The sequence below is a fragment of the Ammospiza nelsoni genome, chromosome 4 (assembly GCF_027579445.1).
Source record: "Ammospiza nelsoni isolate bAmmNel1 chromosome 4, bAmmNel1.pri, whole genome shotgun sequence".
NCBI lineage: Eukaryota > Metazoa > Chordata > Aves > Passeriformes > Passerellidae > Ammospiza > Ammospiza nelsoni.
In genome coordinates, this window is record NC_080636.1 from 29,818,264 (window position 1) to 29,940,159 (window position 121,896).

The 121,896-nt window shown below is 36.8% G+C and overlaps 2 protein-coding genes across 7 annotated transcripts; one reads left to right on the forward strand and one right to left on the reverse strand.

Annotated features, from left to right (window-relative positions):
• Positions 1–59,393: 59,393 nt before the first annotated feature.
• On the reverse strand, positions 59,394–63,854 carry FGF20 (fibroblast growth factor 20). The gene is made up of 3 exons (XM_059470643.1): positions 63,293–63,854; positions 61,021–61,124; positions 59,394–60,493 (listed from the first exon to the last, which is right to left on the reverse strand). Exons 1-3 carry the CDS (start codon positions 63,816–63,818, stop codon positions 60,248–60,250), a joined length of 876 nt encoding a protein of 291 aa, XP_059326626.1. The 5' UTR covers positions 63,819–63,854; the 3' UTR covers positions 59,394–60,247.
• Positions 63,855–69,083: 5,229 nt separating this feature from the next.
• Positions 69,084–120,633, forward strand: MICU3 (mitochondrial calcium uptake family member 3). Of its 6 annotated transcripts, XM_059470046.1 has the most exons (15): positions 69,084–69,371; positions 81,592–81,745; positions 85,158–85,189; positions 85,988–86,066; positions 89,467–89,514; positions 90,794–90,876; positions 95,616–95,687; positions 97,010–97,048; positions 99,387–99,482; positions 104,572–104,672; positions 104,986–105,157; positions 109,611–109,719; positions 110,686–110,843; positions 113,723–113,797; positions 118,992–120,633. In XM_059470046.1, the coding sequence occupies exons 1-14, from the start codon at positions 69,084–69,086 to the stop codon at positions 113,789–113,791; spliced, it is 1,500 nt and encodes a 499-aa protein (XP_059326029.1). In that variant the 3' UTR covers positions 113,792–113,797; positions 118,992–120,633. The 6 variants fall into 6 exon arrangements, with proteins under 6 accessions (XP_059326029.1, XP_059326027.1, XP_059326031.1 ...); XM_059470044.1 differs by lacking the exon at positions 113,723–113,797; XM_059470048.1 differs by lacking the exon at positions 99,387–99,482.
• Positions 120,634–121,896: the final 1,263 nt, after the last annotated feature.

The window sequence follows — 121,896 nt, forward strand, 5'->3', positions numbered from 1 at the left end:
TTGTAGTAATCTACACTTAAAATCTATAGTTTAATACCCAGTAACACTGCAAATAACAGGCTTACTCCTGAAAAGATGATGACTTATGGATCTGCTATTTTCTCGCTGACCATTCTTTCTATTTTAAAATATAAAATAAATGTAAGCAAAATTTTCCAGGGTTATCACATACTTTGCAGGGAAAAGCTACTCAAGCTGCGTCTTTCCCAGAATGCTAAAGACATTTCAAAGGAGTGAATGTAAACCAGGGGAATTCTTCAGTCTGCATAACTACAGAAGGGCCTGCTTAGTCAGAGAGGCTGTCCTTGGAAGCACAAATTTACTTGCTTTATTCCCCAGAACTTGTCCTTGATATCAAACCTGGCTGGCAACAGCATCAATTGCACCCCCTAACAGCTCTTTATTAACTGCTTCTGAATAAAATTATATTTTGAGTTTGCTTCTCACAGATCAGTTACAGGGATTGATGTAAGCTGCAAAGCACAACACATCCTCCCCTCCAAAAAACCACAGCTAACAGAATAATCTGATGGATTCCACAGATTTATATTTCACATGTGAAACTCAAACAGTGCTTGCAGGCAGGTATGTGGAAGTGTATAAATACAGCTCCAAAGAAAAGAGAAGTTAATATGTGATGGACTGATTTTAAAATCTTTAAGTCAAACACATGTGTAATGTAAAGACTATTTAGATTTGGATTCTGGCTCATGCCATGAGCCCAGTTATGATCCTATTTTCATCACTTTGTTTTAATGGAAGGAACTTCATCCTCTGATCTTTTCTTTCACCACAGAAAGTAAGAATTTGCTGTGTGTTGAGAAATCTACAACATGATCAGAAAAAAATTTCCTGTAGTCCATGAAATTTTTCAATAGCAGGACAGGTGGAGGAAGATAAAATTATCTTTGTTACCTTATGATTCTTGCATTGATTCACAGTTAAAGATTTTTTTTTAAAAACCCTAATTGTTTGAAGGCATAAAGGAGAAATCGTAGTAAATATCTATGAAAATTTAAAAAACAGCACTAAAGACATACAGGAAAAATCAGAGGAAAATCAAAGTAATTATTATGCTATTTTTTTTTTTTGATGCCCTGACATCAAAAACAATTGCTTAATAAATGTAGAGGAGAAGATCATAGCATTTGCATTTGCATTCTCATTAAGCTTTGCTATTTTGCAGATTAAAAAAAAAGGTTGAAATATTAGAATATTGGAAATTCAGTTTTCTCGGTAGACATCAATTCATCATACAGCATGATGCTATGGATTATTATTCAATTGGATAATTTCAAGGCTTGAGGGAATATTGGTTTTCATTACTACATCCTGCATAACTTTGTTCTGGGGAACTAATTTGCCTGAAATTGAATCATTTAATTTGAGGCAAAACAAAAGAGGCGAGATCCTTCCTTTGGCTTTTGGAGTTTATGCTCACAGCACAAGGCTGCAGAAACATCCCACATGGTGTGGGAGGACAGCCAGGGAAATTATGTGTGTCCCAATCGGCTGATGCTCCAATTCAGTTCTCAATGAGGTCTCCAGCGCTGGTCCTCATCTGCTGATCTTACCTCTTAGTCTTTGAGGAGCCTTTTAATCCTTTCAGATCACCATGACCTGTGGCCTTTTGTACTTTCTCACTCTGTCCAGGCTGACTGTTCATTGTTCCTGGTGACACAGTTCCAAAATTTCCTAGGGATAACTGCTCACTTTGTGCTTGCTCTGCACCTGTCTCAACTGCAATGTTTGTCATATTATTTACCTTATGGCCTGCTAAATGTTAAATCAGCAATTTGCTAAATATGCTTATGCTAAATCCATATAACCATAAGGCAGTAATCAAACAGTTGATTTAGCAATTCAGCTGGTGTCTATGTTGCCTTTGGAAATGCTAAATATATCTGTGCAAGGCTGGCAATTCATCACAGCTCAAGTCCCCTTCCCTTTGCCTTGGTCCATGACCTCTTCCTGCTTTCAGAGCTTTTCCCTTACAAATGCAGAACTTTGCAGATATACAAAACCTGAGTAGGCAGCTACCCCAACACAGTGCAAGTTTGAAGTACCTTCTTATTTTGAGGGGTTTTTACCTAAAAAATATTTTGTACAAATACAAACATAAAAGCCAAAACAAATTGCTGAATGCAATCAAGTTTCTGGTGGACTGAAACGTGTATAACTTTCACACCCATGAGTATATCCAAGATCACATGCTGCATGTAAATGCAGTCATTTTCATTCTCCTGAATATGAACACAAAATAAATGGGAAGCAAGCAGAAAGAGCAGGGCCATGGACAGCAAGATGTGCAGAAAAAAAACAGCAACAAAAGCCACAGAGAAGGAGAAGCAAGTGGGATGAGAAGGAATTTTGATTTCTCAGAGAAGGGTGAGTGTGCAGAAAAGGTTCCTAAGAGGCCACTTAGGAGTACATCTGAGAAAAACTGAGGACAACATGTCCATTCAAGGTTTAACCCCCAAATAAACTCAGTCATTTTCCATAGTTCATTGTGGGGATTAAGGAAGGATGGAAGATGAAGAGTCAAATTCAGATTAGTACAGAACTTTGTTGTCTGGAAATGAGTGAGAAGACAACTGTTTCAAATTATTTTGGCTCTCACCATAATACTGTCTTCAAAATTAGGGTTATTTATAATATTTCCAGAATTGCATCTGAATCTTAGCTCTCTAGTAAGTCTGTATTTCTTTTGCTTGTAGGAAAATGGAATGCAAAGGTGCAAATCATACAAGATAAAAATAGTCAAAATATGCTTGCTTCATCTAATTAATGTAATTATAAATAAAGTATTTAATAATAACTGAATTTTTATGCAAGGCAATTTCGCAAGATGTTTTCATATGTCAGACAGCATGACAAAATACCAGATCTGAGAAGTTACTTCTCTATAAAAGCACAAAAATTACTGTGATAGTATGGTTTTTCAGCAGTACATGAAACCTTATTCCTTCTTTTTCACTCTGAAAATAAAGTGTCTGTCTGAGAAATCCTGAACAAGGAGTCTGCTAGGCATATCTAGGAGTGTTTAGAACAGTAGGATGCTGCTGCAGGATGCTCTGTATGGGAGAAGGACATGACAGGAGCAGTTTTGGTCTCACCTTCTCCAGAGAGTTCTGAAACAGGTGGAAACCACTCCTTGTTCACCAAAACTTACACCATCTGAGAAGCACTTGTGCCTTTGCTCACATTAATAAAAGTGACATCCACAAGGGCAGGAGATGTGTAAGAATAGAAGGAAAGGACTCATATAAGAAGATAAATGAGGCAAAGGCCTTAGAGAACTATGAGGGTGAAAACAGAGGAAGATAAACAAGAGAGACAGGTGGAAAATATTTTGAGGGATGCACCTGGAAACATGCTCTTGGAAGGAGCTGCTCCAGGCAAGAGGAAGGAAGACTGAGACACAAATAAATCCCAAATGAAACAAACGAAAAAAAAAAAAAACAGGAAAAAAACCACAAACAAACAGAAAAAAAAAAAAAAAAAATAAACATCACCAACAGACTTTAAGTGGGGAAAAACTGAAAAACTGAAGCATTCTGTTTCATCTGGTGATGTGTGTTTCAGGCAGCAGAGGGAGTCTTTTATTCAATGGAGCCACATTCAGGTCCCGTCATTTACCCTCGAGCCTGGTATTTGGGGGATAATTGATTTAAAGGTCAAGGCCAGCAAAGCAAGAAAAGATTATCCAGCAGAATGTTTGCTCTTTCTTCTCATTCAGGAGGGATGGAGAACTAAGATCTTTTGCCATATAATCGTCACTAATGTTTTCTTCCAAAAAGAAGAAAAATGTTAATCCGTGCTTATCTTTCCTCATCTCAGCATTGGTTTGCAAAGGCCTTGAATGTTTTCAACAAGAGGTAGTAAAGATTTGGCTGCAGAAGACAGGATTTTTTTTTTTTTTTCCAGGACATGAAACAGCAAGTCTTGCAAATAATGGCTATTTACCCCCAACTCTTTGCACTGTTGCCTCCATCTATGTACTGTTGCCATTAGTATTGAGAGAGCCATTGTTCATTGTAAGAAAATATAAAAGAACGTCATTATAAGTTCAGATTTCTACAGTGGCTTTCTAGATGGGTTTTGATCAATGCAGAAGGACTGCCTGAAAAGAGAAACACTCTCCAAGAGAGTGTATTACACAGAAAGAGAATGCCCTGACACTGAAAGGAACCTGGGGGGAAAAAACCATACCTACCACTAGGCTAGACAAAGGGCACAGGTCGAGGCCTTTTCTTTGAAAACACTGATTAATGTGAGGTCCTGTTACCTGCTATAATCATCGTTTTGTTCTGAGTGAAAGCTTTTCTACATTCCTAATTTGTCTTAGGGATGGTAAAAAAGAAAAAACTCTCTACCTCAGTCCAAGAGTGAGACAGTTTCATTTTGCCTTCAGTTCAAAGTGATGGATACAAAGGATGCAGATTGTTGTACAAATGTTAACCAAGTGATTCCCGTGACAAGCAGCCCCTCTGGCTCACATCACTCAATTATTTAATATTTAGCTTGATAAGAACAGGCATTTAGGTTGTTTATACTTAAAATGTTATTGTGGCAGAGTTAGCAAGAACAATTACATTCTGTAAAAGAAAAATTGATACAGTACAATACTTCAGCACAATACTTTAACTTTCATCAATGCTCCTTTTAACCTAACTTCTAGAGTGTCGGCAGCCATAAATTTTTAAACTAAAATGGGATTTTAAAAATAAAAAGCATTTTCTTATACAACTCAGTGTTTGGCCACCATTTGATATTTTCGACATTCCCCAAGCAATTCATGGCAAATAGTGACATGTAATAAAGATTAAATAACATTTGCCGTTTTACTTTCCTTAAAAAAATTGAGAAAATGCTCCCTGCCCAGGTTGTTATAAAACCTCAACTGTATCAGTTAAAGCCAACCAATCTTGATAACATAGCAATGCTTTTCTCTTCCCTTCTCCCTCCATATATATATATATATTTAAAGTCAATTATATATCTTTCTCATACTTAAAGCTCTATGTTTCTCACACAGATGGCATTTTTTTCAGACACTTTGTCATCTAGGAACTTTATCACAAATACTGCAACTTGCATGGAAGTGCCCCTTATGCCATGCAAATCCCTCTAGTGATCTCAATGAAAATTCCCCCACATTTTGTCCACTTAAAAGACCAGAGAAATCATTTGATTCCACCACAACACACACTTGGTAGCATTTAGCTGCTACAGGCAGTACCAGAATGCTATACAGAGAGCTAAACAAGCCAGCTTAAATACAACAAAGTAGCATTAAATCAGGTAAGTATCCCATTCTTGCTGACTATGAAATAGAGACAAATGAAAAATGAGACCAAGGAAGTGAAAAAGATTTCTACTCTGTACTGAACGAGGAAAAAGTCTTGCTACAAGTTACCTGTCATTGCCAGCAGGAAATGTAGATTTTGAGTTGTGTTTCTCTGCATTTGACATTTGTGAGCTCATGTCAGAATATTGCAATTCAAACACTCTTAGACACCAATTACATGCTTAGACAGGGCTGCACTATGTTAGGAAAAATTTGTGTGTACAAACTAACAGTATTGACACAACACAAAAAACATGAAACTTTATTTAATGCATACTGCAAGTTATAGGATTTTTTCTTTTGCTGGTTTTAAGTTTGTGCGTGACTTTTTATTTTATCAGTTAAAATATTTTCTCATAAGACCACATGCTGCCTTTAAGTCAACCAATTTAATTCACTGATTTACATTAATCTGCAGTGAGGTGGAGCAGAGGAAAACAGATATAAGCCCATGACATAGTAGGTCTGTTGTATCCTCGACTTGCCCCGATGCAAGACATTTCCTCATGATGTGTAGACAGCTCTGGACTTTTAAGGGGAAGGCACCCTTCAACAAGGCCAGATCGAGTCACAAGAATGTGACTACAGCTATCTGCAAACCTAAATGCCATTTTCTATCCTTTCATTTTCACTGAAGCTTTGAAGTAAATACGAAAAGAGCCAGAACTGAGCAAATTACCTGAGGACTGAAACATTTTTGACATAAGTCTCAAATGCAGTTCAAGCCTTTTATACTTGTTCTTCGTTGTTCTAGTTTTGTTTCATCTCAGAATGTGAGTGATGGCAGTGATGATGGAAAGATTGGACAGCTGGCCTCTATTCCCTGTGTTGGATACAGACAGAAACACTGTGAGATGCCCTCTTTCAGGAGCCTCAGAGCCTGTGCAGCAGAAACATTTAACTATTTCTTTCTGAAGGAATTGTGGAACAGGAAGGATTCGTTTCACATCCACTACTTCAGCAGGTTCTGTATGCTAAAAGATTTCATCTCTAAGTGAAAAGGCTGTAATTTCAAACCCAGTTGCAAGTAATGTGCTGAATTTGCTGTGCCAACATGAAAAATTCTCAAATCCCCTTACTGCCATAAGTCCCAGTAAAAAGTTGCTCAGCAATCTCAACTTTGACCCATTCACAAAACATGGAAAGATGGTTATATTTTAAAAATTATGCACTAAGTCTAGGATAGTGAAATTTGCAATGAAATCTGACTTAGAGGTCAAAGCAGTTACTTATTCCAAGTATCATCCTCTATAAAGCGGTTTTTAATGAATTATGTTTCTCTTCTACTTTACCAGTCTGCATTTTGCTTCAATTACCACCAACCATATGTCCTATGGCATAAGAATAAGGACTCCATCACAACACAAAAGGATGGAACCAAGACTGGACTCTCATACTTTCTGCCTCAGCACCTTTAAAATATGTAGAGTAAGGTAATTGGTCTAAGAAACCAATTTATATTTCCCCTTTGCATCACTTCCAGGTTGAAGCAAGAAAAGGAGCCTATCCACACTCCTGCTGGCACAGGCAAAATAGGGAAATACAGTGAAAATTTATCAAATTGGTTTTAAAACTTTGACTCATATTTAAACCACCACAGTTTAAGGTTTTTAATACCACCTATAAAATGTGAGCAAATATGTAACACTTGATGGATAGGGGAGTGTTTTTTCAACTCCTTCTGGAATAATAAGACACAATTGCAGATACATTGTTGTATGCCATGCTAGATGTAGCAAGAATGGAGCTGTTCCACAATAGAATGGAGCTGAAGAAGGCAGGACAGTGCCCTCACTGTCAGGACACTGTCCCAGGACCTGAGTGGGGCGTGGGTTGTGACTATCAAACACAGGCAAGGCCTGAGGTCACTCCAGAAAGTCCATTCAGGATGAGCAGGGACAAGAGAAGAGAAGGCACAGATCTGCCCTTGGCTCAGGTAGGGGCTGAAGCCCAAGCCCATAAAAAATAGTCCATGGGTTCTGGGAGGGGCTGGGCAGTGCAGATTTTAGGTCTGTCTCCCTAAAACATCAATGATTATCAATCAGAGCATTGTTTGCACTAATACTTAATAATCATAAAAGGCCAAAATATTTCACAGGTGAAAATAAGACAGATGTTAAGTATTGTTTAAAAAACAAAAAATACCAGCAAAATCATCTCCTTTTCTTATTCAAGTAATACTGGATAACAAGAATTCCCAAAAAAAAAAAAAGTGCGGCAACTATTCAGATAGTGACATTAGTAAGTTATTGTGACACCTTTCTCTCCTGCTCCCCATTTTTAATGTGGCTTCTGAAACTAAAAAGGCAGGTGCACAATATCCAGCCTCAGTTTGCTAGTAAGCAATGTCTAGAGCATAAGAACTGATATTATATAAGACAGCAGTGATAGACAGAAACTTAAAAGGAAACAGGATAAAAATCATAACTACGCACAGAGGCCTCTTGCACAGTTGGCATCTAAGAGCTAGACTCAAACTTTGATAAAGAATGCAATCCAAATTCCTTCATTTCACTGTGATGCCAACACCTGACATGGTAGGCTTTCAGAGATTGTGATCAGTACTTTTATTCTTGCAGCACATTAATCTTACTTCAGAAAAGGTGTGGCTTTTTGGTTTTTTTGAAGGTCTTTGTTGACTATTTAATACTTACGTTCTATTGACAAAACAACAGTAACTTCATGTGGGAAGAACCTCTGTGCATACTGTTCTTATTCCTTTTGAAATATCATCACCTCTGAGTCCTTAGACACCTGTATACTAGTAATAATACCCAACAAGGGTACATGAATTTAAAAAAAAAAACAGAAGGAAGCCCTGCTCCAAGGAATGTACAGTTGCTATACAAATGTAGGGCCAGCAAATGGGTAAAATACCAGATTAGAGGACTACACTACCCCAGGAAATGAAGGAAGTTTTTCACTTGAAGAAGCAGAATAAGAGATATAAAAGCAGAAGAGGTCATGTACTGCTTGTGCCAGATTGCCTGTGATATCTAACTTGAATTTTCTTTTATTAGTGTTACTCTTAATACTAGCTGCATGATAATCTCTTTATACTCTGTTGCTTCTAACAGCGTTTTTCACTGCAAAATATTAAAGCAGGCTGTTTTATTATTAATTTTTAAACCATTTGCATTTATAGCTTCATAAGCTATAAATGTAAAATTCTCCATATGTCAGAGAGTTTTACCAAATTAATTATAGCTTACCTGTAATATCTGAAGCATACATATGTTAAATCAGACATAGGATGTTGTGGGTCAGAGGGTACATTGGAAGGTCATTCAGTCCAACCCCCCTGCAATATGAATGACCAGGGACATCTTCAAGTAGATCAGGTTGTTCCAAACCTCATCCAAGCTGACCTTGAATCTTCTCAAGAATGTAACACCTCTAGGCAACCTGTTCCATGGCTTCACCACTCTCATTAGACAAGTCTTCTTCCTTCTATCTAATGTTATCATCCCTATTTTAGCTTAAAAGCATCACCCCTTGCCCTATTGTAGCAGGCCATCCTAAAATCATTTCTTATAAGCACTAAATCATTTTTTATAACTACATAAAAGTACCTAACCATTTCTTTAAGTACTAAAAGGCCATAATCAGGTTTCCCCAAAGCCGTCTCTTCTCCAGAGGTGCTCCTGCCCTTTGATCACCTCCGTGGACCTCCTCTGGAGCTGCACAAACAGGACTCCAGTGCAGAGAGGGAGACTCCCTCACTGCCTGCTGGCCATGCTTTTGCTGCAGCCCAGGGTAAGGCTGCTCCCCAGGCTGTGAGTGCACACAACCAGCTCGTGTCCTGCTGTTCATTCACCAGCACCCCAAGAGCACAGAGCTCTTCACAATTCTCATTTTCTGAGCGCTCTACAGTGGAAATTAGAACCAAATTTCCTAATTTTTGATCCTGGGATTGCAGTTCAAAAGTAGGCAATTCTGAACAAGTGGGATTTGGAAAAATTAATAAGAAAAATAATGTAGCATATGTTTGAAATTTGGACTGAAATCATTGTTCAGCTGACAATAATAGGTGCTCTTTTCTCCACTCTACTATTTGAGAACCATGGCTAGATAACACAATTTAATTACTTATGTGCCAATAAAAGACCTTTAGGTTATAATTTTTCATATTTCCTATAGCAAATTGTGTCATATCTTCTAGAGAGTTGTGGATGTCTTACTTTACCAGACATTGCAACTCCTATTTATGTTAAAGTCCAATCATGAAACAAAGGGAGTAGGTAGTGTTGGATCAAATTCCCTGGAGCAAAACAGACTTTCAAGTATTGCAGGGAAAAATAACCACACAAAAGCCCTTCCGAGAGATGTAGGAGTCTCAGCAACTGGGGTCCACTTTTCAAAAATAAGTTATCCCTCAAAACCAGGTAAGTAGCTTTTTTCCTTATGAAAAGCCATAAAGGACAGAGAAAAAAAGGAAGGAAATGAAAGGATAGAGACTTACTGATAACATGTTGTGGGAAGCAAATAATTTGTGGATTTCAGAAAGGCCGGTGGCCAGACATTCAGATGAAGATTTGGCTAAATCTGGTTTTTTAACTCAAGAACATTGCTTCTCCATGTCCTGGTTTTGGCCAGGATTGAGTTAATTTTCTTTCTAGAATCTGGCAAAGGGCTGTATTTTGGGTTTAGGATGAAAAAATATTGATAACACATTGATTTTTCAGTAGTTGCCAAGTAGTGTTTATACAAGTTGAGGACTTTTAAGTGTCTCATGCTCTTAGGAGGTGCCCAAGAAGCCATGAAGAAGCATAGCCAGGACAGGTGACCCAATTTACCCAAAGGGGTATTTCAAAGAGCAGAACAGAATGGATAGTAATTCCCCAATGAGGGATATTTTTTTACTGCTCAGGATGGAGAGAAAAGAAACCACTTAAAAGGGCATAAACACAGAATTTGCTCTTCCCTTCACCTCCTTCAATGGTTCTGTGTCTTCAAATCCAAACACATCTGCCAGAGGCAGAAACCACCAGGAGCAAGTGATTCCTCCTGTCTTTGCCATATCTCTTCTGTGACAATGGCTAGATCCAGAAGAAAGTTACATGAAGAATATAACCCAGGCACATAGGCAGAAAGAGAAGAAAACATATCTACATGCAGCTTAGGGCATAGACCTAGGACTTTCATGAGAAACCTAAAAGGGAAGCTAAACATTGTCATAGCAGCTCCTTTCCATCAATGAAACAAAATAGTTAACTTATGCCATGAATTCTAGCTGAGTTTTGATTTACTGAATTGGCAGCACAATAAGTTCACCAATTCCTGGAAAGCCACTTATTTAATGTGCTTGGATAGCAGGGTAAATAAAAGTACAAGCTTATCATTCAGCTTATATAAAAACAGAGCAAAGCCAGCTCCAAAACATTTCTCCATATTGGATGGTCTTAAATCTGTTATTTTAAAACCAGCATATTTTAAGTTCAAATGCATTTTTGAAGAGCTCATATGTGGAATATAAAAATTAATGCAGAATGTTATAAGTGATCTTATGTATTGTGGATCTATTCTAGACAGCTGTAACTGCTCTTAGTCCAGAGACAGTTTGTGTGAAATAAAATATTTCACTTAGAGATGACCTATTCTTAAAGGTTTATAACAATAGACAGCTCTATAACATTAAATCCAGATATTTTCTATCCATTTTTAATGCCACCTGATCACCTGAAAATAGCTGTTAAGAGTCATCTTGAGCTAATTTATATTTCTTCTGGTTTTAACATCCGCATTTCTTTCAGCAGAGACTAAATACTGACAACCCTGTATCTTCTTTCCCTTTCTGTTCAAACTTTTCTGGCAATTAACTAAACCTCTTTGCTTCTTTTTCCTTGCTTCATTGTCGTGCACAAATCCTCATGCCCTCCAGCATTAAGTCACCTTAGCTGCCTGCTTTTGATAACTTGATTTCACTTTCTAGATTTATTTTTGCCATACCAGGTTATTCCTAACAGTCAGTGTTGCTTATTGTGATACATTTAGTAACAAAATATTTAGCTAAAAATATATATTTAGCTAAAACAGAGAAATGCTATATTCCTGACCTAATGTTACCGACCTTTTAATTTTCCATATTATCAATATCTTTGCTGATGGCTTGCTGTAGAGGAATATAGAAAATACAGGTAGATCTTCATTCTTTCTTAAGTAGGACTTAGCACTTCTTATGGAAGTTGTACTATATAAATCAGATTTTCATTTTATCAGTTAAGGCTCAGCTCCTTCATACCTTCCATGCAACATACTGTCAAGTATTCATCAAGTGCTAAAGATAGCCAAAATGAGTGATCATAACTGCTAATACAGACAAAAAAAATTAAGCAGATAATTTGTTGTGACCAAAGGGAAGAGTTCACGGTTTTCTTGCAAATTCTCTATGCATTCTCTTTTTTCTGGTCATGTCATAACCACTTTTGTTTGTCTAGTCTGCCAGACTGTTAAAGCCAAAACGCTGAAGTTGATAGAATGATAAAGCTGAATTGCCACCTATACTATCTTTCGCAATTATTTGAAAGATGATGTTTATAAAACAGATTTACAATTGGTAAATTATATATTTTACAGCATGTGCCATAAAACAGATGGGTCTGCCTGGCACAGTTACAATTAGTGAGAGTGAGGCATATGGTAAATCACTCAAACAGTGGCAACTCAAAACAGTGAATTCAACTAACTAGGGCCCCATTAAACCTTTTCAGACTGAAATTAGTATTGCTAGCATTGCCATTAGCATTTGTAGCTAAATGCCAGATCTGCTGTTACATTTTCATGCCCTTGCAAGTAAAACTGCATTTATGGGCAAAGCTCAGAATGTAAATTTAAACATTCAAGGATTTTCTCAGTTAGTAGCTCTAATTTGATGAGCATTTCTCCTTCAAGCTCTGTCCTGAACTCAGAGAGCTCCAGCTGTAAGCTCCTGTTAAACTGACTCTATGTGCTTAAAACACAGGCTTGGAAATTGCCCTTGTTTTAATGGATATCCTGTTTTTGAAACACGATGTTTACTGAATAACAATTTCCCTTGAATAGCTCAGTGCAGTTTTCAAGCAAAAAATGAAATACTTTTGCTGTTACTTCCCATTGAGCTTTGGCAGCCTTGTCTCCATCTGTGGGTGGAGGGAGGGTGCAGAGTGCATTCTGGATTGTCAGTGGGTGAATATTTTTGCCCTGCCACGAGGCTTCCAAAGCCTTAGCTTGACTTTTTTTGTCAAATAAAACTATTTTAATACTTGAAAGATCTTGAATGAGGCTTATTAGGTAAAATTTTAAGCTAACTAATGTAAGGGCTATTCCAAAGAGGTTTTATTCCATGTTTCATTTCAAAGCCTCTCTTTTCCTCTATTTTTCTTGAAATGGATGTAGTCTCCAGATTTTTTGTAATCTATATTTATAGTTAAATCCATGATCTTAACTATGATATGGAATCCAAACACAGAGAACATGCATGCCTTTCACCACTCACCAACATTAACCATACAGCACTGACTTCAATAATCATTTATATTCTTTGACTTACAAGGGATAATAATGCTGTAAAAATAAGAATTATTCTGATAACTGTGTACTGCTTCATCACAGACAATGAAGAATATTACAAAAATGCAGGTTTACTGTAAAGCTCTGGCTCTAAATTTCTGAGAAAATTACTTTGCCTTTAAGAACATTGCAACAAATTGGGATTTTTTCAATTTAAAATTAAATTTACCATTAACAGCTGAGAAGGGATTGAATTTAACTAATAGGTTCATTAAATTTGGAGCTTTGAGGCTTGTTATTTAAAAAAAAATCAAAAAGGCAAGCTCCTGAGAAGGAAACTTTGCTAGTAACTGGTCAAACAACATTACCTGGCATGACAGGAAATCAGCATGTGGCAACAAGCCAACTTCTAAAGCTTTCATCAGCTGTTTTAATCACCAAAGATTATTATTCCAACTTTAAGAAGCTTATGTGATTTATCTTCGTGGGTCTGACAAAAGAAAGTCAGCAGTCATTCTAAGAGAGGCACTACTATTGTGCTCTGTGATATTTTAGACTGTCAGGAAGTAGTACAATGTACATGATCCACTCTGTGTAATCCTTACATTCCTGATTGTATAAGCCTCAAGAGAAAAGCTCTATGTGATGATGATCACATACTTAAGTGGGAAATTGAACATCATTCAGGACCAGTGTTCCTCACATTTCTTCAATAAAATAAGTACATGTTATGAAAATACAGAAGAATCTATGACTGAAAGAAGAATGTTCATTCCTCCCCTTAGAAAGGTTCCCACAGCCATGGTTTCTCAGTAGTCGTTCATCCCTTTTTTGAAAGGGCTACTGTAAAGGATTTATTTGTTAAGAAGCTTGTAAGAGAAATAATTGATGGACTTTTCGTAAAAAACTACATTAGGATTTGTGAAGAAAGTCTGTCAGCTTTCAGTGCTTTCCATACTTTTATATCATCCACAGACACAACTTTCAAGTACATTGTAAAATCTGTAATTCAGTGACCATGCAAAGCCATCTGGCCATTATTACAAAATTCCTACACTTCTACTAACACAATACTGACTATGATAGTAATATCTTTCAGGGTATAGGTCTACCAACACCTTCACAACCTAGAAAGCAGACAGCTCTTGCATCATGCCTTGTCAGATCAAATAGACTGAACTCCAGAGCAAAGGGACCGCACACAAAGCTGCCTGTCAACACCTTGCCCCTTTTGGGCTGAAGTGTCTGCAGATAAAACTCCTCTGTCACTCATAACTGAGAAAACAGCATACAGCAAAAACAAAAATCATATCAGACCATTGAGACTCAGTCTCCTTAATAGAGTAACATGAACAGGAACAGCTTAACTGAGAATACATGCAGAGTAATATCTGCATTTTGAACTGAAGCGTTTGGCCTTTCCTCCTTTATTTCAACTTCACACTTTTTCATCCTTGCTTGCCCTGCTCTGTTTACCTCCATCACACATTAGTTTTATTTCATTACCACTCTTACTCCCCACAAAAAAACCTTCAGGCTGATGTTTCCTAGCATCATATTGCTCCATCTTTTCACCCATTATTACTCTTTCTAGATCAGTCTACATCTTTTTCCATCAGAAATTATAGGACAGTGAGAGGAATTGGAAGCAGAGTCTGTTTAGGTGTTTTGCAGTTGATAAACACTGCTGCAATTCATATACTTTGTACAGATTTACTTTTGCCCATCTTTGTGACCATTGAAATATTTCCTCTCCTCTGTCAGTTCCCTCTTTCACCTGTGGTTTAATCCCCTTTCATGAGGTGTTGGGACATTGCTCACACACAGGAAGCTCAGCTCCAAAACTGACAGCTTGCATTTTCCACCTGTTTTATACACATGAATACAACCCACTTAGCAGGAATTGCAGTCTAAAGTGAAAGAGTGTATATAAAAATGTGCCCACACCAACAGGCAGAAGCCAAAGTGGTGACCAAAACACTTCATTTCTACATTTTTTGAATTGTTTGGCAGCAATATTGTGAACACTGTAGTCACCTATCACAAAAATCTCTGCATATACACCTTACAAAACATAAAAAGAGGAATTTTGTGGATCTAATTTCTAAATCTCTTTAGTAAAAAGATTACCAGTAAAGAGAAGAGATTTTCATGATAAAGCACAACCTATTTGTAGTTAAATTTCTGTAAATGTAACATGAAATCATTACCTTACCTGAAATTGTTCAGAATTTACACAATCTGGCAAAATCTGTTGTTACACATTTTCCTGAAAACCTTCCAACACATTCAAACTTCAGCTTCAAATTACAAAAAGTAAGCTACTGGGCAAAAAATTATAAAACTGAGCAGGAATAGCCCTTGCTATTTTTCTCACCATTAGTGTTACTACGTTTGCATGTCTCATGGACAGGGGGAGAGTAAAACAATGGCAAACCTGACTACATCCTTGGTCAATGGCAAGTGCAAATGTCAGACCCTCCCCTTTGAACACTCCCAGTATTTGCAGTTTAGTGTCCAATTGGCATTCACTATCCCTTTATCTCCCCTTGCTCCACTACAACAGTGAGGAAGCCTGAAATAGAGCTACAGCTTAATTACATATTTCTGAAAAAAAAATTACTAGCTTCTATTTGCTATGAGAGTAAATAAGTAACCTTTATCCTGAGTGTTATTTTAAAATTATCCAAAGTCTACAACTATGGAATTAAGTTGTACTGACATATTGTTAACATCCTCTGTTTCACAGAATTTACTTGAGACAGTCTGAGTTGGAAAAGCACAAATTCACATATAAAGGGAATTATACATTTTTAGGATATTAGAACTTAAAATTTTCTCATACACATCAATGTATGACACATTGTTTTCTCTGTGTTTGTATCAGATTTCCCACAACCAAAATCATCTAGGATTACCATTAAACATGTACATGGTTTTAAAGGAGGCTAATCTTACTTCAGTTTGAAGTAGATAGGGTGAGACATTAAAGTCTGCATGAATAGTCCGTTTCCTATTAGGACTCCTGCAAGCTACCTGTCCTCTGAGGCTCCAGTTTTGCAGCTGTCATCTTTCCCAGCATTTGGGCAATGAAGGAATCTTTTGTTCTGCTGAAAAGTGGTGCATTGTTCCCTGCTCAGGTGCTCAGAATAAAAAGTATAAGGCAGTACAACAAGCTTCTCTCCAGATTGTCTTGAGGTTGGGTTTTTTCCTTTCCCTTGTGGAAGATTTTTCTCTGAATGAAACTTTTCTTGCTCAGGTGAAGAAAAATTGTAACTTCATATTTAAGGTCTTGAAATAAACAATATAGATTTCTAAATATTTTTAAATCGCATTAAGTGTGCAAGACAGACCTAGTTCCTTTACAAACATAACAGTAAATTGAACGGTTTTATTTTGCTTTCTGCATTCCCACAAAAATATCCAGGTAATTTCCACACATTCCCAAAACGCTGTTCATCTACTTTTCTTTATTCTAGCACCTAATGAGAAAGCCCAACTCTGCTCATTTCCTGTGGCTTGATCCCCTCTAACTGCCGCAGGAAAGACTTTCATAATTACTTTTGGCCATTTCATATACTCTTTTGATCTCCTCTGCCTCATCACCTCCAATTCATACGGGCTGTGGAAGAAATTCCCTGTGAAACACATTCTGTTATTAATTTCTCTACAAGGTAGGAAGAACTCTCTAGAAAGAGACAAACATTTCTCTACTCTGAAGAAGAACAGTCTTCATGCTCAAGGGAAAGAAAACATCCAGCTGCAGATATAATAAATGAATAAATGAGAGTTCAAGGAGATGGGAATCTGTAACTCACAGATAGCAAGTCTGCATTTGCATATTTGCATATTGGCTTTCATCAGGAATTCCTTTTCAATGTAAATCTCTTCGTTTTTCTCAATTAACATGCTTTTATTTGTGCCAGAGTTGTCCCAGACCACATAAAATGGCTCCCTTTAGGTGAACTAGGATATGTGCACCTTGATAATGCCAACATAAACTTGGGTCAGAGTGCTCCAACCACAAATTGGCATAGAGACATGGGGACCAGACTAGACCTAGCCTGAAACAAAACATTCAAAACATGCACAACATGGGTTGTGGGTGCTTAGAAATAATTGGTTTTCTTTCTAGAACTATATTTGCTTTGCTGCTTATTACTCCAGCCATGGCGTGAGAGAAACAGGCAACAAATAGGCCTTACTAGAACAAGTGTACTTGCAGCAAAAAGTGTTGCACATCATCTGATGAAAATGTAAATGCCACACAACTACTAAAGCAGAAACCTATTACCTATCAAAAATACAGTTATCAGGAAGAGAGTTAAGGATAAACCACCTTTATTTCTAGTCTGTCTGGGTGTCCCTTTCTACTGAAAGACTCAGTTATTCTTATTATCATTTCAATTAAAACTGACCCTTGTGAAAACACTTAGAGGCTTTTAAAAAATCAGGAACTCATTATAAAGCAAATATCTATGTACACCCATCTCAAAGTCTTACCTGACCACAGGACTCTTCAGACAAGCACTGCCATGGGATTACTGTATCAACCTCAAAACAGCACTCAAAAGTCTAGGGACACCTCTCACACTGCAGAAAGAAATCAGAAAGAATACAAAGCATATGAGTGATGCATACTGTATTAAGCTCTTTATCTAATTTGATCCTTCTGAGCTCCACCCATACAGACGTGTGTGCTCTGAATTAAAGGACATGACATGCAAAAGTACTTGTGATGTAAGTTATGATTAAATACAAACTGTCAGCTGGGTTCCTAAATACTAAATAAAATGAAATTAAATAAATCATGCTTAATGTAATATATTTTGAACATAATATTAACCTCTGTGTCAGGAGAAAGTGGTGAGGTTCTTAAAGGCTATTGCATGTGTTTCTTAGCTGCAGGCTGAGCATAAGTTCCTGCTCATATCACTGCTTTGCCTGTTTTGTAGCAGAGGATGGTACAATGCATGGCGTGAAATCCTATCAGCTCAGAACAGCAGTGTACTCATCTTGACCTCAGCCACTGAGAAACAGAAGGTAGACACAGGTCATTAGGTAGTTAAGGCTAGCACTCACTGCTAGCAATATTTAGTATTTGATTATGTTTATCCTGACAAGCTAGAGAGGCTATAAAATATGATTATCATGAAAGCACTTTTGAAAGATGCTTTTCTGAACTTATGATAATTAGCTTTATTTACCAGCAAATATAGATACAATTTATAAAACATTCACAGTTCTGTGAAGCAATAAATGGCTTCTGCACCTGTTACATTAATTAAAGTCCTTAGATAGCTGCAGCTACTCAAGCTCTGCTATGGAGTCCTCTGTGGAACATTTCAATAACAAACACTCTCAGTGAAGAACCTTCCTGTGTTATCCTACAGTGATCATGTAGATAGAAGTACAATTTTTTGTACTGGTTTTGCTTGCAGGGTATTTATTTCCCATCCTCTTCCTGTGGTTTTCCAAAAACCTGATTACTCACGCAAACTGCTACATATTTTTCCTGCCTGGCTGATGTTGTTTTCTCCCAGCTTGCAAACTGCTTATTGTTGGATTTGCTTACTTTTGATGCCTGGCCTACAGGTGCTCAGAAGGTTTTCTGTAGCAATTAGTGGATTTATCTTTTAACTCATTTATTGCTAACACTAACTAACCCTTCTTATTAATTGCCACTTTACATATTTCAGATAATGAATTTTGTAAAGTTCATTAATATATTGGAAACACAAAGGTAGCAAGATCAGCCACAACCATACATGGGAATGGTAGGTGGAAGAAAAATTCTCCTTCAGCTGTACAAAAAAGATAGTCCTCTGCTAATAGAATTTAGGAAAAAATTACTAAATATTACTAAATACAGGCTTTTAGTAATCCTGCCTGATAGGGTTTCTTTTGTAGTTCACCATCTGAATGGATGAAAGCCATGGAGCCTTTCCTCTTGGCATCTGACTGTTACATATCTACGGGGCAAAAAGCAGACTAGCTAGACTGTCACCTCTGTCACACGCTATTCTCAATCCAGATCTAGTGAATGAAATCTAGATAAATGAATTTGACTTCTGCTAATTAGGAGCAACAAGTCTGTGATGTGAGGTATGAGAGTACTGGTCTTTCCTGCAGTTTTGGCTGTCAGCCAGGGCAGATGCCAACTAGGTGAAATCCAATCTCATGGCCACCAAAAGGGGCTTTCTGCTCCTCATTTCTGTCTCCACCAGTGTGCTCCAGCCCATTCCTTTGCATCAGTGGCTGTGTGGCTTCAGGATGTCTCAGCTCAACCGACAGATTTGATAGAAACCAACTGATAAATTTCATAAACTGATAAATCAACAACTGGAACAAACCAGTTATCAACAGCTTATCAACTGAAAAAATTGGCTTTCTGTCAGCAAGTTTAGTAATTCATCCCATGAACATGACTCCAATGAATTGATTCATATTGATATAGATGGCAAACATCAAAGATGTGCCCTTCTGAAACTGCTGTGTAGAGTGAGGTATCAGCATGTAACTAGCAATAAGGAAAAGACACCTGTTTGGAAGAATGGCACATAATTAATTGATATCTGAAGACTCTTCAGGGTGATTTTAGTGAAAAGCTACCAGTACAATGAACTTACATTCTGAATTTGCAAGGAAATGCAAATAAAACATGTATTACCTATTTTTGCCTAGATAATAAATGTCCAAAAAAAATTGCAAGGTAATACAAAAAATGTTTTTAAAAAATTGTTTGTACTTAAACTGGTGATGGCTACAAGTCTTACTCTTGTAATTTCCTAGGGTGCTTGTAGCATCCTTGAATAAGAAGGCTCTATTGATGTTTGAAAGAAAGCTCAGTTCATCTAACCATTAATTATTCCAAGAAATTTAATAATTGCTAAAAATACACAGAAAACTAGCTGCTATGAAGCTCAGGAAATTACCACAGTTTATTTTTACAGAGAATGGTGATGGGTATCTCTTTATTTTTCATTAATATTTTGCATCTCATTTTTCAACATTTGAATTTTCAAAAAGAGATACAACACTTTTAAAACATATTTCCAAACAGATTATCAGCTTACTTTTTATCTCTTGATTTGCTGACATTATTTTTCTGCACTGGATATTACTTATGAGTTATTTCTTTAATATTTTGGAGGGAGGATTATGATATTGCTTTAAATTTAGTTTTTAATCTGAGAAAATGTTTTTTGCATAAACAGCAGCAAAATAGTTTGACACTAGTTCTTCAAAGTCTTGAATTATCAAGAAGATACTTTGTCCAAATACACAAAATGATCAGCTTTCAATAGAAAACCAATGCAACATTAATGAGATGAGAAATACATAACTTAGACCAAATCTACAGTTGAATTATTTCTTTTCTAAACATCTGCCCATTCTTGCCACTAAAATATTGATGAAACACAGTCTTCCAAGGACAATAATTACTCTTCAAGAGCACTCTTTGGCAAAAGGATCAGAACTGGAGTATGTACTACACTAATTTTCTCATTTTAGCCACATATTTTTTAAGCTTATTGATTTCCTACAAAAATTTTTTTCCCACTATCTGCTGCAAGTCAACCAAATGGCATTTATCCATCCATTTTGGCAATTAAAGGACAGTGATGTCTCTGCAAACATTCAGCTTTTTGCTTTTTTCTCTGCACTAGTCAAATATGCTGAAACAGTTACTTCTGTGATAATCTGTGCATCTGCATGACACAGGTTTGTATTTCTTTTAAAAAGCAAATAAATGACAAGAAATGCAAACAGATTGAATGGTTTCTCTTTACAACAGACAACATGCCATGAATCAGGAAGCAAGTCAGCCATAAAATTTGCTTGATTACACATACCACCTAAACATATTTGCATTATGGCCTGTGATTATTGTTTCACCCTTCCCACTGAAACTCAATTTGATGCGATGGAGATTTTAAGTACTCTGAAAGTGTGTTTATATTATCAGCCTTTTCAACATAGGATTTAGACAGACAAAATTTTAATAGTGTTACTGTTCACCATAAATTTTACCTCACAACTGTGCTTTAAAAGCACATCTCCAGTAACAGTCTGTCGTGATTCATCCTTATAGCCTGACATGGAATTGAACAGCATTTGACAAGATGGTAATCCAATATTTAAAGGTCAAAACTAAGTACTTCAGAATATTAATTTCCATGGAAATTATGCATATTTTAAAAATCAAACTGTAGCTCTTGACAGTTATTTTTTTCTTTCTAAAGAGAAAAAATATTTTTAAACACTTTTTTTTTTATTGATTAAAAACCATACATACTAATTTATGTAATATGTGCCCTCATAGGAATATAATCCTATTTATAAATCCACTGGAAAGACAGGGACAATTTTAGCCTTCAATATTTATGATTTTGTCTGCAAAATTAAAGCCAGGGAAAACAGGGATATTGGAGTACAGAAATGCCACTTCAATTAGACTATTCTTACATCCTGAGAAGCTTTCAGTTATAATAAGGAAATAGTATTAATTCATTTTACAGGAAAAATAAAATCACATTTCAGCCCAAGAAAGAAGTAAAAAGAAGAGAAAAGTTGGCTTCTGGCTAATTGTACCCTGGCCACACTTTCTAACTTTATCCCAAATATGTGATTTGAAAATATTTCTGATTAGACCCATGGCCAAAAGCATATTTCTTTCATCTCTTGCACAGCCACATGAACATCATTCTGCATTTTGCAACCTTCAGGTGGTACACTTTGTTCTTCTAGGTTAAAAGGCTGAAGAATATCCAGAAGGGTGTGCATCAATCTCTGCACCTTGACCTGTAGGAGAAAGTCTTTGTAAGAAAAGTGACATTCACGTGCTCAGTACAGAGAAGAAACAACATATGCTGACCACTTAGTTTCTTTCATTAATTTTACTCTCAAACTGGGCTTTTAATTGGCATACAATCTTCTGGATTAAACATTCACCTTATCTGCTTCTTCAACTTTTATGACCAATCACTTTTCTATCAGAAGCGGCTTACAAGAAAGGAAATACTACTGCAATGCTAATCATTTGGCTAAGCTCTAATGTTTTGCACCTCCTTCCTTTGAAGAGATATATATGTAAATCTACTGAAGACTTAGAGTTGTCAGTGAAAGAGTTTTGAGGTTAATAAGTTTCTTTGTAACCCTATCGACTTGCAATTTGCCTCCATTTCAAATGTTGGCAGGTAAATTTTTTGCAGCTCAACAATTTTGTACTGCCAGAGCTTTAGCTTAAGCTCCTGTACTGTCTAAGTGGTTAACCATCCTTCTTTGATCTCTGGGAGGCCCTGTCAGGTGGAAGTTTTCTTAAATCCTCAAGCATATTTGGGCTCTGTTTGGCTTTACAGCAACTTCACCAGTGAGTGTACACAGGCATCCCCTTTCTTCACAGAAATACTTGCAGAGTTAAAGGTAACAGTAGAAAAACCCCTAGCTTACTTCTCCTATGTAATATAATACTTGCCATAAAGAAAATATTAATCCTTCTTGCAAAAATATAAAAATTACCTTCACTCACAAACACTCAAGCAAAAGGCATCACTTTTATTATTGTAGCAATAACACAAAGAAGAAGTCTAGCTTTATTTATTTTTCTAAGCTCCTTAGACAGACTACCAGAGAAAGCAACTATGCTGATTTGGAGAATTTTTGGGTCAGGATCTCCTACTCTTTTTTGTGCAATAATTTTGGAAATGCAAGACAGCATTAAAGAGTTTATGTACTAATTCTAGGATTACAGTTTACAATCTACTCTATTTCTACTTTATTATTGCCAGTGGAAACTAATTTTTTCCCTCAAGTTGTAGGAGATTTTCTCATTCTCTCTGTTTTCTGGGAGTAATTTTTACACACACTACTGTCACATGGATAAATACTTTTAGCCAGGTTTCAGCAGTATATTTCTGCTTATCTGCCTTCATTTTGTTGTCTCAATGTGCTCTTATGTTTCCTCACTTTTCCATTATCTTTCTCCAAGTTTTCACAATTCATTGAACAACAATATGAAATTACAGATTCTTACAGGACAGAAAAGAGATAGTAGTGTTATCTCCAATTCCTGTGTTTATGCTTTTCCACATTTCTGCCTTTAAAAGATATGGCCACAGTAATCAAATCAGAGGAATTACTTAATTTGCTTTCCTCTCTAAAACTGACCACTAACAGCTGCTTAACAAGAATATAAAAGTGTGGATACTTACAGAATAACTTGTGCAGAGAAAGTCTCCACACCATGTTCATAAATATGCATTAAAATCCACCTGGAGAAGTTTCTGGATAACAAATTACAGAATACTTCAGATTTACAGTAACAAACAAACCTTTTCCAGCACCTCAGAAATTTGCCTTCATTTGAAACAATGGTTCTATAACTAAACTCAAATATAAAATAAAATTACTGTCTGACATGTAATTTGTGATCTGCCAAGATACATGAATATCTAATTAAGCCAAAATCACCTGTTACTTCAAATTCTACCTTTCATTCTCAATTTCCACTCCACAAATACAAAAGCAGCTATGAATTTGAAATAATTGCCCAAAGATAAATGAACAATCCAAGTATTTTTCCTCTCTTTCAAAAGAACATGCCCATGAGAAGAATTTAGTGGTTCATTAGCAGCTCTTTAATTAGGCAAGATAATATTTATGTAGAAACTTGGGCTGTTCTGTGGTTGAATTTTCTGTGAGACTTGGCTGAGGAGTGTGCTGGTTCTGGCCAGGATGAAGTTCATTTTCTTCACAGTAGTCCATATGGTGCTGTGTTTGTTGATTATTGCCTGATTATTGCCTGCTGCACAGGATATGCTCTAATCACTCTGATCTCCATCAGTTACAGTTTGCAGGCTGAGGTTTATGACACAGAATTTACAATGAAGGCATCATCATGGGAGTAGTTACAAATATACTTCTACCCATGCAGTGCCCATCATCGAGCAGAGTCCAAATAACTTATTCTGACTTCTGATCTAGATACTGCAAAAAAGGTGGTGGACAGGAATGCTGCTGACCTTGTGAGCCTGAGCTTTAATGCATTAGCAAAGAATATTGGCATATGGTTAAAAGTGCTAAAAATTGAAACATTTATGCTGCAATAAAAATAAAAGCTGCCTTTTCTTTTAGCAGCTATTAGTATTTCTATGGATTTTATGCTACAACTTTGTTTTCCTATCCCAGAGAAACATTCATGAGCATAAACATACCACAAGCTCCAAAGTTAATTGTCTACAATCATAGATGAAATCTAAATATCTTTCAAACAAATTCATTCTGCATTTTCTCTTTTCCTAAATGTTATGGTAATTTTTACTAATGTTCTCAGCCTAGCTCTGCTCAAAACACTGGTTTGTATGTGTGCTATTTAACTTCCCTTTCATTTCCTTTGGCTTGCTAATTTGTACATACAACTTTTTAAAACCCTGCCTCTCTATTTCTCTTACTACAATCCACGGGAGCTTTTGCAGAAAAAGAAAGTGAAGGTTAATTGGTATGATTCCATTTCCTGGGCAGCTCTTTCATTTCACCAGGAAATGACTAGGGCTTATGCAACAAAAGCCAGGTAAGAACTGTTACTCCGTTTCAAAAGGAATGTCTTTGTACACCACGAACCCAGTCAAAAGGCTTACATTCATTTTCCTTGTTAGTAAAACGATTCACGCTACTCTATTATTCTACTGGTATTCACAAATCATTTTCACACCCTTAAATGACCATCATCTCTCTAATCACTGCAGATTAGGAGCTGTTCTGCAGACTAAGGAGAGGAGCTCCCTGCACTTGCCCAGCTGCAGAGGAGCTCGGTCAGGGAGCTTGAGGCCAGCAACAGTGCCAGGAACCAGGGAGGAAGGGGAGCAAGCTCCATCCCTGCCCCCAGCTCCCTTCCCATGGCTCCAGAGGAGCTGGAGCCGGCTCCAGGGCAGAGTGCCTGCAGCTGCTGCCTCCAGGACAGGGAGCTGGGGCCCGCCATGGCACCTGGCTGGCTGGGCAGTGCCTGGCCGGACACACAGACAGGAGGAGCTGGGCAGCTGGAGCACCCCAGCCATGGCATTGGTGACCTCCAGCGCCCAGCCAGACCCACGCCAGCCATGGGCATTGGTGACCTCCAGTGGCCAGCCAGAACCACCCCAGCCAGACCCACGCCAGCCATGGGCATTGGTGACCTCCAGTGCTCAGCCAGACCCACGCCAGCCATGGGCATTGGTCACCTCCAGTGGCCAACCAGAACCACCCCAGCCAGAACCACCCCAGCCAGAACCACCCCAGCCAGACCCACGCCAGCCATGGGCATTGGTCACCTCCAGTGGCCAGCCAGGACCACCCCAGCCATGACATTGGGCATCTCCAGCGCCCAGCTGGACCCACCCCAGCCAGGTCCTGCTGGGATGTTGGACCATAGGTGGGATCCACCCATCAGGAGCCATGGCTGGAGACAGGCCACTGGCAAAGAACAGAGGTTGATGAGTTTCTTCACTGAATATCTAAGTGCCAGAGGAAATTTTCTGCAAATCACAGGATGAAATCCCCAGAAGAGAAGCCGGATAGCCCAGGCCATGGATACACACACATTGCTTCCAGGTCCTCAGGGTGGGGATTGCCTCTACAGCCAAACCATGGGGGAGTCAGTATAGCACCTGTGTGTCATTCAGCTGCCTAGTGAAGTCAATTTTTACGCTTTTCATTTAACATGGATTTATTACTCTGTTAATCATTTTTTCAGATATTGAACTGTGATATGATCTCATCACATTTTTCCATGCCTATTACTTAGTTTGGGAATACTTACATTGAAGAGATCTCAGATACATCATTTTATTCAATAGTTGATGAAGGTCAGCAAGTAGCATTAAATCAGGGACACAGCATTCAGTTTTAAAAATGGAAAATGTTTAAACTTAGAAAATATTGGTTTTACCAGAACAATAAAATAGACTTAGATGGTTTTTTCTCTTCAATCAAGCATCACTTGTACTGTGTCTATCTCATGACGTGTTTCACCCGGTTTCTTTTCACCAGAGATTGAGCAGAATCCTCAAAATCTCTTTTTTGTTTTAGAGAAGAGTTTTGTGGCTGTAGTTAGTATTTTTATTAAATAAATAGGTAAATAAATATAGTGTTTAATCAATACAAAGATATCAATATTCAAGAGAAATTCTAGAATTTACTGAGATATTTTCCATAAGGTGTCTGTTACTTCATTAAAAAACATTGCAATTTTCCATATGTCCTCCAGGTATAGCATTCCAGAGTTCATGAACAGTATCTAGCTCTTACCATGGATAACTCTATGCAAAAAAACAACATATAGTTTTAACTTGCATCCAAGTAGTCTCAATGACTTCAAAATATTTGTAAAAAATTTGTATCAGGATGGAATCTGGCCTTATATCTATAAAAAACTAAAAATTTCAGGGCATTTTACGAGCAATGAGTTTAACTAAATCCTGTCCTGGGTCTGTTTATAACTTCAGAAAAATGATCTATCAAAGCAGCACCATCAAAGCATATTAATAGAATTTATACTTCTCCCATGAGTATATTTCTGGGTCTTCATTTTTGAAAGTAATACTACAGTACCTTTACTAATAATTTATTTAATGCCAGTTTGCAAATGTGTAGCATGGCTTATCTGAGATCCTCAAAATTTTTCCTGATGTTTCCATTTTTCATCATACAATATCTTGTGAGTCTGAGGAATGAAATACCCTGGTTTTAAAGGGAGAGGAAATGAATCAGGCAGGTTAAGGAAAATACAAATGTTTCAGGTGTCCTTTAATTCCATGTGAGTGGGTGTTTGGATACCCAAATGAGACTGCAGCACACCCTTCTGTTCCGGTAATTTGACACATGTAAAAAGGGTACTTTGTTGCATCAGACCTAACACTCCTAACACACACATTTTAGTATGTGTTGTTTCCACTTTGTGGGAGCAGGGAGGGTGCAAGTGTAACATTCTTTCATTTCTATTGAAACCCTAGAGGAAAAATATAAACGGACAGATGTAAGCTTATTTTACCTCATTAATTTCATGAATACTCATGGTGCAGATACAACAGTTTAGAAACTGTATAGTAACAAAAATTCAAGGAGTGTATGTACCTTTCTGATGATTAAAGACAGCTTTTAGGATTTTTTTTCAGTTATTAGTGATGTCAACATTAAGAACAATGAGGTTGTTATTTGGTTTGTTTTATTTTTGATGAGTGAAGTTAATAAGATGTTTTAAATTCCCTAATATGCTGGGGGAAAAATACATATTAATACTTTGGTCTTAGCCTATGCATGCAATAAACCATATCTCAAGGGAGAGAATACTTCTGTGATGCTTTATGCTAAATTACAGCTCTACAGGTGAGGTGATATCTTGCCCATATACTAGCATTCAGATTTCTCAGTCTGCCTGTTGAGTTGGATCCTTCATCAAATCGAACAATGAATCAAAATTCATTGTTTGCAGAGTAAAATGAGTGTTTAATCCCATGAAAATTCCTGTCTAATTATTTTACTTGTTCATGAATATAACAAAGTAGTGCTAATCCTAATATGATCATGATACAGATGGAAAAAAGATGGATCCTACCTGAACAGCTGAAATATCCTCAGCAAAATTCTTTTTTAATTGCATTCAGGTACATATAACAGAGACAAACCCGAGATTGCCTGTGGATTTCTCCATGTGGCTGTAGAGAGTGGTGTGTGGGTATAGCTATTCACCTTCTACACTTCTTTGACAGAGCACACCAAAGAAAATCATAATCTAATCCACAAGAATGATAAACTTGAAAATTATAATTAGCAATTTTATTATTTTTCCATTGTAATATTGTAATTGTGTTACAGTCATAATAGGGGAGCACAAACCCTGACACTGTTCTGGAGGAGTCCAGTTAGAACTTGTGAATTACTCTGGATATGCTTTGGATATTACATATCCAAAGCATATCCAGAGTAATTCACAAGTTCTGCCACTTTCTTGCTCCAGTGCTGTGCCTGTGCCACAAGGTTTTTCCTTTTTTTTTTTTTAATTGGAGTGAAATCTAAGAAGCTTGACAAAGTAACTTTTTCATAGGCATTTTTTACAACTTTTGAGACATCCTTTAAAAACAGAGTTCTAAATTTGTACTACCTAGTATATGAACTCCTTATTGTATCTCATTTGCAGTCTTTTATATGCAGAAAATACTGATTTGACTATAAGAGGCAGTATCTGGAAAAATGACCTCCTGAAACAGAAATTAAATGTTATGTATGTATCAGTGAGGTCATGACGGTATGATGGTATTAATGAGGGAGAATTGCAAGCACAATTTCAAACTGCAAAGTATTATTGAACCCACACAGCCAGATCTGAGGTATTTCTCTAGGATAGAATTTATATCATATTCTGATTTGTGATAGTTGCATTACTGACAGTAATGTCAATACTCAGGAGACCATCCCAAGATTTTCCTGAGAATTCACATTTTTATTGAACTTGTAATTAAGAGGTTTGTTTTCATGGACTTTAGCAGAAATGTTAGTTCTGAGTGAGGAAAGTTTTCTTCAATATCAAGGATATAATTGACAAGAATGGCAAGAGAAGAAGAGAGACATAACTTTAAATGAGGAAGTGAGTGTAGCTTTCCCTAAACATAAAACCGTGAATCATTTCCTGTGACTTCAAGATAAAGGTGGAAATAACAGAAATTAACTGAGGGACCTTTCATCTTTTTATCCACACAGTATCAAATTAGGATTTTTTGCTGTTATTTTTACATTAACTCTGTAGATATTTTACCTCCTTTCCCTTTGGGTCTGTCCTGTGAATGGTTGACAAAGAAAACAAGTCAGCCAAAGTTTCTATTCTTTTAACTTGAAAAATGGCCCTGTGCTGTGCAGAACTCTTGAGAGCAGAAAGTAGAGATATCTGTTAAAAGAAAAGGGGTGAATTTTAGACAATTTTATCTGATTAAGAAAAGAGAGGGTAAGTTAAGAGAAAGACATTTCCCATCAAAGAACAGCAAGTTCCCTAACAAGATACAGGCAGTTCTACAGCTTAACCAAAAAATAGCAGGGAACCAAAGGAGTGTTTGCAGAGTCCTGATAGTATTATTGATTCTTGTGGTTGTTATTTCCTATTTTCTTGTAGCAGTTTCTGTGATATATAATAAACAAGCAATCAGCTCAAGGGAACTGAAGCTGAGAGTTGCTATATAAAATAGAGTTCTGATAACTAATCAAAATAAAAAGCCAAAACACATGATAACAGGAGCAAAGACCCATCTGGCTTGGGAATGTATTGAGCACTGAGGGAAGCTAAATTTCAGAACAAGCACACAGATCCACATTCTTCTTCCAGGCTGAATGTTACTTTCATGCTGGGGCATGCTTTCATTTCTCCTGGAGCTGTTTCTCCAAATGCCCAGGTCAGGCACAGTTCAGAATATTCTGCAGCTCCTGTTTAGGAGCATAATTGTGGTTTTATTAATGAAATTCAGAAGGTAGTGTGGTGTATCATCTGAAGTTAAGGTGTGAATACCTTTCACATAAAAAATAAAGAAATAAAATATAGTGCACTGAGTTCTCAAAACTTACAACAGATTTTTTCTAGAAGAAGACACTTCACAACTGTAGCTGTCACATATAACAAATCCTTTCATTTTCTGTTTCTCAGAATTGAGCCTGAAAACAAAACAAAAAAAATCCATTATGTTCTCCAGTTTTCAATTCCCTTCATAGCACAATATGCAAATAGTAATACTGAAGGAGGATGTGTAAAAATATTAATTTAATTAATATATTTTCTTTTTTTATACAAAAGAAGTCAAATGTTATTTTAGGAGCATTCACACCAGATTTTACAACATATATATAAGTTCTAGTCAACCAATCTTACTTTGATTTTAGTGGCCATTTATTCTCGTAACACAAATATTTATGATTTCAATGAATTAATTTCATACCTGAAAAGCAGCACTGGCTTGAATATACTATGATAATGAAAATATCAAGTGGAATATGATAGAAATAAATAATAACAGTGACTAGGTCAAGAAAGTAGTTAAATGATGGCTCTGAATGGTAATGGTGTCTGAACAGATCTGGCATAGTCTAACTAAAGCACCAATACCATTTTTACTTAACCTGATATAACTTCTGTTTAGAGACAGGGTTTAATATTTTTCCTTAATGGTTTCAGGCTTAATAAGCTGTCTTTTTCTTAATGACCTTAGGAAAGCCAGCCAAGAACCAGCAGTTCCACGTTATAACATCTCTGGTTTACTTAAAGCCTGAACACTGTGCAGACAGCTGCAGTAATGGCTATCTCAGCTGACCCAGCACTAACCCCTGTTTTGACCTCTAGGAATCACCCTTTCTCTAGGGGGCAAGAAGTTATTTCATTTATGGGGCTTACTGATTCTTCTGTTTCAGTGGAAAAGTTTTAGGTAGGAAACATTTCTGAGGCTTTCCTGGCTTTTTCATATGCTTATTTTCTCTGAAATTTTCATTATGACACCACAAACAAGGCTAAATATCCTTCCCTCAGAAAAAAAAACTGCAAAAATAATGTAACAATTCAAGTTCTCAATTTGAAAATTGATTTTTTCAATTTTCAAAAGTAGAAGGGAAAACAACTGCAACGTTTGCCAAACTTGCCCACAGAGCCCTGCTAGCAGACCAGCTCAGGAAATCCTCTATCCTTCTATTTGCACTGCTGTTTGCAGCACTGATTGTCACCATACATTACAGACCATGTAAATGTCTTCTTACAAAAGGCAGAAGATTCCTTACAGTGTCAAGAACATTCCCATATACTGCAGTGTATTTTTAATCAGAACAAATTGACAGTCAACCAAGATCAACAATGTTATTAAGGTAAATATAACATATATTTATACCTTAAGAGTTACAGGTACCAAAAAGTTATAACATCATTTACCCTTACTGTTTCCAAAGGCAGTTATAGTCCTAAGTACATTCATGTATCTGACCCAATTCCTTTTTCAGAACGATGACACTGCCACTATAGAAGGAGCTTATATACAATTTACATTCCTTTACTAATGAATATGTTTAAAGGATGAGACATAAAACAGGGTACATAGAGAATCAAACAAAAATTATTTTCAGATTAGAATTTCTTTCTTCTAGATGAATTTTGTCAATAAGGTTGCTGTGTTGAGGGATGGGAAGAAGGTGTCAAATACAAATTGGAATTAATTGTACAGGTATAAGGAAAAACTTTGGGAAAATTATTATTGCTTATCCAACTCAGTGTAGAGTGCAATTTTTCCTGTGGCTTTCTCTTTTTCCTTAAACATTAAGTAAATACATGCAATAATGTATTTTATAGTCTTCTATAAAATTTCCTTTATGCTGTGTGGCATATCCTCTATATCAAGGTTGAGGCATTTTTACATTTAATCACCAGCATATAATGTTTTTCCACCCTATTATTTAGCAGCTCTGAGTGTCTATCTATTCACAGTGAGGGTAATACCAGGCATTACCTCTGATCTTCATGGAATTATTCTGGTATTACAGCTGATAAAACCAAAACCTCAGGCACTTGGCTGTGTGTGCTCTCTTTAGAATACACAGAGGAGGTGCCAGGGGGCAGGAATAAGGGTGCTGTGCAGGAGGGAAGGTGAGGCAGGGGCTCTAAATCTGCCACTTTCTTGCACCACTGCTGTGCCTGTGCCACAACAGCTGCATTTTAGAGCACCCTTGGACTCTGGTGAGGTTCAGCACCAAGCCCAAGCTGTTCATGCTTCTTTGCTTCAAGGTACTGCATACTCATCCTTCAAAATACTTCATTTACTCTTAAGCACAGTGGCATTTCCTACTCGTGTAGCAAACACTTTTAAAATCTGACAAAGATTGCTCATTCCATTAAACTCCTGCTTCTACTAAGTATTCCTGTGAGCCAGACTGTTACCTTACATGTACTTTTGACAATAATTCCTTCATTTCTAAGATAATGCCTTTCACACCAAAAACATGCTGGGTGACAAAAAGGACAATTAGCTGACCTCTTCCTTACCACAGCAATAAAAACTAGCTTAATGTCAGATGGATGGCTTGTTTTTTCTGTAGCAAACTGGGCACATATTCTTGCTTTTATTAATAGAAGTTGACATGATAACACTTTTTTTCTTTCAACTGCTCCATAATAATTAATTATCCTAATACAGAAGTTGTTTTATACATTAATATAGCAGGAATAACTTTCAGTTATAAATCAAGTCTGAGATTCACTTTTTCCCTTTTTCTAGTATCAAAGGTATTTAGGGTGCTTTTTTATTGCTTCAAATGGAGTAGACCATCACTAAAGTGACTGTGATTCATGTCTTTCTTGCCCTTCCCTTGGCTCATTATTTATGCGACGAAATTGCACATAGTTCCCACTACGTGTCATCAATCTTATTTTTAGAGCCCCAAACAATATGTGTAATAAACAATTTTGGAAATAATTTAATAGAAAAACATTTTAAGACAATCAAATCCTTCAATCTGTCTTTTCTTCCTCAAATCTCCACAGAAAATGCAAGAAATTTTCCTAGGAAATGGAAGACTACAGGAAATTTCAAATAATCTTTAGGGAGTATAATTTTATGTTCATTTGTTCTCAATTCAGCACTGACAGCATGGTTTCCTTCTGTCTCCAGGGAGTTTTCTTGGAAATGTTATTCCTTTGGTATCTGTGCTTCAGGTCCTGTTTTCAGCTGGGACATGAGTGTAGACTGAAGTTTAGGTTCTGCTTTGTAGGAGGTGTTTGTCTACCACTGCCACACTGCTCTATCAAGCCAACAAGAAATTGGTCCCAGGTTATTGAGGCACTAGAGAGCCCCTGTGTCCCACTGCAAATCACATCAATATTCATAAAATTCATAGGTAGCATTTGATTACTTCATTAAAGAAGAGGGCTTTCACCATGCCAAGTGATACATCACAAAACATGAAATTATTCAGGTGTCTTCTTACCTCTGCGTTCTACAGAAAAAAAATTTTAAAAGTAGCTTGCCTGGTAAAACAAATTATTGGTTTGATTTAAAAAATACCATCATTTATGTGGCTTAATTTTTTTAACATTAAAGTTTTGTATTTAATCTCTCTTCTAACTATTCAACAGCCATGGCAGATTAATTGGCCTTACTTAGATAACAATTCTTTTGCTAATAAAAAATGTCCTACCATTTGCGATTTGAATAGAAAATCAAAGCCAGTACACATGGTATTTCATCCAGTAAACATGACATTCCAGAATGTGAATGGGAACAATATGGGCAAATTCCTGCTTTGAAGTCAGCAGTAATCTCCAATAGACCTAAGCAGGCCACATTTCACTTGATGAGTTCTACAATCTGTCTCTAAATATGGCTATAAAATCTGAAAGTAAATAATTGACAAGCCAGGTTAAGATGGAATGACTTGACAAGTGTGAAAAGCATTATAAATTCGTATATCTGTCTCAATGTTTCCCGTGAATTTGTGTTTCATGATTGATAGACATTTAAAATTAATTAAAATAAATGTGAGCTCAACCATTATGAGAAAACAGACAAGCCACATGGAGAGAGCATATCCCACATCATGGTCTGAAAAGTGTATTCATTCATATTAAATGGTAGACAATCCAGTCCTCAGTCAAAATTATTGGATTTTTTGGTGTTTAATAAGTTAATTCTCAAGAAAACAAGATGTTCAGAGCCTCTCTTATTTTTCATTCTCTTCCTAATCTTCTGCCTCCCTCCTCAACTCTGTCCCTCATTTCCCCTTCCAATGTGACTTTTTTAACAACTAGGAACATTATAGATTACATTTTCTTTTTCTATAGGAAGTGAATTATTATAGCCTCTCCATCTTCTGCCTGCTTTCATGAAAATTCACAGATCTTTTACACCTCTAACCCAGATTCAAAATTTTATGAAATATTAGGGTCTTTCAGTAAACTCAATGGTATTTACTCACAAATGCATACCTATATTAAGTTTGCAATCATTTATGAATGAAGGCTATCAAACATACTGAGGATTTTTTTATTATATAATTTTCTGTGGATATGTAAATCTCATCGAAGTGCCACAAAAAATTAGCAAGGATTTTCATAATGAATTATAAAATGACCACCAAGAGTAATTTGAAGTGATCAACATGAAAACCACTAGTTAGAAACAACATAAAGTTGGCATTAGGCCTCTACTTTCAGAATTTACATCATAAAAATATGGATGTTTACTCTGTGTGAGCTGAAAAAGTAAAAATGAAAACTTACTGTATTGAGTCCTATGTATCTCACTGATTCATGATACTCAAATAGGTGTCTGTTTCCCACTTCTCATAGATTTTTCCTCTGTATTCTCCCTCAGAGGTTTGAGTGTTTATAATCTACCAGCAGAGATTCTTCAGAAAATGAAAAGCTTTGAGGGTTACTACTAAAACTTAAAGCTGGTTATGGAGGCCTGTAGCACAGAAATAAACAGAAAAATATCAGTTTCATTTGGGTCAAAACTTTACCTACTTTAGAGGAATTGGCATATTTAAGGATATAAAGAATGTCTGTTGGACTCAAATACACCAAAAAGTTTAAAAGGTGTAAGAACCACAAACTTTTATTATTCTGATAAGCATAAATAAAAAAAATTATATTTCAAAGTTCTCTGAATTCTGTCATCTTGGCTGCTTTGGAAGTTTATTTAAAAGTTTGGGACAAAGTAAAATACAAATTCTATAGATCCGGTGTCTATTTAGCTGCTTGCTGGAGTCCTGTTTTAGGGCAAATACACTCCAGGTGCTTCTGTTCTGTTCTCTGTCTCCTCTCTGTTCCCAGAATGTGACTGAAGTGAGCAGCAGCATTTAAAGTCTTTAACCTTTAGACAGTCCTAAAAGCATTCCACATCCTCCTGCACATCACATCAGCCAATGTGGTGCTACATGCACTGGACCTGCAGCCACATCTGATTCCCAACATGCAAACCCTTACTTGGAGGCTTTGGTAGACTGTTAGAAATTACAAGGAAAACAATATAAATGCTGCACATAGATTAGCAGATCATTATTAGCCCTTTCCACACTAAAAGCCGAAACCTCCTTGATCCTAGACTATAAAAAGCCTTCTGAAGCATTTCGAGTTTCTCTTTGATTCTTGGCCCAAGCTTTAATTTTCTCACAGTGCTGCAGCTCTGGGTTTCATTAGGGATATCATCTCAAATTCCTTTGTGCCTCTACTTGTGTGGAAGTGTTACTTGCACCCTCATCTTGGCATGCTTCCCTACCTATATAAAAAGTCAACTGATGACATTAAAATGGTTTAAACCATGCCAATAATGAGCATTGTTTATCTTTCGCATCCAATTTGGTCTTATCACTAACCGGTAATATAAAAAGAAACCAATCAGCTATCTCAAAACCATGTATTTGTTATCATGTTCTTCTCAATTTCTTTATAATTGTTTATATTTTTGCTGCATTTTCAGGAACTTTATTTCTTTATGGAAGTTTCTTTTCAACTTTTCAACATTTTCAACAAAAATGTTAATTTTTATTTATTTTGAAAGTTAATTCCTTCTGCACATTTAAACCAGGAAGACTTATGCCTTGTAAATGTGCACCAATCACTCCAAAACACAATGTATTAGCACCTGTAAATCAATGTGAATAAACACAGGAACAGAAAGCCTCACTTGCAAGCTATTATTTAGCAATTTCTAATAACTACATGGTAAGCATATAATAACACTACTGTGTCTTGAGGGGTCAAAATTGGCCAAAACCTTGATATCTTTTCAGGTTCTAGAAAGACTCAGAAGGGGAAGGAAAGAAAAACACAAGAACACCAGAGTCTATAGTAACAGCAAGGAGATGGAGATGCTTTTCTGATTTTAAGTTGGATCTTGAACATGAGATCCTGAGAGAACATAAAAAATTATAATGATCAGAACAATGGGATGAGAAAAAAAGTTCATAGCAATGATAGTAATAATGAGATTACTGTTTGTTTGACATAACAGCATTATGGATCCAGGACATTATGTCAGTGAAATATAGCCCTAGAAACATCTTTTTACTTTATTCTAAAAAAGTTTCTTGAATTTTTTGACTGTGAAATTCCATAAGTCATTAAAATGTACTGGCTGCTATAGACTGAGCATGTGTAATGGGAAAAAGGTTATTTTTATAGTCTACTAGTCTCATAAAACTGTCATTGTTCACTCTTAGGTTTTGAGTTGAAACTACTTTATATCTCTTGTCAGACTTTCATTTGTCTTTCTTAGGATGAACTGTTTGGGGAAGCTTTCAGCTGCAACAGCACAGCCTTTTCTGAGAATGATATTTTGGCTCTTAAAAATATCTTCCACTGAAAATCTCCGTGATTTTATCATCAAGAGTAGAAATCTGGAATTTGTCTCGGCAGTGTCCATGATGTGACCTGCGCTATTTTCTGTCTCTGAAAACTTCTCTTTATTGTGGCTGAATTGTAAGCCTTTCAAAGACTGATGTTTACACCTGGGCAGTCAAGATTTCCATGATTCCTCCTGCCCTGAGCACACTGGTGCCAAGAGATGCAAGGCTGCAACAGGACCTCTTTATGATTGCTCCAGCTAATAGCTAAATTCTGTGATGCACAACCCTGGAACTGAAAGCAAAATGTGCATTTCTCTCATCTTCAAGTACCTTTCAGCTGGCTCCCACACAATGCAAGAGAAGAGGACACTGCCTATCTTGAAAGGAGAAGAGTAGCAAGCGGGAAGGTGCAGCTTGCAAGTCAGCAGAAAAGTGAGGAAGGAGCTGCAGAGGTAGGGAAATATGGGAGCCATAAAGGAGGCTCAAGAAAACATAAATATCTGGAGTTCAGAAAGATACCAAAAAGCCAGGATGCTGGGAAAGACACATACAGAGGAGAAACATGAGGAAAACCTAATTTCTTTCATCAGAAAATATGAATTAAAAGAGAAAAGATTTCAGGAGATCAAAGAGTACTAATTAAGTTGAATTCACTCAGGTTTTACATGATGCAGTTAGATACCCAATGAAAAATCCCAGTGAGTCATCTAGTATTTGTAATGGGTTGCAAACAAAGTTAGTGAGCACTGCAATTATGTACATATTGCTTTCAAAAATTCATATATTCTTAGAAGAATCATTTTTCATTTCTCATTTTTGGCACACAAAAATGGACACGGTAAATTTGGCTTTAATCTCTTTGTGCTTCAGTTCCATAGCTGCAAAAATGGGGCACTGTTAATACATTTTCAAAGGGAAAATAAAGATAGGTTTAGGAGTAGCCATGAAGCAATTAGCTGATGTGATAAGAGAACCAAAGAAATTCCCAGGAAAGAAATGAATAATTCTGCAGTCAAGACTTTGGATGATGTAGCATAAATAAGGCCTGAGGCTAAACCACATAGTGAACAAGATAAAAAGAAATGTTGGATAACTATTACTCACTCTGTAAGACAGAGGTCTCCTGGGAGAAAAGCTGTGTGCAACTGAGTAATTAAAGATTATATCATAACACATATGCACAAGGGGATTAAGTAATAAGGTTGAGCGAGAAATGTTCATTCCTGTCTGCCCTTCTTTCCTGACTTTTAAAATTTTATATATGCTATTTCAAATGCCATGTTGGAATAAAGAAGCATTTGCAAAATTTTTATAAGGCTAGCAAAGGGAATTTTTTCTAAGTATTGAAATTAATCTTAGCGCTGCAAGCAAGAACTGTTGAGTTACGCATTTGAAAAGATAAAATAATATTATTCCAAAAAAAGAAAAAAAACTGGTTCAGAACAGTCATGTATAGTTGAAGTTGCCTGCTACTGCTTCAATATCATATTGAAATTACATGTTGCATGTGTTTCTCTTCTCCATGATGTTTGATGAAGGAATTGCAAAACACATCAGACCATAAGCCACTGAGAATCCTGCTGCTCACTAGCATTCTTAGATAGCTGAAATTCTATCAAATCCTCTTTACCCTCTGTGTTTTCTTCCCATTTACTCTTTGATCTTCTCAGTCCACTGGAATCCAGATAAACTTTCTGAAAATTTTCTTGGCTTTCAAATACTTTGCCACCGTCATCTTTATAGAGAATATCAGAATACACACAGGAAAATCTGCAGAAAACTCTTCCAATCCATCTGTGCCCCTTGATTACTGTCACCGAAGTAGCTCTTGGACAAGACAAACACAATATAAATCACAAACTGAAAATCCAAGCACATTTATTTGAATTATGTCAAGACAACGCCTTGCTCTGCAAAAACTTAATTATTTCCCTACATTCTTCAAAATTCATCAAAATTGGATTGCCTCTGAATATAAAGTTAAGCTTCATTCATACTGAAAATAAGAAAAAATAGATTATCTGTTCCCTAATGAGAGCTAGCTTTCTTGGGTCAATAACATGAGTGATGCACTACTACTTATAAACTCTTCATCTCAAAAAATCACCAAATTACAGAATGGCCTGGATTGGAAGGACCTTGAAGATCATTTATTTCCAATCCACTGTCGTGGGCAGGGACACTTTCCACTGGATGAGGTTGTTCAGAGCTCCATCCAACGTTGTCTTGAGCACTTCCAGGGATTCACAACTTCTCTGGGCAACCTGGTCCAGTGCCTCACCCCTGGTCACAGTGAAGAATTTTTGCCTAAGCCAGTTATCCTCCTTTTTTGCTGAAGCATCTATTGATTCAGACAACCCAACAGCTGTTTCAATGTTGGAGTGCAGTGCAAATGTGAGCCCAGGTTTAGGATACCATCAACTGAACCAGAAATGTTGCTACCCTGTGACACAGAAGGTTGAAGTATTTAATTCCTTCTCTCATAATAATTCCTTAGAAAGTGTGAATAGATGTATTTCTCCTAAGAGATGTTATTCTGGACCAGTTATCATGTGCCTGTGTGCTTCTAACCATAAGTCAAGTTGGATATTTGTTATGTCACAGCAATGTCAAATATAAAGCCTATGCTGTGGCCAATTTGACAAAATGGAATAACATTTCTACACCTGAACCAAGTAAAACTTGGCTTAAGTAGATGATCTACTAGGTTACAGATTTGATTTCAATGAACACAAAACAAGAACCTTCTCAGGAGGGCAGAAAATTCATTCTCATCCTAGGATTTGGGAAAACCAGGTATATTCTTCCTTTAGCAAGCTGGATCAATAACTTCTTTGGGGGAATTTTAAAACAAATCCCATTTGCTGTTTTCATTAAACCTTTAGTTACTACATAGCTTTCCTCTACTTCTTAATTTCTTTCTTTCTTTTAATAAGTTAACACCTCCTGTATGACTGGTAGTCATAAATAATATCTCACCTGTAGTGGGTTGATGCTGGCTGGATGCCAGGCACCCACCAAAGCCAATCACTCACTTCCTCAGCTGGACAGGGGACAGAAAATATAATGAAGTTTTCATAAGTTCAGATAAGGAACAGGAAAAATCACTCATTGAATACCACCATGCAAAAAAAGTGGCTAGAATTAGAGATAGTAATTGAATGTAATACTAACAAAATCAGAGGAGGATAATGACAATTAGAACCTTCAAAACACCTTATCCCTACCCCTTCGTCCTTCCCAGCTCCACCTCCACCCCTAGCAGGCAGGGAGACAAGGAATGAGGGTTTTGGTCAGTTCCTCACACATTGTTTCTCCTGCTGTGAAGGGAGAGGAGTCCTTCCTCTGCTCAGCATGGGGTCCATCCATGAACTTCTCCAATGTGAGTCCATCCCACGGGCAACAGTTCTCCCCAAACTGCTGCAGCGTGGGTCACCTTTCCATGGAGCGCTGTCCTTCATGGACAGGCTGATCCAGAGTGGGGCCCTCTCTCCCCAGGTCTCCCATGGGGTCACAGCCTCCTCTCTCAGGCATTCACCCACTCCAGTGTGGATCTCTGCATCCCCGTGGCTCTCCATGGGCTGCAGGGGCAGCTGCCCCACCATGGTCTGCTCCAGGGGCTGCAGGGGAATCTCAGCTCTGGCACCAGCAGCAGCTCCTGCCCCTCCTTCTCCACTGACCTTGGGGTCTGCAGAGCTGCTCCTCTCACTCATTCTCATCTTGCTCTTCTCCGGCTGCAACCACATCTGTGCAATACAGTGTTTTTATTCTTCTTAAATATGTTATCACAGAGGCATTGCCACTGTTTCCAACAGGCCCAGCTTTGACCAGCACATCCATCTTTGGAGCTGCCAGGGATTGGCTCTGCTGGACATGGAGGAAACTTCTGGCACCTTTTCACAGAAGCCACCCCTGGAACACCCCCACAAGCAAAGCTTGGCCATGCAAACCCAGTGACTTTCCTAGCACCATGGCAGCTGCCAAAAAAAGAAAACTGACAATCTTTTGCAGAGTTAGAAAACAGGTTTCCTATCTAATACACACACAAAAAGACAAAATTTTATTTTACAGTATGTTCCCACTACTAGATCTGTTTAACAAGAAACTGCTTTTGGTTCAACTTCATTATCTTTCTTCTAGGAAATCTATAATGTGGAAAAACATTTGGCCATGTCAAGTGTCCCTTTATTAGCTTTTATTCAATACAACACTCATTAAAACCAGATTAACCACCTCTGACTGCATATCAAAAACCTGAAGCTAGATTACAATCCACCAGACCACACAAGACATTGAAGATGTGGGGATGCACAGTATGTATCTTCAAAGAGGAAGGAAGGGTAGAAGGTGAGAAGGTCTCATTTGTAGTTATTCACAGCTGGTTTATGCATCACCTTGTGTACTTGTACAAACAGTATTATATTCCCTGCTTTTTGAAAACATAGGCATTTTACAGGCGTCCTGAGAATAAACTGCAGCAGTCACCTTCTCTTTTAGGCACAGTAACTAAAAGCATTAATCTGCTTCTCTTTAATATTTTTTCTTCAGCACTTGTGATATGAATATATATGACTTGTGAATAAATTTGTTTTAGAGTTTATTACACTGATTTTAAGATATTGCTGGGAGAAGTGGGAAGGAAGAAGATAGGTTCTGAGGATTAAGGTATGATAACCATATATTTGAATATTTATTACAGCCTTCCTAATTGATTTTTTTTTCATTCTTTGATATTTGCTTTTTAAAGAAAATAATGTTTAAAATTATTATTGTTGTACCTTAATATTTTTTTCCTATTTGGATAAAGATTGGATTAGAAATTATCAGACGACTTTAAAACTACACATTTTACTTTCTGCTATTTTTCAATCTTGAATTTCCTATTATTTTCAAATACTGAATTTTCTCCAGTCTTTGAATCCAGTCTCTTTCTTCTTAGCTGTTTCTCAACTTCAGCAATTCAGAAAGTGTTCCTAAATGTTCAAGATCAAAAATAATCAACATATTTTTAGAAGTTTTTTTACGAGATTAACAAGTTTAATAAAATAGAAATATTTATGTCTGTCAATACAAAAACTAGGTCTACTCTAACAATAAAGAGTACACCCCTTTTGGCACCTGAACTCTGTCCTATATTTTTTTTCTAGTGCACTTTACTGAAAGTTAATGAAGTCATTCTGTGTCAGTCATGTTCAGACATGAAAGTGATTCAAAAACAACATTTGCAACTTTCAGTTTAGGTTTCACAGGGCAATAAATGAGTTTGTTAATACAGAACAATTGCTCAACTTGCCTGATTATCTGAGGAGAGGGATGATTCCCAAAGGGACTCCTGTATCAGACATTAAACTGGCAGCTGGTTATCATTAACAAAATGAATAATGAAGTAGCACTGACATCTGGATGGGTTCTAGGCAGGCACTGATGTATCAAGAGAGTTTCTCTGTTTTAAAGACTGATTCTTTCAGTGTCACTGATATGATGAAGTGCACCTTCACTGAAGCTGTGAAGTGTGTTATGGAAACACAGTAACTGCTAAAAAGATTTAAGGGAACTGAATCATAAATAAAATTTCCTCTCTCCATGTCCAAGCCAAGTATTGGTATGATGAGATAATGCAGTAAACATCTCAATAAAACGACAGAAAGTCAAGTTTAACCCCTCCCAGCGCTTTGAGCTTATGACACAGCTGATAAAATCTTCCACATACAAAGTAACTTCTTGTGTGATGATTTGTCAAGACTACATAATTGATTTTCAAGGAGCAAATGCATTGCTTTATAGATTGCCAGTAAGATATATGACACAGTTTCTAATTTGGTTCAGTGATACAGGGAGGAAATTATAGAATGTGACCTCACATAAGAATATTTACCTGTGTTTTGCACTAACAGTTTGTAGAAACACACTGACACCATTAATTTCTTGTCTATTATTGTTAAATGCATCAGTGCACTATCTTTGCATACATTTGAAACAGCATTTGATGAGTTAAAAAAAAGGCAAAGCCAATTGTATGAACTAGTTCCCAAAATTTTGCTCTTTATTACTACAAGCATTATTTGGGTTTTAAGAAGGGGAATGTATCTGAGTGTTTATAAATAGAATAAATGGCTGCACAATATCACTATTTTCTTCTTGCTGCTAAAATATATATGTTTTTATGTATAAATACATATATATATTATATGTAGATAGGTGTAATTACTGCTTAACATTTTGAAAGGTTTTGATGGATATCTGAGGTCAAAATTAATCAGCTATCTGGAAATTACTCAGAAAAAGAGGACACCATAATTTTCACAGAGGCAGATTGACATATTTAGTCCTATTGTCTGAGAAAAAGAGAACCAGTTCCCAACTTTTCAAACTGCTGTATCATCCAGGAATACAAGGGTGCTGTCCTGAAAAACACTTCCACACCAAGCCAGTGACTGTAGTACAAATTGGAAAGTTTTTGTAGAACTAAGTTTGGGAACAAGTGGAAGGGTTGTACTTTCATTCTAACAATTTTAATTATCAGACTACTTCAAGTAATGTCAGGGAAATCCCCGAGGGAAAGTAAACATGTCTAAAAGTTACTCAAGGTTTCTCTTCTGAATGGTCTCCATGCAAAACAATGTCAGTCATGAACAACAACTGCATGAGAAATCAGCTATTCAAAATGTGTTTCACACTCTTAAGATGAAGGGACTAAACCAGCTGCTGATTAAGTTTTATAATCATTCAGAAGGCATTATTATACTTTGTTCATCACTTTACAGAAGTTAGAGCAGGGGTAGCTTTTGTATGTCTTAAGAGTTGCTTGCATGGGAAAAGAAATTACTGTGCAGATTCTATTGATATTGAAGGCACTTAAATCTGCATATGAAGACATAAAAAGTCTTTTGCATATGTAACGGATTTTAAATTTACATGAGCTTCTTATATCTTTCATTATTTATTCTTTAACATCACACACAGAATTAAATTAGAAATGAATTTTTATCATAAAGACAAATTGTTTTTCATTTTGCCAGCACATCTATCAGATTTATAAGCAAAGATATACAAAGCAGGAATTAAATGAATGCATTTTTTAGACATATTTTTCTGTTTACTTATCAGTAATTGCAGATTTTATTAATTGTCAGCTTGCTATTTTTTACCTCTTAGTGGTTGCTGCTGTATAGGGGATGATATACAATAACATAAACTATAAAGTTAAAAAAAACCTCCACTTCTTAAATTGACAGACATAGCTGTGCTAGTCTTTTTAAATTTAAGAGCAGTGAGAAATAAATTCTGTTTTATCCTAGTCAGCCAAAACAACAAAGCAATGGGGGGTTTTCCTACAGATTTCATGTAAAAGTCCCCAGATGACAAACACAAAAGCCTAGATATCAAACAGGTTGAAAATGCTGATGTTTAACACCTGCACTGTGTGAGGGCCAAGAAGTAAGCTAAAGCCTTCGCTAACCAACACACCTGCTTGATAGTTTTTAACCCTTTCATCTTCATTCTCAAATGCCTTGCTTATAATAGGAGAGGATTGTAATAGAATGATGCAACCAAGGAGATTTAAAACACAGTTTTAAAACAGAAACTATGTTCTACTTTCTTGTCAAAATGTATCAAATGCTATTTTATTTGCATTGAAGGGCTATCTAGCCTGACAGGATTTTTAGTAACACTGGAAAGGATTATTTATGGCTACAGACTTATGGGGAAAAAAGTAATACAGGCTGTGTGGAACTGTTTTCTTTGTCTAGCATGTTTGTATTATCACATGGTTATATCTGACCAGGCACATGCTGCAAAAACCCAGGAGTGGTCTAATCATTCTCCCTGCCTTTCAGAGGCTGCAATGATAAAATTAAAGACCATCCAGCCAAAGCTGAGTCCAGGTATCTACTGGGTCTGCTTTGGCAGTCCATAAGCACTGAGTGCGCATGCTGATGTGCAGAGGGCTTATGCTTAATGTTGCAAATGAAGGAACAAGGGCTCATATTGCAGAAATTCTTACATTTAAATATTCTCCAGTCCTTCTGAAAGAAGAACATTTGACAGTTTTTCTTCTGTTGTAATTTACATTAAAGATGAGGGTCATATTATTAGGTCCTCAGTCACCTTTAAGATAATCCACACAGGATAGTTGCCATTGTCAATAAAAGCAGTTTGCCTAACTGAAAAACGGTGCAGCAAGTGCAGCTAATATGTCATTTTAAGTTGATGTCACTTTCTGCTTCCTTCACTATTCCTTGTAAAGAACATCTTCTAGTGTCTTCCATTACTGCTTGGAAAGTTCCAAATGAATTCAAAACCTCTCTGGAATAACATGGGATATTGCATATGGGAGATAGTTCTACTTCTTGCAGCAGTAAGAAGGGTTGAGGTGGAAAGGGTGGACTCAACTACGTACAACTCTAGCTGTGCAAACCATGCATTTTGCCCACACCTAAATTATACTAAAGAAGGATCACATCAAGGAAGCAGGAGCAGGATCCGTGATATTGTTGGAAGTATTGGTAGAAATTCTTCATGTTTAAAAATAGGTGATCCCATGTAACACCAGGAACTCTGCTGGGTTTGAATGTGAAGCTTCTTCATATTTATTTTCATCTTTGCCTCCATGTTAAAAAAAATCATCTGCAGAACTACTCAGAAAGAGCTCTTCAACTCTTCTTGATTCAAATGACACTTCAATTAGATGAAGAGCTGGCTATCATTTAAGGTAACATAATTTTCAAGTCAGAACCCAAGAAGGGAATAAATTAAGAAATTAGTACCCTGAGAATGAATTTTCATCATTTCATAAGGGTCAGGAAGCAATTCACAGAAAGTCCTCATACAGAGGGTTTCTCAATTGCAATTTGAGAAAGGCTGACTGTTCCATAAAAGATCTGAATGAAGAGCAGAGGACAACAGTCTCTAAACAGGACTTCAGGAGTGTTCAAAAGTGATGAGGAATCTGAGGCTGAGCACCCATGCAGTTGTTATTACGTGATCTGGGTTTGTGTATTCTTGGGCTAGGTACTGTAAAACAGCCAACTTCAGCTTTGTGTCTTTTCTCCATAAAACCAGTCTGCACAATACTGGGCATATGGAACAATATTGGGCATTGCGGAACTAAGTGTCCAGAGTTAAAACCCACTGAAAGGGAACTCCAGAGCATGGACTCTGACACTTCAAGACACAAAGCAGGAATCCTAACTAGAGTACCCCTCAAAAGAGATTACCTGAGCACTACAATCCATTACAAAGCAAAACTTAAGGAATCTGACAGACTGCTATTAAGATGGAGAGTTCACCCCCCCCCTTTCTTCCTGAGTGTATTTTGTATTTATTTGATAGAAACTCCTGAAATGTTTTCAATATTGATATACCAAAAGTGTTTTTCATGCTTCAACATCACAGAGGCAAGGACAAACAGCATTTTAATATTTATTACCTCACCAAAGGTATTTTGGTACACTTCACAAGAATATTAATTTCTCCCTTGCCATACAAAATTATATCCAGAAGTTTGACAATATGTGTGTGGAAACAAAAAAAAGGCAACCCAAAATTTCTTTTGACTTGCCACCTCCTTTAGTCCATCCTTTTAACCTCCATTTGAACTTTGGCAGCAGTTAAATTGTGGACTGATGCTTTAAATAGAGCTTAAAAGTGCTGACACTGTTGGAATAAAGGTTTGAACACACTAATAGGTTTTAGTGTCTGAAACTTTTGATAATCTGGCCCTGAGTGTCATGGGTCTCTCTGAGTGGATTCCATCTGTCCCATAAACTTACATACTGAAACGTAATGCAGCCTTTTGATCTTCCTTGTTTGAGGATCCTCATGTTCCATAAACTCAACAAGATGCTCTCATTCACTGAAAAGCCAGATCACAGACTTGGTGATTGGTGAGGCTATACTACTTCCTAGTGTCTCTGCCTTTCTCCCTTTGTCAAATTTCAGCTGCAGGATGACCTCACAAACGCTGTGGAAATATCAAGTACCTTTACTATTACGATGTAGTTATGTTAGAATAAAATATCATGCTATATGACCTGGCCATGTTAGCAAAATATCAACTGAGACTGTAAAATAAATACTGATGGTTGCACTCTGCAGTAAAACACACTGTAGTGAATTAACAGACACTTAGAAATGTTTTTATTTGTCTAAAATGAAGTGTTATGATGTCTCCAGGGTTTGTTTAAACAAACATGGCACCTAACAAGGTTGCTTCGAATTAGAATTGGCATAGTTGGGGTTGGAGCAAGAAAAGGATTATTTTTAACTGAGTTCATAATTAGAAATTACAGTGAGGCTGAAAGCCCCCTTGCCCTAAGTCCCCAGCACAGTGCAGAGCAGGCTCATGCACAGTCTCTCCATGCTGAGATGCTCAGCCCTACACCCAGAGCTGCCTAGAAGCTTTCCAAGACCCCCAGAATGACCAAACAGGGCTGGGTCCCAGCCTGGCCTCCAACAGCCGCAGAAAATGAAGCACTATGAACCCTCAAGGGATCCCCTTATCCTGCTTCAGATCCACACAGCAGTGCTGTTGTGCTTGAGTAATTTTATGCAGACAGATGTGGGGCAGGATTTTCCCTCAGTGACTGAAGGACTGCACTGCACATCTGCAAACAGAGCCCAGCAGGCTCTACCCCTGCATCTTCATCCCAAAAATTCATTTAGGACCTTTGTGAACTAGCTGGCAAAACCAACTTCTGGCACTGTAAATACCATGTTTAGAATTATGTATCACCCAGAAAATAAATCTATCATGACATATGAAAGGAAGTTTCACTTAATTTGGAGTTTTTATTTCCAATCTTCAGAGAAAACCTTATTCATTGTCTTTATATAGTTCAAAGTTTTATTAAAATATCATCTATATGATGAAGGGTTTTTCCAGGTGCTTGAAATATAATCAGTTTGTTCTAATTTTAAAATATAATTATTAACACTGTTAATTATTAACATGAATAACCATTATTTTTATATTAATAAATAACTAACTGATAAAGGTGTTATTTTCTTGTTATTAAAGTGCTATTAATAATCAAGTTATATCCTGTATTATATTTCCAAAAACAGGTGACAAAACCATGAAATGCTTTCATGTAATTTACAGTTATTTCATTAGATGGCAGTGTTACATTCAAAAACAAGTGTTTTATTCTTTTATACATTTTTTTTTATATGCACCAAGAAAAGCAGTTGATCTTACTTTCCATGATAAACTATACCTGTGTATACACACGTTGGAATGTTCAAGTCTTTCATCTGGAAGTGCATCTTACAATGAAATGCTGAGTGCTGCTAACTGAATCAAGATATTATTCTACTTGCCAAAAAGTTATACGTTTAATAAATAAAATATTATCTACTATCATCTTCAACTCCTAGAATCTATTCAAAACCTGTATTCCAGAAATCAGTGTAATCAGAGGGATTATGATTTTAAACAATCTTTTTGTTTTCTTGATCCTTAGAACAGCTAGGAATCAAGCCAGCTCCAAACAAAAGTTTGAAAGTGCTTTAATAAATTGCTGTAAAGAGCTTTTACAATGCCAAGAATGGTAAGTTATTTCTCTTGCATTATGGATATCTATGCTGACCCTTTGATAAACTAAAATCTGAATCCACAGGACAAAGACTTGCTATCTTACGTTTGAGAAAATCTTTTTTTATAGAATTGAAAGCATACCTGAGATTTTAATTTCTTTTCTAACTTTTTTATACTCCTTTCCTCCCTTGATATATCTATCAAGGAGGAAGAAGATATATTAAAATAGGGGGGAAAACAGGAATTTGGTGTTAAGAGACACGAAATCTAAGATAACAAAATATTTGCTATGACTGAAAGTGAACTAAAGCAAGAAGCTGGAGGATGAAAGAATTGTACTGGAAAAATATCATTATATGCCTGTCCTGGTCACATCTTCTGCCCTTCACATTTGGCATTGGACACTGTAGGATATTGAGATTGATGGACAGACCCTCTCATTCAACCTGATACCACTGTTCATAAGGAGAACTACTTACAAAAAAATTATTCATGCTATATGTAGGCTTCTCTTCAGGATGTAGATTGTTCTCAAATGCCCCAAATGCTGCCTTTTTTCTTCTTTATATTTTTCTTTTGTTGTTGTTGTTGTTTTGGGGATGTTTTGTTTGTTTGTTTGTGGTTTTGTTTGGTTTTATTGGAGGGGGGTTTGTTTGCTTTGTTTTGTTTTGTCTGGGAATAAATTCTACCAGCAAAATATACAAACTGAATTTCCACCTACAAAGTCTGTTCAGTATTTCAGTTGTTCCATCTATGCAGATCTACACCTTTATACTTTCTGTCAATAGGCTTTCAGGCTTGCTGGAGGAAAATTATAGTAAAGAACTACACTAGTTCTTCAGCATTTCTTCACCATCAGTTGTTCTGATAGCAGCAGCACTTTTAACTGGGAAAAAATAATTCCCAGTTTATTTCTCTCTCTCTTTGCAGCATACATGATGCCAGCATGGTTACTGATGTTCTGTTCCTTTGGATTGTACTTTTCAAGGTTACAGGGCTAATACTGCAGGTGCCTGATAAAAGACAGCACTCACCTTAATGCTGTGCTGTCCTTCCATGTACAGAACACTCAGGCAGTGTGCTAAAGTGGACTGCTTTCGTCGCACAATATTCCTTAAGGGATTTCCATTTTTCAAATAATGGCTGATGACACAAGCATTTTAAAAATCTCTGGTTCTTTAGAATTCCATCTATTCCTCTGGAAAGGCTTGTTATCAAAATGCCATGTCCTTTACTGGCATTTACCCTGAAGGCTGGGAAAACATTTCTGTGAAAAGTAGAGTTCTAAGTACAGAATTACAGCAGATGTGCTACAAAGCCCTACCTCAGGCTACTTGTTATTTTTGCACCCTATCTGAGCTGATTGGTTTTTCCCACCTGTATGAAATTAGCATGTTTCCCTTTTTTTTTTAATTACTAGTGTTGTGCACCAGTATATCACAGATTTAGCCACAAGTTTGTATCTCTTTTGTGAGACACAAAATATCTCTTTTGTGCTCTCTTGGTCTTTTCTCTATTTAAAATGGCATGATTTTTTTGCCCACTACTTTTCTTTTCAAACTTCATTAAAATACAGGATTCTCTTAATTTAATTTTCTGCTTCACTTTATTGGCAAGTACTCAATTCCAGGAATTTAGAAAGCAGCAAATTGACACTTATTATTGGCCCTTTGAGAGCACTAAGACTCTACATAATGTGATGAGATTATGTAAGTGCACTAAAATAGAAAGAAAGCACACAGGTAAAGGAAGAAAACAGTTATCTTAGTAATTATAGTATAAGAAATTTTTTTCCCCTGATCTTTTCCTGTTATTTCTGATCTACATGGCTAGGAATTCTACTTTTTCTACCATGACACCTTTAACCTGTGTAACAGAAATAAAACTTTTAAACTGAGGTCTTTAGAAAACTGAAAGCCAGAACAATGATGATGATGATGATGATGATGATGATGATGATGATGATGATGATTAAAGGAAAAAGACATTGCAGATCATGTTTTGTGAGTTTGCCATGATGCATCAGAGGTGGCTAAAGTTTCTGGTGAAGCTGAAACTCTTGCTAATGGCTCTGCAGTGTGTCCCTTCATGCCTTCCTAATGAAATACCTTCTGGCAAAATTTCTCTTCTCATTGGGCACAATGAGATAATAACTCAGACTTGAAACAGAGTATTCTCACATTTGTGTTTACTAATATATTCATGCTTCAAAATAAAACAATTTATTGAAACTTTTGGTTTTAATATTAGAAAAACTTTAATATGCTACAGAGCCATCAAAGGTATTTAGGAAATTTTAAAATGTAAATTGTAGACATGAAAAGTACAGACATTAATAATCCTGATGATTTGTTTTATCTATGAATGAATGTGCCAGACCAGAAGTGAATATATAGTCTAAAGTCTTTAGGTTTTTGTATCATCAGACATTGATGACAAAAGAACTCTATTACTATAAAGTTATAGTTTGATCAGCATTCCGTATCAAATAAACTTGTTCAAATAGGGTGTGAGAAAAACACTATTATGTTTGTCAATCACCTTTTTCACTATTTAGCTGGCAAATAAAAGCAGCACTGTGAAAACCTGCACCACAAAGAGGCCTGAGGTGCTGGAGCTCAGAGAAAATGGAAAGTGAACATTCTACTGAATGCTCTTCAAAGGAAAAAAAATCATCTGCCTTTAAAGGATAGACAGCCAATGGGATCTGTGTCAGATCTCTAAAACCAGACAGTTTCTGATCCTGCTTCCAGCTCTATAACCAAGGGCTAAACACGAGGACAGCAGTTTTATCTGTGGCTGCCTTTGCCTCCCTACCTGCCCGCACGGCTTTGCTGCCCTCACCCCTCAGCGCAGGGCTGTGCTCAGGCCCTCCTCCTGTCCCTGTCCTGCTCAGGCACTCTTTGTGTCCCTGCCCTGCTCAGGCCCTCCTCCTGTCCCTGTCCTGCTCAGGCACTCTTTGTGTCCCTGTCCTGCTCAGGCCCTCCTCCTGTCCCTGCCCTGCTCAGGCCCTCCTCCTGTCCCTGTCCTGCTCAGGCCCTCCTCGTGTCCCTGCCCTGCTCAGGCACTCTTTGTGTCCCTGCCCTGCTCAGGCCCTCCTCCTGTCCCTGTCCTGCTCAGGCACTCTTTGTGTCCCTGCCCTGCTCAGGCCCTCCTCCTGTCCCTGTCCTGCTCAGGCACTCTTTGTGTCCCTGCCCTGCTCAGGCCCTCCTCGTGTCCCTGTCCTGCTCAGGCACTCTTTGTGTCCCTGCCCTGCTCAGGCCCTCCTCCTGTCCCTGCCCTGCTCCTGCCTCAGCTGCACCTCCTTGCACGGGCAGCGTTGGTGCTGCAGGTGAAGGTGCCACCCTGGGTGAGGGATTTGGCATCCCTTGGGAGGCAAGGTGATGGCTTCCCTTGGAGTAGGAAGATGTGAAATCAGGAATGCAGCTGTTCAAAATCCAGAGCTGCCTCTGACAGTAAACACTAAACAACGCAAGCAACAGGAGCATAACCTTCATCAGAAGAATCCAGGTCTCTCCAATGAAAAAGGAGATGCTGCTTGAACAAGGAATTAAGACTATAGTTTCTTAAAAAGTGTAAAAATGAGTAATTAGGAAGACCTGATTTGCTCGCAGAGGTGAATGTGCCTACAAAGGGAAAGAGGAGGTTATGTATACAGACTAAAAATTGATGACTAACTGATCAACCTTTGGAGAGGTTCAATTGTTAGAAGAGCATAGTTTCTGTGAATAGTAGGGCCATGGGACTGGGAATAGTTCACAATATGTTAACCCCACCCTGTCATTCTTAGTGCTTTAAAACACTGTCTATTTGTCTCTTAGGAAAAGAGAAGCAGAAATGTTAGCCAACTATGATTTGATTAGATGAGTATTCCCATATATTTCCAACAGACTTAAAAGAGATTAATTCCCTGAAAAACTGTTTATATCTACTTTCTAATAGCATGAAAAAAATAAATCTTATACCTCATAAGTCAGTAGCAAAATACATTAATTTTAACCTCATTAAACAGTCATGAATTTAGTATAGAAAAGCAGAACATCAGCCAATTTCCTTCACCTCTTTCCAGCCATGTGAAGGAAAACCTGAAACAAAAATAAAAAAGAAATTCAAATAGGCCCAATGAACAAAAATACATTTTTCTTGGTTATTTTTATCTTACTAACAGATTTCTTCTGCTGATTTGAATAAGTTACCTAGGAGAAACAATGTATAAAAGTCTGTCTTCAGATCTCTGATAGGAAATCCCCACTACAGCAATAAATATTGTATCTGTGGCAGGCAATTGGCAAGCTACCTTAATGGTGATAGTCCCTGGCTGACAATCACACAAAAGTGAGACCAGAAAGTACATCTTAAATGTTTCAGCACTTGGATTTTCCTAACTACTCTTTTCAAGTTCTTTATGAACAGCTTGTATATAGATCAAAACATGCTAATTTCATCATCACTGGCCAGCTTCATAAAAGAATCATGCAAAAACATATGGGCACACTCACCAACTTTTTAAGAAACCAAAACTTTCATGGAGTTATTGAAGTTTCTCCATGAGATAAAAGCATTTTGCTGTTTTGAAACAATAGTACCTTTTTTTTTAATGTGAAAACATATGAGAGCGCTGTGTGTCATTCATCATCTGTCAACTTTTCATTTCAAACACTGTCAAGGGGCTGCCTAAAAATGCAAAGGTAGCACAAGCTAATACCCTGCACAACCAAGAAAGGTCTGGGGGTGATCCTGACTGCACGAATAGCCAAAGGCAGCAGGGAAAAATATTTAAAATACATGCAAAATACCTGGATATGAGATGCACTTTATTTTTCACAGAATCACAGAATCACAGAAATTCAGGGTTGGAAGAGACCTTTAAGATCATTGAGTCCAACCCATGTTCTAACACCTCAACTAGATCATGGCACCAAGTGCCACAATGAGACAGTCTTTGAGAAAGCATTGCTGAGCTGCAAGAGACCTTTCTCAGAGATAGGAAATGCATCCTAAAGGGTGACTTAAAGAAGAGAGCAAATAGAATACATTAAGGCAATCACTGCTAATAACCTAGAATTAAATAACTTGAGCTTTTCGAGGTGTATATGCCATGAAGAGAAACTACATTAATGTCTACATATTCCTTATTGTAGTTGTTTGCCCAGCACCATCACAGAATGGAGAACACTTTACATAGTTAAGATTAGCAGACACATTCCTAGATAAAAGAATTTACCTCCTCATTACAGTCAACTGGAGAAGTTAACTGAGGTTATAAGCCATAAACCACAACTGCTATGCAAATGTGAATATCTTGAGCACAATTTTTCATAATAAATCAAATGTAATGTGGTGCTTGCAATGGTACTTGACTACAGCCATGAGAAATGTCTATCAAATGAGAACTTCATAGCATTTGAGACAACTTCACACTGCACCTTACAGTGTCCAGCATTCACAAGCACAACACTCACTTCAGGAGGCTTTATGATTTTGGAAAAGATACCCATGGCACCATGACCTGAAAGAAAAATTGTGAGTGACTAGGTACTGTGCCACACAGAGCTCAGTGTTTGCAGTTTCTGCTTTATTCATAAATACAATAGCATAAAATTAAGAGCATTTTCTGATCATTTGGTGACTGTTAAGTACTGGATTCTGGATTTGCTTTGTCTAAACTTTCTGAGGAAAGTTTAGATAAAGCAAATTTCTCACAACAAAAGTCTACTGTTTGTACAAAGAGGTATACCTTTCTAGTAGGAGTAGGGATTCCTTCAGATTAACTGTAAAGAGATCAATAAGAAAAATTAGAATAAAATAAGAAAAAATTTCAGATATCCAGATCACTACACTAAATCACAGTGGGTAAGAACTATGGTTGTGAAAGTTTGAGTGGAGGGCCAGAAAGACAGCATTGCTTTGTACAACCAAGACAAGGAGTTTCCTGAACAGGAAAAACTGCCAGCTGACATTTTAAAAATCAAAATCTGCTCTAAATAAAAGCTGGAATACATTAGATTGCAATCAGGCACTCTTCTTTGTGTTGAAAGTTACCAAAAGTATAGATAATTTTAACAGGCCCATTCTGGAACATGTTAAAATTCTTGACAAATTATACAGTTATACGTCTTATAAGACTTCAGCATTTGTTTAGTTAAACATTTTGTCACTTAATAGATGTGAAACTAAAATATAAAGACTTAAATAGATAGGCCCAAGTTTGAATAGCTAAAAGAAAAGGCAGTACAAAGAGGAGAAGGCAGCCATGAGTTTTCATGCTGTCATTGGCTTATGTTAGTTTTCAGAAAGAGTAGATGGCAAAAGTAGTGCTAAATCTAAGAGACGAAGACACAGGCTTTGTCCAGCTAAAAAGTAAAAGAGGTTTTTTGGAGTTCAGCCTTGATAACCCACCTGATCAGAGAAGTAAGATAATAATTGTGAAGATCATCTCAGAATTTGCAAAAAAGTCTTGAGAATATTCTCCTTCCATCATTTCACCTTCATCATATTTATACCAAACTTCCATCTATATCTCTACTAAAAAAGGAAATTGTATTTTCTGGCTTCAGCAAACTAGAAAACATAAAACCAGCATAAGCAGAACATTGATGACTTGCAGCTAATACTACTTAATCTTTTGTTCCAGAAGCTTCAGCACAATAGGTGTCAACTGCTAAAAACTCCTCAGTGTAAGCATAGTTACCTATCACCACCTTCTGATACCTCAGCCACCTACAGATGAAATCACCCTAAAGCAAACCTACTTGTCTTGAGACCCATGTTCATGTCTACTGCACTTTAGAGTCACTGGAATTGGAGGTGGATGGATGACCTTACAGGAACAATAAAGAAACAAACATTTCACCCACTCTACCAGACACTGAGACTGTCATTGTCAGGAACAACAGAAACACTTGCAACTAATTTCATCAATAATATAGAAACTAATTTAAAAGTTCATATATTATATAGATTATAATATATCTCTAGCATATTATATATATAGATATATAATATGCTAGAGATATATTATATATCTATATAGACTATAGATATATCTATATAGACTATAGATATAGATATTTAAAAGTTTACATTTGGGAGCCCAAAGTGGCTAATGTGATTTACATGGGCTCTATTTGTAAATCAGGTACCACTCCTGACTTGAAGATACCCATGAAAGTAACACATAGTTTGTAATATTTTAAGTGAAATAAAACATGATTCAATTTTGCTGTAATTAGACAAAATACATCAACCAGGACCTTACTACAGGAAGAGTTTTACTAAGCTCACTGTCAAAAGACTGCCTTACTAACATTTTTACTTCTTTCCCCATAAACTGCCTGTACGAGAGACTTGCTATAAGAGAACAACAGCAACAGTATTTTTGTATATATTCAAAATACAGAGAGCTACTGTCACTAGTGTTTTAATTCAGTATTTTCTCTTTTTCCTGCACTTTCAGAATGATTCTAGTGACTGATCATGTTGCAGATTAAACAGCTATTTTGGCAAGCTGCCAACCAATTTCTGTTTGAAACTTAATCTCTCTCCAACCGGCAATAGAAGTAACTGTTTGACCTCTTCCCTGTTTGGATATTTTTTTTTCTTCCTATTTGTGCACAACTTATTGATAAAGATGTCATGGTTAAGTATGCCCCACCTGAGCAACTTTTACAACTTTCTGGTTTTCTGCCCTTGAATCTCTGAATGTTAAGAAATCACGATGGATTGTCAAAACTTATGCAAGGCTCTGTATCAAAAGCTGAGTTAAAACTAATGCCATAAACCAAACTTCCCAGATTACCATTTAATGGCATATAACAACTTTAGAATGTCCTCTTTCCCTCTCCAGCAATATATTTATTGCCATGTACTGAGACAAACACTGACACTAGGTACAGTAACAGCGACAATTCCACCACAGCTGCTGAACACACAACTGCAAAGGACATTGTATTAAGAGAAATGTCTGATAAAGTGTACATTTATGCAATCATCCAGAAAGTGGAGAATTCTACCATATTTTTCAGCATTGTGAAATGTTTGCTTCTCTTTTCTTCCTCATAAAAGGAAATAGCCTAGAGGAGAATTGATAGAGGAGAACCCCTAGAATGTATGTCTGTCTTACTCTCCTTCCAGTGAAGTACTCTCTCCCAAAGTGGTAGTGTCATCTCATGCAGCTGTTGTTATTTTCATGTACTGTTTGAGTCTTCAAATGGATCTACTGTTAAAAAAACTACCACGTACTTGCAGAGATTGGAACAGTGGTGAAGCCAATAGTTTTTCTAACATTTAAAGTGAAAGGAGAAAATAAAGACCTCCAAAAGTTCTCCTTACCAATAGCATCTCCATGCAGTATGGAGCAATAGGAGCAAAACTTAAGCATCTACCACCATGTTTTCAGTATATGACACAGGCTTGGTCCAGTACAGTAAGGAAATAGTAAAGATGCATTTATGGTGTATAGAATTGCCTTACCTCTGTTTAGTTCTTTGCTGCATAGATTAAGTAGTATAGTAAACCTAATTTGCAATGGTGTGACTAGAGCTGTAGCACAGTGGCACTAATAAGATTAAATAAGCAGCACAAAATAACTAAATTATACCCACTGCTCTTATAGCTGCTGATAAAGGCCTATATTTAGATAAATTTCACAAGGTTACTGAAGCTAGATTAGATGCCTATGAGAAAAAGAGTAAACAAAGCACATCAAGAAATGAAGGTAGCTGGAAATGAAAGTTATGATGAAAGTGTACTTGTTAAATGACTCTCACATGTCAGAAAGTAAATTCTGCCCAGCCCTGAAGTGCTCCCAGAGTGCATGGCCATACCAGGGATTTCAATTTTCAGATAGTGAAGCTGACTGTCACACCTGAGTATGAAAGATAACATCAATTAGCTTATGATAGCAACTTGAAGATATGGACAGGATCAAACTGCTCCATGCAAACACAAATGGCTCAGACCAATGAAAGGACTGTGTACCTTATAGTCTAGCTGTCCCCTTTTTCTGATTATATCAGCTTGTCTATTTAAAATGATACTCATTTCTAAAGGAATTTGCATTCTCCTATATCTGGTAACTATTATGGATGTAAAACTTCCACAGAAGACTGTTAGGAATTCTATTTTCTGCATACTGATTAAGTGCACAAAGATTAATAGAAGTAAAAATTTCACTTCAAATATTCTCAGAAGTTCAGGTTCCTCTTGGCTTTCAGAAAATATTTTTTATGGCCAGTGTGTTATTTCTGACATAACCTGGAGAACAGAACAGCAAAAAACAAAATATATGAAGAAATACAGAACTGGCATGGTGCACTCCATTTCAAGCTAATTCTGAGATCAAAGGGCCAAATTTTACACTTTTAGGAGAATCCATGGGAAGCAGAAAGTGGAGCTGCAACTGCTGCACAAACTGAATTAACTTGAATAATTCTTCTTTCTTGGGGAAAAAAATAAACAAGGAAAGGCAAAAATAGGACAGTCAATTACACAGGAATTTATTTCAAGATGTGGCATTTTCTCTGTCTTCAGAGGTTTCCTCTGAATGTTGAACATTGTCACCTCCTTCAGATTACTCCCTTCATATTATCAGAGCAGCCCACATCTTTCAGATTTATAAAGTTATTAAAATAAAATGAGAGTTAAACTAGATCATTTATTCTACTGGTTAAACAGAACTGACCCATCCCTCTGCGCTGTTGGGCTTTTTGAAGTGGGAGTGAAAATCTCACACAAAAACCCCCCCAACCTCTGACAATTAAAACTATTATTTTAATAACATATAAAAATTGCCCTTTTGAGGTGTAATTTTTGTATTCACCATTCTCAAACCAGAAAAACATTAACTGTATCTGAAGAGCATGATGGACAGGATGTAACTGAGAGCAAATAAACGCTGCAAGCAAAATGAAATGAGGAACCTCAATGTATTTCTTCAATGGAAATGCATCGGAACTGAAAAAGAGGCTGTGACAGCTTTTCAATGCTCTGGAGGTTTTTTACAGTCATTCATCACCACTGTACCTGCACCATTATATTTTACTCAAGGTTTATTTGCATATATCTAAAATGGAAATGGGGCAAGCACATATCACTCTTCTTCTTCTTCACTTAGATATTGGATATGTGTTTGGATCCAGAAGTTTCAGATAATTATTTACCATTTAGAGGTATCCTCAGTTACTGTTACAGGCTGTATCACATCTGTGAAAAAAAGATGCACAATGATAATAACAAGGTTGATTACAGGCCTTGACATCTTCAATATACTTTTGAAGATCAACTGGTAATCCAAAGAGGGAGAATTCCTCCTGCTATGGTTTAAACACTGAGTGTCTTTGCCAGAAATGCATGGGAATTATATCCTAAGCAGCAGCTACTTCTTTTTGACACAATTTATATGGAACAAACTGCTTTTTGAGATGTAGAGAAATAATTTTTTCTATTTAATATAGAATTTAATTTTTCTATTTAATATATTTTTGTCTTCAGCTATTGATCTATTACTAATGGGACTCAATGTCACCCACAAAATCATTATTTTATGGTAAACTGGAGTGCATTACAATGTTATTTTACTAAGATGTCTTCAGTGTACTGTAGATCTTCCATTTCCCATTTTTCAGAAAATTTAAATGAAACCTTTTATCTCAGTAATTTACACATTGCTAGGCACAAAGTGCTGAAACATGCTTTTGTGTATCTGCATTCCATTTCTATTTGGCAGAAAGTAAAATGATTTTGTCAACAATCCATCAGTAACCTAAGCTCATCCACCTCTCACTATAGAGCAGAAGCAGCTCTGGCACAGTGAAGGTTCTAGCAATGTGCTACATACTGAAAAATGCTTTCCATTGATACCTTGATTTTATATAAATTATGCATGTGCAGTACTTGAACCATATACAATTGCCTAAACCTGAATGGAAATGAGTTACCTTGAACAGGAGCCCACTGGGAGCATTGGCATCTGAAACACGAGACCCCTCTGGTGCCCCCTCCTGAACTGCCTTCCCTGCAGTTTTCCTGGGCCAGCCTTGTCCATGCAGGTGGCAATCATGTGACAGGTTCAGCAGGTTTAGGTCTCAATCACAAATCTGTCACTACCCTTTGTATTCCTGCAGAGCAGACTTCCCCATCAGTTAATATTCAGATGAGTTTGTGCTTCATATCTGACAGTTCTGAATTAAATTAGGATGATCTGCCTGTTTTATAGCTGTAAGTAGCACAGACACAGCTCATCTTTGTTCTGACAGCTTTCACAGAACCTCTTATGCTGAAAATATTGTCTAGATGAGGAATTAAGGTAAGAAAGTTGCCTTCCTAGGCTTCTCTGTACTCAATAGAGAAACAGCTCTCACTCAGAAGCTTTTCATACAGCAGTATCTGAAACTTTGCACTCTGAACTTGTTTCCCCTTAGCCATATTGATAGAAACAATAAATCATGAGAATACTGCATGAAGATTTTACCAGAGAATAGCTAATTGTGTGTTAGTAAAGATAGTACGAATCCTTTGGCCAAAAACCATCAAGCATGTTGTGATTTGAACCAAAATTTCAAGAGTTAATATTAGTTTTTCTTTCAAGGTAACTGCAATACACACTTCACAATCGCTGCAGATGTGAAATGTTGTATATAGTGTGCTAAGAGATTCGCAGTTTAAAAATAACAGTAAACCAAAGAAAGTGAAGTAACTTTTAATTCCCTTTTTAAATGTGCATTTGAATTTAATACAATCTGTAAGGCACTCTCATAAGTAAAAAAAAATTAAACATTCTTTTCCAAATAAGGACAGTTACATGGTAATGGTATGCTCATAAAATATAAACTTATCTGTAACTGATAAACAGTGAAACACAAATGTTCAGGTTTTGGATGCATTGCAATGCAATGCCATTTTTGTATCATGACACTACTCAGAGTAAATATTGGCACTGTAAATGATTTCTCATTGGGGTTAGGAACTTGTATTCTCTTCATATCCCAGTAAAAAATAAACTCTTCAATAAATAAATATATAAAATAAATATATGCTATCTGGAGATGTATAAATAGGTCCATCCTGAAGAAAAGTTCCAGTTTTGACTGCTATGTATTGACATCTAACGTCCATCACTAAAGTAGAGCCTGTAAAACTTCACACATAGTTCCCAGGATTTATCACTATTTTATAGTCCATTTCTTTCTACTTCTTCCAGCATTGTCTCATCCATATGATGCAGATGGTTCCTTGCCAATCTACAGGCCACAGGTAATCCAGACAGAATTGCCAGGAGTTGGTTATGTTTTAAGAAGTCCCTCTTCCCCCTGGTGGCTGGCTACCAAGCCATTCAGCAAGTCTTGAGGAGGCTGGTCCACACTCATCTTTGAGGCTTTGTCTCCCACATCCAGTGGCTAGAAACAGAGGCCTGCCCCTCACCAAGTGGGTTCTTCACATCCAGCATCCTCGACCGCTGCAGGTTCCTCATGCTGGCACTGCCACGAAAGCACGGGCAACAGCTCCAGTTTGCTTATCTGCCAAAGCTGCCTCTTGGCTCAGCTGTATCCTAACACATCTTTGTACAGTTCTGGAACTCTTTCAGGATCCACAGGCCGGGGCAAGAAATGTGTGAATTTCTGATGTCTTTTGGACCTTGCCCCATCTCTAGGAGTACCATCTTTATTAAGTGCTACAAAGTACCTCCGCCCTGAATCTCCATGTTTGTAGACATTGGATGAGTAAGTGTTGTACCAGTTTTCCTCAAATTGTTCCCTGAAGATGCACTCAGAAGTTAGTTTCTCCTACAAAAAGAAAGAGAAAAGAAGCATAAGTTAAACTGCCACTAGATATTTGAAGACATGAAAAAAGATATTATAAAAATAAACAAAATGCTTTAGGCTTTGTGTAGCCTTACTTTTCATTTAAATGTCAACAAACCAAACCCAAGAAGAGTATGTAGATCTGACAATGAGTTTGGAAACTTGGACCTGTACGTCTACAATTTTAGATTTAAAAAATGAATTAATTAACATTTACTACACGAAAACATTACTAATTTATGATTTACTTTAAATTTATCTTGGAATGTATTATATTATGAATTGTTCTGTCTTGGGCTAGCTGCTGTTCTACAAATGAGATTTGGTAGACGGACTCAAATGCAACACAACAGAGCAGGGAGTATTTACATATTTCTTTGTGGTGTGCATCACTTCTCACATTTTAAACTGGAATGATTACAACCAAAGGAAGTGGAGAAACAGTATTTTATGTATGAATATAATATAAGTATAGAAGATGTATGAGCTGATATGAAAGTGGTACTTACAGAGCCATAGAGTTCTCCCTTCTCATTCATTCCAAGGTAAAGGCCACTGTCCACGCCTCTAATACTGACCAGTCCCACTGCCACACTGATGAATTCAAGGATACCTGGAAAAAATTGCTTTAATTAGTTTTGTAACCATAAAACACATAGCATCCAAAAACTCAGTTGAAAACAAGTAGAAAACGCACATACAACAGTAAATGTGGCCTAGTTTCTCTGAAATTTCAAACACTATATGAAAATATACACAATCATCACAGGAAAGCAGTCTGAGAAGCCTCATCTAGGAACTTGAATCCTTCACCATTCAAGAAACTTTTTCAAAATGTTGAATATGAAAGGATTTTATTCAGCACTGAGACTAAAGCCATTACTACCATGCTGTTGGAGTCTTTAATGATTGTACACTATTTGCTAAACTGCCTACTCAAATATTGGAAGATCAGTTTGAATTACCTGAAAATATACCTTACTACTTCTACAGAGTTATCTTAAAAAAACACATCCATTATTAGACCATTTGAATGGAAATCAAAGTACAGATGGGAATTTTATATAACAGAATCTACCCACAGAAAAAGAAAAGTATTTGCCAGACATCTTATCTAGCATATGGGCCCACACCTCTTGACACAACTTGCTGTCTTTAGTGCAGGCTTTTAAAGTACATAAAACATGCTGCTTTTTTTGCTACTATTTGGATTATAACGTTATTTATATTACATTTGCCCAAAAATGTAATATATATTAATAAAGTATTTGAGACATGAGGTACTATTTGAAGCCTGAATTTGGCAAAGGTAAGCCAACATACACCAATTGATATGCACAGATTACAGCACATCCAAAACATGAAAGAAAAGGAATGTGTGAACTGGCTTTTTGGAAGTTGTTAACAACATAAACAAAGCCTCAAAAAGAAGTGCCAGAATCATATCTCAGATACTGCTGTTCAGCAGCAAAACCACAAAATGTTTTTAAAAAATCCCTGAATCTAAGGTAAGTAGTTTTAAATAGTGCAGCTGATTATGACTTTTTGTCTGTTTACTATTTATGATTTCAGGACAATTTTTAGTCTCAGACAGATGGACTATCTGGACTAACCAATAATTTTAAATGTTTTCAATTTTAATTGAGCTTCGGCAGGTTTCTTAGTTGTATTAAAAACAGCAAAGAAAATAAATCCTTTACAAAGAGTAAGCATTAGAAACTGTATCACACATAAATCATCCTCGTTTTCCAGTTCATAAAGCACAGAGTCCCATAAAAGGTTTGGAGGCATTTTGTCTTTCTGATATCATTTTCAAAGCCACTCTTTTCCAAAAGCATAATAAGCAGGTGATACAACCCACAAAGAAACCACATCAGACAAACCCGCCAAGAGTAGTGGTAGAATAAAGGTAGTACAATTCTAAAAAGCCCACTAAATGTTAGATCTATAGCTAACTTGATTTGCTCTTTAAAGCAAACATTTATTTCATGTTTACATGCTGTAGGAAATCTTTTTTCTGAGAATAACTGTCTGACTACTGCTCCTTTAGTTCTTAAAGCATCCACGTGCTATAAAAGCAATTAAAAGCCATTCCAGCAGATTGTTTTGACTATGGGGAGGATAGGAAGCTCTTTAATCACCTTTTTACGACTGCTAAACGAATACAAACCAAAACTCACATGTAGTTGACGACAGCAGGTTTGTTCAGATGTCCAGCCTCTACAACTACTATTTAGGATTTACTCTCATATCACAGGTTGCCTTCTCCTCCTTTGGGTTTATTGACAGAGAAGGCTGGCTGGGAAGCATTTTAAGCACTTAATGAAAGAGGCATTTTAGGCTCTTCTGCTTCAGCTTTATATCCTTCTGTGAAGCAAAGCAGTCTAATGCAGCCTCAGGATCAACATGCCCAAGTCTGTGAGCTACACCATTTTACAGAGGCCCAAGAAGCTCCGATACCAATAGTGAATGAAAAAAGGATCAGTCTGACTCCCGACCATTCCCATAAACCTATGGAATATGCCTGTGCTCATAGACCCCAGCACAGGCTGAGCAGCGCCTGCCTCCTGACTCACCTGGGATGCCCAGCCCTCCCTCACTACCTGCCCTGGTGCAGACCCCATGGCCGATGAAGCCTTTCTGTTCCGGGGACTCATCCACCTGCCTCGGCATCCCCAGCATCACATCACCCTCCTCAGAGCAGGGCTGCTGCCGCCCAGGCACACACCGAGGCGCTCACACACCCACACCCGCACCCGGGGCCGCGCGGCAGCCGCCTACCGAAGAGGCTGTGGTCCTGGCGGGTGCCGCGCACGCTGCCGTCGGGCAGGATCTGCAGGTGGAAGCCGGTGCGGCAGTAGAGCTGCCGCCGCCGCAGGATGCCCTGCAGGTGCGCCAGCTCCGCCGCCGCTGCCGCGGCCGGGGCGCGGCGGTCCCCCCGCTCGGCGGGGGCGCGGCGGTCCCCGAGCAGCGCCGGGCGCTCCCCGGCGGGCGGCAGCAGGAAGTGGGCACCCACCGGCTGCCCCAGGCCGTCCAGGCCGCCCAGGAAGCCGCCCACCTCGGCCAGCGGAGCCATGCGGGCGCGGGGCGAGCGGGCTAGGGCGCGGCGGCGGCAGAGAGCGGCTGCCGGCCTCTCCCGGCGGGCATGTGGGGGTGCGCGGCGGAGCCCCAAGCATGGGGAGCCGGCAGGGCCGAGCGGAGCGGACCGGGGCCGAGCCGTGCTGATCCGAGGCGGTGCGAGCCGGGCGGCGGGGTGCTGCTCATCAGCCTGCCGCGTGTGTATATATATACGGCGGTCCCCTGACATATGCTAATGAAGCCGCTGCGGGGAGGCCGCGTTTGAAATTGTAAACCGGCTCCCCCTCCGCTCGCACCTTCCTCTGATGTGCGGCGCGGCGGGGAGGGGGCTCCGGGCGCGCCCCCCGCGCGCTGCCGGGCGCGCACACGCGCGGCGGGGGCGGGGGCGCGGGCGCGGCCCCTGCGCGGAGCGGAGCGGAGCGGCAAAGGGGGACGGGCGGGAGCTGCCGGAGCATTACGTGGACAGGTGCAAGGAGAGGCAGGAGGGAAGAAGGAGAAAGGGCGTTACCTGAGGGTTAGACCTGCCCAGACACACATGAAAGAAAAAACCCGAAGATCTGACAGCTTTACTCCCTGTTTCTAAAACGCTAATAAAATGTACATGCATTACGCTTCCCTTTTATCGCTTCAACTACAAGGAGGGGAATTTCTAAAGAAATTGGCATAGTCAGGGAGGTGCTTTCCCCTCTGCAAATTCTCCCTCGCATTTATCATTAATGTGACACTAAACTGATCTATCGTATTTGGGTATTGACAGGAGGTGTTAAAAACATAAATGGGCAGCCCCATAGTTTGGGATAAATATTTTCAAATCTTTTGCAGAGAAGAAGAAAGAAAGATTGTGGCTCATCTAATCCATCTTCTTTGGGGTTTTTTATTGAGCCCGTAGCCAAGGTCTGTGAGCATCATAAATTAGCAATATTATGTACTGAAAGATCCCTGTTGTAGTTCTACGATATTTTGAATCGGTTTGGGACTTTGTTGTCCTGTTCCAGAGGAGCATATGCATTTTTTTTCCTCCCCAGAGTAGAATGGTTCACACAGGAAAATATATTTTGGTGGGAAACATATTCACCAATGGTAAAACAATGCTGAATTAAATCTAAAAGTTTGACTTTTGCCATCTTTCCTGACTTTTCTGTAAAGTCTAATGAATTTTAGAGCTTAAATGACATGAGCTATCTCAGCATCTAAGATATGCAGTTCTTTGCCAATGTTAAAACATGGTATTAGAGTATAAAATGTAAAGATCTTTCATAGGTAATTCTTTCAAAAGTTCAAGAGAATCACTTGGTGGTTTAAGGTTTCATTTAAACAAAAAAGTTGCAGAGAATCATGAGAGATTAGTTCTCCCTCTTGCTTCATGGTCTTTTCAGTCACAGTCTAAATCTGAGAGATCAAATGGATTTGACTGCTTACCTTTATTTGCTATGGAGAGTATAGGGCTAATTAATTGGCAGGTGCTTTAAAGCAGGTAATGTGACACCTTTTCATCATTGCAGTCCTAAGTACTGCCCCTGTGTGCACCTGAATTATAAAAAGGCTGCTTTAAAGCAAGTGATTTACTGTGGAGGGATTTAAAACTAAAAAAATTAATGCTAAATACAATGATCAGATAAATCACCTCAGAGGAGAGCACAGGCAGACCTGTTCTGAAGGCAGTTACAGATAGATGTTATATTATTTTACCTTTCAGATAACAGGAGCCTGTCATGTGGTGGGACCCAAAAATCTACCATAATCGAGATTTCAAAGCACATCTGTGTAAACATTATCACATCAGTGTAAAACATCAACCAATGAGCTTTCTCTTTGAAGCAAATCTACTTAATTGTAGTGCTAAATCAAAGAAATAGATCAAAGTTGAATAATCTATATAGCACCTATTTCTCAAATAGCCTGTTCACTGACTACTCAAATACACCAAAAATGTTTGAAACAAACATCAAGTATTTTTATTGACATGACTGACAGGTCAAGATCAAACTGCTCATCACAGCTGTTGGGTTGCAGGACATGCAGCAGGATGGTACAGTTAAATGGAGGAGGTATCTTGTTCCAAGCCCAAAGATGCTCCCACACAGATGCTGTTCCTGGGTCCAAGCAGTACCCTTGACTCCTACAAACAGCAGAGGGGTCTACGGTTCAGATAACATTCACTGTCTCCAGTGGAGAAGGGTTGGGGTTATTTTGAACAAAAAAAAGTCTTCAGCAATCACACACTGAAAGACCCTTATGGCTAAATCTTTCCTGTTATATAATGGAAACATTTAAAGTAGAGCGGAATACATAACACTGATCTTTTCTGAGTGGAGTCTTTAATGTCTGGGAACTAAACCGGTTATGCTGTTTTATAAAGTACCAGAAAAGAAACAAAAAGATAAGATTTTGTGTGTGTGTGTTTGCACTAGCCATGTGACAGGAAAAGATAACGCTAAAGATTTTTTTTTGCACCTTCTGAAACTATACCATGGGAAGTTAAATAATTTTGAAGAGTTTTTTTACAAGAGTACATAATTCAACCTAAAGTATACAGTACAATCTAATCAACTCTACGAATACTTCCTAGAGACGGCACTCTCAGTGTCATTGAACAAATATATATGTGGTCAAGATTTTATTTCCATACAAGTAGTTAGGACTTCTAGAGACAATACAATTACTGTATATTGCCTAAGAATAGCATGTTGTCATAAGCAAAACCTAGTGGCTACCAAAGGAATGGAGAATTAATGACTGAAATTTTTCATAGATAGTCTACACATAAATGAAGAGACAGATTGATCTGCATATCTAAAAAACTCCTGTAAGATATTAAACTTTAGGTCCTACAATTTATTGCACCTTTGTTAATTTTAGAACTCCCTCACAACAGTTCTGTGCCAGCCATGAATTTTTAATGATATAATAAAATATTGGAAAGGGAGGGTTCATGAATACATAAGAAACAAACATTTGGTGGAACAAAAACCATGGAGTAGCACCAAGGGGATATGTCCAGCTGGAGATACCTATGTATCATGGCCAGTCTCAGATTCTTCCCAGATTTGGACACAAAAATATGGTTCTCTGCTTTCAGGAAGGTGACCAGAACATGCACAAGTTACAATGAGTGGGAAAAAGGTGTATTTTTGTGCAGAATTCACTGTGAAGAACAGAACCTTTCCAAGGCTCCATGTACAAATTAAGGCATAATCTGATGACCTTTAAAATGCAATACCTGCAGATTTTAAAAACATTGAAAGCTTTCTCTTCTGAACAGATACAATAGCAGGTATGTATACTTATATGTATATTTCTATTTAACTATTTAAGAAACGCAGATGAGGAAAAAGCAACAAGGATTTTGTTTTTCCTGTGGGAAGGAAGTTCTTCCACCTTCATGCTTTGTTTTATTTCTTTAATTGAAGAAAAAAATTCATAGAGCTTTTTAAGATTCATGATCTCACTGTCCATGCTTTTGTTGACACACATGAATAACCCCTACATATGCAGAATGGAACAGAGAAACTATTGCAGTGAGCACATATTTTCATGGCTACACTCAGTGAGAATACACTGTTTCCATATATCAATATTCATTTGACAGCTTTTTTTTTAATCCTGTAAGTGAATCATTGGATTAAAGCAACATTAATTTTTTTAAATGACATGCTTTCTGAATCTCTGCATACAAGATGTTCAGACAGTGTATGTTTTTAGACTTGCTGCACAAATAAATTTTCCTCTTGTTCCTAAGCAAACACTTCACCAGGGGAGTTCTGCCTAAAATTACCTGGGTGTAAGTAGTTGCAGATGTGAATTGAATTTTTGAAGTGAAAGAAATTTTAGCCTAAAGGTGTTATTGAAAAGTCAGTAAAATGTGGCTAATTAATTTCAGGGAAATAGTGTGAACAGGCAGATAACTCATGGTTCATGACTACAGTTTAGGTGACTGATGAGCTCTTGACAGGTTTACTTTGGGACACCACACTGACCAAAAGTGGTTTCTTTTCCAGTCAAACCAAAAAGGTAGACTATTTGAAAAAGCTAATTGTATTGGTGAATGAGGTCTCCTAATGAGGCAGCTAGAACTGATAAGATCCAAGAGCCACATTCTACAAAATTTTCCAGACTGGATGCTTAGTCATGTACTTGCAAGAAAAGTACTTGTGTTCCAGTCATGCTAAGCATCAGAAATTATTATTGCCTTGACTCATAAACGCTGGTCTCCATATTGGCCTTTAGTCATTGAGTACAGAGATGTAACTCAGACTTGCAGACAAGGATTTTGCTTGGGAGTCATACATATAAAGTATAAAATAAAGCAGCAGATTATTTTTAAAAACACTCAAAAATAGTTTTTGACAGTTAATAGACAGGGAATAATGAGGTCAAGGGAATTACTTGATGAATGAATTGGCTTGCAGTATTCTAAAATTTTGAAAGAAATGCAGTAAATCCATCATTCAGCCCAGATGCTTGCCTTTCCAGCCATAGCTGTGAGGTAACTTAACCTTGGCCATGTTTACAGTTGCATGATCTGACTGACTGTCAGTTGACAAAGATGCCCACATTTACTCCTTGACACATATCATAACCACTGAATGTGACTGAAAATGCATGAGCGTGTCTTAAAGGGTATCAAGATATCATTTTTGTATTTTCCAAAATCTTGTTCATAATAATAGAAAAAGTCATTTGAGATTTGGGGGGGCAGGTGGGGAGAGAAAGGATAAGTGGCTGAAACTTCGGTAAAATGTACTTATGTAAAGAAGAAAAAGATTAAGACTGTGCCATTGCAAAAAAAAAAAAAAGCCATAAGGTGTGTTGTATCTTGAAATACTTGTGTGCAGTTTATGAAGTTTCAAGTTAATGTAGGTTGTGATGCAGGTTGTACCATGGAAGAATGCCCTCACATGAAACGCCTGACAAGATTTATTGCCCATCAATACCAAGCAGGCAGGGACAAAGGACCATGCTCAACTTTCACAACTGGTCTTCAACGAGCCCTTGGTTATGCTAAGGAAGCTACCTGTCGCCAAGAATATTTATCAGAGGAGAGGCTGTTGATATGGCAAGGACACTCGGGCATGGTGCGGCACACTGGCCCGGGAGCAAGGCCGTGGAGTAACGATGCGGAGCACGATGCGGAGCACACGCGGCCCCGGTGTGCGGGCAGAAGGCAGCAGGGGCACGCCCGGCTCTGCCGCGCTCACGGCAGCTCCCCGCATCACCCTGCCCGGCCCTTGGGCTCACACTGCGCGGTCCAGCTCCGTGCCGCATCCCCGTGTTGGGTCTGGCGCCTCGCATCTCCGCTAGCCTGGCCGCGCCCCGCCTGTGGCGCAGCCCGTCCCGCCGCCTGTCCCGGGAGCAGCGCCCGCGGGCGGCCCGGCGGCGGCGCGGGGCGGGGACTGCGGGGCCCGCTCGGTTCCCCACCCCCTTCCCCGCTTCTCGCGAGGCTTCTGCCGGCACCGGGGGCTCGGTGCGCCGGGCGCTGGGGCGGAGCGGGGCTATGGCCGCGCTGCGCTCCCTGCTGCGCTGGCGCCGCCGCCTGGGGCCCGCGCCCGGCGCTCCGCCGGCCCGGCGGCTCTGGGGCGGCGGGGCCGGGGCGGCCGGTCCGCGGCGGTGGCGGCGGGAGCTGGGCTGGGCGGCGGCGGGGGCGGCTCTCGCCGGGTTCGCGGGGTACCGGCTGTCCGAGCGGCGGCGGGAGCCCTCCCGGGAGCCGGCAGCCGCCGAGCCGGGCGGGGCCCGGGCGCTGCTCCCCATCCCCGTGGCGGCCGCTGCCAAGGAGACGGTGACGGTAGGTGTGTGCGCGCCCCTTCCTTCGCGGGGAGCCGCTCACCGGCAGGGCGCTCCCCGGGCTGTGGCGCAGAGGTGACCCTGCGTGGGGCCGGGAGGCGAGGCTGGGCCCCTGCAGGAGCTGTCAGCCATCGGGAGAGCTGGCCCGGCTGTCACCGCAGCGCGGCCGCGGGCGCTTGGCTGCGCCTCGCAGCGTGAGCCCTGCGTTTCGCCTCCGGCGCTGTCCTGGTCGAGTCTTTCTTTAATAGAAAACGCTGGTTTGCAAATGGAACAGCTCCCGGCAGCGCAAACCCTGAGTTTCGATTTGTACTTAGCACAGTTACGTTTCTAATACAAAATTTCCTGTAGAGTGAAAGGTTTACACTGAACTTTCTAAGAAGTGACAGCATTGTGACAAATAGCGGTTCAGTTCGACCAATTCAGCGAAAAGAGCGATTGAGTAACCAGGGCTAACAAGGAACAGTTGATGTTCACCTGGAAAATGAAGTTTCCTGTGATGAACTCCTGCATCGCAGCCTATGTAATTAATATCTAGTAATCATAGGGTTGGGTTTTTTTTTCATTTGAAATGTCAAGGGCTGTGATGAGGCAGTTTGTCAGAATGGCATCTGCTAAGACTGGAAGTCAGTGGTGCAAATGGCCTGCTTTCTCTATGCCGAGTTTATTTTATACTGTCTTTGAGAACAGGATCTACATTTCTACAGGAGGCCTTGTGCCTGGGTATGAATGTTGTTCACCCTTTTGCCCTGCATTGGTAGCTCAAAGACAGATTCTGTTGGGGGCATCCTTTATGAAGGGAAGTTGAATCTGATTTTTTGGTTATTCATGGTGTTGTGTCTGGAGTGTGTTACTGTGGCACAGAGGGCTGAAGACAAACTGTTTCACTTTTTCATAGTTTTGATTTGACGGAACTTTACATTGTTTTACTTAGCCAGTCTTAATGGTCAGTTTTCTTTAAAAGGAAGTATTGCTGCTGTACCTTTGAAAGTCAGTGAATTTGCTGGGATGTATGGTTATGAATTTTCACACACATCGCTATAAAAGCATTGAGGTTGAAAATTAAGAACTAAGTTTATATTTTAATTAATGTAAAACTAAAAAATAATTAGAAAATGTAATACCTATATATACCTATTTTTTTAGAAAAATAAGTATACATAGGTATAGGCAGTAACTACCTTGAAGCACCTTGGTCCTGTATGGCATAAGGCTCTTAATTAATTTGGTTTTCTATTTGCATAGAAGAAAATTTGAATGACTAACTTGAAATATGTCCAGTCAAATTGTGTGGACTAAATCCGGACTGATATCTGAGAATATTAGTTTTATGTTGCTAGCTTTTATTTTTGAATTATTAGTCTAATTGATTTCCAGTTGCATGCCTAGGTACTCACGGTTCCTGAAAAAATATCCTTTCAATTAAAGCCTCCTAAAAATGAGGATCAAATAGCTGTGAAATTTTTGGTCTAAGGTCGTGGGTTCCTGTGCTTTTTCTGTTATTGACTCTTGTTCCACAGAATGGCTTGTGGGGAAAGACCATAGTTTGAAATTGAATCTAGACAGGGAACTACCATGAGTAGTTTGACCATGAGTTCTATCTGTTATCCATTTATAATTGCCCTCTAGACCTGTGATGAGCACCAACTCTTTCAATACAGATTTCTGAAACATCTTCAGAGATGGAAAAATGGATGCAAGTGTTCAAATTGTGTTGAATGGTCTTCATGGTATTCCGCAGTGGTATTGTATTGTAACATCCTTTGTTAGAAGGCTGAATTAGTGTTGCCTGAGGGGCAGTAGCGTTTTAATTCCTGATTTTGAGTGCTGAGCTTTCAACTTTAATAGTGTGTGAGAGCTAAAAGGTCTGATAACTTTGAAAGTAGAAAATTCTGTCATGACAAGTCATAAAGGTGTCAGTCTTACTAGGATTAAGGTTGGAGCTCTTGGATGTACTGTCAAGTGTGTTTAGAGCAATCATTGGAGAATGATAACCTGCAGCTTCTGTATAGATGAGTTTGATGGGGCTGTGATGCATGTTTTGCTAGGATATTTTTACAGTTTTGTCAGGTAGTGACCAACAAAGAATGATGAGGCTCGAGTGTCTTGGAATCCTTTCCAGCTACTTTTGGTTGTTTCCTTATTTCTGATGCATAAAGTCTGGCACTGCTTTCTGGGGTTTTCTAGTTTCTAAAATTTCCCTAGTTCCCAATTTCATTTCCAGTCTCAGGCTGTTTTTCATTCCACCAAAGCAAATCATGCAGTGGCTTTTCTTTTTCCTCCCTCAATCCAAGCCACACTCTTCTACTTCATTCTAGTATTTTCATTTACATGTTTCTTCTTTAATCATTCCTCTAGGAGCATGCTGTTCCCAAATGCTGTTTACTTAGATGACTGGAAGTAGAAATGGTGTCTCTGCTGCCAGTGTCTTGGTATGGAGATCTTCAGCAGCTGGTCAAAGCAATTACTCCAAATGTGTCTTGCATCACCCCTGGGGGACAGAATAACCACAAAAAGAGACCCCAATACTGACAGTAAAGGGACTAGCCCTTGCAAAACCTGGAATTCTTTCCTTTAAGACAGCTGTAATATATGGATTTGTATAAACTCTCTTGACAGAGAGTCTTAACATTTTTGTAAATATTCTGGGGAGGAAATCTATGTCCTGCCATAGATTTTCTGTTATTTTTTTTTTTAAATCCATTCTGAAACATTAATTGACGATGGATAATTTCATTTTTAAAGGTTAACAGAGTTACAAACTGAAGTCAGTATCACAGTGTAGAGTATTTAGATACCCAGGGCAGTTACAGCTGTCTCACCTGTAGCATTGTGGTTAACCTTGGCCAGCAGGCACCACATGATGCCACACAGCCACTCCCTCATCTTCTAGCAGTGGGATGGGAAAGAGACATGGAAGTGTAAAAGTGAGTAAACTTGTGTGTTGAGATAGAGACAGGTTAACAAGCAGAGTAAAGACCGCAGAAGGAAAGGAAAATAAGCCATGCAAATAAAACCAAACAAGGAGTTTATTCACTGCTTCCCGTGGGCAGGCAGGTGTTCAGCCATCCCCATTACAGGTAATGGAGACCTGGGAAGACAAATGCACTGAATGTGTGTGTCCATTTCCTGTGTCTTCCCAAAGCTTTTATTAGCAAGCACAATTATTGTATGGTGTGAAATCTCCCTTTGGTAAGTAGGGGTCCCCTGTCCCATCTGTGTCCCCTCCCAGCTTCTTGTGCACCTGCAGACAACTCAGTGGTGGGACAATGTGAGAAGGAGGATGAGCCATGACACTGTGCCAGCACTGCTCAGCAACAGCTGAAATATCTCTGTGTTATCCACACTTTTGGTCACAAATCCAGAACATAGCACCCTACCAACTGATGCAAAGGAAATTAACTGTCCCAGTCAAAATCAGTACAATGCCTGGTATTGAACTCCCATATGTCTTTTTTTACTTCCTCAGAGGAATTTTTCTAAAAGTTTAATGAGTGAAGTGGCCTTCTTGTTTCATCCAGGCAGCTCCAGTGGACAGCAGAATAGTTTTCTGATAGTCCCAAACACTAAAAAACAGGAGTTAACTTAATTTACATATTGACTCTCAAAGAACAACTGTCTTTTCTGCCAGGCCACCTGCTTCCACATATTGTTCATATGGCCTGTGAAAGTATTTTGAGAGTTATGCTAGTCCCAGTTAATATCCCTAGAGCTGACTTTTCAGATTCTGTCACTGAGTTGAAATAATGCTTGGCAGTAGTGACAGAATATTTAAGTGTATAAAGGTATAATATATCTTGATAGTTGGTTGCTTTGTCCTACTACTTTGTCTTCTAGGATTTATGAGCCAGGAAATTTTAAAAGAAGTTTTGGATTCCAGGACTAATAGTAATGATTACACTGATGTTGATGGGACACCTTTTTAACCAGTTCAGAAATGAATCATATCATTTGAGACTAACTGGAAAAAAAATGTGTATGTGACACTGTGAGAATTGTAGAGAAGCAATGTCAAAAGTGTCAAAATGGTCTGCCTATCTGTCTCCGTGTTCTATAAAGTTGTTGAAGTGTGAAACCTGCTGAGCAACAGAGTTGTGAGTTTATGTACAGATAAGAAAATGCTGTTTGCCAAAAGTCAGGTAAGCTCTGAATGTGTCACCAACGTGGGGTCTGTGGTGTGACAGACTATTTGATCAGACAAAGATTGTGGGATCAGTGTAGAAATATGCTTGCTTGACCAAGCATAACACTTGAGGTGTTCTGGTGGAAAGTAAGGTTTGTTGCAGAAGCAGCATGAAGCTAAGCTCCCTACAGGATTACCTTTCCCAGATGCTTTCTGAGAATAACTCTGGACCCAAGGGCTTTATATATGATTACTTGGAGTGAAGTCTTGGACACTATAATAAACTGGCAGTTTTAATTCCAGGGGTGTTGCCACAGAACATTTCAGAACCAGAGTAAAATTCTGCACTCAGAGCTCCTAGTTTTGTGTCTGAAGGTTTTGGTGAAGACTGGGAGAGCTCTGCTAGCAGACAGCTCCTTTAAAGTTTAGGAGACGGTTATGCAGAGCAAGAATCTGTTTGGAAGAACTGTTGTTTTGACAGAGTTCCTCAGAGGAGTTAATATTTGTCTTCCAGTTCCTTACTTCCAGAAGTTCAGGGTCATTAGCAAAACTTGCTAAAATTGTCTTGGAAATAGCAATGATGCATTTTTGTCCTCCTAAGCACCTTCTATAGAATCATGTTGTCATTATGTGAAGGTAGGGAACTCCAGGCCTCTCTCTAGTTTTTGGGGATATGGTCTGTGAATCACTTCCTTCAGAGATGATTTAGGAATCTAAAGAAGGGCAAGGAGAGATGGACACAGGCTGTATACTTCACATTTCTTGAAGGCACATTAATTTCCAGGAGAAGAAAGCTTTATAGCTTGGGTGTTTCCAAAGGGGCTTTCCCTAGTATCTCAGCAGTACTGTCAAACCCCCACTTTGTGAAAATAATCAAAGGGTCAAGTTTTTTCGTAGCAGCGCATTTCTGAGTGCATTACATCATGTATTTCCATCTCTGTGAAATGAAGAACAAAACTTTACCTCCAAAAAGTAAGGGAAGCTCCCCTAGGGAGGAGGCTCTCCTGCCTACTCAGAGGATGCTGTTCCAAAAGATGCATAAGGATCACTTTTCCAAAAGCCACTTGCAGCAAATGTTATTTCATAAGTATTGTGCATTTCATGCCATAGGGCAGTTGCCAAATGCATGAAGATGGTTTGCTCTTTGGCTGATCCCATCTGAAGTTCCTGATCAGCATAATCTTGGGAAGGATACTGCTTGCCAGCTGTGGTGAGAGCCATGCTGAAGGACAAGGAAGGTTTACCTTTTACTTCATTTCTGATGTTAAAAATGGATGGCGCATGTTTGGGATGGACAGATCCAGCTACTAGTAGGTTTTGGTGTTGCATGCAGTGAAACATATGAACATATGGGGCTGGATGTACATGCTGACTAAGGCTTCTCGAAGCACTGCCATAGGTGAAATGGGTCCCCTGTGAAACTAATGCAAGAAGGACTGCTATATCAGTTACACTGTCACCCCAAGGATTTCCTGTGCCAGAGTTATATCTGAACATGGCCCTTTTTACAGCATTTTAAACACATTCCAGCTTCCTATGCTTGTAAATACTTTAATATAATAAATTCCTTATCTGAATGAAGCAGGATCAACTAACAGAATTGTTGGCTGTACTACATCTAAGTAGTCTGCTAGAAATACAACTTCAGTAAGCATCAAAACAATTTTGTCTACTTTGGGATTTTCCCACACTGGGAACCTGACGGTTAACCTTTTGGCCACCCAGCATGAAAACAGAATTGTGCTACTTTTATCTACATGGGAGCATATTAAATAAGCCTGAAGTCAAATATAAACGAAGGAAGTTAGAAACAGCATTGCTTTGAAAACCTTTTTATTTTAATAATTTGCACAGATTCTCATTGATGGAAGACAGATTACTTTGCAAACAAAAAATTCAAAGAAAGCTATTCACTTGAAATAGATTAAACTACTGTAGCAAACATATTTTTGACTGCAAGCAAAATATATCTTTAGTAGTAAACGTTGGCTTCTTCAGTTAAAATAGACTCTCCTTTATCTCAGTTGGACAAAGCAAGAGAACACTGATTTGACTTGGAATAAAGTTGTGAGATTTTATGTGGTCCTCTTGGAGCTTTTTGCCTCACATGCACACATAGAATATATATTTTTAACTATTTGTTCTGTAAAACATTTTTCATTTTTTGTGGATATTCTCAGAATCTGGTAATTGGAGGATTATTCTGGGTTTCAGCAATGGATTCTTGCAGATTACTTCTTTAATTTCCAAAAATCATGTATCTGGCATTTAAGCTTACCTCTATGAAAAAATTTTTTGTCACAGAATAAAACTTACTGATTACTGACCTAACGTTACACAAGACTCACACTTGACGAAGAACATTTCTTTTGTGTTTTTTGATAAAAAAGAATAATGAGGTACTGCTTTATCTTCTGCACTTTACTCCCAGTGAATTTGGCCCATATTACTGCCATTTTTTGATATTTTCAGATCATTCAGTGTCATAAGTACTACAAAGTTTTAGCTATTTCAATGTCACAATATGCCCTGTGTTAGGCCTTGCATTGTGTTATGACAATGTAGAGTTATTGCATGGCTTTCACTGGAAGGCCGTACCAGTTGATTCATGTTTTACCAAATTCTGAAAGGAAATGTTCCTGAGGTAAGACAGCTGGTGAATGAACATGGATATGGGACCAGAAATAGATTAGCCGTGCTTCAAGGAACTTCAGGGAGTGCTTGGAGACCTTTGGTGAGAACACCAGATTTTCAGGGCATTTTGACTTGTCTCTACTGATAGACACAAGCACATGAAAGATGAACCCAAAATGGGTTTTGAGCACTGAATTTGCTTGATAAAAAGTCTAGATTTTCTTCACTCAATTTTTGCTGCGAAGTGTCACTCTGAGGAGATTCTGTAAGGAATGCTTTCAAAGTTGATTGACTTAAAAGTGTCAGAAACTCTCATCTAAAGGACTATTGCTTTGTGACACACGTGGTGGTATTATTATAAATAGACCTTTAGGTGGCCCTCTTTAAATACAATACTTGCAGAAAATAGTTTTTAGTAATTATATTAAGTCATTGAAACATGTTAGTGAGAAAGCATTATCATCATATTTTCATTTTCATAATAAATTTGAAACTTTTGAGGCCTTTCACAGATATTTTAGGCTATTTGTAATATGTTTGTAGCACAGATTAGCAACGGCAGCTCACCCAATTGAAGAATGATGCTTTCCCTTCAGAGAAGTATCCTTCCTAATTACTACTTGGTCTTCAATTTAATTTTTACTTACTTTGTTTCAATAAAAAATGTTTCCCTCTGTTTCCTTTGTCCAAGTGTGGTTTGTATATAATTGTTGAATCTTTTAAATCAGTTTTTAAAAGGACATTGAAATATCCTCCATGGGAGAATTAGGAGTGTGTATATGCAATTCTGTGTTAGGGATCAGCAGGAATATAGGCCAAGATAATTTTTTCTCTTCAGCTGATTTAAACACTCAGAACAGGTGCTGTGTTCTCTCTGCAGTCCTTCTGCAAGAGTATGGCACAGGAAGATGGGCTGAAATGTGGAGTAACAAGTTACAAAAGTTTGAGGAAGGAAGTACAGAAAGATGATAACCATAATTTGTTTCTTTGCAATGGTTAAAACGTAAATTTTTTGAGAAAAGCGAAAAGATGATATATCGTTCATGAGATCTTATAGGCTTCAGTCTTTCCTCTTTTTGTTGACTTGTTGAGTTGTGAAGTTGAAAGGATGGAAAGTTTGTCTACCAGCTAGATTCTTGGTTTTAGCTGTGGAATTTCTCCCCCTATATTTCTACTAAAGCAGGTCAGTGTACATGTGCAGGTAAACCAGAGATAAGCAGCTATGCCTATAATTAAGGTAAAACTGCTATTAGAAGATTTGTGACTTTCTGTGTGATGGAAATGGGGCTGTCTGTTTTGTAAAAGACAGAGTCTTGTAACATGATACAAGATCATAGTAATTAGTAGGCATGATTGCCAAGAAGATTAGTAAACATGTAGCATAAAAAAATCTACCTTCATATGTTTGTCAGAGAGATGGGCTTTCATGAAAGTTTTTGAAAAGACTTGCTAGGCACAGAGAGATTTAGTCTGGATAAGCTTGTGAAACTTCAAATAGAAATTGAAACTTAGTGAATCTTGTTCACTCCTTCACCAACAGTACCTTCCCTGAGGTATTCAACACCTACTTTCTGTGTCTTGTTCAAAGAATGGTTTGGAAGGGACCTTAAAGATCATCTAGTTCCCAACTCCTCTACCATGGACAGGGACAGTTTCCACTTGACCAGGTTGCTCACAGCCCTGTCCAACCTGGCCTGGAACACTTCCAGGGCATCCACAGCTTCTCTGAGCAACCTGTGCTGTCTGACCGCCATTCTTTTTTTCTCAGTACAGAATATCTTGCTAGGATCTAATCTTATTCAACCCTCTTTCAGTTTAAAGCCATTCTCCCTTGTCCCATCTCTACCTGTCCATGTAAAAACCCTGTGGGTCCTGGTAGGATGCTCTAAGGTCTCCCTGGCTTCTTTGAGGCTGAACAATTCCAACTCTCTCAGCCTGTCCTCACTGGAAATGTGCCCGTTGTATCCATTGCTACAGTAAGATTGCCCAAGATGGACATAAATGTGAAATAATGAAATAAATCAATCAAGAGCAATTGGTAGTGTCACTAAGATTTTCATACTTGGCTGACTGCATTATCATTTGCAAATGTTGAGGAAAACAGAAGATGCTTTATTGTTATGTGTTGAGATCAATTTCTTAAATGAATGCCTGAAGAAGTGTAAATTGAGGTAACACTTTAGAATGTCCTGTTTTTTAATTAGAATATTTGCTACTTCTCAGTAATTACAGCTTTTACAAGAGAAAATGTTGTGTATGATACATAAATTATTAAGTGTAATAGAAGCAATAAAGCTCTGAAAAGAAATTTGGATTAAAAATAATATTATTTCCAAAGAAAATTTTATTTGTCAGTTTGCTGATTGTGTGCCTGGAGTCTTCTGTAGCCAAACTTTGCTTTTATTTGGGCATTTAGTGTATGGACCAGTGATCCAATATGTATTAAGCTTTGATTACGTTTATTTGTATTCCTGTTGGATCAATAGCTGAAATAAGTTGTTTTAATTCTTTCAGATAAAACCACCAAGTTCAAAATAAAGTGGTGTTTTTACTCCTAGGAATAAAATAATGTTTAAGCCCACCATTTTCCCTCCCTTGATGTAGGTGGAGCTTGCTGCTGGAACAGGTGGTATATTCTTTTTCCATAATCTGCAAGCTCCTGTGGCCTAGGCTTTGAAACAAATAACTGTTTTCATGGGGTAGACCCAGGCATCTATCTGACTTAAAAATAACACCACCAATAGAAAAGTTCTCAGTCAGAGCAGTTCCCTTATCCAGTTTGACACTTGGAAAAGTGAGCATAAAGCACCAGAGCAAGGTCATGCAGGTATTGGCCTTTGGGGCAGTACTCCTATTTGTGGGAGCAGGCAATATTCATATCAGGTTACCATGATTTTGAGCCAGAGCATGAAATACTGGCATTGCTATATAGTCAGAGGGAAACTGGATTGAAAAACAAGGCAGAAATAAAGGCTTTGCAGACCTGAGTACTGACATGCATAAATTTTAAGCATGTCTTTAAAATTCCATGTTTGCAGCGTGTTATTTTATACTTGTAGTAGCATAGAGTCCTTAAGATAATATTGAAATATGTGTCTGAGAATTTAGCAAATATTTTTCTGAGCGTCTCAAGCGAGATATTAAGCAGTAGTACCTGAGACAATGAGAATTTCTTGAGAGCCAAGAATCTCAACATGCTCTCTAAATACTGACAGTGATCAAAACTGAAATGATATTTGAGAGTTACATTATCTGGAGATTTCTGTGATTGTGTATGATTGATTGTGACTTATTACAATTTATTATACATACAATGTGTGTAATATGGCCTGGAAGCTGTTTCTTTTCTGAAAATTGACTTTGCAGAAATATTGCTTTATTACTCGTGTTTACAACCTGACTGTATTCACAAGCATGTTTCTAATAGTGATAACATACATTTCAAAAGAAAGAGATAGATTATTAAACTTCAAATACAGGGATAATCAGTTGTGTCACTACAAGTTCTATCAAAACAACTCACTTGTGTATTTCCCACATGAATGCATAGTTTGAATGCCACTGGACTGCTGAAGGATCAGTAAGATCAAAATATTCAAGCAGTGAGGTAGGACAGAAATATTTTGTCTTGCATATGGGTACATTAGAATTCTGCTTCTTTCTGTCATTTTAAAATGACTTTGTAGGTCTGGCTATTAGACTGTCTTTTTCTCCCTATATTTAATTATTAATCATTTGAAAATTATAAAAAACATGGAGCCCGGATTTAGAGCTGCTTCTCAAGCAGGAGTGCAGAATATTTTTAGAACAGTCTACTAAAAATTAAATTATTGTATCAACCTTTCTCTTAATCTTACTTTCTTTGACAGGTTTGTCTGTTGAGCAAAACATTTTCATACATACACACATGGAGCAATGATTTCAAAAGAACTAGAGACAGAGAAATATAGAAAGAGAAATACACAGTCAATAGTCTTTTGTCCTTATAGAAGGCTGGTTAAAATGTCCTATATAAGTTATTAAGTAGTAAGGCTCCCTATAAAACATTTTTTTTCCAAATAGAAAGTGTTTGACCTCCTCTAGACGCATTAATTTTTGATGTTTCACTTCTACAAATCTAATTTAATCTCCTAATTACAACTGAGGCCATAAAATTTTGACTGCAGTAGTCTCATCAATCTTTTGTTTTTTAAGAATGTCGTTTGAAAAGCTGAAGAAAAGTGAGCCCAGATCTTTGACTTCTCGGTATAAATGTGTCTTTGCTTCTAATTGCTGAAATCTGTAATCTATTCTTAGAAAGGCTTTGGAAAACCAGTTTGTGTTTCTATATGAGAACAGTTATCTCTAAGTGGACAGCCACTGCAAACGTCTTACAAGTTATGTTTGGGCTTAGATGCCTCTCTGAAAAATAAAGTGCATTTGTTGGTTTTCTTAGTTGTTAAAAGAAACCATAATATTAGTTAAATTCTGTGTTCCATAGTTAGACAGATGGAGAATTTTAGGAATACTGTATTAAATGACAGGAATAATGAGCAACTTGGGAGATTTCATTGATGAGATGCTGCATTCCTATTTCAACATAATGGGAGAAGTTACCTATATGATTGCTTTTCCTTCTAGGAATCAGTTTGGGTTTGGTTTCTTCATTTCTGAAAAAATGTTGATACTTACATTTTCTTCAAGATAATGATTCCACAAAGGAATTTGCCTCATTATGGTCTAAAAAGAGTTTTCAGATAGCAGTAGCATATTTTCTATTAAAGGTTTGGCAGTGCCACAGAAAGATGTGAGAATTCAGAACATTTACAGTTTTGTACTACCAAGTTTACATTTAAATCAGCTGGATGGGAAATATACCAGAAACTCCTGACACAGGCTCTCATAATATTTGAACCTAATGCTATATTATACTTTCATAACTCTGGAATTATAATTATGCTCTTCTCCTCTTCAGTTCCCACAGATATGGTAGCTTTACACTGGATCGTATTACAGAAGCCTATTACTATCAACAGCTGCCCTCTATATTAAGAAGCAATATAGAAAAAGTATTACTCTGTTCTCTTCTGGAACTATAAGAAAACTGAAGTAGTTCTGGCAGAGTTGTTTGAAGTCTGCCTGCTGAAGTTACAATGATTTCCTTGAGTTAAAGTTCCCCTTCTTCTATGATTCAGGAGCCGAAATTCTCTTTATTTGAATTTTTTCTTCTGAGGTTGGGTAGTACCACCAATTTCAATACCCAAATATTGTTGCTAAAGTTGTAGAAGACTGAAAATTATAGCAGTGAAACCCCAATTGTAGTTTCAGCTCTTACCATAGAAAAATACTTGGATATGTTTGACTTTGAATTATCACTTTTACAGTTACAGTTCCTTTATGGTGAATGTGGCAATTGTAAATAGTACATAAAAAATTGTAAATCAGAACCTTTTCCATAGGTTGAAACTGTGTACTTCTGTCTTTGAAGGTTACAGACAGCAGATCAGACCTGGAAGATTTACACCTTTATGCAACTCCGCGGGAGCAGCGGTTTCGTAGGTTTGCCAGTCTGGAATTTGAAGGACAGCTGTACATGACTCCCCACGACTTCATCCAGGCTGTTACCAGTGATGAACCCAAACGTAAGCAGGAGCTTTGTGATGCTAGAACTGCTAGGGAAAATGTCTGTGGTGCATGGTTTTTTCCCATTTGCTTTTGATTCCTACTTCTGTTTCTGGTTGTAGAAGAAAGCTGCTGCATCTTCAGAATTTTAATTGTGTCCAAGTGCATACAAAGAGTGTCCTGATTGTTACTAGATTGTAAACATCTGTATGCTAGTTAAACATTCTTGTCTTAAAGGTTGCAAACAGCTCAATAGTCATGAAAGATGGCAAGTTAATTTCTGCCATTTGCACTGACACAGTTTCTTTCTGAGCAGGCCTGTATTGCTGTACAACTCATCCTTCCTCTTTTGTGGAGTTTCTCTGTAAGCAGGCAACATACACATTTTCTAAAAGGCTAAAATAAGATATAACTGCATCATATTTAGAAATATGATAAATAACACGCTAAATAACATGCTTTGGGTCGGAGTTATAGTCCCCCAGGGGATCAACTTTCTACACTTAAACATTGCCAGTGTTAGTACTATTTGTTAATTATTGTAAAATTAACTATCAACTTTAGGTCATTTGTTGTAAAATCTTTGCTTTAATTATCAAAGAGTGACTAAATAGTAAGGTGATCCCTTTTTGCTCTAGTTTGATTTCCTGGCCCTCAGGCTTGCCATGCATTGGTAGCAGCACAGAACTTCTGGAGAATGGGAATATCTTTGCTCAGGTGTGACATGTATAATCACCCACCTTAAGTTTTCTTAAAATTCTTTGCAGATGTTGGATTTTTCCCTTTTGTTCTGTTAACAGTAACAAAACAAGAGTAAAGAATTCAGTCATGGCTCATCAGTGATCAAAACTTCTGTTCTTTTGAATAAAGATATAATCTCATTGTAACAGTGAAGACAGAAGATAGAGCTTAGATGGTGAAAACTTGCAAAACTTTGAAACTCTTACCAGAAAGCAATTTTTTTTTTGCTTTGCAGTTAAAAGAGAGGAAGCAGATTGCTTATCACACAAGTTAATACAAATACATATCAGCACTTTTTATCTATTTCCTCTGCTCACAACTTCAATTCTTCCCTTTTTTGTTAGTGTGGAGTTGGGTTTCACTGTGTATGGTCATGAAACATTTGTGCTATATGTACTGGACATCATTAAAACATTTTGGTTTAACTCTGTTTTATGACAGTTTGATTGGCTAGACCACACTATATGTATGGTTTGCTATTAATATTTTTCCATGCTGATGAATTTTCTGCTTCTTCCTCTCACAAAGAAAGTATTTAGATTTTAAAAACAAAACCAAATCAAAAATCATTAAGCTCATAAGGACATTCTGTGTGTCTCATGGAAAAGGAGAAGAGATCTGGAGTTGCACAGTCAGGCACCCTTCTGAATTCAGTGTAGCAAACATTGTTTCTATCAAAATCCTTTCTGTTCATCCAGTTCACCTCTGAGACCAAAAGCAAAATTAACCTGGGTGTCTTTTAGGTTTTGTGGTATCAGAGATTACATGGCTGACATAACTATTTTAAAGGATTACAATTAAGTAGAAGTAGATCACTTCATTCTAGTGCAGGTCATGTTGTCTGGGAAATTGAGACCGAAGGCTGATAAATAGGAAGTAATAGCTGAAATAGATGACCCACAGATTGCCACATCCAGCTTCTCATCTCTGACTATGGTAATTTTAACCTTTGTACTGCAGCATTGCCAAAGTACCATTTGTCTTCTTGGGCATGTCAATTTTCTGTCTTGCTCTGTTGAAAGTAGTACTTTTAAGGAAGGATTTTTTCTAATGATGCATTCTAAACATTTTATTTTTTCACTTTTGGGATAGTTTTATAAATAACTTGCAAGTTGTATAGATTGGGTCCATTCAGGCTGATGTACTGGACCATCTATATTTTGCATAATAAAAAAAGAATATATACCTGGGGTTTTTATGAATGAAGATTAGAAAGGTCTCGAGTTTTGTCAAAAAGCAAAAATTCCCTTTGAAGTATAATAATAGACTCTCTTTATGTCTGCTTTATGGAAAAGCTAATAATGTTAGGCCTGAATGATATTTGTGATGGAGTGAGTGTGTCTATTGTGATTGATTTACTTTGGAAATCATGTAAACCCTACAAAAGTCAAGAGAGTGTTCACTTCCTTTTTTTGATTAAACACTAACTAATATGGTAAGAGTGTGTTTTCTTTTATAAAATGTAACTTTTTACTCCAGGCATTTATTGCAAAAAAAATTAACTTGTTATTATGACTTGCTGTCATTAACTTGATTCTGCCTTTATGGTGCAGGCTTTCATTTGGGAACATAGATTATTTTTAAGAGTCATTATTGATACATTTTTATAATCTGAATATATTTTAAATATTGAGAAAGCAAATTAAGAGAAGATGAAATATATTTTTTCCCCTTTGTGCTAACTATAGTAAATTTAGCTTGATGCTGAGCTGTAAGAAAAATCTGTTAGCTCATGCTACGATGTTGCATGATATAACTTCACCATAGTTAGAGTGAGATTTGTCAACAGTCTTGGTGTAAACCTTTACCAAGATATAAGATTAAAATTTCAGTCAATTTCTAACCATGAATTGATGGAAGACCATAGTAGGTAGCTTGTGTATTGTTTTAATTATTTAATGGTGCATGAAGTTCATTATGAGTAAAGGGTTTCTAATAACAAAGCGTCTTTTGCTCTTCAAAAAGAAGCCATTACCTACCAAAATTTGTTATGGAGTTGACCACATAAAATGCTAATTTCTGGACCTTTGTGAATTCTAATATTCACAATGCCTTATCATAATATTGAATCTGCACAAATATTTGTCTTGAGAATGTGGTGATGAGCCTTAAGTTTTGAATTCTTGAATGGTTGTGGACAACTCTTGTTCAGTTACAGCTACCAAAGAACTGAGCCTGACAGAGGCTGGAAAAGGAATGTGAGATAGTAGGAAGGGATGAAGGGTGTCTTAGCACTTGGTGTAGTTTCAAAGGCTTTTTTTCTGTATTTGCCTTAGAAAGTATCAGTGGTCCATGAAGCAAGAATCGTAATCCAGGTCTCCTTACAATTTGCATTTTAATACTACTGCTGCTAAATAATAATTTCAGAATATTGTTACCAGGGGTTAGCATGAATGCCCTCTGTTTCCTGTTAAATGTTTTAAATCCTTAAAATATATCCATATTTTGGAGGTTGAAGGTCTTTTCCTTCATTGAAGCAGAGTTGGATTAATGAATTGGTTCTTTAAAGTTAGGACTTTAGGTATGTATTAAGCTAAAGGGTTTTTTAATAACATAAAGACAATTACGCTCATAAAGTAAGGAAAATAATTCTTTTTGTAGAAAACACAGTATAGATGTAGCCCAATTTTTATGACACGACATTGGCATAATTAAATTCCTGTGCATTCATAACAATTTCTTTTTTTGCAGATGCTAAAAAATGGCGATCACTGTCAAAGCAGGTGAGCAATAATTCCTGTGTGGTCTTATAACCATACATTTTGGTAGTTGAATTTTTTTATGTAAATGTAGAGGCACAGGAAACTTTAATTCCTTAATTTTTGTCCCTTCAGCCTCAGGTGAATCCAGAATTTCAAATAATTTAGCTGCGGTGCCTGTTTTGGTGAATTTACTGATTTAATCATCTGTCAGTTTCTCCCTCGGTCTATACCTGACTGCATTTCTTAGTGTCTAGATGTAATAGGTGTATCCAAATCTGCCTGAAATATTTATGCCACTCTCTCCCTTTTGTGGTGTTCAAGGGCCTCTTTTTTTTTTTTTTTTTTTTTTTTCATTTGTATAAGTTCAAAAGGCCCCTGTCTGTTTCCCTGCATTTTAAGTACATTCATATTCACAGGTGAAGTTTTCTTTAGTTCAGGTCAAGTGTTTTAAAAGAACAGTTGCTCAGATTTTGTATGAAAACCTTACTGAAATCCAGGGGGACTTATCCTTGGCTTCAGTCAATATGAGCAGTGGTGAGTTATTTCAGCCACAAATACATTGCATGTCTCTCTCCACCTCAGCAAAAACTTAGCATTCATGCAGATGGGTAATTCTTGCAATAATCATGTGTGCAAAAATTTATGGAGTGCTTGAGTACTTCCAAAATCATTGTGGTAACTGAAGTTCAATTAACTGGTAGATTTGTATGCAGTTCCTTGTCTTTTATATTGATATCCTAGAATTTAATCATTATCTAATAACTGCTTAATTAAATACTGAAATATATGCTTTTAAATTTCTTAAAACTTATTTTTTAGGAACTGAATCAGATCCTTATGGAGACACCACCGGTTTGGAAAGGATCATCCAAACTTTTCCGTAATCTTAATGAGAAAGGTGAAGAATTAATTTTCCTGAACCAAATTACCATTCTATTAACTTTTTTGTGATGATATACTTTAATCTGAGTCCAATTTTCAAAAATAAAGAAATTGCATTCTACATTTTACAACATGGAAAAGTTCCATGTAATCTCTACAGTGTTTTAATGATGCCAGCTTCCAACTAACCTCTTTAAGTGATTGGGGATTGTGAGTTTGTTAAGCTGATGTTTGAATATTTCAGGTTCAGTTTGTTGCCATGAATGATATCTGGACTATAGACAGACTATTCCAGTAAAGAAACAATATCTCTTTACTTCTTTTCAATAGGTTCAATAATGTGATTATTTCTAAAGACAGTAGTGCTGTCTTATATCACTGGAAAAACATTTTGTACACAACACAAAGAGACAGTTTCAGAAATGTTATGTATTCCTTTAAATTCTGCAGATGAGGGCTTTGATAGCTTTTAAAACTCACGCTATTGGTAAGTGAAGAGCCAAGAGTCACTTCCAGTCTCCTCTGTTGTATTTTTTTCTTTCTTAATAAGGTCTATCCCTTCACAACAAAAAAAACATAGGGAAATAAAACAATGATGGTTTACAGACATTTGAAAGCTATTTATAATAAATAATCTACATATTTCCTTGCTTATATTCAGAGTGGCAAAGGTGTGGTGGTGCATTTGAAATATTTTCAAAAGCAGACACAAGTACTTGCTATAAAAGGACACTTTATGGGTGTTTAAAATAAGCACACCAGCAACAGAATTCCAATCAAAGATATACATGTAATTGATTAATGTAACTCAAATGCAGCTCAGATTTATTCAAGGAGTAAGTAGTGTGGACACTACTCTCAAAGGAGGCTCTCTAGTGCATGGAGACACTCTTTTTTCCTGAGTCTACAGCCAACACTCACAGAGAGGCAGAAATTGGCACATCTTTGCATTGTATTTCAGTGTACTTCTTTGCTCTAGGCTGCTTTCTATATAGTTGACTTTTGAAATATTAATTGCATAAATATATTAATTGCAGCATACGGCTGACTTTTGAAATATTAATTGCATAAAAATTCAACCTCAGAATCTGTTAGATCAGTACATTATCAGTTAAAAATGTATCTAGATGTTGCTTATTAAGTCTGTAATAAAATGTCTGCAACATGAATAGTCTTGATTCAACAGTATCTTATTCCAGTTTTCTGCCAGTGGAGTCCTGCAGAAGTTGATGGAATTGATAGGACTCAAACTGTCAAAATAGGATGGTAAAATTAGTATTAGACTTTAGTACTTGAAGGTCTTTTCAGCATGTTTTATGAAAAAGTGAATTCTATTGCCCAGTTTTATAAAAGTATAAGAAAATATGATGGGTCTTATGACTGATAGTTTAAATTGGTTAAAGAAATGGTAATAGAATTCAGATCTCTGTGGTTATAATGTAGTCTCTGATGTCGTCTTTATTGTTTCTTAACAATTTTTTTTAACATGCACAAACAAAGCAATTAGCAAAATACTATGCCCATTTATTTTGCCATGGATTTATGTAATTCAGCTGAGGCACTCTGATTTATGCCCACTGACCTTAAGTTTTTATTATGTTTTTCCCTTGAGTGCCTTCCTTCTCTTCTTTCTGATCCTAGTGTAAGTTTTTCTTTCCCTTCAATCATCATTTCAGAGCCTCTCTCCCATAACACTCAGAGCAATCAACCAGAACTATCTGTCTGCCAGTACAAACAAAAGGAGAGAAGGCTTTCAGGGCTGTTTCTATTGCTTTCTTCATACCTGTGATGGACTACTTGACAATTGCACATTCTTCCTGTTTTACAGCAAGGAAGGTGCCATCAAAAAACAAAAAAAATATATATTTACATTTATTGACTGGCTATTAAACAATGTTTTCCATCAGTGAATGAGAACCTTTGAGGTATCTGATTTCTTGATAGGTGCTTGTCCAAACAGATTCAAGCAGGCCTTTGAAAACTTAATTTCTGCAGGCTACTGTATAAAATCAAGAAGATAAAGCATAGAGCATGTGTTACTTAAATGCCTATATTTAATCATTACTAATCTTCAATACTGTGTAAATTGAGGAGAAGTGTAGGTGGTATTAAAAAATCATAGTAGTTTTCCTAACTATATCTACTAGCAGTAATAAAATACTGGTTCTGAAGACTTAAATTTGCTCTTGGATCAAAAGATGGGATGTGAAGTATAATGGAAGTAAAATCCACATGAATGATACATTGCTTTTAGTTTTAATTGTACCAAGTTTTTCAGTGCAAAAAATCAGCTGACTGCTTACCTAGTTTGTCACGTTTTCAGTTAAGTCAGATTTTAAAATAAGATATTTAAACATCCAAAGATGGGGCTGTTTTTGGAAAAACTTTTGCACCTGACTTGGACTGAAATCAAGGAGACAGCCAGCAACTTTTGAAAATCCTAGCTGATAGACATCTTTACTCTCAGGCATCTAAATACTTCTTTTTTCACTCTTTTGAAATAATCTGAGATTGTGGACTGACTTAACACTTCTGGTTTTGGAGGACAGACAAAACCAATTTGCTAGAAACCAGGAACAAGATTCCCTAGTTCAGCCTCAAAGGTCATTGGAGCTAAGGGCTCTTGGGAGAGCTGCAAGCTGTTTTCTGTTCTTGTTGAGCTAAGAGATGCTTCTCTTCATTGCTGCTCTGGACATTCTGCAAGGTTGTCTCTTTACCTCTTACTCCAGAGCCAGAAAGGCACAAGTACAACTTATGGTACGAGAGATACTCTTTGGGTATTGACTGCAGCTCTAATTTAAATTTTGCCTTAATCACTTCTGAAGAGAAAAGGAAGTGCCATTCCACAGTGAGGTTCCCTTTTGTAATCTTGCAAAAAGAAAAAAAAACTATGAGATCAAGTTTTCAGTTAATATAGCACATGCATTTAAAAAGCACTTAATAAAGACCTGTATTCAAATGGTGTGATCAGGAGGAAGCATGTTGAGAATCTTCTCAAAGTGAATGTTTTCATACTGTTAAAGAGTATTATCATGAATTACTGGTGGGGTTTTTGGAAAGAAAATTGAATAAATCATTTATATTACCTTTTAAGAGTCTATCCAGATTCTGTTTAATGAGCCATGCTCCTCTGAATGTCAATTTACTTGCCATGTTTAATGTACTCTTCCCCTAAAATACAAACCTAAACAAAAAGCCCCAAGCCATAGATGAATATTGTAGACCAATAATTTCTTGACCAAAAATAGTTACATGCATACAAGTATGAATGTACAAATATGCACGTGTACAAAAAATTCTCCTTATATATATAGATTTAATATTTTAAAGTTTAGGATATGAAGGCAAGATGAAATTAACATGGCTTCTTTTTTTTTTTTTTTTTTTTTTTTTTTTTTTTTTTTTTTTGTCTTCAGGTGTGATATCTTACACAGAATATTTATTCCTCTTATGTATTTTAACAAGTAAGTATAAAAGATTCCTTACAATTTCAAAGCTCTGAATGTGTTGTTGTGTGTTAAATTACACTTCCCATCCCTGCATATAGAAAAACTACAACATGCATCTCTATGTCCCTCTGAACCTCTTTTTCCTTCTGGAACCTTGTGTTATGCGTTATTTAAATGCATTATTATCCAGAATACCTTTTAGTGGCTGTTGATGAAGCTGTGCCATAAGCTCCAGCTAAACCCCAGTTAAGACCTTAAATTTATTTTATTGTTTGAAATTCCTACAAAATTTGTAGCTAAATTTCCTGAATTAATACGGGGAGAACAGGAAGATACACATTGTTGCTGGTTTGTTTCATCAATTAGCGCATAATGGGCAAAATCAAAGAGTCAGTGGTAAAATATAAAGTATTTATTCCAGAAACACTAGCAAAATTGAAAAATTATTCTTTTATCTCCCATAAAATTGAATTAAAATAACCTAAACTAATCTTGATACAGACTTTCTAAATATTGTAACAGGTGTTTTCTGGGAAGAAGCAAAGAATTTAACTTGTCTTTCATTTACATGTAATTAAATAATTTCTATTGGATTCATTAGTGGGGTTTTTTTGGAGATGAACTGGATTCCTATTATGAATCAGAGCTGGAACTTGACCCTGGACCCTTACTATCTTCCACTAAGGCATCACTTCCATAATTTCTTTGTTATCTGAATTAACTTTTGGCCATAATTCATTCATAGTACAAATCAGTGGGTATCCCCAAAATGTTGCGTAAAGGCTTTACTTAGAGTTACCTTCAAAGTCACCACGTTTCAGAAATAAGTTCTAACCTGATCTCAAATTTCAATGGCTCTAAGCATGTAAACAAGAAAATGTTGAGTGTCTTCCAGCATAACATTTACTTTGACCAGAAGTTGTGTCCTGTACCTTTTTTCAAAATCTTTTAAAGTGTCTTTTAGAACATTGTGTTTTCATAGAAAATTTATTTTCTACATATTTCTGTTAGCAATATAAAATGGACTCTATCCATGAACTAACACTCTTTTATATTATTCTTGAATATTTCATGTTCTATTTCTACTTTTGTGAGCATGCCTTCTGTTTGAATAAAATGGGTTGTACTGTTTTACAGATGTTATGATTTGCATTTAGTATGTACACAAACATCCTGATTTAAATTAGTTGAGGTTCTGGCTTTTATGAAGGAACACCAAATAATTTCTTAGAGTATTATACTTGTTTTCTTTCCAAGAAAATAAATAATTGAATGTTTGGCATTTTTTTGGCAGAGCCACATGCAGGTTTTCGAATTGCTTTCAACATGTTTGATACTGATGGCAATGAAATGGTGGACAAAAAGGAATTCTTAGTGGTATGTATATTTGCAGTTTTTGATGTAATCTTGAAACTAATGTGATGTCAGTAGTCATGAGGTTATAATCTACTATTCTTCACTGAATGTAGTTATTTGCCTGATTTAGTATAAAGAGTTCTTAAAATGTGAACTGAAAATAGAAGCTCCTTCTTAGAGTGCACAGGAGTCTTGTATATAATTATTTTTGAAGCTTAATTCTAGTTTTTATTCTGTATCTTCTAATTGCTACTGTAAGTCATAGATAGGCTATTAAAGTAATAGAAATGTTTTAATGGTTAGCAGAGTTATTTAATTGCTCTAATGATCACCTCACTTTGCTGTTCATTCTGCTGATAATCACAAGTGACCCAAAAATATTGACTGACCTAATGTGACACCATCATCTGTTTTGGACAAGATCTGTAATGAAATAAAACATACTGTTCATATATCTAATTTAGCCCCTAAATCCATATGCTGAAGCAATTTGCTAAGGTGGGGTTCAGTGACTTCTTTTTACAGAGAATATTCCTGAAGAGGAAACTGACTTTGACCTGAATGATTTCCATGTGCTTTGGAACACATGGCAGGATACCTAGAACTTAGCAGGAGTTTGGTTGCATCCAAGGTTTTGTTACATTACTAATTTGAATGAAAGTATTTTTCAGATTAGAGCTTTACTCTAATGGCTTGGAAAAAGCAGTTCTGTAAATCCATCTTATTTGAGCAGAGTTTGTTTTTTTCAGGTTAGAAATGTAAACAGTTTTTAAAAGCCCAGACTTCAAAAGAAAAATTCACAAGTTGGTGAGATTTGAGAATGAAGAATAATTTGGCACTTGAGGGAAAATCTTTGAAAATCCTAAATTGTCCACTCGATATTCATTTTTATAGTGATAAATTTTCAATATTAAATTCAATAATAATTCAAATTAAAATTTCAATACTTCATAAATTTTCAGGTAATAAGATACACCAAGTTCAGGAGAATGATCTTGCAGTAACGAGGGCTATTTTAGATTTATGTTCATTTAATTTATTTTCTGATTTCAAAAGAAATGGGAGGAATAATTAATGCCATTCTAAATAAATGATCATTAAAAAAAAAGGAAATGCAGAAAATTGACTACTCAAAGTTAGGGCTTCTGAGTTTAGGATAACTGTGTGGCTTTATGCTAAAAATGTGCACCATAAACCAGAGATCTCTAAATTGTTGGTGTCCATTGGCAGCAGCTGTCTGAGATTACACTGAAGCACTCAGTTATGGTGAATATATGTTTTGACATTTCTTTAGAAATTGAAATTTAAAATTTTATGGTATAGGCAAGCTTTCTGAAGACTAAACAAGGCCTTAATTTTCTACTGAACAAGTACAGATGATTAATGCAATACAACATTTATAAGAATTGAATCAGATATTGGAAAAATATATTTGTGCAAAAGACATACATTTTATCTCCACACATTTTTGTGTAGTTGAGCTTTTGAAGAAATACAGTGAGTACAGATGAGAAAAAGCCCAGTGCCATATTGAAAAAGATGGAACAAAATACCAAGGGTGAAACAGACACATGGAATTTATTTAAGTGTTCGGCCCCAATTTATTTAAAATAAAGACACCCTAGTTTCCTGTGTGAGGTTTCTTAATTGATTCAAATAAACTATGCTAACCTTAAGAAAATAGAAATATGGAGAAAACTCTCCTTAACATGCTGAACTTAAAATCCAAATATTTTTTGGAAGGTGACACCACTTGCAAATTGTGGCATACTCAACTTTTTTTGTACTCTGTTATTAAATGTACACATCCTTGTAAGGGCTAATTCTTCATAAGCATCTTCTCCAGTTGGAGGAAAACCAGCAATCATTGGATTAATTAACAAAAGGAAGAAATAGAGGAAGAAGAAGAAAAAGCAAGCATCTTTCATGATTCAGTGTAACAGAATGTGATGGATAAACTGACAAGTTTGTTCTGATATAAAAAAGAGCTTCCATTACAACAGCTAAATGGGAGAAAATTGAAGTAAGAGGCTTTGTCTTTCAGAAACTGATGATAAAACTGAAATAAAATAAGCATATAAAGTGGGAAACAAGGGCAATATTTAACTAACATTTCTTTCTAACTATGCCTTTATAGTCCTCTTCACATCCTGCTATGTATTTGTTCTCTGTCATGATCCCTGACTAGTTTCTCCTTATTTTTGTTAGCAGACTTGGTGGATAAAAGAAAGAAAGTAGAATTTTTAAACATTAGGTATACTGTCACCTACTCATTGTAGGGGATTATTGTATTTAACAAATTTGTATGGCTCAAACTTGAGTGCAACTCTGCTTCATTAGATGTCAGTGATCCTTCAAAAATTAAATCGGAACCCTTAAGTCAGAATATGAGATCTGAAGTGAAAAAGAATAGATAGGTAGATAGAATTTTGTGTAATGAAAGTATATATGAAAATAGAATTTGATTCAGTGATACTGCAGCTATTATAGAACTGGCCCCAGAACATACATTTGGCATCTTTACTCACCTTGCTTGAATATAATGTATCATATCCTGTGTGCCTGAAAGGAGACTGTTCAAAAGTTGGCATATGAACTACTCCAACATTTGCAAAATATTTATCTGTCAATTACAAGCAGCTATTGCAAAAGAGACTTTGAAGAGCTTTGTTTGAGGATCACGTTATATGATTCTTGAGGAGACAGTGTGTAGTGAAGAGTTGAAAAAGGCCTTATTTTTCTGATGACAGCTGTATTGTTTTTGTAAACTAATTTCATGGTATTTGTGATTTCCTCTTTGCTTATGTCGTAGGGGTGAGGTCAGGGAACAGAAGGATTGTGTTGCCTTGTTACTGGAGATCTTGGTTTTGCTGCCTTCAGCAGTCAATCTCATTATCCTGTTTCAAACAATGTTCCTATGAAAGTACTCCTAGACCCTTTTTGCATTCACTTTCTTTCAGTCACTGGTATCCTATAGCACTCTTTCTGAACAAAAGATCCATTTCCAGAAGTTTAGCAAGGCTTTAATAATGCATGCAACAGAATCCTACTTCTTTTGCCTTCTGTGGCAGGGGAAATACATTCAAGGATGCCTTGCTTTTTACTGATCTTTTTTGGTTTTTCAATTACTGCCACTCTTCTCTCCTGCTTGATGGCTTGTCATTTCACTTTTCACAAGGGATTTTCTTTCTGTTTCTCTCTGTTCATTTAACTTTTTTCTTTGCATTGTTCTGGGTTGCAAACTCTGTAGTACTCTATCCTATCAAGACTCTTTCCTTGTTGGCATAAGTTGTAGTAACTTGCACCTGTAGGTTTGCAAAAAAAAAAATTGAAAAAATTTACCAAGGTCTGTAAATTTATCCCATATTTAAAAATAGGTATTGTAATGCACAAAATATTCTGGTCTGTATTTGCCTGATAGGAGATTCCAGAACTCAGTGGTCAGTTTTGGTAATTCATAAAATGTTGTTTATAAATGTGTTTGCTAATTAATCACTAAACATTGAATTCTTTCATTTCAATGTTGCCATACCCCTGCAGTAAATCTTGCTGATCCCTTTGCCTTCTCTGAAATAAAGATATCCTGAAATTTAGTTTGGAAATTTTTCTTGCAAAATGTATCACACACACTTTTTGTTTCACATTTCAATCCCTGTGGAGCTCTGTGTACATGCCTTTACATTATGAGGTTTTACCAGACTTATGGTAGGTAAAATTGCTCCTTTGAAAGAACTGCCACAATTGTGTCTGTATGCCAAGGTGTTTGGTTCTGAAAATACCATATTCTAGGTTGGGCAAGTTTCTTAGATCAGGGTTTATTCCTTTTCCAGCCCAGTTAGAGGATAACATATGCTACATGAGACAGTATGATATTTTCACATGAATTTTTTTAAAAGCTGAAGGTCCAGTAGAGACCTAGATAGTATCGCAGTTAATACTTTATTGCTAAACACTCTGAGACCTTTTTCTAATGGTTTGGGAACATTAATTGGTATTACTGTAAATAAAAATACCTAAATAAAACAGATACTTGCAGAGAAAGATAAGTACAACCCATTTCTTGCTCTGAAGACTTTACAAAAATAAATATGCTTAAGAATCTGTATGTTTGAAATCTTGTATTTGAGGTTTTCTCAGAAGTCATGTTTAAAGCTCTTCATGTTGAGATAGTTGTGAAAGGGGTATTTTACAAGACCTGAAGGTATTCTTTGAACAGACTTGAAACGAAAGGGTACTTGATAAATTACTCTTGAGTAGTAGTTTGTTGCTGCTGAAGGGGAATGTTTCACCCCCACCAGGTGTTTCTACCCCTCCCTTGTGCCAGCAGGAGTAAGAACTGATCAGGTTGGAAACTAATGTGAAAAAAAAGATTGATCCAGCTGACTACATAACCACAGAGACATTAATTAGAACCTGACACGAAAGGATGTGCCTGGAGGTGGTGAAAAGGGTGGAACTTCCCCTTTTTATATTGGCGAGATTGGCTAAATAGGACATTCTTGGTATTGTGCTCGCAAGTAGAATTGTTACCCTTACTTTGTGGAAAAAAAGATTTCCTTTTTCCCTTTCTGTGTGGTGGTTTAAGTCACAGAAGGAACGTGAAGGCATGAGTATGAGCAATAAAGCATCATGAGACTCTGATATTTCAGTAAAGAACTGCATTTTAATACTGTTTGTAATGTTCCTTATGATGAAGGATATTGTTATGTATGTGAAAACAGGCTGAACACTAAATGTGAACAAAATGGTTTGGTTTTTAGCTCCAAGAAATCTTCAGGAAAAAAAATGAGAAGAGAGAAAAAAGAGGAGATGAAGAAAAACGTGCAATGCTGGTAAGTAAAATCCAAAAAGTTGCATCTGGTAGTTTTTTTTTTGATGTAGTACAAAATTATGTGTGTGTATATTTCACTGGTCACTAAATTCATATTGTTAGAAGAATAGGCATAACTTCACATGTAGAAAAAAAGCAGTATTTAGCCTAAACTGTAGTTACTGGGAAAAAAGAGTAAGTGGTTTATAGGAAGAAAAAATTAGTGTTTAAATACTATAGTAGATGTTATGACAGTAGAATTGATTCCATTTGGAGCTTGGAAATCTAGGGGAAAGTGAGTAGTAATGAGCCAGTGTTACTGTCTCTAACAGTGAGAGATCTCAGGGGGAAGACCAAGTTACACATTTGCTTTCAGAACTAACTGAAGCTGTCCATGTAGACCTTCTGATCCTGGTGCTTGTTATCCACACAGTAGTTTTAAAATAGATTATGAAATGTTACAACTGAACTTAGATTTTATATTCAAATTTAAATTCTTACTAAATAATTATTACGACCAATGCAAAATATATTAATCTGAATAATTTTTTGTGGAATATTGGGTACTCACATAATGTCAAATTTGCATTTTGTGCAAACAAATAAAAAGGTAAGTCAGAAAGAAATGAGTCTGTGGTGGTTTGTCTGAGGGATGGCAGCAGCAACAGGTGCTTCTTTTACTGTTGGAAAGTAAATATCAGGGACAAATCTCTGCCAAGCAGAGAGCAGAAAAAAAAAAAAACAAACCTATGTTCCTTTGCAATTTGCATGTTTATGGAAAAAATTCCTTATTATAAGAAATATTTTGACATATCATCACAGCTTCTCAGTGTCCATTATACTTTTGTCAACATCAATGCTCAGTCTCAGTTCTTTGTCCCTGAAACCACAGGAGGTATGATTTTCAAAAATTATTACTTTTTAAACCTTCCCTGAGAAAAAAAGGACTTTTTTCTTCCCACCCAGAGAGACCTATCCTGCTCAGCTTTTCAAAACTGTAGGTCTGTTGTTGAATCTCTCAGAGACTATTTATTTTGAACAAAGGAAACTTATACCTAAAGGAAGAGCTTTTGGAGAACGTACAGATGACAAATTGGCACATAAGCCCTGAGGGTAATCTCTAAAAACCTATACTTCTCTTTTGAAAATTTGAAGAGTAAGACTGAAAATAAACCATTTTTTTCTTCACTGTCACATTAAAAACAAATAAACAAACAAAAATAATAATATGTATAAAGTAAAGGTTTGCTTGTCTTAACCTATTCTGTTGTCTTTTTTTCCCCCTTCTTTTGTCTTCACTCTGACATGTGATACTTGGCTTGGCCCATTTTTGCTGTATGTCAGCGTCTTCAACTTTATGGATATCATACTCCTACTAACAGTGTATGTACTCTAATTATTTTCAATTGATGCAGTCTTCACCAGTGAGATGAAATATTATGCTATAAGAAAGTCTATTGTATTTATCTTTTTCATTAAGTAAATTATTTCTGCTAATCAGTAAAAATGTAAGGAATCTTGACTTGCATAAAAGATTGCTGCATGCATGCTGAACAGGCAAGCCTATCAGGAGGAAAGATTGCTCTCTATTTATATGAAATGGAGGAAACAGTATTTTTAAGGGAAAGTACAAATACATTTCAATGAACTGTAGACATATTTTTAATTAATGTGTGAAATTAAGTCATCCTGCGTGAGTCATTTGATCCATCTCTTTCTTTCATTTTGTGTAGTGTGAATAATTAGTCAGTTGAATCCTTCACCTCTTTATTGCCCTCCAAAAAGAAACCTGAAGAGAGCTTTCCTATTTTTATGCTTCACCTACAGAACAAATACATACGAACTTTCAGTGCTGAACTAGGAAGGGATTCCCTGTATTACTTAGGTGACAGTAAACTTCTTTACAATAATTTTTGAGGGCTGAAAAAGAGAAGCAGAAAGAGATCTTCTGATGTTTTTAATGTCTTCATCATGATCTGATTAATTTCTGGATCATGGCAGAAGTAAAATAGTTTTTAAAAAACAGACAAATTTTATGTTGAAATAGAAGAATTCATCTTGTTGGGGCATTATTGCAATATTCCAAGTGAGGGGATCGGATGCAGGAGAATTAGATGAATTGTGAAATTCCAATTTTAAAATCTGTTTTCTTATATAATTATTCATAGAAATGCACAGATTTATTTCTTGTGAAATTGGCACCTACAATTGGAGCAATATGCAGGAAGGAAGTCTGTTGAATTAAAATGTGCAGTTGACATGATATGCAGACTGCAATGATGTGAGAAAAATGAAGTAGAATATGCAAGGCCTTACGATTCAACAGATTTCAGATCAGGCTTTACTGCAGCAAAACTTGCTGGACAGTGATTGCCATATTCCCATGCTTTCTCCTGTTTCAAACTGAAACCAAGCTAGTTAGGTATTCTACTTATGTAATTTTCAGATTCGGTAAAAAAATAATCTTCTAGACTGAGCCATGTCAAGCCCTTTATCAAGATACTGCCCAGGTGTGTGCCATATCTTTTGCCCTCCTACTGTCTGAATGGAGATCTCCATGCAAAGGAGACCCAGGTGTATAGGAATTCAGTAAATCCCTCATCTCCAAAAAATAGAACCCCAGATATTTTGGGGTTCTATTTCTTCTACTGAAACAAGAAGTGTAGCAGTCTTTTGTTTTCCTGGATGTCCTGAGGAATTGAAGATACCCAGGTTCCAAGGAGATGCAACCCTGAAATGTCTGGGATAGTCCAACATGCTGCCTCATGCACAAGGCCCTTCTCCTCAGTTCATCTGACAAATCAGTTCTATTTTTTTAAAATGTGTTGAGGTCCATAGGCCATAAAAAGCATATGGTGATGTTTTAAATGAGTTAAATATTTTGGTATTTTCATTTGCGTAGGTTAATTCAAGTCATGTTCTGGTGCATACTGCATTTGTGTCTGAGACTGCTTTGGCATGTACTGCATGAGTGCTTTCACTGGCCAAATGCCAACCAGAACATGATAACTGTGATGTGATGCATGTAATGGAAATGAAATGTGCACAGCCAGAAGTACTAATTCAATTGACTAAAGTAACTCCAGTAAGAGAACAAATTCAGTGAATATTTAAAATAGATAATTATAGAATTGTATGCATAAGAGAATGTGGTGTTCATTCTCACGACAAGGTAAGTTTGATCATCAGACGTGGATAGTGTTTTCCTGATAAGTATGTTACAGTTGAACTTACTAGGCTTGTTTTTGCCTTTCTTTGTTGGTGCAATGATGTCATCATAAATATTAGATTATTTTATATAACTAATTATATGGTGATATTTTTATTTAATGAAAAAAATAATTTTATAGGTATATGAATTAATATTTTCTGGAAAACCAGAGTTGATAGAAAAAAACACTGGCAAAATGCTGAGTTTAAATGGCCATTTTGATATGCACTTGTAGTAAATATTTTCACTTCTGCTTTCTTGAATTTATTTTGTTTGAGAACGTGGAGTCAGTGATACTTTTGGTGCAGCCAAGAACATTAGGGAAATAGCTGTAACAGACCAATGTTCCTTTCATTTACAAAGGGTCATGTAACTGGTAAAATGTCACTGTTTAGAAGCAAGAGAACCAAGCCCTGATTTTCAAGATCAGCTAGAAAATATTTTAAAGTTTATAAATTATTGTTCCATTGTTTTTTGTTTTTCAAACAATTGTGCTTCTTGAAACTGCAGGTTCTTAAAACAGAAGGAGAGGACCTTGTCCCCAGGAGCTATTGGGATACTTTGAGACGTAGCACAAGCCAAGCGCTCTTTTCAGACCTTGCGGAGGTATAAAACAACCTCTCTGGTCTCTGCTCCATAAACACACTGCTATTTTATTTCTTCTGTTCTGATTGCTTTCTTACATTGTGCACCCTGTTTCTTCTTTTCCTTTTAATTACTTTCTTGTTTTAAACTTCAAAGTTCTCAGATCAAATGCATTTGGTTCTCTACAATGTGATAATTGAAGGTTGTCTTTTCCAAGAAAAAGCAAAGTCACCTTTTGACAGAGTTGGAAGATGAAGTCTTCAGTCCTTCAGAAACATTTTCTAAGACTAATAGTCATGGCAATTCACAGTTGGAGAAGTAATTCAGAAACCCTTTGTCATTTAGGCATGGTCCAGTAAAATGACAACTTTACTGAGAGTAAAGCTTTCAGCTTTTAATCTTTATGACTTTAATGTGCTTTTTATGTGTATTATCAGAACCAATCTTCACAAAAACTATAATGCAAAGATTGTTTTAATTATTAGAGAAAACAATGAATGTTTTAAGGTATCCAAAACATTGGTCCATCTTTTGTAATATTACACAATCATTATGGAGGTCTAGAAGTACCACTGAGCTGTCAAATTAATTTTCATAATGCTTTAAATTCTAATAATTCTTGTTTCATGATCTGTTTCTAGAGAATTCATATCAGAAGATCAAAAGACGATATCATTTATGCTTTTCTGTGCCCATACAGTAAGAGTATTGGCTCTGCTGGTAGTGGCGTTAAGAACATAGAGCAACTCCCCACTGACTCTGGTCTCGGAGTTCCATGTTTCCTAAGCAGGATCATAATGAGAAAAGAACAAGAAACCGAAACTGATCTCCAGAGTAAAATAGTATTTTTGCTTGGTTTGGAAACAATGTGTGCTTCACATTGAAAGTAATTAGTATTTTGTCCCCGCTGTTCCTCTGCAGAAGCTATTGAATAACCTGAGGACTTCAATAGACCTATTTCTAATTTCAAGGCTTAATTTACTCATAGTCCCTTTATATCAGTCTGCTCTTCATTAATTTCCATAGAGATTTTTCTTCTTTAGTGTTAATCTTCATACTTGTGGTTGTGTTTATAAATGCAGTCATAGCACTCTGTTTAAATTTATTTGAATTTTAATTATGGGCCAAACAAAATAAGATATTTGATTTTTCTTTCAAGGTAGAACTTGCATTTCCTTTTCTGTATTTCTCTCAGCTTGTGTCCGTTTGCCCTTCAACAAAACAAAATGTAGTGTTACAGAATTGAGTTTTACAACAATACTTATAGAAGTATCCATAGTAACAACATATACATAGTAATCTTTAATAAAATAGTAGATCCAGCCTATCTTCCCTTGCTTCTACACTCATGAGCTTCTGAATTGTTAATCCAGTTGTTAATCCTAATTTATTCCACCAAATTTTAAAATCCAGAATATCAGCACTCTTGTCTAGTCAGATAAGGAGACATAGAGGGGAGAGAAGGCTTCTAAATTCACTGATTATTCAAGAAGCTTGGGGCATTGCATTTCCTGAATGAAATGTCATCTTAATGTACAGTTAGCTGGCATGAATTCAGTCCCAAGTATAGATGGACTTAAGTTTGGAAATCTCTACACACATTTAATTTGAAGAGAGAGGGGTTTTTATTATCCAATGCCTCAGACTAATAACTGTAACTATACTGTAATTGAAGCTTAATAGCAGCTGTACTTAATAGGGATGTAAATTCTCAGTAAAGTGTATAAAAAGCCTGTGTGCTCACTTGTAACTCATTTTATGAAGAAAAATCATGTTGAGCATTTTCTCCACTGACAATTTCCCACTTCTCACTGTCATTATCTTTATCTTGCTTGGTTTGGGCCAGCTGGCTTTCATCCATATTTTTATCTCTCCCAGGTATTCTTGCATCTGAATAATATTATAGCTATTTGTAGTGAGACAGTGGCATAAAGCAAGGTGACACTGGAGTCTGTATTGTTCCATAGGCTTTTGAGAAGGCTATATGTAAGTTGAAAAGGAGAGTAAATAAGGTTTGTTGCTATGGGAATCAAAAGGTCTCTTTGGAGAGTAAAGTTATTTATTACAACTAGTTTTCTCTAGGACAGTGTATAATACTGGTTTTGTACTTGATAATTTGGCAATTCCACTGTCCTGTTGGAGTATTGCAGTTATCACTAAATTCAGTTTTGGAGTTTATTCTTAAATTCCTAAGTGAAATTGAAAACCATTAGGTTAGTTATCACTGTTGGAAAAATCAAGAGTTTTCAGTAAGAAAGAAATTATTAAATCAAATCATAATATACATACTTAATTATTGGAATATGTTGGTAAAAGTGGAATCAATGCTTACAAGCATTACCTACTTTTAGTCAGCCCTTGTTAATCAAGAAATTGAAACTCATTTTGCAGAATACAAAATAAACAGATTTTACGCACTTCAGGCTAGAAAGTAGAAAGAAAAAGATATTGCCATTATGCAGCAAATCAATCAAGTGATTGAAATACTTGTCTTCAGTTTCTCTCTTTACCTGCATTTGTATTCCAGTTAATGTAAAGGTAAAGAGAAATGAGAAGGATTTTATTCTCATTTAAATGACTTATTTAAAAACATATTTGATCAAAATTGAGGCTCCTATTTGTATACTTGGAAACAGGTGAGGCAGTTTAATTTGCACTGATCTAAAATAAAATTAATTTTATAATGAAAAACAAATAATAACTTTAAATGACTAAAACTTCTGGTTGTATCCTTTACCATATAAAAGAGAATTTATTTAATGCTGTCAGCACAGAAGGAGCACGGGAATAGTTTTCAGTTGCCTGCAGTTCTTCAGAGAAGCACACTGGGTTGAGTTTCTGCAGTGAGGTTTTTGTTTGGGGTTTTTTCATTTAGTGAGGCCAGCCAAGTGGGAATTGTGAAAAGACTTACAGATTGTAGGTTTTTTTAAACAGTGCTTTAGATATGGGTGAATGCAACCTAAGTCTAAGGTTTTGAAATGTTTTTGCAAGATGAAAGGCTGTAATTTAACATTTGATATCTTTTCGGTGTACTTGAGGGAAATTGTTTGAACGTGCTCAGGGATTTAACTGCTTAAAAAACATAAGAAATCAGGGTATCTGCATTTCAGTATATTGTGTCCTGTAGTGGAGGATGACAATATTGAAAGACAAATAGTGATTACTTTTCTGAATTAGTTTGCTCACTTGAAGAGCAGAGCTGTCTTAATTGAAGGACATGAAATATCTCTACCTCTATATACGCTATGTCATCTTATTTCTCCCTGGAGAAGAATATGAGAATAAAGAGGAAGCTAGAGTACATGAAATGCTATCTTGAGAATCCTAAACTGATTATACTAAAGAACAGAGAAGTCTCTCTCATTTCTTTAGATTGGATGTTGAAAGGGATTTGTGTTTGTTACTGCCTTGTGTTTTCCCTTGTTGTTGATACATAAATACTCTTAATGAGTATAGCACTTTACGTTTCTTACAAATCAGTATGTAAATTTGAAAATTATATAGTGTATTTTAGAGAATGTAGATATGAAATGCTTTTTCATGGTACATTGTTTATCATGATGTTGAACACATTGTTGCACATTGTTCAAAATTTTTTCCTGGTTTCTTCACTTAGAGTTTCTTTGTTACAAATTTATAGCCTCTTCAGTGAAGAAATAGAGTCAGACTTAAAGGACTCTTGAGTGTGGCTTGCAGTTTTATAGATGTAGATCTTTATAGAGCTGTATAAACAGTTTTCTGCACCTGTGGTGGATCCCACAGGTTTATAATGTATTGTTATGGTGATAAATTATTACTGTAACATCTCCCAAATATTTGCTAGATTTCTGTACTGTGCCTTGTTTTGTACTGTAACACTAGAGTCAGCAGCCACACTTCCTAATGGGAGGTAGCTTGCCTAGGAAGAGCAGAGACTGCTCTCCTACTCTGTGCTTTTCGTAGAGTGTTTGAAAGAAAAAGAGCTTGGACAGGAGGTAATCCCTAAGCAGGTGCAGTAAGGAGACCAAACAAATGACTTTTTAAATTTCTAATGTTGGCAGAAGCATGTTAATACCAGGAGAACAGTGTCATGTTGGGCTACCGTGGCTTATTTAAGAGCCTTATATTGCTGAACTATTCTTCAATTCTTCAGAGTATCAAGAGCTTCTTTTTCAAGGAGGTATAATCAATGCATATACGCAATAGTTAAGGGCAGTGAATATGTAGTAAAAAAAGTGGAATATTATGCAATCACTATACACAAATGACAGGTACTGCTGTTTGGATTTCTGTTTACAACTTCTGCTATTACAATGGTCAAAATTAGTTTGCTTTATCTTCTAAATCTGGTTTTCGAAACCTTAGTTATTTATTAAGGAAAAAGTATTAGTACATATTCAGAAATTACAGTCCTGCACAGAGATCACAAACTGGTACATGAGGAACAGTCCTAAGAGAAGTAATCCAAATACTGCTTCATTACTTTAAAACATTTCCTAATTCTGTTGTTTTAAATGTGTTTGGGCAATAACATTTAAGATGTAGCTATCTACAACTTACAGAAAAGAATAATTTGAAATACACCTAACTGATGTGATTGTGGAACACAATCCCATACTTACTTTTGAAATATGGACTAAGAGTATATGAACTACTGTATTTTAATTTCTTTATTTCTTCCTAATACTTTGTATTTTAATTTCTTAGTTTTGTAGTAGAGGGAAAGTGAGATTGTGTACACAGGGAGTTACATTTTATGGTTTACCTTAACTGATGAGATTTTTTTTTTCCTCACAAGTTTCTGGTTTTATTTTTCATACCTTTTCCCCCTTCATTGCAGCTTCCATTATATCATTCTGTTAGTTTAACTACTTTCTACTAAATGCAATTAACAGCTACTGCTATTTTGTGTGAAAATTGCATGGCAAAATTAATTTAATGGATTGCAAGATTAAAATCTTCTTAAAGATTGTAAACATGAAATACAAATAGAAAAGTCTATTATTCTATTATTTATATATTATTCTATTCTTTTAATAGAAAAGTCTATTGTGATGATAGGCACTCTCAGATTATACTTCTGTATCTGATCCAATCATGGCCTTTAATTTTTTTTATTCTAATATTTAAGCGTGCTGATGATTATACAAGTTCACTGTCAGATACTACACTGCTGGTACACTTTTTTGGCAAGAAAGGAAAAGCAGAACTGAACTTTGAAGATTTTTATAGGTGAGTCCCAACTTCATTAATTCCTTATAAAAATATTTGTATCGTTTTTCTAATTAATGTGTACTATATTACTATACACATAGCTTATGCAGGTATGGTTTTATGTTTTGTGTTCCCTTTGTGTGTGTTATATACACAAAGAGCAAAATAAAACAATAAGTGGCCCAATAATAAAAAGTCCTCTTCCAGTGCTGCTGCAAATTTTAGTTACTTTGGGGTGGAAAGGTTATACCCCAGCCCTGTCCTTATTTAAGGATACAAACAGTAGAAATATAAAGTATGACAATTTCTTCACGTTTTGTTTGTGTTTTAGATTTATGGATAACCTGCAAACTGAGGTTCTAGAGATAGAATTCCTTTCCTACTCTAACGGGATGAACACCATCAGTGAGGAAGACTTTGCCCATATTCTCTTGAGGTATACAAATGTGGAAAATACATCAAGTTACCTAGAAAACATGCGTGGCAGTATTCCTGAAGAAAAGGTAATTGCTCAGCAGTGGACTCAGCATGCAGTCCCAGTGTCATTAACATGAAAACATGGCTTTGTTGGACTGAATTACTTAGCACCAGGATTTTATTTTGATCATAAACTGCATGCCTGGTTTTTCAGATTACTTGCTGAACAAAATGTAGAAAAGTAAATAGCATGGAATTGTATTTCATAGGATTTAGCTAGTAATATTGCTGAAGCTTAGATAGGACATAACCAATAGAACAGGTTAAATTGGAAAAACCATAAGACATTAAAAATAAACATTTTCTAGCAATGAATTATCAAAAAACCCTCTCTTTCTCTTCCTTCCTTCCTTCCTTCCTTCCTTCCTTCCTTCCTTCCTTCCTTCCTTCCTTCCTTCCTTCCTTCCTTCCTTCCTTCCTTCCTTCCTTCCTTCCTTCCTTCCTTCCTTCCTTCCTTCCTTCCTTCCTTCCTTCCTTCCTTCCTTCCTTCCTTCCTTCCTTCCTTCCTTCCTTCCTTCCTTCCTTCCTTCCTTCCTTCCTTCCTTCCTTCCTTCCTTCCTTCCTTCCTTCCTTCCTTCCTTCCTTCCTTCCTTCCTTCCTTCCTTCCTTCCTTCCTTCCTTCCTTCCTTCCTTCCTTCCTTCCTTCCTTCCTTCCTTCCTTCCTTCCTTCCTTCCTTCCTTCCTTCCTTCCTTCCTTCCTTCCTTCCTTCCTTCCTCCCTTCCTCCCTTCCTCCCTTCCTCCCTTCCTCCCTCCCTCCCTCCCTCCCTCCCTCCTTCCCTCCCTCCTTCCGCCACTGGAGTAGCATGGAGTAGCATTTCCTCAGAAACAACATCACATTTTATCACATTGATTTTTAGTCTTACTAGTGAATTGTTTGTAATTATTGTTGGGTCTGTGGGTTTTTTAAAGACTGAAGAGACAGAAATTATAATATTAACAGTAAAGGTCAGGAGGTAGATAGTCCTTAATTTGTTTAACAACAAATGCATTGTCAGAAGTGTATCTGAGAGAAATGTAACACCGACTATACATCAGTGAAAATCTATAGGATAATGTTAAAAGTAGCCCTTCAAACGAGATGTTTTGGATATACTTCTTCTGTTTGTCTTTACAGAAGAAGATCAGATTAATTTGTCCTAGAAATCTAACTCTTTCAATAGCTATATCTTTTAATAGCATTGACAGCAGAGCTTGCAAAGAAAAGTAATAAATCAGTTTGAACAGTTTGTTTAGGTTTTGTTTTTATTTGAGGAATGACATTTTAATTTCAGTCTCCACAGTAAGTAAGATCAGTCAACTGATAGAAGCACACTCCAAAAATTAACAGTTTTCAGATATCTGGATTATCTGATTATTCCTGTGCTTGTACAGCAGTTAGGGCCACTGAATGTTAAATATAGCTGGGAAAGCAGGGCTGTCTCTTTTGACCAGATTGGATGTCAGATGACGTGGTAAGACTGGGATCAGAGTTCCTGCTCAGTCACCCTTTCCAAGTTCCTGGTCTAGGCACTGAGGTGCTCGGATCAAACTGCTGTAAAATGTCTGTGCAGCTTTCAATATTCAGAGCCAAGACAGAACTGCTATAACTGCATGCTTCCAGATGGAAATCTAAGGAAAAAAAAAAAAAAAAAAAAAAAAAAAAACACTCGCTTTGGGTCTTGTATAGAAACAGTAATGTAAGTATCACGTGGGAAACTGAAAAATAATGACAGTTGTAGTTACAGAGAAATACTTTGAATGTCAAAGGTGAAGTTAAGTAAATATACAGACACTTTCTTTTGAACACAAGTAGTAGTCTTTGAAGTTCTTGTCTAAGTCTTCCAAGGTCATAACAAGTATTCCACACTAGTTTCCTCTTCTTGGTCTCTGGTGAGACCAACAGTTAAGGAAAACCTCCATGTGGAAAGCTTTGTCACTCAGTTGCATATTTGCTTTTATGCTGTCATCTGGCAGTGTCCTGGCACTGGATGGGTGCCATACATTTGGGTATTTGAGGTATGTCATATGCTATACCTGCATTAAGTGAAAAAAGACATCGCTGTTTTTCATAACTTTGTATCATTGGCTTGGTAAATGTGCTGTCACTACATCTCTTATGCTGGCCACAGGCTTTTAAGAATAGGACTTTGACTCTTACTGCCATGGATGGGGTGTTCATATGTTGATTAAATGTTGTCACATTTTTTGGCTCTTGTCATAGCATTACAATTTGAAAATTATAAAATTTGCTCTTTATTTCATGACAGTGATATGCTGCAATACTAATACTAACCAGAGGATTCAATTCAGAAGAAAAATTAGTTGAGTGTGTAAAGTAATATGCCCGTACTCTCACAATGGCAATGTTAACTTTTCATGGTGCTGTACAAAGAATCCCCTAAGGCATCAAGATGATCTTTTCTCATACTTTAATCATGTTAAAATGTTAAGCTGGCACACTGCCTGCTCACAGGATGTCTTCCTCCTTTTACTAACTAGATGCCAAGCAGTGACTCATGTAAGCTGGCATCATGAATTACTACAGATATCAGCTCCTGAAGAAAGTCTGTTTATTTTTAGCAGCATTGGTACATTAATCTGAGTTTTCTTTGCTGTAGTAAAATAAAATCTGCCCATCTAAATTAAAAAGTTAACTTCCCTTTTTTGTCATGGTTTAATCTCAGCCATTGACCAAGCCCCATGCAGCCATTTGCTTACTCCCCCACCAGCAGGATCAATGGAGGGAATTGGAAGGGTAAAAGCCAGAAAACTGAGGGATGAGAAAGGGCAGTTTATTAGGAAAAGCAAAATTCATGCAAACAAACAAGATTTTTGCAGTAGCTTAACCTCTTACACTTATTTTTTGCATTCAGAATTTTTACAGACAAATTGTGCACATTAAGGATCTGTGAACCTAAAAGTGTCAACTCAAGACTGGGGTGGATGTTCTCTATGATTGCTGTTTTGCCATAGTACCTGAGGCTCCTGGCTGAGAAATGAAGTTTCACTGATCTAGGAATTTCACAAATGCATGGCAGAGTTATTCCAGTCCCATTGAGCTTTCAGTCTAAACACAGTGCAAGAACTTGAACTTGGGCACATAAACTAATAGTGTCAAATGCAATGAAAGAAAAAGACAGTGTTGGTAATATTAAATTCAGTTTTTAAGATAAAAATTTATATAAGATGGTAATTCTACTTGTGTATATGAGGGTTTCCTCCCAATTGTGAAGGATCTGCTTGTTGAGAAAAGCAACTCATGATGGAGATGGGCCAAGCTCTCCAAAGAGTTTATAAATCTTGGCCAGGGTTTAGGTAGGATATCTTAAGCAGGGACTTACATCTCAGGTGTGTGGAGGCCTTTTAAATTCTTCTATTATAGCAATATTATGCTGCTCTCCACATTTTCCAGAGTCCTTGCTGTTTCATATGGGTTAGCATCCAACCTCTGCCACCTTCTGGCACAAACCTACACTTGCATGTTTCCTGTGTTCCACCATACTATAAAGACTGCATATGTTTGAGCAGAGACATAGATCAATGCTTTAGTTTGAACATAAAGGCTCACAGGTCTTACTTTTGCCTTCAAGTATATTTTCAGAGACAAGTACTTAAATACGATAAAAGAATAAAAGCAAATGGAAAAATAGCCAGGAATTATAGTTATAGGAGTCCAGGGAGATCAAGGTTTGACACAGAATGCCATTCCATGTTCAGAATGGCTGAGACCAGGGGGAATTTGATATAGGCAATGGTCTTGGCTTAGTTCAAAGTCTCATTTTCAGATCTCTTTCAGAATTGATCTTGAGATAGGTTATCAGATGTTTGGATCTCTAACTAAGATGAGAAAAGAGCAGAACCAATATTACAAGGAATGAAGATAAACTCTTTTAACAAGAACACTTTCATTGAAGCTTTCACAGAAGATAGTCTAAAGTCTGGTCAAAATGCAATTGATTTTTTAAAAGCTGGACAAACCCTGCAGTACTTGCAAGCCCTCAGATGAAGAGACTTGGGTGTCTAAATCTGGATATATGAAAATTTCACCCTCAAGTACAGGCTTAAGATAGACCATAATGTATATTTATGAATCCATTCAATGTATTTATATGAGCACATACACTCACATGTATATAATAGTGGCTTTCAGAAGTAAACATACTCCAATGTTCATCTAAACCTAGAATTTTTATTCTCAGTATTGACTATCGTATTGTAACAATCCTGGAATTCTTAAAAATTGCCCTCAGCAGTGGAACAGTATTTTTGACTACTCTGGTGAGAATTGCTGTCTTGTTGCAGTCACAGAGAGGAAAGACATACTTTATTCCTCAAGAAACTCCAGTTCTCTACTTGATTTTTACTAAAAATACCTTTTTTTAAATGGGTCTGGTATCTGTTGTTAAATGAAATTGACATATATAATTGCAAGGTTTGTTTATTCAGTTGTTGTTGCTACTGATAATTCTTACAGTGCATGTTGTTCTCCTGGTTTTTAGGGTATCACATTTGAAGAATTTAGATCATTTTTTCAATTCTTGAACAATCTAGAAGACTTCACAATTGCAATGCAAATGTATAATTTTGCAAGTCGTTCCATAGGTCAAGGTAAGTATCTGTATTTTTATAAAAATCCATTGATACCCATATAGAGCATTGACAAAAATGCAATTTTTAAAAATTGATTTCCTAGTTTGTAGTTTTAATGTTTCCAGTAAATGGCTAAAAATGGTAGGACTGCAGCTGTGAGAGGAAAAGGCTTGGTCATATCATGAGAGATATCATGTGAAGTTATATAAGTGGTGGGCAAGCTGAGTGCAGAATGGCTGTCCATCAAATCCTACAATACAAGAGTTAAGAGGCACTTGATGACACCAGTAAGACATCAGATTAAAGTAAACAAAAGCATTTCTTTACACAGTGAGCATCTGAAACTTGGCCTTCTGCAAAGGCTGTACAAGAAAACAGTGTCAGGAGGTCCAAAGAGAGATCAGACAGATTTTTAACAAATCAGTAAGTGGGTACTTAAAGAACCAGGCATGTATGCACCTACTATAATCCTTAATAAAACATCTGTGATGCCTGGGGAACACAAGGTGAGCAATATGCAAAGTGGTCAGACTTGTGTGCTCTCCTCAAGCAGCCTCTTCATGGGTCTGACCCCATAACACCAGTGTGCTCCTACCTCATGGCCTTACCAAGGGATTCTGTCATTTTCTCTGTGCTCTGTCTTGGGTTGTGCTTTGTGTCAAATAAGTAAATGGCATAAAATGTAACATAGGTTTAATTATAATATGATTTTCCAATTTTGTTATTGCACATAGTACAGTATATGGACTGTTATCCTTTTTGTAAAATAATTGGCACAAATTAAGCAGCGTCATTTTATATCAGTTAAGAACTACTTGGTTTAGAACTGTGAAATTCAGTCCTGATTTTCACTTTTTCATATTTTTGAGTATTTAAATGTGAAAACTCGAGTTAAAAGTTTAGTTATATTTCATAATATGCTGTTCACAAAGTACCCTTAAATTCACCTTTTTAAACTTTTTTCCTGGTGTTCTCCTTATGCAGATGAATTCAAGCGTGCTGTGTATGTAGCCACGGGTGTGAAACTCTCACCACATTTGGTGAACACTGTGTTCAAGATTTTTGATGTCGACAGAGACGACCAGTTGAGTTATAAAGAATTTATTGGCATTATGAAGGACAGACTCAATCGAGGGTTTAGGGTAAGGACTCTAATTTTTATAGTTATCTCAGTGGACTTTGCTACTTACCACCTACTTTAGCATATGTGGCACCTGTAGATTTCAAACCAGCAGTGTCTGTGTTTAAAGACATACATTTATGACATATATTTTAAGACATACATTTATACATTTATAGAAATACTGAAGCAATCTGTAAGATAAAATCCTTCTTAAATTCTTCTTTGCTGTTTTTTTTATTAGAAAGCAATATTTAGAGGACTTGATGTACCTTTATAATGTGCAAACCAAATAGGAGATGAGAAATCCCCTGTATACTGTCATTTCTTCTGTATTGTGTGATTGGCAGATTAGCATTAAGAATTTTAACAATTTCAGCAATTTTGTCTATATTCCATGCAGAGAAAAGAGAATTTGTCTCTCTCAAGCTCAGGAAGTTTAGTTAAAGGTCAGCTCTTCTAAAACATTACGTGAAATACCAAATGCTCATGATGACAGTTGGAAAGAGTTGGAGCAGAAGGTAGTTTTAATTTTCAAATAAAAATTAGTGAAGTGGTGCTGAACAATACTGTGTTCTTGTTCAGAGCTGATTTTAATAATTAAACCCTGAATCTAATATTCAATTATAATAAGCTAGAGGGCAGGAAATTACTTACAGTCATTTTTTGTCTTCTCATGACAGGTGTTAACATTTTAAACTAGATGTAAAGTGGTGTTCTAACTAACAACCTTATTACTTTATTGCTTAGACATAAATTTTAAACTGTATTATGATTCCTAAAGTCACATTTCAATATGTTATTTTAGTTAATTTTAGTTAGCTTCCTAAATGTAATTTTAGAACTTTCTGTGGTGTTGAGTCTAATAGTTTACTTGTTATTTCTGTAACATTATGATCAAACAAAAAATGTGGTAACAACACCTGTATTTGTAACAAACTTATTTCCTTGTTGGTCCTCAATTCCTTTTATTATGGTGTGGTAATGATAATTGTTTCACAATTGTATCAAGCTGTTCAGCTGTATGTTTTAATTGTTTACTAATTGTAAATGTGCAGTGTATGTTGATTTAACCAGCAGTCTGCTTACTAAGTAATTCTTGTATTTATTACATGTTCCTATTTCACAAAATGCATGACAGAAATCACATATAAGTTTAAGACTCTGTATCATCAGCACTACTCAGTCTTATGTATGTATTATGCTTTTCCCTGAAGCACTATAAAATATTCCAGTGGACTGTAAAAGAACTACAAAGAATAGCCAGTATTCAGAAGAATAACACAGTCTGTCATTAATTATAATTCTAATTTAAGTTAAATGTTAGACACCTGCTGGACTGGGAGACAACTGTGATTTGGTCCTGTAATTCTGTTAAATACATTCTTTTCACTAATCAGTAATATTCCAAGATAATTACAATAGTAAATGGAAGAATTACAATTTCCAGTAAGTTTTCATAAGTGTCACACAAATCAATTTTTTCTAAGAGTGGATAATAGTAAAAATTCTGCAAAAATTTGCCTTCATAAAAAAAATTCTGCAAAAATGTTGGCTTAATAAACACCCCCCACCCATTGCAGTCTAGGTTTAGAATGAAAAGTAGAAAATGCCAAAGAACCTTTTTCCCAGAACAAATTGGTGGAAAGTGTCATTAATTGCTTCCTATTGTTTGTATCGTAAAAGTTGCAGAGTATTTAATGTGTCCAAAACAAGTAAAACTTTGCCCTCTTTCTCCTACAATGTGGAGGGCTCGTCGTCTTGTGCTAAATCAAAACTAACAAATTACTAACATTTTCTTTATCAATAACTGTGGCTTGAATCCATATGAAAATTTGGTCAGTTTCATTATACAGATAAAAAAATTGTAACAGCTTCAGCTTATTCAGTATTTTGTAGCAACATAGAAATTTTGGCCATGAGAAATCTGAACCCCTTTATGAAGTATAAATGCCTGATTTTAATTTTAAGTATTCTGCAATTAATGTCTGCCAATTAATGTAGTGTCTTGAGTATCTCGCAAAAAAAATCCCAAAATAACAGTTTCAATTGTGATCCCAAAATAACTGTTTCAGGCCTGTGATTTGAAGTACAATTTTACAATTAACATCTTATACTTAGAAATTCTACCTTTTTAAAAGTTGTTTCACTAATTAGGTTTGCCCAGAATCTTGAGGCCATTACAGGATTTGGTACTGGGACCATGTATTTTAGAAAAGGGCATTTTGTGGTTTTGCAGTCGGACTAAAGTGAACCTATTTAAAAGCAAAGAGTTGCACAAGTCCAATGAAAATTCAGTTCTGAAACATCAGTCGATAAGTTGCAAGTTTGTCTTATTAAAAAGCTTAAAAACTTCAGGAGGGTCAGTACTACCTCTTATAGGAACACAATAAATGTTCATTTTAATACAAACTTCAGATACGATTTTGGAAAAGTAAATGTCTTAAAAACTTTACCAAATGAAACGTCTCTTTTTCTGCAATTTTGTAGCACAACCTGAAACCTTGTTTTTGTTTTAGTAGTTGATGCAAACTCATATGTTAAGCTGCCATCAAGTGGCCAGTCAGAGTATTGCCATAAATTTACTAAATGTTCAAACATGAAAAGCTTTTTTTTTGCTTACTGTTTAGTTAAAATAATTATTTCCCTTTCTTTTTCAAATTTAAAAATATATAGGAAGATTTCCTTTCCTTTAAAAATTCCATTTTTAAACCAGAAGTATTGAAAATCAATGACTAAATGATAAACATTTTGCATAACACATACTGTACTGTACCTCCTAGCTATTTGTCAATTAAAGCCATTTTTTTGTATTTTCATGATACCGTTGTCTTATGCTTACCCCTGGCTGCCTTCACGTGTTGTCTGCATCTGCACACTTCTCCATCTTCTGCTCCACAGGGCTACAAACCTATACAGAGGTACACTACTTTCAAGTCCTGCGTGAGGAAGGAGCTCTATAGCAGATAAATCACGGTATGTGTTGGCCACCAGTCTGAGTGTGCTGGCATGCCTGCAGGAATGGCTGAATGTTGAACTGTCACTGCTTTTGTTTCCTGTTCCAAAACTCAGGAATAGGTTATTTGGCTGCAAGCAATGTAGTAGCTCAAGGCGTCGTGTTGTGTTTTGACTGAAGCAATAGAATTTTATCCTGGAGTTGGTAATGAGTGACTCACACTGTCACCGTTCTGTGAGCCAGCTGTGGTTTTGTATTGTGTTTGAAAGTAGAAAAGTATTTTTTCTTAGTTTCTGTTGCTGTTTTCTGTCTGTGCCATTACTTTTTTAAAAATAATTTCTCAGGTACCTTTAGCTAATAAGTATTTACCAAGGAAGATTGTAGAGGCAGATTTTTCTGAGTTTCAGTGACTTGATTATCCTTTGATTTATACTGCTACATTCTTGAAAGCAATCATGTATTTTTGCCTCAATTAATGCTGTACCAGCAATTTTGAAAAATCAGCTTTGTGTCCACACATAATCACCATGGCCCTTTTCACATATCCACTACATGAAAGTCCATCTGTTCAGTTCAATTGTATACTGCAGATTTCAGTGTGGAAACTGGGGTGTGCATATGCTGTAGCTGTGTTGTGAAACCGTTTGTCACAACAAACAGGGGACATAGACACTGCACTAGTAGACATTTCTCCTCTTCCATAAAGGGTTTGTTCCTTTGCAATTTAAGGGGTTTTCCTGTCCATGTAAAGACTTTGCAGGAGTTGCTCTGAAGGCTGTTGGCCCCCAGATGTTTTTTTACAGAGGGGAGGAGCAAAGAGCTGTACACCATGACAAGCAAGGCCCCATGGCCAGTGCTGCTCTGAGTGACCCTGTGAGGAGTCCAGCACATCTCCTGCTCCTGAGCCAGGAAGGTTTGACTTCATTCCCCTGCTGGCTTTAATTCTGAGCCACAATATTAAGCTGAGGCTTTTTGTTCAATACTATCCCCCAATACTGAAGCATTGTACAACTATGTGAAGGACAGAAGAAGAAATTTGATGTTACCAGAGCGTCTGGTTTCTCCATATTACTAATGGGAAGTGTAAATTACTAATAAAGTAGTTAAATTTTTTTAAAATTTAATGTTTCAGTAATCCAAGTCACTAGTCACATGAGAGGAAGTAATGGCTTCAGTTTAATCTTATGTAACTTTATATCTTTGAAACTTTTGACTTTCAAAGATTCCTTTCTTCTTTTCTCATGTATTTTTAAAAATAGTTATTAGAAGTACTTTGTCTTTTTGTGAAAACCCATATTGTAGTTTCATGTTAAGTATTATTTAAACTGTAAACTTTTCAATACGTGGAACAGCTCTTACAGGAAATTGGCAAAATGCTACATAGCCATGATGCTTCCCTAATAATTTCAGTGAAGGGTTTGTGACCAAGTGGAAGAAAATGCAGTGACACAAAGGAATTCAGTATCTAATCAACAAACCTAATAAAATTATTTTGGTGACATGAAGAGAGACTGGTAAAAGCATCAAGTATACATACATCAACACCTTGTCAGATTTAAATTCAGGCACTAAATTAATTAATTCATATGCTAAGATGCTGTAAACTGGGAAAAAAGGTTTAGAAAGGGAGATGTTGTTCATTCTGTATAAAGTCATTCTCAAAAAAAATTTGAATTATAGTACATCTACACTACCCATTTGGAGAGAGAAGAAATCAGGTTAGTTTTCACAGCATGGACTTGGCTACAGTCAACCTCACTGAGTTAATGCAGAAGCCTCTAGTTATTTACCCTGCTCTTCTTCCTACCTGGAGCTCCTGGATGTAACAAAAATTCTCATTGTATACAAGCTTGTTTGAGTGGTAGGTCTGTATCAAATACCTGTTGCCTGTGCACTGAAGAATACAATGTAAGCCTTGTATACATAAAATGCTCTCTTCTCTGCTGACACATTAGTTTGCTCCTGCTCTTCACTTGAGCAACTGCTTCTTATCACGAGTCAGAATCCCAGAACTGTTAAGGTCAGAAAAGAGATCAAGCCCAGGCTGGTTACAGTGATGTAACCAGCTGTTGGCTGGTGCAAAACGTTGCCTAACTCATAATATTTCTTCAGATTTGTTGTAAACTTCTACTAATAGAAATGGAACCTTTAGCCAAGGCGTGTGAATTGATTTGGCAAAGTACTGTGGCGTAGAATAGGGATAGTTCTGTCTTTGCCATACATTGTGGAGTGAAAGTGGATTTTACATAATTCTAAAAATCATTATTTTCCATTTGGTTTATAATCTTAAAAGATAATAAAAATTGAATCATTGGAGATTTGAAAGGAACAATTTCAATAGATAATTAAATTTCAGTCTGATGTCCAAAGAAGCACATAAATGTACATAAAATACAAAAATCAGCTGCAACTACATCTCACAGTTAGGTGCAATGCAACTACTATTAATTTTACTTTTTTTCCAAATATAAATGTGCAGTTCATTGTGCTTTGAAACACTGTGCTTTTCTATGGTAAATGTAGAACTCTGGTGAAGGAGATTAAGATACTTGGCAGGCTTGCCATAGATTATACCCCACTGTGAATCTGCACTCTGACAAGCAATAAACAGCTCATTGTGCTGTACATCACATATCTCTGAAATGCACTAATGCCATTACTCCACAGTGTAAAGAATGTTGTACCCTAATCATAAATAATGCAGATTGCTCCTTGGGGAGCAGCTGTACAAGCTGTGTGTGGTCCCTGCAGGGCACACAGCCTGACTGGGCATTGCAGGTACTGCTTTGCATACACTGCAGGGAGAACTGAAAAAACACCTTTGTGGAGAACTGCCTGACACAGCACAGAGGACAGCTCTGCTTTGAATGTCCTTTGATAGGATTATCTAGGAAATTTCTAACAAAGCCCTTCAAAGTTAATTTCCAAAAAGGGATGCTAGAGACCAACTTATGAAGGGATTCAAGTCCATCTAAAATACTCTTTGCTAAATGTGCTCAGTAACTGTAATAGATACTTAGGCCATAACTGTGATTTTATTGACTACTGAAGTAATGAAAGTAATTATGACATCACAAATGTAAATCTAGAAGTTACTTTCTATGTACTACTAATTTTCTGAGAATCTTAAGATTTTTTAAAATTGAAATAATTGATTTCTGGGTGTTCTGAATATTGTGAGTTTTCAAAATTTCTGATTACAAGCTTTTAGGAGGTAATGGTTAATAGCTGAAAATAGTACCTTGAGACTGAGCAAGGAAGGAAATTTATTTTGAAAAAGACATTAAAAACTGAAGCATGGATTCAGAACCTCATTTCTAGCAATTTCAACTATAAATTGCTTTCTTCTGTAAACACTTCATCCTGTCAAGTGAAATTAAATTTTTCATGTAGCTAATCTTTAAAGTTTGTTATTTCTATAGTTTCCTAGTACACAGCAATTTAATACATCTAGTGTAAAAGACAGCTTTAAATAAATGAAAGAGGCTGTTGCTTAGTGTTTGAAGAGACTTCTGCTTACCTCTTCTCTAAAGCAGAGAGGTGAGAAGTGTGTGATTAGGCACATCTTCCTGACTCATCTTACAAAAGTAATTGGAAATTGCAGAACTTGGGCTTTTGATCCTAAACCTGACAAGAAGCTTAAAAATGTACCTGGATACAAGGGGAGGAGAATGTTCCAGTGAAACATGAAAGCATTGCAGAACATGTGCACAAGCTGTTCCTTCTGGGGATTTGGTACACTGAGAGTACATACAACAACAGTGCATACATGAGAAATAAGTAGATGAATAGTCAGTGTATTTCAGCATTTCTTTTAATGACTTTCATGAACATTTCTTCAAACTGGTTTCATAAAATAAAAAATAAATGCATATCTTAAAGCACAGCTTAATAAACTGAATATGCTTTTGTTAAATAATGCATTACAATATGCAAGTTATGCATTTTTTCATTAGACTGACTATAAATATCAGCTAAATTATGCATTCATGTAAGTATGGTTTCCAATATTTCATTTAACGTCATCATATACTACTGTGCATTGAATTGTGTGCTGAATATCTACAACTTCTTTATAAACTTCTGTGCTTTTTAACTAAACAAGATGAGGGATAAGAATAAACAGATGTAGGCTTCAGTGTCCAGTGGTGGATTTTCATGTTCTGCAGTGTGGCAATTTCTTTAACATCTTCACTCAGTTCACCCAAAACAGGGTATTGGACAGTCTCACCATGTATCCTGGTTTTAGCTCACAGTGAGTTAATTTTCTTCCTAGTATCTGCTACAGTGCTGTGTTTTAAATGCAGGATGAGAATACTGTTGATGACACACTGATGTCCTGGTTGCTGTGAGCAGTGCTTACACAGAGTCAAGGACTTGTCAGCTCCTCACCCACCCCAGCTGCGAGGAGGCTGGGTGTGCGCAAGGAGTTGGGAGGGGACACAGCCAGGACAACTGACCCCTACTGGCCCAGGGGATACTCCACACCATGTGGCATATGCTCAGCATATAAACTAGGAGGAAGGTGGTTTGTTTCCCCAGTTGCTCTAATTCTTAGTATCTCTCCATCTATTTTTTACACTTACTATGAAAATAGACTTGTGGAGTTAGGAGCAGTGGAAGAAATCATGAGATCCAGTGATAAATACAGAGAGCATAGAGCACAGAGCAGCGAATCTCCCAGGCCAGCCCTTGGCCAGCTTTCCTCTCCATTCAGTGGATAACTATTCATGTTGCAGAACTAAAATTTAAGATTAAGTTAATCTAATATACAGAAACTTTCATGTCATCTGCCCATATGGTATTTGGCTTTTAGTGTCTCAGTTTAATGAACATCAATAATTTTCTGTGATTTTTGTTTGGGGTCATAGGTGAACTTTTTAGTACAGTGTCAATACAAAGAAGCAAGGAACAAAACTAGAGAGGGAGCTGGGCATACCTGAATAAAGAGGAAATATTTTCTTGCATCTTTTAATATAAACAGGCTATTGGTTGAATGCTAATTGTGTGCTGTGAGGTGATGATGCCTTTTGAATACTTAACCTATGTATGGATTTATAACCCTCATTTTACAGAGAGTAGGTTTGATCTACCACTATTTTAATATTGAAAAAACTATCTAGTGTGTATCAGTCTGAATAAAACTTAAGGTAGAATTAATGAATTTAGTGGATGGTATCTTTTTTCCAATTGTGTGTTTTTCACTTTTCCCAGGAGACTCCGAAGTATGGTTGGAAGGAATATTACTCTTGTGTGATGACTGTAACCAGTGAGCATCTCAGAGATCTGTGGAAGCAATTTCGGAGACGAGATATGCTGAGATAAAGGAAGAAAGCAGGATTATCTGCACTGGCTAAAATTATTTTTTCCCATGAATTCTTAACAAAGAACAAACTAACCCAGGTGAATGGCGAATCTTCCAGCTGCAGTAGAAAACACAGAACTTCTTTTCCACTTAGTGTAGTGATCATCGACTCTTAAAACTGCTTTTCAGTATGGATTTCATTTAATTGATGAATTAACTATGCCATGTGAGTGGGCAAAGCCTTCTTTTGTAAGAACACCTTTTGAATATTATTTTTTATTATTTTGAGATAAATTTGTGATTTAAAAGAAAACAAAAATAAGTCTTACACCTGGGCAGGAAGATGTTTGGCAGTGAAGAGAAACCGCCTGCATCAGCTTAGACTGTGAATTCACTTTCAGATGAGCACTGTTAAAAGTTTGTGCTAAACTGAAAATGAGACTACATTAAGTAGCATAACAATTACACGTGAGTTGAATGGACAAATTAAAGTCTTAGAGGCTGTTATTTTACAAGGAGTAAGCTGTTATGGTTATAATGTGAATGATAGGTATTTACCTAGGAAAAGTACTGTATGAACTGCAATGTTCAGATTCTCCAAGTCTTATGTTTATGAATTTATCCTTTAAAAAATAGTACAGATTTTAAGATGTCTTACAAGCAGTGTGTCAAAGACAAGTCAAAATGTTCAAATTCATGTAGCACACACTTTGTAATATTTATTATAAATTTTATTGCCATACACTGGTATGTTTCAGGTAGAGTACAAATTCATGTGTTTATTGTGAATAGTGCACTTTTAATGAAGTGGCACTGAATAGAAGTTATAGTTGTCTAATTTGCTACTCTGGAATGCTGTATCTGAAAACTAGATAAATAGCTTGTGTTTGTGTCAAAGCAAAAACAAAACAAAACATGAATGCATGCACAGTACAGAACACTAAGTAGTATTATTTGAATATTACTTGTTTGCTATTCAGCAGCAGCATATTTCCTTACTCCCTATTAACATTATTGTTAGGTAGTAGGAATTAAATCCACACAAACAAGAACAAATATTTTTTACACCCTTCTTGAAGAGATTTACTGGATATTGAATAAATCTGTATCTTTTTAGGAAAAGACTGTGCCATGAAATGATTCCAGCTGAATTCGCACCCACTTGATCTAATGTCAACAAATTGTCATCCGAAGCAGAAATATTTGGTAATCAGACAATCAAAACAGAACTAAAATAATGCTTTTAGATATCTTACTACTCCAAATCATGAAATAAAACTTTTTACAGTTTTATTCAGTGCACATGTTGCTCAATTATCAGCTTAAATGTCATGTGAATAGATGTATGGTGTCTGTGTAACAGTGCACCTAAGTTTTGAAATGCTTAATTTATAGTAACATATATTTCTGGTAGAAAAAACAAAACAAAATGAGAAGGAAGATTTTTTTTAAGAAATTCCACACTGAGAATTGTAAAAAAATTAAAAAAAAAAAAAAATTGCTAAGTGTGGCTTTTATCTGAAAAAAAAAAAAAAAAAAAAAAACTCAAAACCCAGGCCAGTTCAGAAAACTATCAAAGGATGATACTTCAGTTAATATTTCAGTATAAATAAATTCAAAATTTCCACCTTGGTGTCCTTAAACTGTTGACAGCAAGAAATAAATCAAATAAATTGAGATAAATGTTCTTGAATTGACACAGCAGAACAGAGGTAAGCTGCAGTCCCTGAGTGATCACTTAGGGAATCAGCTGTATTCAGTGTATTGTCTCGGTACGCAGAACTGTCTCACTGCTTCTTGTCAGCACATGCAAAACCCAGTTTGCTACTTCAGTGGCAAAGGACAAAGAAGAGAGAAGAAAACATTGGGAGTCACTGAAGGGGTTCCCATCCTTCCTTTTATTCATGGCTGTCTCTCACAGTGATCTCCCCTTGGAGGAAGCAGCTGTACCATCATCATTTTGCTGCTCCACTGCCCCAGGCAATAGTGCACTTTGCTTTTGTGGCTGGCTTGAAGCAATTTTTGCATTTTTCTATAAATTTCTTATCTATAGTTACTTAATATTAAATAGAATGTGAAAGTGTCAGATTAGTTTTTAAGACTATTTTTCTTCATGTTTAATAAAATTATTTAATATAAATATGAATATATACATATAATATTCTTGTTTATTTCAAAATAAATGCACTTAAAACTAATTTTCTTTGCTGTGTATATAATTCAAATCCTTTTGTCACAATCTTTTTTTTAATTTGGTAACATGAATGTGTAAGCACTTTGAATTAGAGCATCTTGCCATGACAAAAAAATAGACTTGTTTTCTTCTTTTAGTCATCTCTTTAGATAGCTTCGCTTTTCAGCCACAGAATTCTGCATAGAAGACCTGAAAATGCAAGGACAGGTGAAAGCAAGGCGCAGTAATGGCATATGCCATCTGCTCTGGAGGCACCCCTCGGATAAGCAACAGTCACTGGGCTCAGTAAAACCTTATTAAAAATCAGCAAAAATCCTGGCAGCACAGGAGATGCGTATGCTGCAACTAAATTGTGTGAAAAGTTGCATAAATTAAGGCTTTGTTTAAAAGCAGCTCTTGTTGTCCTCTGTAAGTTGAGAAAACTGTAATAATGTAAGTGAATATTCAGAGGGTGCTTAGGAACTGCCCACAGATGCCCAGAGCAGCTAGGATAAAATGAGAACCAGCAGCCTCAGCTTTGGGTACCCTTGTGGTGCTAACCAACTTGTGCCTGAGCTGTGGTGAGCCCCTGGCTCCTGGCAGAATGTCCTACAGTGTAGGCTGCTCCCTGATAATCTGCT

What these genes read in the sequence shown, in the direction of transcription:
- MICU3 (XM_059470044.1), top strand. Translation starts at nt 69,084, where the DNA reads ATGGCCGCGCTGCGCTCCCTGCTGCGCTGGCGCCGCCGCCTGGGGCCC. An exon ending in ACAAAAAGGAATTCTTAGTG is followed by an intron (nt 90,877 to 95,615) that starts GTATGTATATTT and finishes TTTGGTTTTTAG; the next exon opens with CTCCAAGAAATCTTCAGGAA. An exon ending in GCAGTATTCCTGAAGAAAAG is followed by an intron (nt 105,158 to 109,610) that starts GTAATTGCTCAG and finishes CCTGGTTTTTAG; the next exon opens with GGTATCACATTTGAAGAATT.
- FGF20 (XM_059470643.1), bottom strand. Translation starts at nt 63,818, where the DNA reads ATGTCAGGGGACCGCCGTATATATATACACACGCGGCAGGCTGATGAG. An exon ending in CCAGGACCACAGCCTCTTCG is followed by an intron (nt 61,125 to 63,292) that starts GTAGGCGGCTGC and finishes AATTTTTTCCAG; the next exon opens with GTATCCTTGAATTCATCAGT. An exon ending in AGGGAGAACTCTATGGCTCT is followed by an intron (nt 60,494 to 61,020) that starts GTAAGTACCACT and finishes TTCTTTTTGTAG; the next exon opens with GAGAAACTAACTTCTGAGTG.